We start from the raw sequence: 144,179 nt of genomic DNA, 5'->3' as shown, positions 1-144,179 counted from the left end.
ACTTACATGTGCACCCAGGTAATCATCAGCCAAATCAAAACAATCGGTTTCTGGCACCCTGGAAGTTTCCTTAACCCCCCAGCTCCTGCTTCCACAACCACTATTCAGCTAGAAGTACTTGACACATTTGCAGACAAGATAGCTAAGGCTTGGAGAAGGTAAGTTACTAGACCTAAGCAACATGAATTCATACCATTCTTCTAGAGAGCAGACCCTTACAGACCCTGCCCTCTCTTGTGTAACTGAGCATGGTGCAGGACTGCTTTCCCATCCCAGGAAAAAAAAAACCAGAAGCTTTTGGGTCCTGAGGTGCTGGGATGGTGCCGGTAAGAGGGTGTTGGCAGCCTCCTACATTTTCTGCCTCAGGCTGACCACCTGTGCAGACAGAGTCCCTGTCATCCCGGGCTGCCCACCCATCTACATGGCCTTGTGCCAGGCTGCACACCAGGGGAAGGAGAGTATACAGATGTGTGGGGAGAGCTGGGTCCTGCTTTCTCAGGACAAGAGTTGCCCCCTCACATCTCCCTGCCCCTTCTCTTTCCTCAGTCCTTTCCCTGCCTGTCCATCTACCTGAGTGCTCAGATCCCTCCCCAATGTGGCAGCCTGAGAGCCAGCCATGCCTTTCCTCTGGAGCTGGGTTGTTACACCCCTCCCTTGTATAGTGCTGGTTGGGTCCATAGGCTTTGAGGGAGCCCTGGAGTTTTTCCAACTGTGCTTGTATGTCCCCAGGGTCTGGGGAAGACAAGAGCATGAGCCACCCACTCCCTGAGCTTTTGATCCTGCTTCAAATTACAGGTCGAACCTTTGAGTACTTCCTGGCTCACTCTCTCACCAACTGCCCTGTATCTTGGTGTTCCTTTCCCTTCTTAAGGTGTCCCAGGGCATCTTGACACTATAGATTCCACACTTGTAATGCTAACCTTTGTTGCAGCCTCCCCCTCAGCCATCAAAGAGCCTACCTTCAGCTTAGGAAATGAACGCACATAAGGGAAATGTAGCAGGCCCCACCACACAGCTATTCTGCCAGAAACACCTCCTGCCTGCTGCCTTCATATGCCCAATAATGAGGCATAGAATTGGCTTGTGAACAAATAGCTTGAATTTTCCTGCAGGCACTTGAGCATGTATGCATGCACACACATGCACATGTGCACACACAGACATATACACCCTCACATGTACACTACAAACATCTGACTTTCTTTCTTAAATGGAGATGCAACTTATAACTAATCATATCTAGTTATTGGCTTGAATCTGGCTAAAAGGGATAACTACAAGTAACTGAGAAACAGGGTTTGTGTCTTGTTAACAAATAGAATTTAGTTTTCACATAATACTGAGCAGTGGCTTTGGTTAAGGGGTTTAGTGTTAACTTAACTCTTTGGCCTTATCTTCATGCTTGTTGCCACATGGCTGCAAAATGGTGACCCCAGGTCCAGCCACCGTACCTATAGAGGTGTTTGGGGTGGTGTCTGGTTGTGCCACCCTCAGCTTTTCATGAGAGAAGAGATTAATAAGTTCTAAATGCCAAACAACACGCTTATAAGCATTATCTCATTTAATCTTCTGGTAACTCTATGAGGAAAGTATAGATTTTATTCCCATTTTAGACTGCAAGAATCGAAGAACTGGTACGTGGCAGAGTATGAACCTGCACCCAATTCCCTCAATGTAGTCTTCACCTCTAAATGTAAACCAATCCTTCAATACAAGGCTGAGAGTTAAATGTCCTCTAACATAAACACAGAACAAGTATTATGAAAGTTCTTTAAATAGTGAAAGATAACTTTTGGCTATAGAAAGGAGTGAGGAGGTGGTGAGTGAGTGAGGTCTCAAGGGGCAGGCATGACCCAGGCCTGTGAGTGTCTCACCCTCACTTGGCTTCCTCTTTTTTCTGTCCAGGAGGATGATGTGAAGCCATTTATTTCTTCAACCAGAGGAATTTGTCACTACTCTGTGATTTCTGCACCACAGGGGGAAGTGCTTCTGCACTCAACCACAGCTCCTTTAATACTCCAAGGTACAATTCTGCTTCAGCCTGGAGACAGGACATAACTTTAAGCAAGTAGGCTGCTCTCTTAGGAAAGAGGGCCTGGAGGACTGGAAAGAAACAAACATTTACTCGGGTTTTTAAAAGGAGAAAGGGAGATATTTAGGAAACTAAAAAACTTTCAAGTGAGGTCAATTTTCTGCAAAGTTCTGGAGTAGATTTTTAAACAAATAAGCTGAGCCAAAATAAACCGATTTTCTTTTCTGAGTACAACCTTCTGGGGTTAAAACTCTATGTGGGTTGTAGTTGATGGGTAAATGTACCCACAGAACCAAACTTATTTGATTGGAGGTCTCTAGTGATGTGTCTGGGGCTCTGTAATGATACAGTTCTGATGACACTATAATTAATAATTTTGGGGAAGACAGAATGCCTTACAAATTACAATAAATACAAATCTGGCAGGGATTATCTATTAGCTGAAATACACAATAAAGTAAAAAAATTAAGAGTTTAAAAGACAGGAGCCTTGGGGCTTAACTAAATAAAATAAAATAGGATTTATATAATGTCTAGCACTTAGATTCAAAAAATTAACCAAGATGCGTGGGTTCAGGACCCCCAGGTTTATCATTAAGCCATATAGAAAGGGCAGAGTTGATCACAGATCAATACTAGCAAATGCTATTGGCCTGTCTTCCAACAAAGCCAGCATCAGCAGGCATCTCCTTAAAGGCTCTAGTCTTTTTTGTGTGTGCTTTTGGAAGTCTCTGGTCCTTTAGCATGTGGTTTAACAGAGATTGAAAAAAAGACTCTCTAAATCACTTTTTCATAATTGGAGAAGGTTTCCATTTCTGCCCACGTGGCACTGCTTCCCTAAGTACCTTGAGAAAAGAAAAGGAGTGGACAGCCATTTAAAATACATTGCACATATCACATATATTTCACTGAATAGCTTTTGCACTTGTTTGCTGTAAACCTTCAACTATTTTCCAGAGTCCTGACAAAGTTGATCCTCACAGTTTTTGCTCATTTTCCAGGTCTTTGTGGAGGGGTGGGTCTGTTGAGCTGCCAATTCCCATACTTGCAGTTTTCTGTTTAGAATGTAGATGTCAACCCTGCCTCCCTCCCCAGCCAGGCCATATCTGGTGTATAAAGTGCAGCTCCCAAGTGTCGAAGACCAACTGGAGGTAAGCAAGCTGGTGAAGTCTCAGTAGTTTGTGATACCTGTTCTGGAAAAGAAGAGATCTGGTGGACACATGGTGGCTGTCAAACACCTGTGTAGTTCTGAAGAGAAAAATAAGGACCAGCTGGGAAGCTGCAGAGATACAGGAATTGTGCAGAGGAAGGGAAGTGCCCATCTAGGAGGCCACCTCTGCACCTTGGGAGGTATCCCAGCAGGCAGCCTGACATGGATCTGAAATGCTACCCTGGATTCCTGTGCACAGAGGCAGCAAAGCAAAGGGAACTCGGAGTCCTTTCCATACTAAGACACTATAATTCTTGTCCATTTTAGTCTTCAGCATTTGTCACCATCTTTTTCGCTTACCCTTTCTTATTAAGGCCTGCCCAGTGGGACCCAACCGCCCAACCAAACTTGATCAGGCAGATCCTCACCAGCTTCCATAAAGATTGCTAAAATAGTGCACTAACTGTCCCCATTGCCTCCCCTCCCTCTATCTGCCTCCCATGCCCCCACCTCCAGTATTGTGGGTACTGGCTCTTTAAAACTCAAATCTGATCTGGCTCTTTCCTACTAAAATATGGCACTTGCTTCTTCTTGCCCATAGTGTGAGGGATAAAGAAGCAAGCCAGTGACTCTCAAACCAGTAGGAGATAATTAACAGATGAATCATGGAAAAGGGGCAAGGAAATGATATTCCGCAGTTCCTCACGCATATCTCTGGGATCAAAAGGAAGAAGCCTGTTGTCACCAAAAACAGAGAAATGGGAAGATGTAGCTAGATAACTTTGCAAATAAGTTGGAGATAGACCTATTATATAACTAGATTACCCTTACTTAATCACACTGTGAGTTAAGTAGTTAATCGCATTAGATTGTGAACCCGGATTTACTAGTAATGGAGAAACTGGGGAGAAGGAGAGAGGAGGAGGAACTAATTGCGTAAGGGAGGGGGAGCTAATCGCATTAGTATAAAACCAGTTTTCTTTGTCTACTTCATGAGCACATGCTCCTGGTTGGCGGTGCACCCGACTCTGCAGACTTGTGAACAAACGCCTTGCTTTGCTGCTCAAGTCCTGTGTCCTGGTGATTTATTGTGAGCATTTTTCACAATAGGATCAATTCAAATTCCCCAGGGGAAGGTAGTTTATGACTGGCCCAGCTGTCTTACACACCTGGATTCTGCATGTTCCATCACCACCCCATTGTCACTCAGCTCCAGGGAGATGACCAGCCTTGTGTTGGAAGCCTGGCCTGGGACAGAGGAGCACCAGGTATGGGAGGCTGTAGCCAGGACAGCTTGAGATACACACGGAGATGACATTAGAGCTGAGCCTTAAAGAAAGGTGGGTCACCAAGTGAAAAAGGGAGAGAGAGCAGCCCGAAAGTTGTTTGTTTGTGGGGTTGTTTTCTGTTAGAAATAGTAAAAACCAAAACCAAGGAAGCCGAGATGCAAGATTTATTAAGAGGAACCTGCTGGGCTGTCTCAAAGGAGAGAACAGCAGCTGGCGTACAGACTGACAAGGTTTTAAAGGGAGGGATAGAGGATGACTGGAACAGGATATCGGGGCGCCTAGTGATTGGTTTGGCCTGGGGGTAACGGCAGGAACAATGGGTTGAGTCTGGGGGTAACGGCGCAAACAGTGGTAGGAACAATGAAGTACTTGGTGTTCTGTTGGGTATGTTGTTCGGGAGAAGGTACTTGGTGATTTATTGGGCATGTTGCTGGGGAGAAGAATAGAATAAGGGAGTAAAAAATTTTCTACCTCCTACTGGTGCTTTGCAAGATTTGAGGAACTTTTCACTGGACTGCTCAATAGTCACTGTTTGTGGTTTTTACTTCCTGCTAATCAACTTATTGGGTGGGGGTTTTTGAGGCTCTTACTGAACCTAAGATTTTTGTTTTTTGTTTTTCATTTGCATTTAAAATTCAGACAGTATGCTCAAAATACTAATAAATTTTTTATCTTGAGTAATTTTCTCATACTCCAAAAGAAAATAATTTTAAAAATCTCAATAAGATAGAGATTCTAAAACAAAAAGAGAGGATTGTACACCAAGGGTCAAGACTTTAGCTGCTAGCAGGGCTGCCTTTGGGTGCAAGGATGTTTGATTTGGACATGTGTGTTCTTACAAAATGATCACACTCTTCTTATGAATGAAACATCAAAAGACACATGGCCATAGATGCCAGAATGAAATAATGTTGGCAAATGTGTGACTCAGAGATCAGAAATTTCCAGTTTATGGCTTCCTTTATCATTCAGGAAGCTGTTAGGAACAAAGCCCTAGGAAGTCCATTCTTCCCATAAGCAATGAAGAGCTGTTCCAGACAGATAAACAAAGGCCTTTTGCTAAAGATCTGCATGCAGCTTCAAAAGGTGAGCAGTGTGTCCTGACCAGCCACCTGGGATTTTGTCCCAGTGCATGAATCATTTACATTTCTGGCTCAGTGGGGATTGTACCTGAAAGAGCTTTGAGAAAATATGATAACAAATGTAAGAAACAAGGAAATAGTGACTCCCAAACCAGCAGAAAGATAGTCATCACCAGACAAAGGGAAAATGGGAGAAGGGAGTTGACAGCATTAGCATATTTACAAATCACAATAGGGGCATTTAGATAATTGAGTTAGATTGTAACTCTGGAGTAACCAGTAATGGAGAAACTGGGGAGAAAAAGAGGGGTGGGGGAGCTAATCGCGTTAGGGAGGGGGAACTAATCGCATTACTATAAAACCAGTTTTCTTTGTCTACTCGGGGCACACATTCTCCTGGCTGAGGGTGCGCCCGACTCTGCAGACTCATGAATAAATGCCTCACTTTGCTGCTCAAGTCCTGTGTCCCAGTTTTTATTGTGAGCATTTCTCACAACAGATGGATGTAAATATTATTTACCTAGCAAAAATTCGCATTTAAATTTCTTCTATTGCCTCCTCTGCTGCTGCTGATCGTCCTTTGTCCTCCTCCATTTTCTCCCCTCCTCCTTTTTCTCCCCTCCTCCTTCTCTCCTTCTCCTTCTTCTTTTCTCCTCCTCCTTCTCCTCCCCCTCCTCCCTCTCCTTCTTTGTGTCTTCTTCAAGGAGTCATTATTCTTTCCTTGAGTCATCAGTTTATTTATTTGTCCAATAATTATTTACTGAACATTTATTTGTGCTAAGCAGTGTTCTAAGTACCAAGGATATTGTGGAAAACAAGACAGGTAAGTATTATTGTTACTGAAGGTACTATAATTAACTAGTTATTCATAACAAAGAGAGCAAACTGTGGAGTATAAGCTTGCAGGCTTAGCCAGGAAGATATAGCATTTACAGACTCATTCACACACTCCAGTGGACTGCTGCTGAGGGGACTTAATCCCAGGAACATAGGGAATCTCCCCAGGAGCATTGTTCAGCCTTTAGTACCAGCTTGTTGAAGGGTGCAGGAGGAGGTGTTTGACCATAGGGACCTCTCAGTCTAACTAGGGTGTGGACCCACTATAATCTCATGAAAACTTGGAAATTTTATGGGTTAGTTTGAAAAAGCTCCTGGTTATAACCCCAGGGGAAAAAAGAAGCTCTTTCTCTCTTACTCAGGGACCTGTACTTGCCCCATGTGCTCACATGTTCCCTCTCCATGGCCATATGGCTTTAGTAGTTGTGTGGCCCATGGCCATGCAGACTCCAAACACAGACTCCAGGTAGGAGCCAGGGTGTAGCAGCAAAGCAACAAATTGCATGCTAAGCTAGCTGGATGAGAAAAGCTGGATTGAGCTAGCCTTGGCATGGCATATGATCTCTGGACATTGGTTCAATTTCTGGCCCTGATTTTCCATGGTAGGGTGGGTAGAGAAAGGACATGGAAACCTAGGAGGGGCACTCTTTTGATTGTGCATTGAACACTGAAATAAAAACCATATTTAATCCTCCCTTCTGGGTCCCTGAAACTGCAAGGACTCCACTCTCACTGGCAACAGAAAAATGGTAGCTGAGGGGAAACATGAGTGTCTTCAATTTTCCCTAGCTCTACTGTTTTGTCACCAGAGCCTAGGTTGGCACACGACCTCCACTGCTGGCTACAGCAGAGCTTCCTGGCTAAGCAAACAGGCTTATGTCCCCCAGTTTATTAAGCTCGATGTCTAATTCCCTTTGCTTTCTTCCTTATTAATAAGTAGTTAACTACCTATGATAACATTCTGCCCTCATGAAACTTTATAATCTAGAGATAACAAACTGATGAACAAATAAATATGAAGAATGTAATATATATTCAGAAGAGAAGAAATCAGTCACAAAAGGTGATGTTTGCTGGAGTCGAGACTTGAGTGAGAAAGGGAGCCAGCCTATAACATGCTGTACAAGGAGTGCTCAGGAAGAGGTACCTGAAATAGGGACAAGTTATCAGGAAGTGGGCCCAGGGTATGGAGCAGAGTGAATGAGGGGAGAGTGGGAGAGAGGCTTAATATGTAAACAGGGAACCGATCTTTTGGAGCACTGAAGGCCATGCTGTGGAGTGAATTTGGATGTTATTTAAGAGAAATAGGAAGTTATTGAAGTATTTTAAGTAGAGAAATGAGATTCTCTGGTTTACCTTATGGAAAGAGAATTATGGTGTGGAGGGGGAAATGGAGAGACTAGCATAGCTGTCATACTCGGGCAGCAAGAGTGGTGGAGGATTGAATCAGTGTGCTGGCTGGGAAGATGGGAACATGAGTTTTGAGATATAGTTTGAGGTAGAAAAACAGGCCTTGTTGATAGAATAGTCAACCACAATAGAAAGACAAATCAAGGACATTTCCCAGGTTTTTGGCTTAAGCAACCATGTATAAAGAAATATGAAAGGCTGGGAGGGAAATGGGTTTGAGGCATATGTGTGTGCAATCAACAATTCTGTCTTAGATGTTTGAAGTTCAGATGCCCATTAGATATATGAATGGAGATGTCAGGTCAGTAGGTTGGATAAAAGTCTTGAATTTAGGGGAGAGGTCAGGGCTAGGAATAAAGATCTTTGATACACACACACACACACACACACACACACACAGAGTATTCAAGTCACAAGAGTAGACCAGTTAATCAAAGGAGAGAGTTAGATAAAGAGGACCCAGGAGCAAGCACAAGAACACTCTGATACCTAATAGATAATGAAAAAGGAGGCAATGGCAGAGGTGGCAGGGGAAGGAAAAACAAAAGAGGGTTATAATGGAAGGTGACAACCTAAAATGTCTCAAAGAGGAATGTGTTCAAGTGTGTCAAATGCAGAAGTAAATTCAAAGTGCTATGGAAATACTTAGGGCAAGGTTCCCTCTAGGGTGTGTGGGACCTTGAGCATATATTTGTTGTGGGAACTTGTCTATATAAGCAATTGATTTAAAAATATATAACAAATTCTTGGGGCTTTGTACAGTAATTTATCAATAAAGATTTAGAATAATGGGTAAAAAAAAGATAATTATGTATTCATTTACTGGTCAATAAGTATATCTGAAGCTTCTTCATCTTGTGCCCAAGTACATTACTCCAAATCATGCATTATAACCATCGTGGCGGTGGTAGTCAGTAGCATTCTCACATAATCGCATGAGGGAAATGTTGTACTGGCCTAAGGCACACATACTAGCCAGGTTCCCCTGAATGACATTGGGGTCTTGAATATTCAGGCCATATAGTCAACCACACTCATAGGGTAGAAGAGAACACCTAAAAGGTCGTTGTGATATAACCCAAATGGCACAGTTGACCCTGTCAGATCCAAGTCACAAGAGGGGACTCAGAAAATTTCAAGGAAAGTACTCCAGTGTGTGGTCTATGGTAGAGGGTCTGCTTGTGCTGATATAAGGGCAGTGCCAACAGAGAAGGGAGATGTTGAAGAAAGCATAACAGAAATGACAATGGTATTGGACAATTGTTATTTGCCAACATCTTTGAACATCCTCACTTCTTTTTGATAGTCCCCAACATTCTAGTGCCACCTTCCCAAGGTGGATGCCAGAAGTCTAGCAACTACAGACCCTCCAGCAGCCATGGGACAGTGATGTGACTAGGTTCTGACCATCACACTTAGACTTAGACTTAGACTTGGACTTGGAATTCATAAATGAGCCACATAAAGAGGGGACTACAGGCAGGGAAATCAGTTTTCTGGTGGGAGGTGGCCTCTGAGTGACCTTGGGAAGGTTTCTTCATCTCTCTGTGTCTCAGTTTCTTCAGTTGTGACATGGGGATAATAATCACAGTACCTCACAGGGGTGATAAGCTGCAGCATGGAAAGTACATTTGAAACATGGCAAGAGCTGCATGAGTATTTCCCACCCATATTGTTACTCTGGCAAGCCTGGTGTCAGAGCCACCATTTTCTAGACTTGATAGGGCAGAGCCTTTGTGATGAAGTCACATGTCAGAGGTGTCTAGAAATACTGGAAAAGAAGGCAGATGTGGTTGTGTATCATTCTTGGTTGTATAGTCAGGGTCCGTCTGATCCTCCTGGAGATTAATGAGCTAACAAAGTACTTTTCTGCTAAGACTCTCCTGAGTGAATATTTCTGTGAACTAAAAATACTGACTGATATGATGACATGGGAACTGGGCATATTGGCTTTCCCGAGTAAGAGTTAGTGGTGAATAAGGTGGGAGATCCTCACAAGAGGTGAAGCCTCAAGGGAGCTACATGGCATATTGGTAAACTGACCATATATTTTTTCATCTAAACTAGGGTCTTTTTAACAGCTAGCACAGAGAAACAGCTAAAACTGGATGGTCTTGGGTAAACAAAATGCATGGCCATCTCATATGTCTAGAGGAAAGGAGATATCCAATGAAACCAGATAACCTAAAAGTCAGCTGATCCAATTACACAAATGGCCTTAGTGACCAACACAGAATTTAGTGACAAGCTCACAGGGAAGATGAACTTGTCCCCTCACATTTCACACACCACCCATATCCCACACTCCACATTCCACATCTCAAACCCCACATCTCACATCCCACAGATCACATCTCAAGTCACATATTCCATTCTGAATTACAGGACCTTATATCCCATATTTCACATCCCACATCTCATATCACTCTTCTCACATTTCACATCTCACACTTCACACATCTGATATTCTACATCTCATATCTCACTACCCAAATTTTACATCTAAAAATTCACATCTCATATCTCAAACCTCACACATCACACATCACATCCCACAGCTCTCATCCAACATCTCACAACCTACCCCATAACATCTCATGTACCACATCTCAAATACCACATTTCACATCCTGCAACACACGCCTCACAATTTTTATAACCCATGTCTCATATCTCACATCTCACAACTCATATCTAACATCTCACACATCACACACCTGAAACCTTACATCTCATATTTTGCACCTCACATCCTATATCTCACAACTCATATGCCATATCTCACACCTCAACCTCACATCTCACACCCCCATCTCGCATATCAAAACTCATATCACACATTTTACACTTCACATTCCACACCTCGCATCTCTCATCTCCCATTTCAAATCTCACATCTCACACCTTGCATCACACCCCAAATCTCATCTCTCACATCCTATACCTCACAAGACATCGCATAACCCATATCTCACATTTACATTTCATACTTCACTTTACATCTCTCACATTCCACATCTCACATCTAAAATCCTACATCTCACACTTCACACCTCCCATTCAAAATCCCACATCTCTCCATCCTCATGTGACATCTCACACCTCACATACCACATATTACATTTACTTTTTTAATTTTGAAGTCTAGTCTATTTTTATTTTTCAATTACGGTTAACTTCAACATCATTTTGTATTAGTTTAAAGTATACAGCATAGTGGGTAGACAATTATATTCTTTACAAAGTGCTCCCCCCAATATTTTCAGTATCCACCTGGCACCATATATAGTTACTATAATATTATTGACTATATTCCCTATGTTGTGCGTCACATCCGCATGACTCTTTTGTAACTGCCAATTTGTACGCCTTAATCCCTTCACCTCTTTAAACCAGTCCCCCAAGCTCCCTCCTCTCTGGCAACCAGCAGCCTGTTCTCTGTGTCTGAGAGTCTATTTCTTTTCTGTTTATTTTGTTCTTTAGATTCTACATGTAAGTGAAATTATATGGTATGTGTCTTTCTCTGACTGATATAGTTCACTGAGAAAAATACCCTTTAGGTCCAGCCATGCTGTCACAAATAGTAAGACTTCATTCTTTTTTAGGGCTGACTAATATTCCACTTAATATATGTACTACAGCTTTTTTTATCCACTAGCCTATTAATGGTCACTTGAGTTTCTTCCAGTCCTTAACTATTGTAAATAGTGCTGCAATGAACATAGGGGTATATATACTAAAAAATTCTTTTAAATTAGTGTTTTTGGTTTCTTTGGATAAATCCTCAAAAGTGGAACTTCTGGGTAATAAGACAGTTTCATTTAAAAATTTTTGTGAACTCTTCATACTGTTTTCCATAATGACAACGCCAGTCTGAATTCTCACCACAAAGATTCTCTTTTCTCCACATCCTCACCAACACTTGTTTGTTGATTTATTAATGATAGCCATTCTGAAAGGTGTGAAGAAACATCTCATTGTGGTTTTAATTTGCATCTCTCTGATGATTAGTGATGTTGGGCATCTTTTCTTATGTCTTTTGGCATCTTATGTCTTCTTTAGAGGATGTTTATTATGTCCTTTGTCCATTTTTTATTTGACCTGTTCTTTTTAAATTTTTTATTTATTTATTTAGGTTTTATTTATTTATTTTTAGATAGAGGGGAAGGGAGGGAGAAAGAGAGGGAGAGAAACATCAAGGTGTGGTTGCCTCTCACATGCCCCCAACTGGGGACCTGCCCTGCAACCCAGGCATGTGCGCTGACTGGGAATTGAACTGACGACCCTTTGGATCCTCAGTGCTCAATCCACTGAGCCACACCAGCCAGGGATGGCTTGTTCTTTTTTTGATGTTGAGTTGCATGAGATCATTATACATTTTAGATATTAACCCCTAATCAGATGTAGCATCGGTAAGTACATTCTCTTATTCAGTAAGTTGTCTTTTTGTTTTGTCGATGGTTTCCCATGCTCTATCAAACTTTTTAGTGTGATGTAGTCCTATTTGTTTATTTTTTTTTTCTATTTTCTTGTCCGATGAGATAGGTCAGAAAAAATACTGCTAAAAGAAATGTCTGAGATTTTACTGCCTATATTTTCTTTTAGGAGTTTTATGGTTTTGAGTTTCACATTTTAGTCTCTATTTACATTACATTTTAAATTTATTCTATATATGTTGTAAGAAGGTGGTCTAATTTCACTTTTTGCATGTAGCAAAAATTCCAATTTTCCCAGCACCATTTATAGACTGTCTATCCCAGTATATATTTTTGCCTTTTTTTCAAATATTAATATTATAGGCCTGGGTTTATTTCTGAGCTGCATGTTCTATTCCAGTAATCTATTTGTTTTTATGCCAGTACTCTGCTGTTTTAATTACTATGGTCTTGTAGTATAGTTTGATATCATGTAGCATGATACCTTGATCTTTTTTATTTTTCCTCAATATTGCTGAGGCTCTTTGGGGGTTTTTGAGGTTTTAGTATAGACATTTTAACAGTGTTAATTCTTTCTATTTATAAGCATGATATATGCTTCCATTAATTTGTATCTTTTTCAAGTATATTTCATTGATTATGCTGTTACAGTTGTCCCAATTTTTTTCCCTTTGTCCCCCTCTGCCTGGTACCCTGCTTCCCTCCAGCAATCCCTCCCTTAGTTCATGTCCATGAGTCGTGTATGTAAGTTCTTTGGCTTCACTCTTTCCTATACTATTTTCAACATCCCCCTATTTTGCTCATATCAATTATGCTTCTTGATCCCTGCACCATTTCCCCTTTTCTCCCCATTACCTATCCCAGCTGATAAATCTCCAGATGATGCCCATACTTATGATTCAGTTCCTGATCTGCTTGTTTGCTTAGTTTGTTTCTATTTTTTAGATTCAGTTGTTGATAGTTGTGAATTTGTTGTCATTTTAGTGTCCATAGTTTAGATGTTCTTTTTCTTAAATAAGTCCTTTTAACATTTCATATAATAATGGCTTGGTGATGATAAATTCCTTAATCTTTATCTTGTTGGGAAGCACTTTCTCTTCCCTTCTATTCTAAATGATAGCTTTGCTGGATTGAGGAATCTTGGTTGTAGGTCCTTGCTTTTCATCACTTTGAATACTTCTTGCCAGTCCCTTCTTGCCTGAAAAGTTTCTTTTGAGAAATCAGCTGATAGTCTTATGGGAACACCTTTGTAGATAACTCTTCTTTTCTCTTGTTGCTTTTAAGATTCTCTCTTTATCTTTAACCTTTGGAATTTTAATTATGATGTGTCTTGATGTGGTCCTCTTTGAGTCCAACTGGTCTGGGACTCCCCATGATTCCTGGACTTGTATATCTATTCCCTTTGCCAAATTAGAGAAGTTTTCTTTTATTACTTTTTCAAATGAGTTTTTTAAAAGATGTCCATCATGTATGTTAAGTAAAAATAAAAAGCAGAGAGGAAGATGGCGGAGCAGTGAGGGGAGGCCGCACTCTCAGCCTCCTGAGACTCGTCTGTAGTTTGGACTAATTGCAGACAGATCATCTCAGTGAGCAGCTGGACACTGGCAGGAGCCGAGCCTTGGCACTGCTGGATTAGAGAAAACCATCTGGGAACAACCTGTTTAGTGAGGATAGCGGAGGAAAAGGGGACGAAACGGGATTCCTGACTGGGGCGGCTGCCCGAGCTGCGGCTGGAAGGACACAAAGGCTTTTTGGTGACCACAGGCTTCCCCGGGGGGGGGGGTCTGGAGGAGAGCGGATCTCTGCCCACTGGCAGAGATGGGACTCGACCAAGTGGCATTGGCGGTGAAGGACAGGAGACAGCATGCTGCTGAACAAGTGAAAACGTAATTTTTCCTTTGCATTTTTCTCTTGTGAACTGCGGAGAGTGGTGGAAAGTTTGGGGATGGTAAGCCATTCTTGAGGAGAGCAGGAGCAGAGGTGCGCTCCTCCACTCCCCAACCCTCCCCTTGGGTTGCATGGGCATGCACAGGGAAGTGCTCTCACTCACTGGCACAGGTGTGTGAGCCGTGTGTCCAGGTGCCCCTCGGACACACCCCAATGGACATAAGATCAGTGCCCCAACAGACACAGGGAGGGCCCACTGGACACACAGAAGATCGTGCGCAGTCCCCCCTGGCCAGCTCCAGTGAGCGCCAGGCCGGAGCGCGGAGCATTTGCTCAGGCTCTGCTCATGCCCCGCCTAGGCAGATGTGGGAACAGTGGGCGGCTGCGGCGTGGGAACAGCAGGCAGCAGCAACTCAGACACTCACATCTACTGAGCACAAGTGTCTGGGGCCCCGCCCTAAGAGGTGAGAGACCAACTCCCGGATTGTGGCTTGGCAGAACTGAGAGGCTAGCTCTCAGGCCACCTTGGGTGCACACAGGCGCGGGAACGCAAGAGCACCTAGGCCCTGCTTCAATAGGCGCCAATCGCTCACTTCCACTGTGCACAAGTGTCCGGTGACCAGCACTGAGAGGCGAGAGACCAACTACTGGAGCGCGGCACAGCAGGCCTGAGGCTAGCTCCCTGGCTGCCTTGGGTGCGCACGGGGGCACAAGCGCAAAAGCACCTCGCCAGCTTCAATAGGCACCAATCGCTCACTTCCACTGTACCCAAGTGTCTGGGGCCCCGCCCTAAGAGGTGAGAGACCAACTCCCAGAACACCGTGCGACAGGCCTGAGGCAAGCTCTCAGGCCACCTTGTGCACTCACAGGCGCGTGTGCAAGGGCACCTTGGATAGCTGCAACAGGCACCAAAGAAATGTGCCGTGCGGGTGCACACCAGTGCTGCAAGTAACAGGAACCTCTGACTCTCTAGACTAGCTGTGGACACAGAAAAACAAGATGACACACAAAGGCTGAACTGAGTAAAAAAAGAGTGGGAAGAGGAGAAAGAAGAGATGGGAGGGGAAAAAATATATATATATATATTTAATTTGTCTCATACAATCTCTCTTTCTCATCCTTCCTCTTTAATTGTTGTTTATTTGTTTGTGTGTCTAGTTTAGCCTCCCTTTCACTCTAAATAAATAGAATCGTCGGCAGCCGTCCGTCTCGAGAGACGATGGTGTAGCTTCTTAAGAGTCTATCTGCACCGCCGAGAATGGCTGTGCAGTCCGACTCGGGAGTGACACGGTATCTGTCTCCTCCCGTGTTGAATCGACATCTTACGATGACGCTGGAGTGTCCTCTCCAGTGAAGCTAAAGCTACAGAGCCTGGGCAGGGTGATATGGAGGGTCTGCTGTTGCCCATGCAGCAGACCCCCCCTCTCTTCGCAGCTGAAGGGTCCAAGGGAAAGACGGAGTCAATACAGCTTGGCTTCAGGTGCGCCGCAGGAGTTGCCGGTGTTGACTACAACGTCAAACCGCCTTAGGGACTCCGGCTCCGGATTTTCTGTCGGGGTTTACTCCCTTAGCCTTTCCCCTGAAGAGGTATGCTGCAAGGCAGTGGAGGTTTTTTGGAGTCAGAGTTTTCCTTCTCTGATGTGCCCTGACTGGAAGATCGAACCAGCGACACTTAGCTCGCAGGCCGACGCTCAAACCACTGAGCCAAACCAGCCAGGGTAAATAAATAGAATACAACTACTATATAAATCCAATACTATACAATCCCACTTTCCTACTATATTCTGCATTCTTCCCTCCTTTTCTTCTATAGTTATTAACATACAACGTAAATATTACCTACTGTCTTGCACAGTCTCAACTATTATTAGTCTATTATTCCCTCTCTCAAAAATCATATTTTTCCTCCCTAAAAACAACACTGATGTATTCTGCCTATAGTACAAAAGCTCTAATCTCTCTACATTTATATTAATACTGGCTTGTTGGCTGATAGCAGAATAGAGGCTGGGGGATATTTTTGAGGATGTGGGTCTCCTGCCTGGACTGTGTGTTTATGCTTTTAACAGCAACTCCACAAAAGAACTCAAGACAAAGTGGATAGAGTGACGCTCAATCAACTAGCCAGAAGGAAGATCCTACCAAAGAGCATCTGAAATATAACCAGACAGCATAAACAAACAACATAAAGGGTAACCCGAGAACATCAGGCTCAGGAGATCAAAGAGACTGCACCACTGAAACCCCCAGATCTCCTATAAAGAATCTCATGCCACAAAGGTGGGAAGGCAAAGCAGACAAACCAAAAAAACAAACATAAACAAGAAGAATCCAACATGGTAAGACATAGAAACAACCTCTCAATGAGAAGAAAAGAGGAATCCCCAGAAAGAGAGGTAGATAGAATAGACATAGCCCAAATGTCAGACACAAAATTCAAAACAATGGTGACGAAGAAGCTCAATATACTCGACAACCTTAAAAACAGCTATGACAACCTCCAAGGAAGTTACCAACAGCTCCAAGAAAATTACAGGGAACTTGCAGAGAACTACACCAGCATAAAAAAAGACATAGAAACTATCAACAAGAACCAGGAAGAAATGAAGAATGCAATCTCTGAACTGAAAAACAAAGTAGAATCAGTCAAAAGCAGACTAAACGAAGCAGAGGATCGGATTAGTGAGTTAGAAGATAATGTAGAAAAAAATTCCCAGACGATACAGCAAAATGAAAAAAAATTTAAAAAGTATGAAGAACATGTAAGAGAATTACAGGATAGCATAAGGAAAAACAATATCAGAGTCATTGGAATTAAAGAGGAATCAGAAGAACAAGGAATAGAAAAACTGATAGGAGAAATAGTGACAGAAAATTTTCCCAACCTGATGAGAGAAAAAGTTGTGCAAGTTCAGGAAGCACAGAGAGTTTCAATAAAGAGGAAGCCCCAAAAAACCACTCCAAGGCACATCATAGTTAAAATGGCAACACTCCAAGACAAAGAGAGAATCCTAAAAGCAGCAAGAGAAAAACAGAAAATAACAAACAAGGGAGCTCCGATAAGACTATCGGCCGATTTCTCAACAGAAACAGTACAAGCCAGAAGGGAATGGTCAAAAATATTTCAAGCAATGAAAAACAAAGGCCTACAACCAAGAATACGCTACCCAGCAAGGCTCTCATTCAAAATGGAAGATGAAACAAGGAGTTTCTCAGACAAAGGAAGACTAAAAGAATACATCTCCACCAAACCAGCATTGCAAGAGATGCTAAAGGGAATGCTTTAAGAAAAAAAAGAAAAAAAGAGGGAGAGGAATACAGGTACAAAGGGAAATGAATAAATACATGTAAATAATAACCTTAAATGTAAATGGATTAAATGCTCCCCTTAAAAGACATAGGGTAATGGAATGGATAAGAAAACAAGACCCACATATTTGCTGGCTACAAGAAACACGCCTCAAAACAAAAGATTTACATAGACTGAAAGTAAAGGGATATAAAAAAATATTCCAAGCAAACGGACCTGAAAAACAAGCTGGGGTAGCAGTCCTCATATCAGACAAAACGGATTTCAAAGCAAGGGCAATAAAAAGAGACAAAGAAGGACATTTTATAGTACTTAAAGGAACAATCCATCAAGAAGAAATAACACTGATAAACATATATGCATCTAACATAGGAGCACCCAAATACATAAAGAAAATGCTAGAAGACCACAAGAAGGATATTAACAACAACACACTCATTGTAGGGGACTTCAACACACCATTATCCACAATAGACAGATCATCGAAGCAAAGAAACACCAAGGATAAACAGGCATTGAACAACACACTAAACCACATGGACTTAACTGATATATATAGAACTTTTCACCCCAAAGAAGCAAAATATACATTCTTTTCAAAGGCACATGGGACATTTTCAAAGATAGACCACACAATAGGACACAAAACAAGCCTCAATAAATTCAAGAAAATTGAAATCACATCAAGCATCTTTTCAGACCACGATGCCTTGAAACTAGAAATCAACGTCAGAGAAAAAAAATTAAAGACACCCAAAGTCATGGAGAATGAATAACATGCTATTAAATAATGAATGGGTTAACAATGACATCAAAGAGGAAATCAAGAAATTTCTAGAAACTAATGACAATGAACACACAACAGCCCAAAACCTATGGCACACAGCAAAAGCAGTCCTAAGAGGGAAGCTCATAGCAATACAGGCATATCTGAAAAGGATAGAAGAAGCTCAAATAAAAAATCTAATCTTAAAGCTACAAGAACTAGAACAACAACAACAAACAAAGCCTAGGGCAAGAAGAAGAAAGGAAATCATCAAGATCAAAGCAGAATTAAACGACATAGAGACTAAACAAACAATCCAAAAAAATAAACAAAACTAGGAGCTGGTTCTTTGAAAAAATAAACAAAATCGACAAGCCTCTAGCCAGGCTCATCAAGATAAAAAGAGAGAAGACCCAAATAAACAAAATCAGAAATGAAAGAGGAGAAATCACAACTGATACCTCAGAAATACAAACAATTGTAAGAAATTACTACACACAACTGTATGGCAAGAAATTTGACAATCTAGAAGAAATGGACAAATTTCGAGAAACATACAACCTTCCAAAACTGAATCAAGAAGAAGTGGAAAGTCTCAACAGACCAATAACAAAGAAGGAAATTGAAACAGTAATCCAAAATCTCCCGGCACACAAAAGCCCTGGACCGGATGGCTTCACAGGCGAATTCTACAAAACATTCAGGGAAGAACTAACTCCTATCCTCCTCAAACTGTTCCAAAAAATCCAAGAAGAAGGGAAAATCCCAAACTCTTTCTATGAAGCCAGTATTATCCTAATCCCCAAACCAGGTCAAGACACAACAAAGAAAGAAAACTACAGGCCAATATCACTGATGAACATCGATGCTAAAATCCTCAATAAAATATTGGCAAACAGGATCCAGCAACACATCAAAAAGATCATACATCATGATCAAGTGGACTTCATTCCAGGGATGCAAGGATGGTTTAATATTCGCAAATCAATAAATATAATACATCACCTAAACAGAATGAAAGACAAAAATCACATGATCATATCAATAGATGCAGAAAAAGCATTTGATAAAGTTCAACACCCATTTATGATGAAAACACTCAGCAAAATGGGAATAAAGGGAGCATATCTTAACATAATTAAGGCTATATATGAGAAGCCTGAGGCCAATATCATACTCAATGGACAAAAACTGAAAGCATTCCCCCTGAACTCAGGAACGAGACAAAGTTGTCCACTCTCTCCACTCCTTTTCAACATAGTGTTGGAAGTCCTAGCCACAGCAATCAGACAAGAAAAAGAAATAAAAGGAATCCAAATTGGGAAAGAGGAAGTGAAACTTTCATTATATGCAGATGATATGATAGTATACCTAGAAAATCCTATAAACTCCACTAAAAGACTACTCAATATAATAAGTGAATTTGGCAAAATCGCAGGGTACAAAATAAATATACAGAAATCTAAGGCATTTCTGTACACCAACAATAAAATAGCAGAGACAGAGACAAAAAAGAAAATACCATTTACTATAGCAACAAGAAAAATAAAGTACCTAGGAGTAAACTTAACCAAAGAGATAAAAGACCTGTACTCTGAAAATTACATAACATTGAAGAAAGAAATTAAGGAAGAAACAAATAAATGGAAGCAAATACCATGTTCTTGGATGGGAAGAATCAACATCATCAAAATGGCCATACTACCCAAAGCAATTTACAGATTCAATGCAATCCCTATTAAAATACCAATGACATATTTCACAGACCTAGAACAAATACTCCATAAATTCATATGGAACCAAAAAAGACCCCGAATAGCAAAAGCAATCTTGAGACAGAAGAACACAGCAGGAGGAATCACAACACCAGATATCAAACAATACTACAAAGCCACTGTAATCAAAACAGTATGGTACTGGCATAAGAACAGACATATAGATCAGTGGAACAGAATAGAGAGTCCAGAAATAAACCCAGGCCTCTATGGTCAACTAATCTTTGATAAAGGAGGAAGGAACATAAAATGGAGTGAGAAGAGCCTCTTTAACAAATGGTGCTGGGAGAACTGGATAGGGACCTGCAAAAAAATGAAACTAGACCACCAACTTACACCACACACGAGAATAAACTCAAGATGGATCAAAGACATAAATGTAAGCCGTGACACCATAAAAGTCCTAGAGGAAAACATAGGCAAGAAAATATCAGATATTTCACGTAACAATCTCTTCACGGATACATCTCCTAAAGCAAGAGAAATAAAGGAAAAAATAAATAAATGGGATTACATCAAACTGAAGAGTTTCTGCTCAGCAAAAGAAAACATCAGCAAAATGAAAAGGAAACCAATCATATGGGAAAACATATTTGCCAATGACATCACAGACAGGGGACTGATTTCCAAAATATATAAAGAGCTGATACGACTCAACATCAAGAAAACAAACAACCCAATTAAAAAATGGGCAAGGGACCTGAACAAACACTTCTCCAAAGAGGACATACAGAAGGTCCATAGACACATGAAAAAATGCTCAACATCATTAGCCATCAGGGAGATGCAAATAAAAACCACAATGAGATACCACCTTACACCAGTCAGAATGGCCATCATCAACAAATCAACAAGCAACAAGTGCTGGCGAGGATGTGAAGAAACGGGAGCCCTACTGCACTGTTGGTGGGAATGCAGACTGGTGCAGCCACTATGGAGAACAGTATGGAATTACCTCAAAAGATTAAAAATGGAACTGCCTTTTGAACCAGCGACTCCACTACTAGGATTATACCCGAAGAATCTTGAAACACCAATTCAAAAGAACTTAAGCACTCCTATGTTCATAGCAGCACTGTTTACAATAGCTAAGTGCTGGAAACAACCTAAGTGCCCATCTGTAGATGAGTGGATCAAAAAACTGTGGTACATTTACACAATGGAATACTATGTAGCAGAAAGAAAGAAGGAACTCCTACCATTTGCAACAACATGGATGGAACTAGAGAGAATTATGCTTAGTGAAATAAGCCAGGCAAAGAAAGAAAAATACCATATGATATCACCTAATACAGGAAACTAAAGAACAACACAAACAAAGGAACTAAATAGAACGAAGAGCAGAATAGCAGTCAATAGGGGGGAGGGGAGAGGGAGAGAAGGGGGATAAGTAAGGGAAGGGTTTAATTAAAGAGCCTGTATAAAAGACTCATGGACATAGACAACGGGGAGGGATATGATTGCGGGAGAGGGGGTGGGCTGGGTGGGGGAGAGAAATTGGGGGAAAAGGGGACAACTGTAATTGAAAAACCAAAATAAAAAAAAAAAAAGAAATTTGACAACTTAGAAGAAATGGACAAATTTCTAGAAACATATAACCTTCCAAAACTGAATCAAGAAGAAGTAGAAAGTCTCAACGGACCAATAACAAAGAAGGAAATTGAAACAGTAATCCAAAATCTCCCTGCACACAAAAGCCCTGGACCGGATGGCTTCACAGGTGAATTTTACAAAATATTTAGGGAAGAACTAACTCCTACCCTCCTCAAACTATTCCAAAAAATCCAAAAAGAGGGAAAAATCCCAAACTCTTTCTATGAAGCCAGTATTACCCTAATTCCAAAACCAGGTCAAGACACAACAAAGAAAGAAAACTAGAGGCCAACATTGCCACTGAACATAGATGCTAAAATCCTCAATAAAATTTTGGCAAACAGGATCCAGCAATACATCAAAAAGATCATACACCATGATAAAGTGGGATTCATCCCAGGGATGCAAGGATGGTTTAACATTCGCAAATCAATAAATATAATACATCACCTAAACAAAATGAAAGACAAAAATCACATGATCATATCAATAGATGCAGAAAAAGCATTTGATAAAGTACAACACCCATTTATGATGAAAGCATTCAGCAAAATGGGAATAGAAGGAGCATACCTTAACATAATTAAGGTTATATATGAGAAGCTTGAAGCCAACATCATACTCAATGGACAAAAACTGAAAGCATTCCCGCTGAAATCAGGAACTAGACAAGGCTGTCCACTCTCCCCACTTTTATTCAACATAGTGTTGGAAGTCCTAGCCACAGCAATCAGACAAGACAAAGAAATAAAAGGCATCCATACTGGAAAAGAAGAAGTAAAACTATCACTATTTGCAGATGACATGATAGTATACCTAGAGAACCCTATAAACTCCACTAAGAGACTACTCGATATAATAAGTGAATTTGGCAAAATAGCAGGATACAAAATAAATATACAGAAATCTAAGGCATTTCTGTACACCAGCAATAAAATATCGGAGACAGAGACAAAAAAGAAAATACCATTTACTATAGCAACAAGAAAAATAAAGTACCTAGGAATAAACTTAACGAAAGACATAAAACAACCTGTACACTGAAAATTATGCAACATTGAAGAAAGAAATTAAGGAAGATACAAATAAATGGAAGCAAATACCATGTTCTTGGATGGGAAGAATCAACATCATCAAAATGTCCATACTACCCAAAGCAATTTACAGATTCAATGCAATCCCAATTAAAATACCAACGACATATTTCACAGACCTAGAACAAATATTCCAAAAATTCATATGGAACCAAAAAAGACCCCGAATAGCAAAAGCAATCTTGAAACAGAAGAACACAGCAGGAGGAATCATGATACCAGACATCAAACAATACTACAAAGCCACTGTGGTCAAAACAGTCTGGTACTGGCACAAGAACAGACATATAGATAAATGGAACAGAATAGAGAGCCCATAAATAAACCCAGGCCTCTATGGTCAACTAATCTTTGATAAAGGAGGAAGGAACATAAAATGGAGTGAGAAGAGTCTCTTTAACAAATGGTGCTGGGAGAACTGGACAGAGACGTGCAATTAAATGAAACTAGACCACCAACTTACACCACACACAAGAATAAACTCAAGATGGATCAAAAACTTAAATGTAAGCCGTGACACCATAAAAGTCATAGAGGAAAACAGGCAGGAAAATTTCAGATATCACACGTAACAATATCTTCAGGGATACATCTCCTAAGGCAAGAGAAATAAAGGAAAAAATGAACAAATGGGACTACATCAAACTAAAAAGTTTCTGCTAATCAAAAGAAAACATCAGCAAGATGAAAAGGAAATTAACCATATGGGAAAACATATTTGCCAATGATATCACAGACAGGGGACTGATATCCAAAATATATAAAGAGCTTATACAAGTCAACATCAAGAAAACAAACAACCGAATTAAAAAATGGGCAAAGGATCTGAACAAACATTTCTCTGAAGAGGACATACAGAAGGTCCATAGACACATGAAAAAATGCTCAACATCATTAGCCATCAGAGAGATGCAAATAAAAACCACAATGAGATACCACTTTACACCTGTAAGAATGGCCATCATAAACAAATCAACAAACAATAAATGTTGGCGAGGATGTGGAGAAACGGGAACCCTACTGCACTGTTGGTGGGAATGCAGACTGGTGCAGCCACTATGAAAAACAGTATGGAATTACCTCAAAAAACTAAAAATGGAACTTCCTTTTGAACCAGCGATTCCACTGTTAGGATTATACCCGAAAAATCCTAAAACCCTAATTCAAAAAACTTATGCACCCCTATATTCATAGCAGCAATGTTTACAATAGCCAGGTGCTGGAAACAGCCTAAGTGCCCATCTGTAGATGAGTGGATCAAAAAACTGTGGAACATTTACACAATGGAATACTATGTAGCAGAGAGAAAGAAGGAACTCCTTCCATTTGAAACAACATGGATGGAACTAGAGAGAATTATGCTTAGTGAAATAAGCCAGGCAAAGAAAGCAAAATACCATATGATATCACCTAATACAGGAAACTGAAGAACAACACAAACAAACGAACTAAATAGGATAAAAAATAGAATAGCAGTCAATAGGGAGTAGGGGGGAGGGAAAGAAGGGGGATAAGTAAGGGACAGGTCTAGTCAAGGAATGTGTATAAATGACTCATGGACATGGACAACGGGGAGGGATATGATTGTGGGAGAAGGGGTGGGCTGGGTGGGGGGGAGCAATGGGGGAAAAATGGGACAACTGTAATTGAAAAACCAAAAAATGAAAAAAAAAAAAAAAAAGCAAAGTTGTATTATGGTGTGTAGAGTGTGGTTTCATTTTGGTAAGGTATATAAATTCACACATATATGCATAGGTAAAAGTCTGGAGGAATATAATTATAATTATCTGTTAATGGTGTAGTCTACAGGAGAATAAGATTTGAAAGAACTCACTATTTTTTTGCTTTCTACAATTCTGTAAGAACTGGATTTTGAACAATCAGTATATATATATTTAAATTTTTTTGATTTATTTATTGTTTTTCTATTACAGTTGTCCCACTTTTGACCCTATTGCTCCCCCCTCCATCAACCCACCCCTTCTCCCACAGTCAATTCCCACCTCGTTGTACATGTCTGTGGGTTATTTATACTAGTTCCTTTACTGAACCCTTCCCCTACTTACCCTCTTTCTCTCCCTCCCCCCCGCCCCCCTGGTAACTGTTACGCTGTTCCTTGTTTACACACCTCTGGTTCAATTTTGCTCATTTGTTTGTGTTGTTCATTAGTTTCCTGTATTAGGTGATATCATATGGTATTTTCGTTGCCTGGCTTATTTTGCTAAACATAATTCTCTCTAGTTCCATCTATGTTATTGCAAATGGCAGGGATTCCTTTCTTCTTTCAGCTGCATAGTATTATTCCAGTGTGTAAGTGTACCACACTATTTTGATCCACTCATCTACAGTGGGCACTTAGGTGGTTTCCAGCACTTGGGTATTGTAAATAGCACTGCTTGAATATAGGAGTACATAAGTTCTTTTGAATTGGGGTTTCAGGATTCTTCAGGTATAATTCTAGCAGTGGAATATCTGGTTCAAAAGACAATTCCATTTTTCATTTTTTGAGGACATTTTATACTGTTTTTCATAGTGGCTGCACCAGTCTGCATTCCCACCAAGAGTTCACTAGGGTTCCCTTTTCTCCAAATCCTCACCGGCACTTCTTGTTTGTTGATTTGTTGATGATGGCCATTCTGACTGGTGTAAAGTGGTGTCTCATTATGGTTTTTATTTGCATTTCTCTGATGTCTAGTGATGTTGAGCATTCTTTCATATGCCTATGGACCCTCTGTAGGTCCTCTTTGGAGAAGTGTTTGTTCAGGTCCTTTGCCCATTGTTTAATTGGGTTGTCTGTCTTCTTGGTGTTGAGACATGTAAGTTCTTTATATATTTTGTATATCCACTCCTTGTCTGAGGTATCATTGGCAAATATGTTTTCCCATATGATTGGTTCCCTTTTCATTTTGCTGATGTTTTCTTTTACTGAGCAGAAACTCTTTAGTTTGATGTAGTCCCATTTGTTTATTCTTTTCTTTATTTCCCTTGTCTTAGGAGATGTATTGGAGAAAATATTGCTATGTGGGATATCTGAAATTTTCCTGCCTATGTTTTCCTCTAGGACTTTTATGGTGTCATGGCTTACATTTAAGTCTTTGATCCATTTTGAATTTATTCTGGTGTGTGGTGTAAGTTGGTGGTCTAGTTTCATTTTTTTGCATGTCCCTGTCCAGTTCTCCAGCACCATTTGTTGAAGAGGCTCTTCTCACTCCATTTTATGTTTCTTCTCCCTCTGTCAAATATTAGTTGACCATGTAGACCTGGGTTTATTTCTGGGCTCTCTGTTCTGTTCTATGGATCTATATGTCTGTTCTTATCCAGTACCAGACTGTTTTGATCACAGTAGCTTTGTAGTATAGTTTGATGTCAGGTATTGTAATTTCTCCTATTGTGTTCTTCTGTCTGAAGATTGCTTTGGCTATTTTTGGGGTCTTCTGGGTTCCATATAAAATTTTGAAGTATTTGTTCTAGGTCGGTGAAATATGTCACAGGTATTATAATAGGGATTACGTTAAATCTATAAAATTTTTTGGGTAGCATGAATATTTTAATGATGTTGATTCTTCCCAACCATTAACATGGTATATACTTTTGTTTATTTCTATCTTCCTTTATTTCTTTCTTCAGTGTTATGTAGTTTTCCGAGTACAGGTTTTTTATGTCTTTGGTTAAGTTTATTCCTTGGTACTTTATTTTTTGTTTCTTTTTTATATGCTTTATTGATTATGCTGTTACAGTTGTCCCAATTTCTTTTCCCTTTGTTCCCCTCCTACCAGTCACCCCCCTCTCCCCAGTTGTCCCCCTCCCCCACTTAGTCCATGCCCATTGGTTGTGCTTACAGTTTTTTTCAACATCTGCCTATCTTCTCCACTTCTTCCTACTATACTTCTTAATTCCTGTACCATCTCCCTCCTTTCCCTCTTCCCTCTCCCCACTGACTTGTCCCCAAAATGTTCCCATACCTATAATTCCTTTCCTACTCTCATTGCCTACTTAGTTTGCATTTGTTTCAATTCCCTACCTTATGTTGTTGGTTGTTGTGATACAATTTTCATTTTAATGTTCATAGTTTTGATCTGCTTTCTCCTAAACAAGTCCCTTTAATGTTTCATATAACAGTGATTTGGATCTGAGGAACTTCTTCAGTTTTACTTTGTCCTGGAAGCACTTTCTCTGCCCTTCTCTTCTGAATGACAGCTTTACTGGATAGAGTAGTCATGGTTGTAGGTTTTTGCTTTTCATTCCTTTGAATATTTCTTGCCAGTCCCTTGCCTGCAGAGTTTCTTTTGAGAAATCAGCTGAGAGTCTTATTGGGACCCCTTTGTGTGTAATTCTCTTCTTCTCTCTTGGTGCTTTTAAGATTCTCTCTTTACCCTTAATTTTTGACATTTTGGTTATAATGTATTTTGGTGTGGTTCTCCCTAGGTCCAGTTTTTTTGGAACTCTCTGTGCTTCCTGGACCTGTAAGTCTATTTCCTTCCCCAAGTTAGGGAAGTTCTGCTTCATTGTTTTTTCACATAATTTTTCAATTTCTAGTTGTCCTTCTTCACCTTCTGGAAGTCCTATGATTCAGATGTTGGCCCCCTTATAACTGTCCCATAGGTTTCTGAGCCTCTCCTCATTTTCCTCACTTTTCCTTCCCTCTTTCTGCACTGGTTGACATTTGTTCCTTTCCTATGTTCCAATTTGTTGATTTGATCCCTGGTTTTCTTTTTCTCACCACTAGTTTCATATGCGTTTTTATTCATTTCAGCAGGACTAGCCTTCATTCCTTCCCTGTCTTGTTTAAGATCTGCTGTTAGGTCTGTAAGCATTTGTATAACCAAGGCTCTGAACTGTGCCTCAGAAAGATTTCCTATCTGCTGATTCATTAGATTAGATATTTGCTGTCTGGTCAGCTGTGTCACTGGGATCTCTATCAAGATCTGTGCCATCCTGACCATTTTGTGTTTACCTTTGCTTCCTCAAGGGGCTTTCACACCTCCTACGCTATAGGGGGCGGAGCCCCGTGCACTCATCACAACCGGGCGACCCTTCTCACCACGCTGTGGCATTTTCTGTGAGGGTGGAGGTCCAAGATGGATTCTTGCCATTCACTCTCTGCTGAGAGACCGGGAGCCTCCTCCTCCGTCCACATCCTCTCTGAGCCTCACAGTCCAAGGCAATGGGGGTCTGCCTTCACCGGCACTGGAATCACAAGCTGATGGGTCTGGTCTGCAGCTGGGGATGCTCCCCAGGCACTTCTCTCCTCCCCTTAAATATGGGTGTCTGTACTTTCCTCTCCTGCCACTGCCATCACTGTTGCCGCTGCCAGCACAGCTTGACCTCTCTGCCCTGCCTTTGCTCCTCGTACCCGTCTGGATGAGCACCACTTGTTTATAACTTCTTATGTTGGAGGTCTATGTAGCTTTATTTTCTGGAACTTCTGGTTATTTCTGGTTTTGCGGTAGATGTATCCCTTCTTAGTTATGGAGGGGTACGGAACGTGTCAGTCTAGGTCTCCATCTTGGCCGAAAGTCTCCGAAACCTTTTCTTACTCCAAGGTTAAGAAGATATTTTTTCAGATAATTTATTTCTTGAATTTCATATTTAGAATTACAATTCATCTAAAATAATTTATTTTGTGTTTAGTGTCATTCAGTTAAAAGGTGTCACTGCATTAAATATGGCTTACATAGTTTATTGAAAAGAAGTCATTTGTAATCTTTGTTCTGTGCATAACATATTTTACTTGAATACCTTCAAGATTTTCCTATTGTCTTTGATTTTAGTGGTTTGAATATGAAATGTCTAGGGTGTGTGTGTGTGTATATATGTGTGTGTGTTCGTGTATGTTTGGGTAATTATCCTCCTTGGTGTTTTTGAGCTTGCTAGATATGTCGTTTGGCATTTGTGATTCATTCTGGGAGATTTTAGCCTTTTGTTTTTTCAAATAATTCCATTTGCTTCATTGTCTCTCTTCTCTCCTTCTGGAATTCTAATAATATATATGTTATACCATTTGGTATTTTTCCATAATTCTTAGATGCTCTCTTTTGTATTGATTTTTTTCTTGGCTGTGTCTAGTCTGCTGATGAAACTGTTGAAGGTATTCTTCATCTCTGCTACTGTATTTTTCATTTCTCTCATTTCCTTTTGATTCTTCCTTACAGTTCTGATGGTCTCTGCTTACATTTTCTATCTGCTATCCCATATTCTAACTTCTCCATTAGATCCTTTAATGTATTAATCATAGTTATTATAAATATTTATCTTATAGTTCTAAACTCTGTGTCATACACATTGATTTTTAAAAATCTTTTGGCAATGTAGATCTTTTATCTTGCTTTTTTATATGCCTTGTAGTATTTTGTTTAGAGCCTGATACTTGTGTGAGCCAATAAAGACAGAAGCAAACAAATTTTGTGCCTGGAAATGGACATACCTTTTGGTATGAGACTTTTGTGCAGGGTATATTAGTTGAGTCAGGAGTTGTGCTGGGTTTGACATTTGTTGTCTCTGAGGTTACTCTCAGTGCTCCCCAGCTTTGAATTCCTGTACTGTTTTCTGTGTTTAGGATGGGCCTGGTTCACTAGAAGATTTTATCAGTTTCTACTTCTCCATCAGCTTTAGGTATTCACTTTTGGGCTGAGCCTCAGAGAGAGTCTTTCTCCCCACACTCTCACCTTATTCTTGCATGACCTATTTTTATCATCCAGTGCCTCTTGGCCTTGTGATAGATGGGGAATGGAGTATTCCCTGTTGTTCTGATTATGTCTCAGTATTGTGCATGTACTCTTTTGCTTGCTATCAATGATATAGTAATCTCAATGATTGTGCCTGCCCCAGCTGTAGTTCTGGGCCCAGCATGTATTCTTAGGCTCTGTCAGGAGTAGAGGGGATTTTGCCATTCACTTTTTCCAGATACAATGGGGTTCCATCAGAGCCAGAAGGGAAATATACTCTGTTCCCCCAGATGTCAAAGCTTTTGTATTCTAGGGCATGGGGGTAGGGATCAGAAGAGGTTTATATGCCTTTCCATCAGTGGCTGCTATCCTGCCTTCCAGGCCTTCCTCATAGGGATCCCTTCCTTGGGACTCTTGTGCTACTATTTTGTGAAGTAGGTACAGAACAGCCTTCAAATAGGTCTGAGTCACCTCTAAATTTGTGGGCTCTGGGAAGCCCACACTCATCCTTTAGCAGTGCATTAAGAATTTTAGACAAATTCTTCTTACCTTTGGCAGGTGGAATCTGCCGTTGTAAACAAGTGCTCATGCCCTTGGAAATGTCTGCCTTCCCTGAGATTTCAGGTTAGTTGGCTGTCTTGCCACTTCAAATCTCTCATGGGTTCAGGAAAAGCTGTGAATTTGTATATTGCCTAGTATTTTTGTTGTTGTTGTTGTTGTAGTAAAAGCAGAAACTATGATCTTTCCGGTTTCTAAAACCAAGATGGAGGAGAGAACCTATATCATTTTTGCACAGTCTTTTTCTCTTGGGGTTTTAATTCCCAAGTTTATGTCTTTAATTGTACTTAACTTTATATCCTCTTTCAGTTTGTTACTCTATCATTTATTACATGACCACTACAATTTTTGGTGCTTGGGTTTTTAAGAATTACCCCATACTGGATAACTCATCAATATTGTTATGTGTGACACAATGTTAAAAAGATAAAAATGAAATACAGAAGCAGAAATGGTGAAAAGAAGAAAAAGAAGAGGTTTGTTGTAAACATAGGGTCAAGATGGTAGGAGAAAGAACAGATCAAGCAATAGAGACACATGCTACAGACACCTGGGAGAGGGAGAGAGCAGGGCAGTGCCTGACGGTAAAGCTGTGGCCAATCCAGGGTGCGTTTGTTTTGTGCTAGTGTTTTAGACTGGCGGAGCCCAGTTTGCATCCAAAAGGTGATTAACAAGGTGCTTTCAGAGAGTGCATCCCTGAACTATCCAGATGCTTGTCCTCAGCCTCTAGCCGAATGTTTGACGACCCACAGGTTGACCAGGGTAGAGCCTCCACATCAGTTTCTAAAGACTGTAACAAGAATGTAAAATATGTACAGAGTCGCAAAAAAGTCTGGAATGGCACAATGTATAATAATGTGTATTTCTAAGGAATCTTCCTTAAAAAAAAAAAGAAGAAGAAATTTAAAAAGGAACAAAAACATTTCAACATATATCTTAAAAAGAATAACTCTGCTAAATTCTTCTGAACCTTTAAATAAATAAGTAAGGTAATGAGAAAAGAACAACACTTAAAAATTGTTCTCGTTTGACATAGTTTTGGTAGTTAGAAATAATAGTCTTAAAGATCTAAAGCAATTTTCTCAAAAGCCTATCTCCTGTCAAAATGCACCTGTCAAAACCTAGTGGGAGCGGGAGGATGGGGAACAGATAGCCCTTGGCCTGTTAACTGAATCAGTACAAGGCATTCCTTCTCTTTTAGCTATGTAAGAACTTTAAACTTCAGAAGTTGTATAAGTAACAGAGAATGATGCAAGCTACTAAGTATTTGCGAGGGAACAAAAGTGTTTCAGTAAATTATTTGATGAATTGCTTTGTCTAAGAAAAGAAATTTAGGAAGGGGGCTGATGGGTAAGGAGGAGCCAACTGAAAACAGTAAAGAATCTCAGAAAATCCTCAGGAGTGATCCATGGTGCAGAAAGAGTTTTGACAAAACATTGCAGTACAATGCATGACTAAAGAGAGAAATAGACTAACATTTATTGAGCACCAACTATTTGCCTGCACTGTGCCAGGCTGTTGGCACAAACCTCAGCTGTCTGCTCCTGGTTGAAGTGTAGTCAGGAGTAGAGGTTACCTTCTGAAGTCATATCTTTTTTTTAAAATCTGTTTTATTGATTATACTGTTACAGTTGTCCCAATTTCCCTTCCCTCTGCTCCTCTCCACCCGGTGGCCCCCCTCCCTCCAGTTGTCCCCCCCTTTTAGTCCATGTCCATTGGTTTTGCATATAGTTCTTCTCAATCTCTTCCTGTCTATTCCGTTCCCTCCTAATATGATTCTTAATTCCTGTACTATCTCCCTCCCTCTCCCCCCCCTGCTGACCCCCCCCAGTATGTTCCCCATACCTATAGTTCTTTTTCCACTCTCGTTGCCTATTTAGTTTGCCTTTGTTTCAATTCCCTAGCTTCTGTTGTTGGTTCTTGTGATGTAGTTTTCATTTTAATGTTCATAGTTTTGATCCTCCTTCTTCTAAACCAGTCCATTTAACATCTCATATAATAGTGGTTTGGATCTAATGAACTCTTTCAGTTTTATTTTGTCCTGGAAGCACTTTCTCTGTCCTTCTATTCTGAATGACAATTTTGCTGGATAGAGTATTCATGGCTGTAGGTTTTGGATTTTCATTACTTTGAATATTTCTTGCCAGTCCCTTCTTGCCTGCAGGGTCTTCCTTGAGAAGTCCGCTGATAGTCTAATTGGGACCCTTTGTACATGATTCTTTTCTTCTCTCTTGCTGCTTTTAAGATTCTCTCTTTATCTTTGATTTTTGACAATTTGATTATAATGTGTCTTGGAGTGATTCTCCCTGGGTCCAGTTTTTCTGGAACTCTCTGTGCTTCCTGGACCTGTAAGTCTATTTCCTTCTCCAAGTTTGGGAAGTTCTGGTTTATTATATTTTCACTTAATTTTTCAATTTCTAGTTCTTTTTAGCCCTCTGGCATTCCTATAACCCTTATGTTCGGTCTCTTATAGCTGTCCCAGAGGTTTCTGATCGTCTCCTCACTTTCCTTGCTTTCTGTTTCGTCTTTCTGCACTGGTTGACTGTTTGTTCCTTCCCTATATTCCGGTTTGTTGATTTGATCTCTGGATTTTATTTCCTCACAACTTGTCTCGTATGTGTTTTCATTTGTTTCGGTATGAGTGGCTTTCAATCCTTTCTCATCTTGTTCCAAATCTTTTAATTCTGTAAGCCACCTAATGACTATAGCTTTGAATTGAGCCTCTGAAAGGCTTCTTATTTGTTTGTCTGTCAGATTCTTCATCTGCTGCCTGGTGAGCTGCATCACCGGGATTTCTAGTTGTCTGCCTCATTTTGACAGATTTGTGTTTTGCTTTGCTTCTTGGGCAGGCTATAGGGAGTGGAACCCATGTACTCATCACAACCTGGTGACCAGCGGCAATCTGCTATGGTGCTTTGTCGTCACTACTTGGCGACCGGCGGCGATTCGCAACCTTTTTCGCCGCTCTGTGGTGCTTTGTGGTCACTAACTGACGACTGATGGCTCTCCGCAACCTTTTTCACAGCGCTGTGGCACTTTGTGTGGGGGAGGGGGTCCAAGATGGATTCCTGCTGTTATTCTCTGCTGGGAGACCAGGATTCGTCCTCCCGCCCTATGGTCCTCACCATCCAAGGCAATGCAGGGGCTGCCTTTCCCAGCGATGGGGTCGTGGGCTGCCGGGGCTTGACTGCAAGTGGGATTGCTCTCCCTGCTGCTGTCCCTGGCGCTACCATAAACAGCACCGCCTGCTTTCTCTCTTTCTACCTGTCCGACAAGCACCGCTGGTTTATAACTTTGTACGTTGGGCTTCTGTGTAGTTTTATTTTCTGGAATTTCTAGTTATCTTTTGTTTTGAGGTAGTTGTATTCCTTTCTAGTTGTAGAGGGAGACCAAGCATGTCAGTCTAAGCCTCCATCTTGGCCAGAAGTCTGAAGTCATGTCTTGTGGCAAAGTCAGGTGGCTTGTGTTCTAGTCAGTGTGACCCTAAAAATGATAATGATTATGATAGTAATAGTAAGCATAATGGTTACATGTTGGAGAGCTTACTACTGGCCATTCTAAGTGCTTTACACATACTAACTGGCCCTGGCTGGTTTAGCTCAGTGGATTGAGCGTCGGCCTGCGAGCTAAGTGTCGCTGGTTTGATCTTCCAGTCAGGGTACATCAGAGAAGGAAAACTCTGACTCCAAAAAACCTCCTCTGCCTTGCGGCATACCACTTCAGGGAAAAGGCTAAGGGAGTAAACCCCGACAGAAAATCCGGAGCCGGAGTCCCTAAGGCGGTTTGACGTTGTAGTCAACACCGGCAACTCCTGCGGCGCACCTGAAGCCAAGCTGTATTGACTCCGTCTTTCCCTTGGACCCTTCAGCTGCGAAGAGAGGGGGGGTCTGCTGCATGGGCAACAGCAGACCCTCCATATCACCCTGCCCAGGCTCTGTAGCTTCAGCGTCATCGCAAGATGTCGATTCAACACGGGAGGAGACAGATACCGTGTCACTCCCGAGTCGGACTGCACAACCATTCTCGGCGGTGCAGATAGACTCTTGAGAAGCTACACCATCGTCTCTCGAGACGGACGGCTGCCGACGACACATACTAACTTATCCAGCATTTGCAACAAGGGCATGAGGGAGGCTCCATAATTACCCCATTTCACAGATGAAGGACCTATAAACTACTAGCTATGAATTTAGGCAAGCCACTTAATATGATTCTATAAATGTATTGTGCCTTTGTATAAAATCACATCTTGAATAAAATACCACCTGTGGGTCACAGTGCTCCTAAGCATATCTCCCAGATTGTTCTCATCAAATAGAGTGGCCCATCTGGGAATTCGTAACTACCTATTTGGGGAGCATCTTATCCTATTTGTCAACTCAACCTTCAAAACTAGCCACTTTTTCAGGAAATATAATCTTAATCCCTTAGTTTCTTTCCCTACTCCTCCTGTTTCTAGTTGATGTCGTGTAGGTCTTCTCCATTTTCTGTAGCTGTCAAAGACTTTTAGAGTTCAAAAAGTCGTTGGTGACCATTGATAGGAGAGGAAAAAGATGGTAGGCTAGACTTTCATTCTTGACAACAAAAACAAATCCTGGAGTCTGACAGATGGAGGGCAGGAGGGTGTAGACAACGTGAACAGAGAGAAAGAGAGTAGAGTAAGCCAGGTGTTCTGGCCTGTGTGCTGTCCGAGGTGTAATTGAGCGGGTCTGGGAGTGGTGGGCACCCAGTCTTCAGTCTGGCTACTCTCAGGGTTACTGGAAGTGATGCAGAATCTCTACTTGAGGTTACTTTCTGCTGGCACCCATCAGTGCTACCTCTTTTTTAAAAAACCTGTATTCAGATATTACTTCCATTGTTCTTATCTCTGCATAGGTTACGCTTATAAAGCAAGACCCTAATAGTCTAGAAGAAAGACTTAATTAAAGAAACAGCCCTAGCAACAACAACAAAAAACTCAGCATGATTTTGTGTGCCTTTAGTTCTATGAATGGGATAGTTAATCTGCAACAACCACAGCAATCATTTAAAAATTCCCTCATTTCCCATCAATTTATATTTATATGAACATATAATTCATCATTTAAACCAGAAGAGAGCACTAGCAATAACTGTGCTGAGATGATTGTGTTGGTCGGATTTCAATTAGAGGGGCATAGCCACTAGGAGTGATGCAGAATAAGGGGTGTGAGCTAATGAAGAAGTCTAATTCCAGGCTGCTGCTGCTGCTTCTGGTGTTGATCTGAGGTTGATGCAACTGGCAATTAGGAGGAAAGCTGAAGGTCACATAAGAAAGAGCAAGGTCAAATTGGAATCATCTCTGTCTCTCACTAGCTTCAATCTCAGACACAGGGCCGACCTGCAAAAAAAGCCTTTCTGCACCATGCTGCATATACACTGGCCAGGACCCCAAGGGGCTAGGCTCTGCCCCAACCACAAAACCAGATCCCAGATCTGGGTGGGAATGCAGTGGCACCTGGCCCTCCATTGATCTTCACAGCATAGAGGGCTAGCCTGCTAATTTGCCTCTGTCTTCTAAATCTTACACATATTTGTTTTGTGCCAACCTTAACCTAGAGCCATACAGGAAAATAATTATGAAAGCAGAGCTCTTGTTTAGCTAAGTTGACACAGTGCAAAGCACAAGAGGAAACACATAGGTTGGGCAAATCGGATGTGTGGTCACCCTTCTGATATACCACAGCTCCTGTCCCCTTCTCTTCTCCACTCAGAACTCCTGTCTGAGTCTTTATCCACACCTCTGGTGCTTCCCTTCTGTGATCTCCAATTCCTCTCTTCTCTCTATTACAAAGCCAAAGAAATGGGTTAGAAAATCTTGTCTCTGAGGGCACTGAGGGGCAGAACCTGAATCCTGTAGCCTCCAGTGACAAGGAAAAGGCTAGGAAGGGTCATGCATTAGCAATCCCAGTCCCCTTATACTGGGGTACCATTGAAAAATTTAGGGTATTTTGGGGCATATGTGCTGCCTAATTCATATTATATGATGGCACTTTTAAAACTTCTACCATTACTTGGCTCTTTTATTTAATACATATTTATTTAGTACCTCCTATGCCTCCTCCGTGCTTGATTCTTTTATTTAATAAATATTTACTTAGTACCTGCTCTCTGCTTTCTGTACCAGAGTGGAGGAGTCCTGTCTTACTGGCAGTGCTTCCTTAGCAACTGCCTGGCTGTGCTCAGTATGTCTCTCAAATGAGTGAATGAACAAATGAATGAATGAACATAATGGAGGACTCTTGAAAAGTGTGGACCTCCTTTTGAGGAAGTTTATCATTTTATCAATGAAAAGTGTGAACTCAGGGAGGCTGCCAAAATGAGGAGACAAAGAAATATGGCCCAAATGAAAGAGATCAAAACTCCAGAAAAAGAGCTAAGCAAAATGGAGACAAGCAATCTATTAGATGCAGAGTTCAAAACACTGGTTATAAGGATGCTCAAGGAACTTAGTGAGGACTTAAACAGCATAAAAAAGATCCTAAGAAATGAAAGATATACTAATTGAAATAAAAAAAACAATTTACAGGGAAATGACAGTAGAGTGGATGAAGCTGAGAATCAAATCAATGATATGGAACATAAGGAAACAGAAAACAACTAATCAGAACAACAAGATAAAAAAGAATTTAAAAAAATGAGGTAGCATAAGCAGCCTCTGGGACAACTTCAAGAGGTCCAACATTTGCATCATAGGGGTATCAGAAGGAGAAGAGGAAGAGCAAGAAATTGGAAATCTATTTGAAAAAATAATGAAAGAGAACTTCCCTAATTTGGTGAAGGAAATAGTCATGCAAGTCCAGAAAGTACAGAGTCCCAAACAAGATGGATGCAAAGAGACCCACTCTAAGACACATTATAATTAAAATACCAAAGGTTAAAGATAAAGAGAGAATCTTAAAAGCAGCAAAAGAAAAAAGTTAGTTACCTACAGAGGAGTTCCCATAAGACCGTCAGCTGATTTCTCAAAAGAAACTTTGCAGGCTAGTTGGGACTGGCAAGAAGTATTCAAAGTCATGAAAAGCAGGCACCTACAGCCAAGATTGCTCTACCCAGCACAGCTATCATTTAGAATAGACGGGCAAAAAGAGCTTCATAGACAAGAAAAAAATAAAAGAGTTCTTCATCACCAAACCATTATTATATATGTTAAAGGGACTTATTTAAGAAAAAGAAGAAGATCAAAACTATGAACAATAAAATGGCAAAAAATACAAATCTACCAACAATTGAATCTAAAAAACAAACAAGAAGAACAGAGACAGAATCATGAATACAGAGAGGATTTTAATGGTTGCCAGATGGAAAGGGTGTGAGGAAATGGGTGAAGAGGTGAGGGGATTAAGAAGTACAAATAGGTAGTTACAGAATAGCCATGGGGATATAAAGTACAGTACAGGAAATGGAGTAGCCAAAAAACTTTTATACATATGACCCATGGACATGAAAAATGCTGGGGGTATTGCATGAGGGAGTGGTGGGTGCTGAATAGAGGGGGGCAAAGGGGGAAAATCAGGACAGCTGTAATAGCATAATCAATAGAATATAAAATATAAACAATTAAAATTAAAAAAAGACAAGTGTTAACTGTTCTGAACCTTCAGCACATTCCCCTTATGCTTTGCCCTACTGTGCAATGTAGGGCACCAAGAGACCTAAAGAGATGCAGAAGAAGCAGGAGCTCTAACTCTGAATTTTATATATGAATTTAGCTCGGGTCCTTAATGGCATTTTAAAATGACTTTTGTATTTAATTATAAATAACATAAGTAAATAGGCAAGCAATTACTCAAAGACAGGCAGACTCAGAAAATCCAAGAGCACTAATAGGTTTATAATGACCAATTATTTATTTGTTACAAGTTTAATTGGACTGTTTTTTCAAATTCAACTTATTGCTGATTAATGAAAATATATTTTCTGTTTATGTGATATGAATATTTACTATCTCATACTTTATGGGCAAAATAAGACTTCATAAATGTAGGTGCAAATTATATTTAATTTATATCAATAGATCAGAGATTCAACTCCACAAATCCTGCTGTAATTAGGTAAATTAAAATTGAATCAATTTTCTTTTCCTGAAGATAATGGTCTTGGAATGATTATTACATCTTTCTATGGTCCTTCTGTTATTATCGTCATAAAAAGAACTTCTGATTTTAAATTCTGCCACCCCAAATATGGAAAATTGAGCATATGAATCTCACAGCTCTTCTTTCCCCCAGCACTGTGTCAAATGCTCAGAATATGCCCTGAAAATCAAAGCCTACCACTTCTTCTGAGGCAAACAGTATCTCTCTGCTAAGTGACTGTGGAACTCAGGAAGGTTCTTCTGTCTCTGAGTCTTATTTGTAACAAAGTGCTGGAAGGTAGAATAAGGATGCTGGAATCCAATACGCACAGGGATTTTTGTACAACAGGCATAAAGAGGATTATAAACACAATTCTACTTGTCCAATAATGCCTGAGTAGCTGTCCTCCTGGAGTACTTGGTGAGGAGGATTCATGGCTTGCTTTTCTGGAAAACAGCAAAAGTTCTGTGAGTGGATGGGGCTATTCTAGGGAAAATGGAACTGAGATGTTGGAAATTATAGTAAGGCTTGATGGACTCTGAACCCCTAACACAGGCAGATGGCATTTACCATTATTGGAACTAGAATGAAGTTGCAAATCCATTGTATTTGGGAGATGGTACTTTTACAGTAATATTTGCAATCCCATATTATCTTCTAAAACCTGGCCACTCCCCATCAGAGGTAGAATGTATTTCCCCAGCTCTGTAACCTGGGTGAGCTCTTGTGACTACATCTTGTGACAGTTTGAATGAATGGGATACAGAGAAAATGTTCTTTTATGATCCCTGAGGTGATGAGGCTTCCACCCAGCCCACTCTCTGGGTACACCCGCCTTGGGACCCAGGCCACGTGGAGAGGTTGCATGTAGGCACTCTGGCAGACAGCCCCAGCTGACATATATGAGCACTGAAGGCCAGGCTTGGCAGCCTTGCACCACCTTTGAGCAGAGTGGAGGAGAGAATCTATTCCCACTGAGACTGCCAAACACATGTGTGAACAAAATAAATACTACCATTGTTTTAAGCCACTAAATTTGTGGTGGTTTTATTATATGGCAATATGTAACTGGAACATTTTACTATGACTTCCTATGACACAGCCTACAAAGATTGCTCCTGTTCTGGGTAAGAGCAAGCATGCCAACAGATTTCACACCAGGTGCACTAGATGACTTCCTAGCAAAAAGCACACCAAAAAGTCATGATTTCAAATATTTGTAGAGTCATGTGGTCAGGGATGACATTCATTCCCAGTTGCTTAGAGAAGAAAAAGTAGGTAAAAGTTGCTGGAAGGTGGCTGCAGGCTCTGCATGTGGGACTCTCCATTCAGTGGCACCTGCGGATACAGCACACTGGCTGTATCCATGCAGAGGTCTGGACCACCGCGCTGCAGCAGTGTTGGTGTCAGCAAGAAAGGCTGAGTGAGGGCACATTCTAACTTGAGTCTATGATTCTGTAACTGAGTCACCCATGCAGCCTTCATGAAGTTTTCTTGGGAAGCATCGTCCTAAGCACACAGAAGGCTGTGACCTGGCTTTTCAAGAAATGCCTGAGGTCCATCTTTTGATGGTGTCTCTGGAGAAATGCCAGCAACTATGTAAGAGTCCTGACATCTCTGGAAATGATGCTCCTGGAAGCACACACAAACTTTCAGTATACATTGTATTCTAGAAAGGTCTATGTGTTTCACCACAGCTTGGAGTAAAAACAACACTTGGTTGATTCACAATTCTAAATTTTCCTCAAAAGGGAGTAAATATTGTCTTATCAGTGAAAAGATTCCATTGCTCTTTCTCATGAGATTGATTATTCTACTTTAGCTTTATACTAGTCATAAAGTGTTTACACTTTTCTAGAAAACACACTGTTTTTAGTTATAATTGACATTGTCCCCTTGGATGATTTAGGATGTACTTTTGCCAAGACATGAATTCAGATATTAAATATTATTCAATGTCAACTATACAGTAATTATTCTGAAAATGTTTTTATATTCAATTTTCATTCATATAGCTTATGACTATAATTTAAATAAAGGATTATCTTTATTGTGTTAAGCCTATTACCAATGAAATGCTTTAGCTTAATAACTGTACCATGCATACAAGTTTAAGTATTTTCCAAAATCTTGAGCCAAACTAAATAAATGTGTTATGTATCCTAGTTGGAGGAGAGAATTTATTATAATTCTTTTGAAGACTGTGAAAGAAAACATAGACAACTATCTATAGGATTATTTTTAGTACCCCCAAGGAATTTGAAATATTTATGTCTCAATGCTATGGAAACTGCAGTCAGTAATGAGGAAATGTCTCATCAGAGTAAAATGTTTGTTGCTTTAGAATTGAATAAGTTATGATTTGTTTATTGAATGACCTGTTCCATCATTTTGAACAAATTCATGTTTAAAATGTTGTTAATGTTTCAAATAATCAGTCAAGCCCCCACCTAGTCAAATTAAGTCCAGAAGTTTGTCTTGGGATCTCTGTTTGCATCATCTTAGTCTGAGGGGCTGGCTCTGTTTCGAAGACATGCAGAGGGAGAACTGGAGGGTGTGAGAGCCTACGCCAGACTCTTAGCACCTGCTACCATTGCTTCTTATGCTGGCCCTGCTGGCCCCAGGAGTCCTGAAGAGTGGCAGTTGTCCTGACTGCTGGTTTGTAAGAGAAGGGGGAGGACCACAGTAGATGCTCGCCCAGTATGACCAAATCTGCTAAGGGCCTGGACTCATTCTCTTTTGCAACTGGGGCAGTTGTGGGTCACCATAAGACATTCCGGGGGGGCCAGTCCCTCCCCTCAGGCCACCTTCAGCCAATGGTACTCTCCAGGTGGCATTTCTTAATACTACCTGCACACATGCAGCCATTGTGTACTGGGAGGTTGGGGAGGAAAGGTCTTCCAGCCTCAGCTACATATTCAGCTAGGTCAGTGCTCTCATGACCACCAAGACCTGGGCTATCAGACCAACAGCACTTCCTTTTGGATAGGTGACCACTTGTGCTCTGGGTGCACACTGCAGTTAAAAAAGTATCTTAGTGAAAGCTGAGACTCTGAAAACAGGCTCGAGCCTCTCAGCTTCACAAGCCAGGAGGTCTGGGGAAGATAAGTTACAAAAATGGTTTTAAAGGATGTCCTCCCACTCCCAGGCAGTGGGTACCTGCCAGTCTCATCTGTCCATAAGCAAAGGAAGCAATCAAACATTTCTTCCTGGCACGGAGAAGCCCTGACCCAAATCATCTTGAGCCTCACCTACACAATAAACAGGCTACCAGCTCACATGGAGAAACTTACTCAGGTTGAAAAGTAGTTAATTTCTCTTAACCAGGTATCTTAACATTAAGAAAGAAAGGTGAGACCTTGAAGAGCAATACCATATCCCGTACTTGGACCAATAACATTACATTGCAATTACATAGAGTAGCCACTTCAAAAAGCAAAATGGCACATATTTTGTAAGCTAGAGAATGTTCCTCTATCATGCTCTCTGTAATGGGCATGGCAACATTTGTGTAAAACTGAATCACGTCTGTAAAGCATTTTGCAACCTGCAGATGGAAAGTGTTCTGAGTAACTGAGAGTGACTAATGAGACCCCCTGCTGCAGGCTCCTCCACACTTCTCTGTGCAGAAAGTTGTAAAGATTCCTCCCTGCAGGTTTTGAAGGAAGAAGCAGTGCTTATTCTTCTCACCTGAAGCTTTATCCATCACTTCCAGGAAAATGACTCTTAAGTTCATATCTCTAGCCCTGATCTTCCTCTGGAGCTCTGTTTGAATCCCATCACTAACTTCCAGACATCTGCACCTCCCTGGCCTCCTACCATCTCCAACTCATTTGCCTAAACTAAAACTTGTTATCTGGCCCCTTAAATGAGCCCTCTGGACTCCCCTTTTTAGTTCAGGGTATCCATGGTTCCTCCTGCTCTCTTCCCTCTGTGTCTGATCAATGAGAAGAGGCATTTCTATTTCACAAGGTGTATCCAGAAAGTGTTACCTGAGGTTCTTCTGTGTGTAACCATGTGCTTGCTAGTCTGCTTGCTAGTGGGGAAGATACCAACCTCAATCAGGATACTCAGAGCTTAGATTCAGAAAAGGGAAAGAGAGCACCTATGTTTCATGGAACAAAGGGGTAAAGTCCAAATGAAAAGAACACATATAGTTTTGAGGGGAAACAGGACGAAAACACTTTTCATGAAGGGGTTTACATTTATTGAATACCTACTCTTTGCTTGAATTGCACACACTGCTTTGGTTTGTGTTTTCCCAGAAGCAGGATTTGAGGAAAAGCAGCTGATTTGGGAGGGGATCCCAGGGAACATCTGCAGGGGTGTGGGAAAGTGATGCAGAGAGGCAAAGTCAGTCAATGAAGAGCTAGATAGGCAAAGCTTAAACTTGTGGTGGCCTTGGAGAACCACTAGAGAGTTATCTTTCCCAAGGGGCAAAGAGAGATGTCTTCTGCCACTGATGAAGGTCATCCCTGGCCTTTAGAGCCTGCCACATGGATGCAAGCAGAGTAGGCTTCAGGTGGACAGAGAAAGCTCCCAAGTGCAGAGAGACCTCTGGCGCAAGGTGCTAGGTGCTGGGTGCTGGGCATGGGTTGGGACAGTGAAGGCTGAGAGCAGATGAGCAGGGTTTTGACAGCCCCAACCCATACATATTGTTCACTGAGCCCCTATATAAATGGCAAGGCAGGTTGAACTCATCTCATATTAAATCAATAGCCATAGACATCCTAGGTAACTTGCAGACTGTGAACTGATCATGTTGGAAAGAGGCTTAACCTCAAGACTGGTTGACTCTGTAGTCCCTGATCCTGGCTGGACAGCACACTGCTGGGAGTGCAGCAGGCTGCATAGAGAGAGATGCTGAGGCAGTTGTGAATGTGTATGGCTATCCTGAGGCTTGCAGGTATACACTGCTGGTATCAGGCAGGGCTTTGAGTCGGTGACACCTTCTCACTGGCCTTTCCTCGGTGTGGAGACTAGTGAGGTGACTGAATGTTCTTACCACCCTTTTAGTTTTTTATGACCCTGTGGCCAGACCATCTTAGTGCTCACTGTTTCTTCCCCCACTCCCTAGAAGCACTGTGCTCCCCAGGGCTCTGACCTGTAAAAGTTTTCCTCCTGTCTTCCCCATGGATGGAAGCATCCACTCCCCTGGGGCTTCCCAGGGCCTGTAAGCTGATGTTTTCAAGTGTGCATTTTTAGCTTCCCCTTTATTCCTGAGCTCCAGGGGTTGAGTAGCTATAAAATAGACTCTGGAGTGCTACTTTTTGGATGCAAATCTTGATCTTCCACTGAGTAGCTGTGTGACCTTGAACAAGTCACTTTTACTCTCCTTGCCTCAATTTCCTCACCTGTAACATGGAGGCAGCACATTCCTGCTCACCTCACAAGTCTATGTGGAGGATGAAGCGAGCCTACCCACACAGTTGTCGTCGGCAGCCGTCTGTCTCGAGAGACGATGGTGTAGCTTCTTAAGAGTCTATCTGCACCGCCGAGAATGGTTGTGCAGTCCGACTCGGGAGTGACACGGTATCTGTCTCCTCCCGTGTTGAATCGACATCTTGCGATGACGCTGGAGTGTCCTCTCCAGTGAAGCTGAAGCTACAGAGCCTGGGCAGGGTGATATGGAGGGTCTGCTGTTGCCCATGCAGCAGACCCCCCCTCTCTTCGCAGCTGAAGGGTCCAAGGGAAAGACGGAGTCAATACAGCTTGGCTTCAGGTGCGCCGCAGGAGTTGCCGGTGTTGACTACAACGTCAAACCGCCTTAGGGACTCCGGCTCCGGATTTTCTGTCGGGGTTTACTCCCTTAGCCTTTCCTCTGAAGAGGTATGCCGCAAGGCAGCGGAGGTTTTTTGGAGTCAGAGTTTTCCTTCTCTGATGTGCCCTGACTGGAAGATCGAACCAGCGACACTTAGCTCGCAGGCCGACGCTCAATCCACTGAGCTAAACCAGCCAGGGCTACCCACACAGAGAGCATGGGCTATTCCTGGCAGTCAGTGCTCCCTCCAGGATCGCTCTAACTTTGTTTCCTATTTCCAGTCACTTGTTGCACACCATTCTGCAGGCCAAGGCTCTTTCTTAGATCCCGAGTCACTACTCCTTTGTTATTTTACTTTTTGTACTTATTTTTAATTGTGGTAAAATATATGTAACACAAAATTTGCCATATTAACCATGTAAGTGTTCAGTGGTATTAAATATACCCATGTTGTTGTGCACCCTCTGTTATTTTTTAACCCAATGAGTTCTAATCTTGTGTCTTTCAAGGGCATCTCCTTGCCAAAATGGCTGCCTTCTGGGTTGCCTAGGTAAGCCTTCCTAAAACATTGCAATTCCTGGGAGAGCCTCTCAGTGGTTTTTCAAGGTCTCCAGGGTTTCGCGAATCTACTTAGCTTGACTTTCTGGCATGTCCACTCTATGCCTTTGAGTGACTCTTCAAACCCATTGGTTCCCATTCTCCTGCCAGTGGGGTCGCTTTTCTGCTCCTCATGCTGCACCTTTGACCTTGTGGAAGTTCTTCTCCCTGACGAAGGGAGGGGGTGGTCCTCTACCCTTCTTCAGCCCAGGCCAGTCTAGTCCACCCACCAGGTTGTAGCACCTGTGCTCTGGAGCAGTCCTGGGTGACTCTCATTTCTGCCCTTCATTGTAACATGTTTCTGTCCATAAACAGACTGCAGATCCTGAAAGCTGGTTTTAAACTTTCTCCTCACTGATTTTCTGGGGCGGAGGACAGTGCCCTACAAGACAAATGGGTGCTCACATATATGGATAATGGACTTGAAAAGCTCATTATACCCTGGGGTGAGGGTTTGCTCAGGAGAAGGAACCAATAGATAAGGATTTGGTGGGGTGGATATTAAGTGGAGAGAAGTCCATGTGTTTGCAGAGAAAAGATACCTAATGTCGAAAGTCAGGTGTTTGCTGAGCAGGTCCTAGGAGTCTGGATGAAGTGGTGGGGTATACTCCCCACCCACCTTCTCTCTATACATTACAGATGCAGACTTTCTAAATACTAGATGGTGAGTTCCTTAGCTATTAAGAGTCTTGCTATTATTACCTTATGACTGCACTCACAATATATACTACATGAAATTCATTTTGAAAGCTTTATTTCTTCTTATAAAAAGAAAGTACAACAGAAAGTCACAATCTCATACAGTTTTGGAGTAAAATGAAATTTAGAGGTCAATTGTTTTAGTCTCTCCAAATTCAGTTTAGCCCAACTCTGCAGATCTTTGTTTATTAAATGCCTAGTATGCTCAGGACTTTTCTTGATGGGTCTTAAAGACCAATAGAATAGTCTTTGCTCTTGAGGAGTTTGTGGGCTGGTAAGGGCTGTACCACCACTACAAAATAAATATAAGGTAAGGCAGAATGTGAACGATGCAAGGAAAAAGAGCCAAGGATATTCAAAAGAGAGGCAATCAGGAAAGGTTTCCTGGAGGAGGTAGTCTGTGAGCTAGATGGAATTTCAACAAGAAGCAGAAACTTGCAGCTGAGTTTACCCACACAGGTGGGTAAGCGGTGGTCAATTTGGGAAGGACCTTGGAAGATGGGGAAAGTCACACCTACCAGAGAAACAGCCAAGGAGGAGGCACAGCCCTGCAAGCCAGGGAGTAAGGCCGGCTCTGCAGTGCAGACAGATGGGTGGGGGAGCAGCTGAGGAGAGAGGAACCGTTGTTCAATTAGAGACTGAGAGACAGAATTGGCAGTGATGGGAATGGAGATGCGAATTAAATGGGAGACAGTTGGGGAATGCCAAGTCTATTATGATGTTAGAAAGCTGCAAACATTGGTAACTAGGTGTATATGAGAGAATGAAGTGAGGAACATTTTCAAGGTGGGCTTCTGTTCTAAACTTGGATACCTAGGTAACTCATGGGGTCAGGACAGCCACAAGAAGGCATGCTTTGGTTGTAATTCATTTGTCTGCAAGCGACAGAAGTTCAGCTCAAACCAGCTTAAGCAAAAGCAGGTTTATAATGGCTCACATAGGATTTAGGCACAGATTCACCCATGGATTCAAATGGTCAAATGAATCATTAGGATTCTCTCTTGCCTCCTCCTCCTCTTCTTCCTCCTCTTCCCACTCTTCCTCCTCTTCTTTCTCTTCCCTCTCCCTTTCTATTCCACTGCCCCCTCCTCCTCTCCCCCACTCTCACCTATACTCCAGTTTTTTCATGTGGCAGGACAGGTGGCTACTGAAGTCTCAAGGTCTACCTCTTCAAGGCTCAGAATCAAAAGAAAAGAGAACTTTCCTCCTCCTTCAATACCTACATCTACATGTCAAATCTTGGTTTAGAAGCTCATTGGTGCTGCTTAGTTATGTGCCTGCCCTGAACTACTCATCCCAGTGGTGAACGATTCTGATTGGCCAGAAGAGGCCACATGGCTTTTTGGGGACACAGGTGTAGTGTCACATAGACTGGGGATGGAGAGGTTCTTCTAAAGAGTGGGTGCTGGGCTGGCCAGTACCATCCATCCACTACAGAGGTGCTTCATGAGAGGGTAGAGGAGATGAAAATTGATCTTTTTTACAAGGTTCCTTAAGACACAATTGTGCTTTAATTCTTTCAGTGATGGGAACTCCTACTTCATGGTATGGCCAGTGCTTTGTTGGACAACTCAGCCTAATAAAAAGCCCTTCTCTACATTTAGCTGAAATCTATCTCCTGTAACTTTAATTCATTTAATTCATTTTAATTCTTCTGCTTATAACAAGGGAAAACTAATACACTTTTTCAATGTGTTATTTAATATCAAGATTTCAAGGATCTCATGCCTAAAAGGAAGTGGAATATTTTCATCTTCCAGTTTACAGAAGATGGAATTGAGGTTGACAGAAGTGATGTCACTTGCCTGAGTTAGACCAGCCAGAGGTTCCTTCATACCCAGAGACAGGCCCTACTCATAGCGCCACACTGCCTGTCTGGTCCACCTGGCACCAGACATGGAGAATGCATTCAGGAACAGTTCGTTGAATGAACAAATGGTGCTTTGAGTGGCTCACTTTGATACCCTCCCAGCATGAAGGCCAAGAGGAGTTGTTGTTCAGCATGGTGAAAATTATCTCATATTGAGGAATTTTATTGGTCTCTGATTGATAATAAATAATTTATCAATTAGAGTTCCCTGTTGCATACAACAGAAACTGACTCTGGCTGATTTAACAACAACAACAACAAAACAAATGAAATAAAACTGGAAAATTCATAGGGTCACCAGAAAAGCAGGCAAAGCAGCAGGGGCCACAGCCCAGGCTCACCACCCCAGTCATGTCTGGTACCAACTGTCAGACCCTCCCCCTGAGATATCACTTGGATCACCAGACTCAGGGCACTGCTGCTCAGGCACTGCCATACTTACCTGTCAGCCCCTGAGTCTGGAACTCCGTGCTGCTTTACCTGCCACCTCCATTCCCTCTCCCAGGGAATGGAGGCTGTGGACAGCTGTTGATTGGCTGAACCTGAGCCACATCCCCATATCCTAGCTGAAAAAAAGAAATCTCACTTTCACCAAATGGAGAATCACCCACATTTAAGAAGGAATTCAGACCTCGGGCAATCCAAACCTTGACATATAGCTACCCATTTTGTCTCCTCTAGCTCTTCCTTTGGAAAGAAACACTTTCTTCATCCTAAATTCAAGGAGGAGGTCTCTAGATCCCTTACCACCCTCTCATCAATATTTGTTCCCAGAATTGAAAGTAATCCCACAAATGCGACCTGACAAGTCTGAGGTTTAATGAGATTACTTCTTTTCATATCTCCAATCTTAACTTCCGTCAATGCATCCTAAGATTTCATTACTTTCCTAGGCAGCCATACTACTGATGACTCATTTTGGCTCACATTATGCTTGTGGTCACCTGATTCCCAAGATCTTTTCATGAGAATGACTGTTAAGTCAGGTCTCCTCAATCATTTACTTACATGATTGACTACTGAACATGTGCAAATTTAACTGAGTAATATAAAACTGTACCTGTAATACTTCAACTATTTAGTTCACACCCTTAAATTCCTTTACGCTATAGTGCATTTTACTTGGCTACTTCAACCATAACTTGCAAATTGGAGGCCTGTGGGCCATTTTGGTTACACATTCATTTTATTTGGCTAATATGGTGTTTCTCTGAGAGCCGAATTGCTTGCCAATTTTTGAGCATTAGGTGATCTCACATAAAAAGTGCCTTCCAACTTCTCTTGAAAAGTAGCAATGCTGGGCCCTTATTTTCTCAAGACAGTCTGTGATAGGCTGGGGCTGGACAGCATTTACCCGCTCTGCAAGGTGCAGGCACAGCTCACTGCAGTCCTGCCATACTTCATGGCCTAGCCTCGCCCTGCGCAGCCTGTCTGTGCTGTGGGAGCAGCTTAAGGCAGGGGCTGACAGGGAGAGTGGAAGCAGAAGTTTGAGAAAGGTGGGGTTCAGCCACCCTGTGTTTGCTCTTGTGTGGCCCCAGTTGCATATAGTAGAGAGGGAAGTTGAGGACAGAGGGATGGTTCTGGTTTCCCCACATGCCACTTGCCCTTCTGTGTGACTCCTGATAGCTCTGCCAGGTTTCAGATGATCCTACTCCTATAGTCAGCATACATTGGTCCAGAGAGTGACTGTCTGGGTCAAGCCTGATTGCTAGGGTTTTAAAATTGCAGCCTGGGACAGTCAGAAGAGTGCCTTTTGTCAGTGGCTGAAGCCACGGATAAAGTGCTTCTGGAGCTTGCACCATGTTTCCCATTATGCAAGCTGGGAAGTAGAGGCTCTGACCACATTTCCTAACATGCAGGCTGAGGAGTAGAGGTGCTGGTGCAAGAGAGGGAAAGAGCCCATCATCACATAGAGAAGTGGGCAGAGCAAGAAGCATAGGGGGCTGTCTGTAGTTACCTGGCCCTCAGTCGGGGGTGCTGATTCTCATAATCTATTATCCTCCTTGGAAAACCTAGCTTAAGATGGTTTCTGTTGCTGGCAACCAAAAGCACCCAGGATGTTTTATCACAGGTAGCCCTGTTCTTTGCCAGCCTTCCCAGTGTCTGAGGGCTCCCTGTTCCTGCTCCCCCTTGTGTCTTGTCTCCCTGACACTTGCTTTTGGATTAAGCATTGTGTGTCTGTAGTAGGCAGTTAGGTAGGTATGAGCAGAACAGGAACCTATGGGCCAGGTGCAGAGGGTTACCAGGGCAGAGAGCCCCAGTGCCTAACAACAGGCAAAACTACAAGCCCTTGTACAACCACTCCCTTAAGCAGTAACCCCTGGAGATGACATCTAGGCCTCAGCTGTTTTTTTTTTTTTTTTAAGTATATTTTATTGATTATGTTGTTACAGTAGTTCCAATTTATCCTGCTTTGCTCCCCTCTGCCCAGTACCCCCCTTCCCTCCAGCAATTCCACCCCCTTTAGTTTATGTCCATGGTTGTGCATATGTTCTTTGGCTTCACCCTTTCCTATATTATTTTTAACCCCCCCCCCCCGTCTATTTTGTACCAACCAATTATGCTTCTTAGTCCCTGCACCATTTCCCCATTTATCCCGCTCCCATCTCCCAGCTGATAACCCTCTAAATGATCCCCATACCTATGATTCTGTTCCTATTCTGGTTTGCTTAGTTGGATTTTGTTTTTTGTTTTTTTAGATTCAGTTGTTGATAGTTGTTAGTTTGTTGTCATTTCAGTGTTCATAGTTTTGGTCTTTTTCTTAAGTAAGTTCCTTTGACATTTCATATAATAATGGCTTGGTAATGAACTTCTTTAGCTTTACCTTGTCTGGAAAGCCCTTCATCTGCCCTTCCATTCTAGTCTTGCTGGACAGAGTAGTCCTGGTTGCAGGTTGCCTTTCATAACATTGAATACTGCTTGCCAGTCCCTTCCTGCCTGCAAAGTGCCCTCTGTGAAATCAGCTGACAGTCCTATAGGAAAACCCCTGTAGGCAACTCTCTGCCTCTCTCTTGCTGCCCCCAGGACTCTCTCTTTGTCTTTCACCTTTGGCATCTCAATCATGATGCATCCTGGTGTGGTCCCCTCTGCGTCCAGCTCGCTTGGGACCCTCCGTGCTTCCCATACCTGTATGTCTATCTTCTTCACAAAATTTGGAACGTTTCCCTCACTTTTTTCAATTCTTGCTTCCTCATTCTGTACTGGTTGACTGTTTTTTTCTTCCTTATGTTCCAAATTATTGATTTGAACCTTGGTTTCCTTCCTTTCACCATTGATTTTGTGTGGATTTTCCTTCGTTTCACTTAGCATAGCCTTCACTTCTTCTCTTATGCATTTTCCATACTCGAGCATATCTGTCAAGCCGGTGAGCATCTTTATCACTAATGTTTTGAATTCTGCGTCTGTTAGGTTGTCTATCTCATCATCTGTTAGGCTGGCTATCTCCTTGTCGCTTAGTTCTCCCACTGGAACCTTGATCCATTCCCCCTTTTGAGCCATCCTTCTCTTCTCCTTATTCTGACAGGCTCCTGTGTTTGTTTGCCTCTGTGTCCCAGATAGAGCTGTCACTCCTGTTACGTTGTAAGGGGCGGGGCCTTAGAAATTCATCAGTACAGGGAGACCTGTTTCACCATGTTGTGGCACTGTATGTGGGGGAGCGGTGTGAGAGGGAACAATGCCGCCTGCCCAGCACTCGCCCCTTTTCCAGGTACCTCTCCCACTTCCGCACCGGACTGGTGCCTCTCTAGCTGCTACCCTGGCTGTTGTTCCCAGAGTGGGTTGGTCTGTGGACTCTGCTGAGAGACCGGCAGTCTCTGCCTCCACCCCAACCCCCACTGGTCTGCACAGGCAGAAGCAATGAGGCTTGATTTTCCCCGGTGCTGGGACTGTGAGTTTCAAGGTCCGGTGAGGAGCTGGGAATGTTCCCCAGGTGTTCCTCCTGACTTTAAAACACGTGACTGCACTTTCTGCCAGCCTGCTGCTGCTGTTGCCGCTGCTGCTGCCACACCACATCCTCTCCGCCCCAGCTCCACCCCTCCTACCTGTCCGGATGATTATTTCCTCTATATCTTTGTTTGCTGGACTTCCATGCAGTTTGGTTTTCTGGAACTTCTGGTTGTTTCTAGTTTTGAGGTAGTTGTATTCCTTCTTAATTGTGGAGGGAGACGCAGTGTGTCTGTCTGTGCCTCCATCTTGGCCGGAAGTCCTCAGCTGTGTTTTAGCTCCAGGCCAAGAACAGCAGCAAAACCAGATGGAGCCAAACCATGGCTAACATCACGACCAGTTGCAATGACCAATAAACCCCTCCCTTGGCACCGACCAATCAGACGACACACCTGGAAAGCTAATGAATATTCTGTTGGACCCCACCCACCCACCCACACACACACACACCAAACCTCTAGATGAATACCCTCAAGACAGAGGACCAAGTGTCACTCTCTCTCTGGAGCACCCTCTATAGAGCACATGGTGCCTTTCCCCACCTCTTTCTTTCTCCAAGTTGCTCTCCCCCTCTCTCTTCCTCTTCCTGCTCTCTCCTCCCCTCTCCTCCTTTTCTTCTCAGGCCTGAACCTCCTTTAGTCTCTTAAGGTGCCTGGCTCTCTCTCTCTCTCCCTCTCTTCTCCTCTCCCCATGCCTGGAACCTCTCCTCCCTTTTTGGTCTTTCAAGGCCTGTATCTTTCCCTCCCCCACCTCCCCCAAACTCCAAGGGGTCCTTCTTTTGCTATAAATTGTTTCCTGAGCCCATTTCAACTATGGCTCACTTCTACCTCTGTGATTTTCTAAATAAAATTTCTCTTATAATTTGAGTCTTGGCTCTGAATTCTTAGCCAGAATTCAAGAACTGAGGTTGCTGAACCTAGGTTAACACCTGGTGCTGGTTTTTCCGCAGCTGCTAACAGGTTCTTTGGAAAATTCCCCTTTGCTGCTCCTGAGCCATAGAAGGAGGATAATGTGAAGGCATTTCTGTGCACCGGGACATACATTTCCTTCCTGGCCCTCCTGGGAAGTCTATTCCCAGGTTCCAGTTAGCCAGGCAGCTCCAGGATACTTTTTGTCTCACACAGTTGCCAGTGCTGGTGTGAACAACACATCCAGAAATCTACGCTACTAACAGATGTCCACAAAGCAGGCTGGAAGTTCTCCTGCTGCTGTCAGGAGCCAAGTCTTCAGGAATAGTGGATTGATATGAGCTCAGGAGACCTGCAATTGAAATGCTAACATCTGAGTGTTCAAGTCACCACAAGGTGATGAATGATTCCCAGGACGTTTTTCATTAATTATTCAAATATTTATTGAGAGCCTACTATGTGCCCAGGCACTGTTTTAGGCACTGGGGATATTACAGTGTAAAAATACGTAGCTTTTAGGGCTTATATTCTAATGGAATGTGATCTTTCCATACATTAGGCTCTGGAGATACAAAACCTAATGGAATTCAGCCTCAGTGATTTTGTAACTACAAGCCTCACCTTCTTCACAAGTACGATGAGGTTAAAACAATGATCTCACGGTGACGTTTAGAGGATTATATAAAATAATGCATAGGCAAGTTCTTGGCATTTAACCCTCAGAGATTACTTTCTCTTTAAAAAGTTTAAAATAAAAATTACACTTAAATTCACAAACCACTGGTTAGCCTGACTGCTAGGCGGGCCCTGGCAACAGCCTGACTTTGTAGCGTGCAGCCTTGGACCCACCCAGGTCTGTGCTGGGCTGAGAGGGAACCCGGCCTGCTGGGAACACAAAGTGGCCACGAGGGGGCAGCGCACTGCAGGGAATCTCGCAGTAGACTCCAGCCCACCACCAAACTTCTCGGCTGTTCTTGGTCCTCCGTATGTACTTCCGTTCCTCTGACGCTTGCAGAAGCCAGGAGTCGGGAAGGAGAACGCGACTGTCCTCGCCTCTGGGCCTCCCGAGGAGAAATTGCAGCGGGGTTCACCAGACGGCGCTGGAGTCGCCCTCACTGCGCCAGCCACGCGGAGAGTGGGGGACGGTGGGGGTGGGGGTGGGGGGCGGACAGAGCAGCGTGCCCTCTGTGAAGGTGTTGGTCTGGAGGGCAGCGGCGCCGGCCTCCAATCCGCGACTCAGAGAAAGGCGAGCAACCGCCGGGAAGAACCGGAGCCGACCACAGGCACCCTCACCAACTTCAACGCCTTCCTCTCGTGTTTTGCGCACCGTCTCCGCACGCACAGCTCCGGGATTGTCACTTCTGCGCGCTATCAAAAGGGGCCCAGACTGGGAGCACTCCGGGGATTTATCGGAGAGGATGCCCGGGCGTTGGCTACGTCCCTAAGCTGCTCGCCAAGGAGGCAGTCGAGATGACCACTACCAACCTTTCCTTCGCGGCAGTGTTGGGAGGAAACATCCCTTCCTGAGGCTCACGGAAAACCGAAGGGATACTCGGGGCCCCAGAGGGGACAGGGCCCAGGCTGCACAGAAGGGCACACTCAGAGCTCCAAGGAACCCTTTAGGTGCCCTAAGGGGCAGGACTAGTCACCCCGCGCGCCCAGCGGGCGTGACAGCTCCTTTCTTGCGCCTCTCAGTGATGGTGACCTCCGCGCACTCCCCGCTCACGTGCCTGCGGCACAGTAAGAGGAAGGGTCTGGTTGAACGCGCTTTAGGCAGCTAATCGCAGGCGGGTCCAAGGTGCACGAAGGCGTCGCAGGGGCGGTGTGGCTCAGCAGCAGCGCTGGAAAGCGCTCACGCTGCTCTTCGGGTACCCGGCCGGCCGCTCCCGGCATTTCCAGCTGCAGGGCTCCAGGCCACGAGAGGCCACTTAAGAGCGCGGAGCCCGCCGAGTGCCGAGCCAGGCTACTCCCCTTGAGCGTTGCGCGGGGCGGACACACCGCAGCACAGGTGTAGCCGTTAGCCGCAGGCGCAGCTCCCTGAAGGACTGGGAAGCTCCTCTGGCAGGGAATTGGCTCGCGGGCGCGGAACTACAAATACCCACCGCGCAGGGCTGACAGTGTGCCACTCTACGCCACGGCGGACGGAGCCTCGGGCTGCCAGTCAGGGTGAAGAAAGTCCTGGAGAAGCCTGGCTCCCCAGCGGCCTCCCAGGCGCCACCCTGATGCTTGCTGCCAGAGGTGGGCCCCGCTCCGGCTCCGTGACTTAGGCGCCGCGGGCACCTCCCCCACGCTGCTCGGAGCATCCTGGCTGTGCGCGTCCACGGCAGCTGCCCCAGCTGCGCAGACCAAAGGCAACAACGACAGGCCCGGCGGGCGGCGGCGGCGGCGGCCACAGCCCCGACCGCGGGCGAGGACATGAATGAGCTGTCCCTGCCGGATCTGCTGCAGTGTTCCGTGTGCCTGAAACGCTTGGACACCGCGGCCGAGGTGCTGCCGTGTCAGCGTACCTTCTGTCGCCGCTGTCTGGAGAGCACAGTCCGCTCGCGCCACGAGCTGCGCTGCCCGGAGTGCTGCGTCCTGGTGGGTTGCGGAGTGGAGGAGCTCCCCGCCAATATCTTGCTGGTGCATCTGCTGGATGGCATCCGCCAGAGGCCCCGCACTGCCCCAGGCTCGGGGGCGGCCACCAGGCTTCCCTGTGGAGGCGGGCAGTCTGCATGAGCTGGCGACCAGCAGGAGCGTGCCCCTGGCAAAGGTGGGTAGCCTTATCAGCGTTGGTGACTGTGCGTACGTGTGAGTGTGGGGAGCAGAGGTGAGTAGCAGGGGAGTCCAGGCTCCATAATGACCTTCCCCTATGCTTTTTCTTTCTCCTACTTCCCTTTAGGGACTCCGTGAGTGAAGCTCTTCAAGTTTCATTAGCCAACTTTTGGACACATTGTCCACTCCCATCTGCCCCCCTTCCTTTGAACTTCTTGTCTGAACCTGCCTTCCATCCATCCTCTCGAAATCTCTTTTCCCATCACGTGCAATTGCTCTCTAGTGGCATGTGGTCCCAGGGAACCTTGTTACCTGTTTATATGTGTACCAACACCCCATCCTCTCAACAGGTGGGCACGTCTTGTCCCTGGCTCACCTCCAGTTCCTCTGCCGGCTGGGGCTGTGCCCTCCTATCTTTCCAGAAACAGCCTTCTTTTCCTGGACCTCTAGACTATCCTTATGCACGTCTCATCCTGCCTGGGTAAAGTTAGTGCTTCATGTTCGCTGGGTTCTGGTCGTTGGGAAGACCACGCCTCCTTGCCTGCTTGTCTGGCAAGGGAGGATTGGACAGAGGTGTGACCAGGGTTGGAAGAATGCAAATTACAAACTCTGTTTCACAGGAGGGAAGAAGTTAACCTGGACACAGGAGAAATGTTTGGCCCATCCCTTCTTGGACTTCCTCTGTCAGAAGCGCTAGTCCTTTTCTGGGCTCTTAGTTAGGGTTACATGCTCTTGTGGGTCTTTGAGGTTGTGTGTGTGTCTGCGTGCACGCGGGCCCACCCACACTGCGACAACCACATTGCACAGTACCCCCTACTGCTATTTTAGTCAAAGATCTTATCTTGAGGCTTTTAGTGATTTGGTTTCAAAACCTACTTAGAATGTGTAATTTCACACCCTTTGTCACCTTGGAAACTGTTATGGGGGGTGAGGCTAGCCTATGGGATGCCGGTGTGAGAAATAAGGTACACACGTTTTATATTTTCTTTAAACATAGAAAAGCCTAGTTAAAGGAAAAAATACATTGTTGATCTACTGTTGTCATTCATTTTAGAGAATACAACTGTATCTTTGTACTTTTGACCATTTAAATGGAAGCTGGTGGTACATAAACCACTTAAATAGTCCTTCCAATGTGTATAATACTGAGATGCTGGGAAAATTCTGCAACCTGAATTACTTAGTACTGCAGCATCTGTGCGGTTAGGAACTTAAACCCTTGGATGTTGAGCTTTAGAGTTAAATGTCATACTTGGCCAAACTGGGTTTTCTCTGTGGGTCCAGGAGTCAAGCCATATTTATACTTGGAATCACTGCTGAAGGGGAATTAAGTTTTCTTTGGTTTTGATTGTGATTAAATCCAGATACAAGTGTTGTTACAGATTTTCAAACCTTTCCTTCCTTTCCTTGCTCTTTTTATCTAAAGTCAGAGAAGTAACTGGTTTTTGGAATGATGCTTCTTGTAAGACATTTTGATGACCATGTGTTTGCACATGTCCTCCCAGTTCATCTTATGGGAATTGCATTGGTTAGGAGGTAACCTCAACTCTTGGAACTCTGTGGTGGCATTTGTAGCATTAAAAAAATGTGTCAAAGAGGTTTAACTTATAACTTTTAGTAGTCCCACTTAGAAACAGGAAATTATTTTTTTTGTTGAGTGGATTTGGGTTAATAGGTTGACTTTCTCTATAGGCACACGTAGCTCTCAGACTATGTTTATGCTTTCTGAGCTTTAGGGAACTTTTGACCACGTATTAAAAAAAAGTCCTCACCCAAGGATATATTTATTACTTTTAGAGAGAGGAAGGGAGAAAAGGGAGGGAGGGTGGAAGGGGCGAGGAGAGAGAGGCAGACAGACATTGATCAGTGGCCTCCCATACTTCTCCTGACTGGGAATTGAACCCGCAACTTTTTGGTGTACAGGGCAATGTTCCAACCAACTGAGCCACCTGGTCAGAGTTTGACCGCATTTTCTTTCTGTTGTGTTAACTAAGTGTGACATCCAGTCCTTTTCTTCTTTGCAGGCCAACAGTACAAGGACTAAGTTTGGGTTCTAGAAAGTCTGAATTAAATCCAATCTTATATTTGATTGTCTTCAAAGAGGAAAAAAGCAAAGCTTTTTATTCACTGATTTTTAGCAGTCAGTGGGAGTCTTCTTGGGCAACTGGAAGTCCTGCATGGAATATTTTACATTAAGCAAGCCTATAAATTTGGCAGGCAGACTTCAGCTGAAAATTATACTTCCAAATAGGCTTTCATGCATTGGAATTGCTCATAGCAAAGCTGAATGCTGGATGTTGCTGCATGTTGCTTAGTAGATGGGCATTCATATACAGCAAATACCATGTATACCGTAGTAGCACGTGACTGTAAATATAAGACGGTCCCCTGTTTTCCCAATGAGAAGCTCCTTAATTAAACCTTCTTTTGGACCAGTTGCAATATGTAAACTTTTTAGGTATGCAGATAAACAAATATCTGCTTAGATTGATTATTAATTGAGTTACAGTTAGACATTGGGAATGAATCATGTATAAAATGTATCAATTCCTGTTTGGTTCATGACACAGTTTTTTCCCACACTGTTTACTGGCATCTTTGTCAACAGGGTTTTGGTTATCACAGAGTTATGTGTAATCCTCTGACCTGATTAGCAGAGCCTCTCGCTTTCACCTGGATATTTTATACGGAGTTACAAGTACCCACTGCCTGAGGTTAGGACTGTTGGTCCCTTTATTTGCCTGTTTTTCAAATACTTTTCATTATATATTGCTACTTAAAGTGACCTTTAAAAAGTCCTGTTTTAGCAGTGTTTAACCATTGTGATTGCTAAAAATGTGTGATAAGTTTTTCAGCCTACTTTTTTTTTTTTTATTTTATTTTTAGTTTTGCAATGTGACCCCATTAACACTTCTAACTAGTATTGATCGAGATGTTTCAGGGCAACATGTCTTTCTAAAGGGGTTTTTGCGGTTCCAAATTGAGTAATTCAAAGAGTACAGGCACTTCATTAAAAATTTATTTATTTATTTATTTATTGGTTTTCTATTACAGTTGTCCTAATTTTTCCCCCTTTGCTCCCAAACACCCAGCCCACCCCTTCTCCCAAAGTCAATCCCCACATCGTTGTACATGTCCATGGGTTATTTACACTAGTTCCTTTACTAAACCCTTTCCCTACTTACCCCCCTTCTTTTCCTCTCCCCCTCCCCCCTGGTAACTGTTAGTCTGTTTCTTGTTTACATGCCTCTGGTTCAGTTTTGCTTGTTTGTTTGTGTTGTTCATTAGTTTCCTGTATTAGGTGATATCATATGGTATTTGTCTTTCATTGCCTGGCTTATTTCACTAAGCGTAGTTCTCTCTACTTTGTTCCCTGCTATTTTGCCAAATTTGCTTATTATATTGAGTAGTTTATTAGTGGAGTCTGTAGGTTTTCTATGTATAGTATCATATCATCTGCAAATAATGAGAGTTTTACTTCCTCTTTCCCAATTTGGATGCCGTTTATTTATTTTTCTTGTCCGATTGCTGTGGCTAGGACTTCCAACACTATGTTGAGTAGGAGTGTAGAGAGTGGGCAGCCTTGTCTTGTTCCTGATTTCAGGAGGAATGCTTTCAGTTTTTGTCCATTGAGTATGATGTTGGCTTCAGGTTTCTTATATACAGCCTTAATTATGTTGAGGTATACTCCCTCTGTTCCCATTTTGCTGAGTGTTTTCACCATAAATGGGTGTTGTACTTTATCAAATGCTTTTTCTGCATCTATAGATATGATCATGTGATTTTTGTCTTTCATTTTGTTTAGGTGATGTATTATATTTATTGATTTGTGAATATTAAACCATCCTTGCATCCTTGGGATGAATGCCACTTGATTGTGGTGTATGATCTTTTTAATGTGTTGCTGGATCCTGTTTCCCAATATTTTGTTGAAGATTTTAGCATCTATGTTCAGTGGCAATGTTGGCCTGTAGTTTTCTTTCTTTGTTGTGTCTTGACCTGGTTTTGGAATTAGGGTAATACTGGCTTCATAGAAAGAGTTTGGGATTTTTCCCTTGTCTTGGATATTTTGGAATAGTTTGAGAAGGGTAGGCGTTAGTTCTTCCCTAAATGTTTTGTATAATTCACAGATGAAGCCGTCTTGTCCAGGGCTTTTGTGTGCCAGGAGATTTTTGATTATTCTTTCCATTTCACTCTTTGTTATTGGTCTGTTATTGGTTTGTTATTGGTCTGTTCTACTTCTTCTTGATTCAGTTTTGGAAGATTATATGTTCCTAGAAATTTGTCCATTTCATCTAGGTTGTCAAGTTTCTTGCCATACAGTTGTTTGTAGTAATTTCTTACAATCCTTTGTATTTCTGTGATATCAGTCATGGTTTCTCCTCTTTCATTTCTGATTTTGTATATTTGGGTCCTTTCTTTTTTTTTTCTTGATGAGCATGGCTAAAGGCTTGTCAATTTTGTTTTTTCTTTTCAAAGAACCAGCTCTTACTTTTATTGATCTTTTGAATTGTTTGTTTAGTCTGTATGTCATTTAATTCTGCTCTGATCTTGATGATTTCCTTCCTTCTACTTGCTCTGGGCTTTGTTTGTTGTTGTTGTTCTAGTTCTTGTAGCTGTAGGGTTAGATTTTTAACTTGAGAGTCTTCTACCCTTTTCAGGGAGGCCTTTATTGCTATGAACTTTCCTCTCAGGACTGCTTTCGCTGTGTCCTGTAGATTTTGGGCTGTTGTGTGTTTATTATCATTAGTTTCCAGAAACTTCCTGATTTCTTCCTTGGATATCATTTTTAACCCATTCATTATTTAATAGCATATTATTCATTCTTCATGAGTTTGGATGTCTTTGATTTTTTTCCTTGAGGTTGATTTTTAGTTTCAAGGCATTGCGGTCTGAAAAGATGCTTGATATGATTTCAATTTTCTTGAATTTGTTGAGGCTTGTTTTGTGTCCTATCGTTTGGTCTGTCTTTGAAAATGTCCCATGTGCATTTGAAAAGAATGTATATTTTGGTTCTTTGAGGTGAAAAGTTATATATATATATCAATTAAGTTCATTTGGTTTAGTGTGTTGTTCAATGCCTCAATATCCTTAGTTTTTCTTTGCTTTGAAGATCTGCCTGTTGTTGATAATGGAGTGTTAAAGTCCCCTATTAAGAGTGTGTTGCTGTTGATATCCTTCTTGTAGTCTTCTAGTATTTTCCTTTTATATTTGGGTGCTCCTATGTTGGGTGCATATATGTTTACCAGGGTTAGATCTTCTTGATGGATTGTTCCCTTAAGTATTATGAAATGTCCTTCTTTGTCTCTTTTTATGGCGCTTGCTTTGAAATCTGTTTTGTCTGATACAAGTATTGCTGCTCCTGGTGTTTTTTTCATATCCATTTGCTTGGAATACCTTTTTCCATCCATTCACTTTCAGTCTGTGTAAATCTTTTGTTTTGAGGTGTGTCTCTTGTAGATAGCATATATGTGGGTCATGTTTTCATATCCATTCCGCTACCCTATGTCTTTTTTAAAATTTATTTATTTGTTTGTTTATTTTATTTTTAGAGAGAGGGAAAAGGAGAAAGAGAGGGAGAGAAACATCACTGTGTGGTTTCCTCTCACTCGCACCCCCAACTGGGGACCTGACATGCAACCTAGTAATGTGCCCTGACTGGGAATTGAACCAGCAGATACTTGGCTCTCAGTCTGATGCTCAATCCTCTGAGCCACAGCAGCCAGAGGACCCTATGTCTTTTAATTGGAGCATTTAATCCATTTACATTTAAGGTTATTATTGACATGTATTTATTCCTTTCCCTTTGTACCTGTGTTCCTCTCCCTCTCTTTTTTTCTTCTTTTTCTTACAGCATTCCCTTTAGCATCTCTTGCAATGCTGGTTTGATGGAGATGTATTCTTTTAGTTTTCCTTTGTCTGAGGAACTCCTTATTGCACCTTCCCTTTTGAAAGAGAGCCTTGCTAGGTAGAGTAGTCTTGGTTGTAGGCCTTTGTTTTTCATTGCTTGACATATTTTTTGCCATTCCCTTCTGGCTTGTAGTGTTTCTGTTGAGAAATCAGTTGATAGCCTTATCAGAGCTCCCTTGTATATTATTTGCTGTTTTTCTCACGCTGCTTTTAGGATTCTTGCTTTGTCTTTGAATGTTGCCATTTTAATTACGATGTGCCTTGGAGAGGGCCTTTTTGGGTTCATCTTCATTGGGACTCACTGTGCTTCCTGGACTTGGATGACTTTTTCTCTCATCAAGTTAGGAAAATTTTCTGTCATTACTTTTTCAGTCAGGTTTTCTATGCATTTTTCCTCTTCTTCTTCTTGTAGCCCTATGATTCTAATGTTGTTTAGTTTCATGTTGTCCTGCAGTTCTCCTAAACCCTCTTCATTCTTTTTCAATATTTTTCTTTTTTCTTTTTTTAAGTATATTTTATTGATTATATTGTTACAATAGTTCCAGTTTTTTCCCCTTTGCTCCCCTCCGCCCAGCACCCCACTTCCCCAACAATCCCCTCCCCAAGTCCATGCCCATGGGTCGTACATACAAGCTCTCTTGCCTCACCCTTTCATATATTCTTCTTCTTTTTAAAAAAATTAATTAATTAATTAGTTAAATATTTTAACAATAAAAAATAACAATCCCCCCCTCTCAGACTTAAGACCCTTTACAATCTTATAAAGGACAATAGACGAAGGTCTCGAGCTCCTCTAGCTGCTTCAAGCTGGACATGGTCGTCGTCCTACCTACCCTTGGGTCAAGAAATCCCTAATAAGAGTGGGGGTGTGGAGGGGACGGTGGCCTTCCCACAAGGGGAAGGATCGTGCAGACTCCAGGTTGGTTGGCTGTCTCTGGACAACAGCATGCTTGGTTTAACAGGCTGGCATCCTTGTTGTATTCTGGGGGCAACAGGGTTAAAGGACATCATTCAATCCGTAACCACTAGATGACAAAAGACAGGTATTAATTTTTCAATGTCCCACATTAGGGAAAAGAAGGGCTTCTTTGTATGCCAGGTACATCTCACCTGTCCAAAACCCTTTTGCCCATTATACTTAGTTTGGACTGAGGGAAATATTTTAGGTTTCCCCCCTCTCAGGCCTCTGGGCTCTTTCTGTCCAAGCCATTAGGATAGAAAAGAGAAACCAGTTTTAAAGTGAAGCCCACAGACCACCCCGTTCTTCACCAACCCAGCCACTTAGTTCAGCCAAACCGTTGAGTCTCAGGAGGCAGCAATGCAGACAGGATTAAGTGAGCCCTATATGTACAGACAATCACTCAGGTAATGAGATCGTAGGCTTATGCCCTTTGAAAGCAGAAAACACATGTTAATTTATGTAACATAACCCACATACAAGTCTCTCAATCTGTAGGACTGTCTTATCGGAAAGACATCCAGTTGCAAGGCATTTGACATTCTTCTCGCCTGTAAATTAAACATCTTTGATAATGCCACAGACATAGTTTAACTTTCAAATGAAAACAAATTTTAAATGAAAAGAAACTTTAAAGACAGTTAGCTGCACTACTTTATAGTCTACCACTGGGCATTGTGATCTTCCTTGAATCATGATTTTTCTCCCTAAGATTACCCTCCTTGTCATTAAAGGGACTGCATTAAGTTCATTTTTAATTTATCCTGTTCATTTGCATAAACACAACAAGGGCAGCAAATGATCACTTATGATCTTTAGTTCTGCTTTGCTGGAACTTACGCAAGGAACATTTAGGGTGACCTTCAGTCTGCCCTTCAGGGCACAGAAGCTGAGCCACATACCTGGCATTCAGCCTTGCCTGTAAACACCTGTCTTTTCCAGGTCCTCCTGGTTTTCCATTGTGCCTTAAGGTCCCTTCTAGCCATCTTTCAGGAAAACAACCTTCATTCCTTCCCTGGAAAGATTGTTATGGACCGCTCATCCATCCAAGGTACCAGGCCTTTTATCTCATGGACTTTTATTACCTTTGAAAGTCAGTCCCAGTTGCTCAGGGCTTTTTGGTAACAACCAAAGCCCAAGCATGTCTCCTTTAGGCATGACATTCCATTCAAAGTCTTAGTTAAAAAAAAAAAACAAAAAAACCTCTATTAACAACTGGTCTTATTAGTTTTATGCAAAGAAACTTAGGTCATTACTTACTTCTTTAGAATGCCAAATTCTGGAGGGATCAGATAGGGAGAAAATATATACAGTGTGAAGGAAAATCCTTGTCCTTCTAATATTCACTGAACTTGCATTTCTATTCTTTATATTTTTATTTTTTCCCCCCACTAAAAATTTTTCTGTTTGTTTGTTTTTCCATTACAGTTGTCTCACTTTTTCCCCCCTCTTGCTTCCCTGCACCCTGCCCCCCCTTCTTCCACATTCAGTCTCCACCCAGTTGTCCATGTCCATGGGTCATTTATACATGTTCTTTGACTAGACCCTTCCCCTTCTTACCACTTCTCTCCCTCCCATCTCCCCCTTTGTTCCTGTTAGTTTATTCCTCGTTTACATACCTCTGGTTCAATTTTGCTCATTTGTTTGTGTTGTTCATTAGTTTCCTGTAACAGGTGATAGCATAAGGTAATTTTCTTTTGTTGCCTGGCTTATTTCGCTAAGCATAATTCTCTCTAGTTCCAATCATGTTGTTGCAAATGGTAGAAGTTCCTTCTTTCTTTCAGTACTTATTCATTGTCATTTTCCCCCTTTGTACTCGTGTTCCTCTCTGTCTCTCTCTGTTTCTTCATCTTCTTAAAGCAGACCCTTTAGCATCTCTTGCAGTGCTGGTTTGGTGGAGATGTATTCTTTTAGCCTTCTTTTGTCTTGGAAGCTCCTTATTTCACCTTCCATTTTGAATGAGAGCCTTGCTGGGTAGAGTATTCTTGGTTGTAGGCCTTTGTTTTTCATTACTTGGAATATATTTTGCCATTCCCTTCTGGCTTGTAGTGTTTCTGCTGATAAATCTGATGATAGCCTTATTGGAGCTCCCTTGTATGTTATTAGTTGTTTCTCTCTTGCTGCTTTTAGGATTCTCTCTTTGTCTTTGAATGTTGACATTTTAATTATGATGTGTCTTGAAGTGGGCCTGTTGGGGTTCATCTTCATTGGGACCCTCAGTGCTTCCTGGACTTGCATGATTCTTTCTCTCTTCATGTTAGGGAAGTTTTCTGTCATTAGTTTTTCAAAGAGGTTTTCTATTCCTTGCTCTTCTTCTTCTCCTTCTGGAATTCCTATGATACGGATATTATTACGTTTCATCTTGTCCTGCAGCTGTCTTAGAGCCTCTTCAGTCTTTTCGTTTCATTGCACTGTCTGTGAGTTTTTGTCTACATTGTCCTCCAGCTCGCTGATCCGATCTTCTGCTTCCTCTAGCCTGTTTTTAATTCCTTCTACTGTGTTCTTCAATTCAGGGATCGTATTCTTCATTTCCTCCTGGCTCTTATTGATAGCTTCCATGTCCTTTTTGATGCTGGTATAATTCTCAGTAAGTTCCTTATAGTTCTTCTGGAGTTCACTGTAGTTTTTCTGGAGTTCTTTGTAGTTTCCACTGAGCTCATTGAGCTTCTCCATAATCCGTGCTTTCAATTCCATATCTGATAGTTGGCTCCCCTCTATTTCATTTAGCACTCTTTCTGGGGACTCTACCTTTCCTTTCGATGGGGGGTTGTTTCTCTGTCTCCCCATTTTTGTGACTCCTATTGTTTGTTGGTACTTCTTAGAATGATCTGCACTTCCTGGATCTGTCCCTGGTGGCGTCAGATCCTGTACCAGTCTGGGCCTAGGCAGCCTGTTGGAGACTTTCAGGGATCTACTGCCTTTGTCTGGCTTCTTAGTTGTTAATCTATTCAATCTGTGATTAGCTGTCAGGCTTAAGGACCGTGGGCGTGGCAGCTTAATTCCTGTAGGCAGGGCCTTTGCTTCCCCTCAGGCTGAGGCCACTTGGCCGGGAATGGTCTGCCTGCAGTGTGGGGATGAGTCAGCACTGGGACCCGGCCGGCCGCTTCCCCAGCTCTCCCCTCAAAGCCACCACACCAAACTCTCCCCAAGCATTTCCTGTCCTCTCTCTCTTCCCTCTGCTTGTGTCCAGGGTAAGTGGGGGCAGAATATTTTCATATGTGATCCGCTTAAGAGCTCTTTTTCTCCAGCTGTTTCTCTCTGGCTAGCAAGAAACCCTGTGGCTTTTCGCTTTTCTCAGCTGGATACTATTTTACTTTCCACTCTGTTGCTGTAGGCTGGGAAGCTCAGCTGGGGGTTTAGACCCTGCCCTTCTCAGGGGGAACCCCCGGCTGCTGAGCTGTTTCTCAGTCCCTTCAGCTGCTACCCGTGTGATGCCAGCCAGCCCCTTCCGCGTCTCCGCACTCCCTACTGGTCACGTTGTGATGTAGCGGCCTTTTCTGTCTCTCCATGGTTATAAGACTTCTCTCCAGCTGGTGTTCGGTTGGTTATTCCAGATGATTTCTCCAAAATTACGTTGTAAATCCAGACTAGTTCTGGGAGGAAGTTAGTGTAGCTTCCACTTACTCCTCCGCCATCTTGTTTCTCCTTTTTCAATATTTTTCATTTTGTTGTATTGCCTGGGAATTTTTTTTTCTACATTGTCCTGTAACTCACTGATCTGATCCTCTGCTTCGTTTAGCCTGCTTTTGATTGATTCCACTGTGTTCTTCAGTTCAGAAATTGTATTCTTCATTTCTTCCTGGTTCTTATTAATAGTTTCTATGTCCTTTTTTATGCTGGTGTAGTTCTCTGTAAGTTCCTTGTAGCTTCCCTGAAATTCTTTGTAGTTTCCTTGAAGTTGCTGATAATTTTCCTGGAGTTTGTCATAGTTTCCTTTGAGATTTTCAAGTAAATTGTGCTTCTTTATAACCATTCTTTTGAATTTCATGTCTGATGATTGACTTATGTCTATTCCATCTGTCTTCCTTTCTTGGGATTTCTCTTTTCCTTTTATTGGGAGGTTTTGTCTGTGTCTCCCCATATTGGATTCTTCTTGTTTTTTTTGTTTATTAGATTTGTTTGCTTTGATTTACTGCCTTCATGGTATGAGATTCTTTATAGGAGACCTGGGGGATTCAGTGGTGCAGTCTCTTTGATCTCCTGAGCCTGATGCTCTTGGGTTGCCCTTTATGCCATTTGTTTAAGCTTTCTGGTTGTATTTCAGTTACTCTTTGGTGGATCCTTCTCTCTGGTTAGTTGAATGAGAGTCCCTCTTCCCACCTGGTCTTGAGTTCTTTTGTGGAGATGCTGTTAAAATATAAACACACAACCCAGGCAAGAAACCCACACCCTCCAAAATATCCCCCACCCACAATCCCACTATCAGCAGAAAATGAGCCAGTATTAATATAAATGTAGAGAGGTTAAGATTATTATACTATAGGAGAAACAGATAAGAGTTGTTTTAAATGAAAGAAAGATGATTTTTGAGAGGGAAGATGATAGAAGAATAATAGTGGCAAGTAGGGTCAAGGCTATATGAGACAGTAACTAATATTTACATTGTATGTTGAAAAAGAGAGTGAAGAATGCAGACAAAGTGAGAAAGTGGAAGTGTATAGTCATAGGCTTATATAGCAGTTCTATGCTATATGTTTAGTGTGAAAGGGAGGATAAACAAGACAGACAAACAAAAATTAAAGAAGAAGTATAGGAGGGAAAGAGGGTAGGAAGCAGATTAAGAAAGCTTTAAAAAAACGGAAGAAAAAATTGGGAAGAGAAAAAAGGGAAGAGAAAAAGAAGGAAAGGGAAGAAAAGAAAAAGGGAAGAAAAGGAAAAATAAGAAAAAGGAAAAACAGTGACAACAACAGAACCCATAAGTTTTTACTCAGTTCAACCTTTGGGCTCAGTCTTCTTTTTCTAGATCCACCCTTGGTCAAAATTCCGTGGGTTTCAAATCTTTTCTGGCTGGCTGGCTGTGAGGAGCTCTGGCTGGTTTTTGTGGCTAATTTCCTCTCACTCGTGGGCCTGCTGCAGCTTTCTACTGTGAGCCACACTAAGTTGGCTCTCTCCCCACTTGTCCTGCGGCACCCTCCAGCAATCCTCAGGCTAGTCTAGCAACGTTGTTCTGCTGGCAAGCCAGTGTGCATGTCCCTAGTCCCCGCCCACCCTTGGGTCCTGTCTTTGCTCTTCTTCCAAAAAGGTCTCTGTGCTCCAAGCTGCAGCACCCGGCAGCATCCATCCCTGGCTGGCAGCGTTCCACTGTTCACCTGTGCGCACTGCTCTCCTGCCTTGGGTCCCTACCAAGTCTGCACCTCCGCAGCAGCCTTCCTGCATGGGCCCCTCTTCCCGGCTCAATTCCGCTTCCTTGTTTGGTGGCACCGCAATGCGCGCGCCCCAGGGGCAGGGCCACCAGCCCAGATTTGCCAGCCCAGGGGGTACCTACCTAGACTCAGTTCACACAGTTTCCCACAGTCTGGGCTGCTTGCCGCCTTTCCACACCTCTGGCAGTTTCAAGGAAACCCTCTCATTGATTCCCTTCTGGACTTCTCTGGTCCCAGCGCCTATGGCAGGCAGCAGTTTCCAAGAAGATCCCGACTAATGAGCCAGTCTGCAGCTGCCCTTTTGGGGTGCGGTGCAGCAGTGGCACCGGGATGGGGGCCCAGCAACTGAGCTGAGAGCTGGGGGGCCCAGCGTCTCCTTTTCAGAGCGCAGGCGAGCTTTCTGCCCTCTTTCACGCTGCTCCCACACCCCCTTCCCCGTTCACGCTGTCTGAAATCCGCACTCACTCACTCCTCTCCGTGTTTGCACTCCAAGTTTTTCCGTGATGGGAGCAAGCAGACAACACTGCTGCCTACTCCGCCGCCATCTTCTCTTCTTGGTAAATGGTTCTTTCTGAATCAATGTGAGTAAAACCCCATGTAAAAGAAGTTCAATATGTACATTTTTAGAAAAACAATAAAAGATTGGATTATTAACGCTTCAGAGATGAGTGAAGACAGTTGTGTTGTTTCCTTTGGGAATTTAAATACAAAGTCTTGTTTTAATCCTTGATCTGAGGAAGCAAGTTAATTTAACAAAACAGGGGGAGAACATCACATGTTTTTGTGTGACAAAGCAGGTTGAGAAATGCAGCTGTCATGAGGTGGAGATGGTTGGCCATGGAGTTTGTCCACCCCATTCCGCCTCCCCTCCTCCACCTGTGGATGGCAGAGAAGACCATGCTGAGGCCCCAGACAGGACAGCCAATGACACTCCTAGTTGATGTTAGTTCGCTAGGCAAGGCTCTAGGTAGAAAAGACATGCCCTAGACAGGAAGTAGGGAACTTAATAAATTTTATACATCTAGAAGCTGATGTTGTGATTTTAGATGATTAAGTTAACACATAAATAATTTTGTGATTAACTGTACCATAGTAGGAGAAATGGGTGACAGTGTCTCATAATTTAAAAGAATTCTTGTGCCCCTGGAAGTGGGCCAAGTCACTCATTAGTGTAGCAATGAGTCGGTGTTCTGCCTTTAGTCACTGTACCCATTGGCTTCACTCAGCCTGGCTCCGTGGCCCTGTGCTTGGCCAGCAGTGGCCTGTTCCTGGCTGTCGTTATTTGCCTTTCTGTCCCTGGTGCTGTAGGCTGCAGAGCCCAGTCCAGGGTTCAGACCTCACACTTCTCATAGGGAATCCCCAGTTCCCAAAATATCCCTCTGGCACTTTAGCTATTTCCTATGGGAGCCCAGCCAGCCCTCTCTCATGTCCTTCATACTCTGCACCACTCACTCTGTGATGAAGTGGCTTCTTCCACCTGTCCATGGTTATAAGGCTTCTCTCTGCCACCTCTCAGCTGGTCATTCTGGATGACCCCTCTACAATTCGGCTGAAATTCCAGACTGGACCTGGGAGAGGTCAGCACAGCTCTCATTCCTCTTCCATCTTGTATCTCTCGACAGTTTTTCTAACAAATGTCATTTGGAGCACTGTTCTTTGGGACCAATTTTGGAAAATACTGGCTAGAATACATGAATTCTGCTCAATGCTCTCTTCTGTCTTATTACTGTAATGATCAGGGTTTGCTCTTTCATGTTTAAAACAGTAACGTTAACTTCTCTTTCCTGCTATATTTGTTTATGTCAGAGGATGAGGGGCTTGATTCTTGTTGATCTCACTCAGGGGTACAGGTTGGTAAGAGGGAAATATGGCAGAGAGCACTGAGGCGTTTGAAGTGCCATGTGCCATGTCCACTTGTTCTTTATTTGCTCAATTTAGTTACATAACCACACCTGACTTCCTGGGAAACTCAATCTGACATGTTCCTGGTAAGAGGAGAAATGGAATATTGTTGAACAGTCCTATTACCAATTCGAACTCTAGAGGGATCAAAGCAAAATCATATTGTTCTGTTTTTTGTATTTATGTGTTTGAGGAGTTGGGTGTGTGCACTTACCTCAGTGCCTGTTGCCATTTGACCCCAAAGTTTATGAGGCTATTAGGTGTATGAGTCTGGCACCTCTGAAACTGTGCTAATTCCTCCAGGCTGGTAGGCCATCATTTTCTTCTTTCTTAGGAGGCAGAGCTTTAACACCGGACTACAAAATGATAGTTGTGGGCAGGAGAAGTCCCTCGGAGTTTGTGTCGCCTGTGGCTTCCAAGCATGTTGTAGCAGGAACCTTTCTTCAAGTGAAAGCTTATGAAGAAAGACAGAAAAACTGAGTGGGTCTGGGAGAGGTGAGGTTGAGAGTGCCAAGAACCCTCCCTCTTTCTCTATTCCTTCTCTTTTCTCCCCCAGTGACCTCTGAGGGCTTCACAGAGTCCGTTTTGAGAGACCATAATCTCTAACCCTTTATCTGTTGTCTAAGTAGGGTGAGTATGTGCTATATGAATCAAGACTCATTAGTATGACGTGTGTGCATGGTCCTCTGGAAGTGAGGAAACAGGTCAGCAGTGATGGTGTGAGGGCTCATGGGAGGATGCGAGAGATGCTGTAGGCACTGGGCCTCCAAGGTTGTTGTTTATTTTGCTTTTGCTGTTTTGTGAAGTCAGTGGTGAGACAGAGGGTGGGCATACATGTCTACCACTATAAAGATGAAAGCTCTGCAAGCTGGGTGTACCTCTGGGATGGGGAGGTTTGATGAACATTTATAAGGCTCTTTACTATGCATCTCTCTCTCCATTATTGTTTAATTTTCACATTCACCCTGCAACAGAGTGTCACTCCTTCCCTACTCACTTGATCTCATGAAATCACTTAACCTTGCAGAATTGTTGGGCTGGCCAAAAAGACCGTTATGTTTTTTTCCATAAAATAAAAGACACATTTTTTCAATTTTCACCAGTAATTTTATTGATTTGGATATTTTGTCTGCCCTCTCCTACTATTGGCTTCTAGTGGGTAGAGGTCAGGGGTGCTGCTAAACATCTTCCAATGCCTAAGACAGCCCACAGCAAAGAATTATTTGGCCAAAATGTCAATAGTGCAAGAAACTTTGTAAATCACTTTTGACATGCTTGATCACTCACAGCACCTCCATACACTGCACGAATCTTTTAAAAAAATTTTAGTTACGTTTTTACCTTTCTTGAAAACATAAAGCATAATACTCCAAAACTGCTGCATATCTTCTTCTAATATTCAAATGGCTGCACAAAAATTCACCAATTTTGCTGAGTTTTTTTGGGGGGGGTAATATATGCTGATATGACAGCTGTCACAATAAATCTAATAAACTGTTTCAATGAAGTTAAAGACAATTAAGCCAATCCAACACATTGCGCAGAGGAGGGCCTCTGAAGTTCACTGCCCTTACTTTGGAAGGCTGTGGGGTTTTACTTTGAACTACGATAGCATGCACAAAACCTATTTAAGCTTTAAATCTCTCCAAGGTTAATGGTTTGTTTCTGGGAGACATTTTTCAAGCTGTTACTCTGCCAAAAAGAAAGATATCTCCTTCTGAAAGTGAAAACTGGCTTCCATTAACAAGTAACCTCCTCAAAAATTACTTTGGACCTTTTATTAATAACCAAACTCCCCTGTGCCAGGGGAACCAGGCCGTTTCTGCAGTCACAGGGTGAAGGTGGAAGGTTTGAGGGGCGGGGGGTGGGCATGGGATACTTCAGAAGGTGCCCGCTTTTCTCAGCGATACCCTTCTGGGGCATTCTCTGGTGTTCTTTCCTCTTGGTAGCAGCAGCACTGCCAGTAAGGAAACTACTTTCCACATCACTGATGGAAATTGTCCATTACCCCTACTTTCCTCCTCCATGAAATATACCATAAGCACATGATCATGAGCCATGTTTATTAGGAAGCAGAACAGAAAATCTTCTTGGGTAAGTGCGTTTTCAGAAACAAATGATTTATTTTGTATGGTTATTCCTTTGCATACATTTGGTTGAAGGTGACAATGCATGAGGTCTCTATTTTGTTTAGAAAGAGGGGCAGTACTGTTGAAACTACCAATAGAGATGCTGCTCAAATGGGAAAGGAATCTAATGCTGACTACCTGCACTGCCCCCTTATTTTATTTTCCTCCTGCCACCCATGGAACTTTTTTCTGTTTGCACTGGTGCTGCAGCTGAAGTATGGCATGGGCCAGACTCATGTACCCCATACTGGTAGGGGGACTTGAACCCAAGGTCAAAACCACAGTTACTGTGACAGTTTGTAAAAACCTGAAGGTGACCTGTGCTTACAGTCTCAGGTGACGAGGCCAGATGCTAGGGCACAAGGAGAAGCAGCCCCCACATAAAGTTCAACTGGCCTGAGGGTTAAATATTAAAAAACTCAGGTCACAGAAAGACCAGAAGAATCTACACCTGGTGCAAGATACCCATCCAAACTTAAAAGTGAGAGAAGGCAACCAAGCAAAATAGTGGTGTCATGTTGACTGCATACAATGTTAAAAACAAATTTAACAAAGAAACAAAACAAAACAAAACAAAAAGCCTCATTCTTTGACCAAGTGGCTCAGTTAGTTAGTCTCCTCTCTCTTTCTCTCTCTAGAATCAATAAACATATCCTCAGGTAAGGATTTAAAAAGAAAAAACCTCATTAAATTGAAAGGCAAAATACACACGGGGGAATGATATTTATAAAGTCAATTTCAAAGAGTCAATATTTTTAGTATATGAAGAATTTGTTAAAAACAATTGTTTAAAACTACTGAAACCTGATCATGTTAAACTGCAAAGAATATAAACAATTCATAATAGAAGAAATGACAATAATGTTGGAAAACATTTGATTTTGATCATCGAAAAGCTGGAAAAATGTTTGATCTAACTAATCAAAGAGGTACAAGTATACAAAACCACAAAATGCCATTTCCCAATTGTCAAATGAACAAAGAATGTTGAAAAGTGCACAGTGTTTATAAGGCTTTGGTGACGAGTTAGTAAGCTAACCCTTCTGGATCCCAATATGATGGATTGGAAACCTTTACAACCTCTGTGTCTCTGACCCAGAGATTACACTTGGGAATCCGTTATAAGAAAGTAATCCTCAAAACAAACACAAAAACTAAACACCCTTTACACAAAGTTTTCACTTGAGTATTATAAAATGGACCAAAAATGGAGAACAACATCAATATTATTATTTAATAGTATGGGGATTAGTAAATAAACTGTTGTATGTGCAGTTAGTTCAGTGTTATGCAGCTAGTTTAAAATGATTATTAAGACTGATTTAAAAAAACAGTAGTGGCTCTCAGAAAGAAACACTTACCGAATGGTATATACTACTGATGTTCTAGTTTTAAAACCTTATAAACCTACGCATGAGAAAAGGTTGGAAGACAACTAACAAATGTATAAAAAAAGATTGTATAGTGCCTTAAAATAAATTTCTAGTTTTCTATATTTAAGTTTTAAAAATTACTGTGTATTCTTTTGAGATGAAAATAAAGCTTAATCTGTAAGTTCTTGTCTACAATTTAGTGTCAAGATCTTGTTGTCATGCAAAATATTTGTTTGAGAATTCATGACTTAGTGACTGGAAGTTAGGAGTTCTATGTGATGGTCACAGAAAAGAACTTTGTGCAACTGTCCCTTCCCTTTCAGGGCAGGGCTCACCCGTGTAACAGTGCTCAGGAGAGAAAGGGGAGGTGAAGAGGCTATCCCATGGGGGTTCACCACTGAGCCCCACATCTACCAGCAGGGCTTGTGTCCATCAGTGTGGTGGCTGCTAGGAGAGAAGAGAGAGGACGGGAAGGAGTGGGAGCTCTTTGGCAGCTCAGTTCTGCTGCATCCCCCACTCACAACCGTGGATGGAGCACTGGGATAATGCAGACTAGTTTTTCTGACTTTGCAAGGTGATCCTGCCAGCCTGGAAGAAAGGAGAATGCACCACTTTTTGTGAAGCATGTCAGCAAGTTATTTTGTGACACCCTTATTTTGCCTAATTAGAAAATATGGAGAGGGGGATTTTCTTCAAGACCTATTTTTAGCTTTATTGATGCCTTTGTTTTCAGAACTTCTTAAATCCATAGTGTGGTTATAGAAGAAGGAGATTGCTTATGAGATGGTCTCACTCAACAGTAAATAGGGAGATGTGCCCTGTTGCTCAAGCATCTTTTAAGTAGCCATTTGTGTGTGTTGTTTACACCTCTGGCTCTTACCATGCATGAAGGGAAAGTCCCTTCTGTTCCAAAGAGTTTGTTGAGGAGGGATGTGTCCCAAAGGTAGAAACTTCAGCACTTTCTGGCCCAGTCAGGAATGGTGGGGGCCAGAAAGTGTTAGAATAGCTGTTGTAGAGGGAATCTCTTCAGTTGTCCGTTCTTTCTATGTGTGGAGAATAAAAGCTGCTGGTAGATAGAATAATGAGTTCTCTGGGTATCTGTTCGGGCTGGATGTTAAGGTTTTGCACATGTGAAGACTTGGGAAACCTGTTTCTCCCAAACATCCCTAGACCTCTTTCTTTCTCTAGTCTGTGGCACTTAGCATGGTGTTCTGCATGGAATCCAGCTGCTCCTTGAATCAAAGAGCAAGTGGGTGACAAAGTACTAGCTTTGGTTTATGCATTTTGTTTCATCAGAGGCCTCTGTAGGGGAAGCATTATACACTCCTGCTGCTTAAGGAGATAATTGTGTTTTGTTAAGTTTCAATGGATCCTTTCTAAAAGTTATTCTCTCTCCTCAAATAAGAATAAAATGAATAAGGATACATTTTGCTAGTGAAAATCTGAGCCTTCTTTCCTTTATCAAGTTAGAATTTTTTTCAAATTAAATGAATTATGCTTTTCTGAAGAGATTTTGAGTTTAGACCTTAATTTGGCTTTAAAATCTTATGAGGGAAATGGGATTAATGTACAGACACCGTTGTTTGCAAACATGAGAAAAACAGGGAAAAAATATGAGCGAATGAAGGGTGATGATTTTGTTAGGAGTATTCTTGGTTGAATAATAGATTTTAGGGGAGGGGAATGCTCTGCCACACACTCTACCTTAAACAGAAGGGCTTGTGGAAAACAGCTGGCACCCTGCTCCTGTCATCATGTGTCTTTGGGAGAGAACATCCATGACCACCTGCCTTTCATCACTGAAGGTGACAACTGAAGAGACTGCCTGTCACAGCACCATCCAGAATGGCTGCCAGTTTTCCTCTGAGGCTTAGGAGCACATGTACTGAGTGGTGAGGACTCATGTGATCACTGAGAGTCTGGCCAGGATTACCAATTTCAGAAATGTTTTCTGGTTAGGGAAGGGTTCTCCAAGCAGGATGCTCAGAGGGCTTGCTTCCTAATCTGATGTAAAAAATCACTTAGTTCCTCAGGGGCTGTAAGTCTCTGGCCCAGATTCTGTTCTTAATTTCCTTACTTGAGTGAAGGATGTTGTATCATATGGTGAAATGAGCCATACCGGAGGATTCTAGACTTGATGCAGACATTTCTTCCTGGGGAATCATGGTCAGCCCTTAATACCTCCAGGCTTCAGTTCCTCATATGCAAAATCAGATTTGGACTACATGACCTGTTTCAGTTCCATTGGTAGGAGAGTCCCCTCCTTGAGACCCACAGTACATTAACCTCATTTTTAAAAATTGTTTTTCTGTTATAGTTGTCCTGTTTTTTCCCCCATTGTTCCCTCCTACCTCTACCATCCCCCCTCCCACATTCAGTCCCCGCCCTGTTGTCCACATCCATGGGTTATTCATACTACTTCCTTGACTAGACCTTTCTCCTTCTTGATAAAAAGGTTGTCCATTCCAGTGGTTTCAAGTCTTTTGCTGGCATGACTATTTCCCATGAACCCCAGAGGCCATAGGTGGGAACACTTTTACCTTCCCTCTCTCCATCCTCTGAACTTGTTCAGATTTTCTCCTCTTGTCCTGCTTTCTAAAAACAAGAGGTTTTTCTCTCATCCTGTAAGGCCAAATCCTCCTTATGGACTCTTGAGTGTACCCTGTCTCATGGGAACTTGACACCTTCTCTCAGCCTCTCTCTTGTATGCCACCATCTTCTCTCCTCCCAATTTCTTATCAATATAATCCACATCCAGTTAAGACCACGTCTCCCCAAACCAACCCTGCACCTTCATTTTGATCAAAAAGAACTCTACTGGGCATCAAAAGAAGAATTATGAGGCATAAAGTGACCTTAGTAATAAACTCTTAAGAACGAGGGGCCTCATTGTCCAATACATTAATAAAAATTAGTTAACGTTCAATGATGACAAGAAGAGAATGAGAGAAGTTTGCACTTCCACAAGTCAAAAAGCAAACCTTCTGAAAAGCAATTTGTCTAAATTTAGAAAGGATGTATATCACCTTTGATCTGGTGATTACAGCCTGAGAATTGAACTGGATAAACAAACAAAAAGAACAGATTTATTTGTAAAGAAGTTTGTCACAGTGATGAAGCATTATGAAGGATGGAGGGATATTGGAAGGACACAAAATTTTTATATGTTGTGATCCTTTCCTATTTTTAATGTGATATGCATATATCGGGGGAAAGCAATGGAAAGAATTTTTTAGGAATGTCTTTTTAGCTTAAATTAATTTTTTTATTAAAAAATTTTTTGTAAAAGAATTTTCCCCATCATTTAATAAAACATTCACCACATTATTTATTTATTAGAGAACATTTAAGTCCTACTCTCTAAGGAAATTTTAATTATATAATACAGCAGTGATTTTCAGCCTTTTTCATCTCATGGCACACATGAAGTAATTACTAAAATTCTGAGGCACTCCAAAAATTATATTACATTTTTTGTGGATCTGAAAAAAAAATAGGTATAATTTTGATTCATTCACTCCAGACAGCTATTGTTGTGTTGCCTGTAGTCATTTTTCAATTTGACAATTTAAGGGAAAAGAAGTCAGTGCCCCTGGCTAAATTTTCATGTCCATGGGTCATGCGTACAGGTTCTTTGGCTATTTAATTTCCTATACTGTATTTTACATCCCCATGGCTATTCTATAACTACTATTTGTACATCTTGATTCCTTTACCTCCTCACCCATTCCACCAAACCCCTCTCCCATTTGGCAACCATCAAAACATCTCTGTATCCATGATTCTGTCTTGGTACTTCATGTTTGCTTATTATTATTATTTTTTTTTAGATTCAATTGTTGGTAGATTTGTATTTTTTGCCATTTCATTGTTCATAGTTTTGATCTTCTTTTTCTTATTTCACATTTCATATAATAATGGTTTGGTGATGATGAACTCCTTTAGTTTGTTCTTGTCTGGGAAGCTCTTTATCTGCCCTTCAATTCTAAATATCTTTGCTGAGTAGAGCAATCTTGGCTGTAGGTCCCTGCTTTTCATGACTGGATGTTTCTTGCCAATCCCTTCTAGCCTGCAAAGTCTCTTCCGAGAAATTAGCTGGAAGTCTTACAGGAACTTCCCTGTAGGTAACTAACTTCTTTTCTCTTGCTGCCTTTAAGATTCTCTCTTTTTCCTTAACCTTTGGCATTTTAATTATGATGTGTCTTAGAGTGGGTCTCTTTGCATCTATCTTGTTTGGGACTCTGTGCTTCCTGGACTTGCATGTCTATTTCTGTCACCAAATTAGAGAAGTTGTCTTCCACTATTTTTTCAAATAAATTCCCAATATCTTGCTCTTTCTCTTTTCCTTCTGGCACCCCTATGATGAGAATATTGGAACTCTTGAAGTTGTCCCAGAGACTGCATATACTATCCTCACTTTTTTGGATTCTTTTTTCTTCTTGTTCTGGTTGGTTGTTCCAAATCATAGATTTGATTCTTGACTTCATCCGCTCTACTGTTGTTCCTTATTTCAATTAATGTGTTCATTGTTTCTGACTGGATCTTTTTTATGGTGCTGAGGTCCTCACTAAGTTCCTTGAGCATCCTTATAACTAGTATTTTGAACTCAACATTGAATAGATTGCTTATTGCCATTATGTTTAGCTCTTTTTATGGAGTTTTGATCTGTTCTTTCATTTGGCCCATGTTTCTTTGTCTCCTCATTTTGGCAGCCTCCCTCTGTTTGTTTATATGTATTAGGTAGAACTGCTTTGACTCCATGTCTTGGTAGGGTGGCCTAATGTAGCAGGTAGGTATCCTGTAGGGTCCAGTGGCACAGCCTCCCCTATCACCCAAGCTGGGTACTCGAGGTATGCCCTTCTTGTAGTTGAGGGCTGAGTACACCCTCTTGTAGTTGAGGCTTGGTTGCTGTTGGCAGATCAATGAGAGGGATTTACCCAGGCCAGTCAGCTGCACGGACTGGCTGTGACCATTAACCACTAACCGTTTGCCCTCTGTGTAGGATCAGCTGTGCAGGGCCCGGGTAGTGGTGCTTCCACGTGTTTGTAGCTGTCCACTTGGTGTGCTGGCCCTGGGGTTTCCTGGGTGGTGCAGGTCAAGGTCAGCCCCCACCTGTGTTTTTCCTGGGACACTCTGCCTGAGCTATAAAGCAATCTGAGATAGCTGCTACTTGTCCTGGGCTTGGAGATTCCCAGGTGAAACCAACCTGTGAATCTGGGCTGGTTGCTGCTGGGGATTGGCCTGGGGCTTACTGAAGCCAGCTGTTGCTTATTTGATAGGATTTAGGAAGTTGTGCAGCACAAGTCAAGACCAAGCCATTCATATGGAAAAGCAGCTTGGGTGGGCCCATAAGTTGGGTGGGGTGGAGTCTCTGGGGATCTCCAAGGCAGGTCAAACAGTGTTAGCCAGGTTGATGGAGTCTCAGAAATGGCACCAACTTGCCAGCTCAGTGCTCTATTGGAGGAGGGTTTAGAAAACTGACAATGGCCTCTGCTTGCCTTAATGTCGGACATCTCAGTCCCTGCCTTTATGCCACTGGTGCCTTTCAAGCTGCTACCACAGTGCTGGAGCTCAGAGGGAGTGAGTCTGAGTAGGTGAGTCCATGTGTGGGTTCTTTAAGAGAACTGCTTGGGGCTCCAGAAGTTTCTTCCACCGACTCAATCTCCCCTGGTTTTTGCAGCCAGAAGTTGTGAGGGCTTATCTTCCTGTCACTGAAATGCTGGGCTGGGGGACTGGTGTGGGGTTGGGACTCCTTGCTCCTGAGATATCCCTCCCGAATTTTTATTCACTACATGTGGGTGTGGGACAAGCTTTTTCTGTGTCTGTGCCCCTCCTACCAGTCTGAATAGATGTGGTTTCTTTAATTCTGTAGTTATCAGACTTCCATCCAACTTGATTTCTGACAGTTCTGAGTGATGATTGTTCTATATTTTAGTTGTAATTATGATGTGTTTGTGCAAAGAGGCGAGCCATGTCTGTCTATGGTGCCATCTTGACCAGAGTCAGTCCATGTCCTTTTTTATTTCCTTTGGATATATACTTAGAAGTAGAATTAATAGGTCATAAGGTAGTTCTAATTTTAATTTTTCAGATAACTTTCATACTGTTTCCCACAGTTTCTGTACCAACTTAGAGTCCCACCAATAATGCACACAGGTTCACTTTTCACCACATCCTCACCAACACCTGTTACTTTTTGTCTTTTTGGTGATAGTCATTCTGATAGGTGTAAGGTGATATTTCACTGGGGTTTTGGTTTGCATTTGCCTGATGATTAATGACGTTAAGCACCATTTCATGTAGCTGTTATCCATTTGGATGTCTTCTTTGGAGAAATGTCTGTATTCAGTTTCTCTGCCCATTTTTAAATTGGGTTGTTTCTTTTTGTCATTGAGTTAATGAGTAATTTATATATTTTAGATATATTAATTCACTATCAGATATGTGGTTTGCAAATACTTTCTCTCATTCCATAGGCTGTATTTTCAATTTGATGGCTTCCTTTTCTTTCTTTTCTTTTTCTTTTCTTTTTTACAAGACAAAAATTTAATGGAAATTGGTCAGTGGGTATGTTGTAATCCAAGAGGCAAAATAGTTACATGGGGATTGTATTAGCAATTTAAAATAAATGCTGAAGTAAATGTTACATATTGTCATCATCTGATTCATCTTCCTTCAAAGACTCCTTAGTGTATTTCTCCTCCTCTTCCCTTATATCTTTTGGAATGATTTCATGTCTTCCTTTAGTTATTTCACCAACCCAGCTGAGCTCCAGTTCAAAATCTTTATCCTTAACTTCATCATGTACTATGTAAATTATTTTTGCAACTTCTTTAACATCACGGCAGGTCATTTCTTTCATCTGAAGCTTTTCTATTTCTGTCTTTGCAGCTTGCCTGGCTTTGCCAATAGCACAGCCCCAATAACCATATGAAACACCGATGGGTCAGCCAGGTAGAGTTGTGCACCGTCATTCACACTGTAAGACCCTAACGTGAAACTGCAGCCAAAAGGTCTAATAGCTCTGTAGAGAGTATATGCATGTACATACATGGCCACTCTGTCTGCAAGATGTTTTAGTGTAATGTCATAGCCAAAGTTAGATCTAAAGTTGGAAGCTTCTTCTCTTGCAATGCCTGAATGAGCATCTGCCAACAAACCTGCTACTGCCATTCCAACATGCCAATCAACATTAAAAAGTTGTTTGTTGGAACCTTCATAGCATATTCAACTTGAAAAACTCTTCCATCAGGAGAGAATGTAGAGGCCAACAGGTCATACCCAGTGCCAATTGAGCTCATCCTGCTAAAACCAGCTGAACATGTAGTGATGGCTTCCTTTTCTATGCAGAAGGTATGTCTTTCTTTTCTTTTTAGCTTTTGAAATTTCTTGTAGTGAGCTTGTATAACATTTTATTAGCAGAAAAATCAGATCTTAAAAATGTCATTCTTGCTTCACATATACACCTCAGCCCTCAGATTATACCCTTCTCATTCCATCAGATCTGTGGCTCCCTCTCTCACTGTGGCTTTTTTCATGTGTGTCTGTGTGTTCCTCTAGTCTCTTCAGGAATCCTACTATTCTGCTTGGGTCTGAGCATCAGTGTCTCCAGTGGGCTGTAGTTGTTTTGCTGTCTACAGTACACTTGAGCAATTGGACTGAGACTAGAGGATTTCATTTCCCAATATTTTCTCCAGCAAGTGGCTGAGTTTGTATAAAAAAAGGTGTGTCATGTATAGCCTATCATGTAGGTGGTTTATTACTCTCTTTCCTTTTAATGTTATTTCTGTTTCCTTCCAATTCCCAAGTCATAAACTGTTCCCAGGCAAATTTAATTCTCTCTCATCGGTGTTGCTGTCCTATCTTATATGTTCCTTGTGTTGCTGTCCTATCTTATATGTCCCTTTGTACCAGTTTTCTCAACTTTGGCTGCAAATTGGAATTACCTGGGTGAGCTTCAGAAACTTAGGCCTAGGTCCCACCCTAGCAATTTTGCTGTAATTGGTCTGGTAGAAGCTGGGCTCAGGGAATCTTAAAGCTCCCCAGTGAGTGAGCTGGCAGCAAAGCTGAAAACCTCCTTCTCATGTCTCCCTGTAGTGTGGATCGTCACATGCATGGTGCATGTCAGTTTCTGGGTCCTAACCCTCCAACATCAAGAATGCCACCTAATAAAACAGTAGGTTCTAATCTGAGCTGGAGATAAAATGTAAGGGGCATATAATATACTTAATTAAGGACACATGAATCACAACAAAGCAGTATGCAAAGCTTTCTCAGAAAAGTGTGCACTTTCTCAGGTAACTTTTGCATTTAGGAGCCGTGCTACAAAGGGGCATATAGCCAATTAATTGATACATACACCTCTGGTAGTGTTAAGAAGATACATACTATATTGTATTAAGTCTTAAGGTAAAGCAATCAGTGCTGGTTTTCACCCATGAATGCAATTTTGTCTTCCTGCTGCTTTGGAAATACCACAAAACAATGCTACATGTGGGATTGAAATTAAATGTGTGGGGCTCTATGCTGTGTGAGACTGTTTAAGATGAGAGCAATTTGACCTAATAGTTGCTCTAGGCATATGCTGGCAGAATGAGGAAAACCCAGGAATGCCAGTTAGTAAGAGAATGTGTTATCAGAATTTCTGCCAAATACAGGGGTGAAATCTGGGAATGGAGTTATCTATAGTGCTCAAAACTACAGCCTCAAGGAACTGGAGTCACACAAAACCTCAATACTCAGGCCCTCGAAACAGCCTGTTACTTGCACAGGTCCCTCTCTGCCACTGGCTTCGGCAGGGGTCTGAGAACAGCCCTCCCAGCAGAGATGAGGTTTCTCACACTTTTCACTCTGCAGCCTGCACCACTGTAGAACTGCGGTTTTGTTCCATGTGGTGTGAACACAAAATTAGAAGCATGACTAAGGCAGTTGGCCTTGGATCTACACTGGGGTTTCAGTCCTCAGATAGATGTCCATTCTTGTCTCTAAGGAAGTAAGCATAACTCTTACCATCCTTGCTCTTGCTGGTACCCCCCACTCCCTTCCCTGTGGTTTCGGCAGCCTTCTGCTGAAGGACCCAGCTGTCTGTCTGCACAGGGGATGGAGGAGATCTGGCCTGTGTCACCACACACTCCTATTGCCAGGGCACAGTTGTGTATGGAGACATGGTCTCTGTGCTCCCGTAGGACCTAAAGGCCCTAGCTTCCGAAGGTTAGCTTGTTGCTACTCTGAATTTTTCAGACACAAAGACAGTGAGCAGAGCTGCCCACTGCCATGGTCAGAGTGAGGCCCATGATTATGGTCACTTCCTTCTGTCCCCAGCTCATGGCCAGCATCAACCTCTGCTGTAAATGGACTTCCTTCTTGGTGCACAGATGTAATTTTTGTTTCCTGTGGTGATTTCAGCCTGGATACTCAGACCCTCAGAATCCACCAAAATTAGTTCTTCATATGAAATCAATAATTTTCCTCTCCAGGCGTCAACTGGAAATTGAAGGTAAATTAATTTTGATTTTTCTTGGACAAGCTGCACGTCTTAATTGAGCTTCAGAGAGACAAATGTGGGGCTCTATAAAAGTGTCAGAAATTTCCATGTTTGCTTCTTACCTCTTGAACTGAGTTCAGATTCATCAAGATTTTTCTTTGAAAGTCACCACAATAAATACACTACCTAAGTCAGGAAATGAATCAGAAGTCAATGTTTTTGCTATCATTCCTTGACCTTCAGATTTTCCAGGTAAAGTTGTCTCAAGGGACTCTTAGTCTTTAATGGACTTTGTAAACTTCCTGAGTTTGAGGACTTTTAGACTGGGAATCTAGAGTACTTAAGTAATCCTCAACATTACTTTACTGGAATCAGAAAGTCCTTTGAGGGAACATAAAAACAGGCCCCATAATGGGAGGTTAGAGATAAAGAGAGAATCTTAAAAGCCATAAGAGAAAAGCAGTTACCTACACAGGAGTTCCTATAAGACTGTCAGCTGATTTCTCAAAAGAGACTGTGCAGACTAGAAAGGTTTGACTGAAGTATTCAGTCATGAAAAGCAGGAAACTATAACCAAGATTGCTGTACCCAGCAAAGATACAATGTAGAATACAAGGGCAACAAAGAGCTTCCCAAACATGAAAAATCTAAAGGAGTTCATCATCACCAAACCATTATTATATGAAATGTGAAAGGGACTTATTTAAGAAAAAGATAAAAACTATGAACAATAAAATAACAAAAAATACAAATCTACCAACAATTGAATTTAAAAAACAAACTAAGCAAACAAGAAGAACAGAGACAGAATCATGGATATGGAGAGTGTTTTGATGGCTGCCAGATGAAAGGAGGGTGTGGGGGAATGCATGAAGAGGTAAGGAGATTCAGAAGTACAAATAGATAGTTATAGAATAGCCATGAAGATGTAAAGTACAGTATAGTAAATAGAGTAGCCAAATAACTTGTACACATGACCCATGGACATGAAAATGGTGGGATTACCTGAGGGAGTGGGGGGTGCTGGGTGGAATGGGGCAAAGGGGGAAAAATCAGAACAATTGTAATAGCATAATCAATGAAATATAATTTTAAAAAGAACAACAACAACAAAAAAGAACGCTGCTGATGCACAAAGTGGCTCACTTAAAGCACTGTAATGAAGTGATTTTTGAAATCATGATGCCTGGGTTCAAATCTGTTTTATATCTAGGACTGTGACTTAACTTTTTTGAGCTTCTATTTCCTCCTTTGCATAGTAGTTGTGGTGTTGAAATAGGAATGAGAAAAGAAAGATGACGGCGGAGTAGGTAGCAGTGTTGCCTGCTTGCTCCCATTGTGGAAGGACTGGATTGTAAACACGGAGAGGAGTGAGTGTGGATTTCAGACAGCACGAACAGGGAAGGGAGTGTGGGAGCGGCATGAAGGAGGGCGGAAAGTTCGACCATGCTCTCCAGGCTGAGTCGCTGGGCCTCCCAGACCGGTGCCTCTGCTGTACCGCACCCAAAAGGGGCACCTACTGACCAGCTCATTAGCCAAGATCTGCTTGGAGGCTTCCCCCTGCCAAGGGCGCACTGACCAGCAAAGTCCCGGAGTGAGTCAGCAAGAAAGTTTGGTTGAAATAGCCAGAGGCATGGGAAGACAGTGAACAGTCTGGACTGTGAGAAACTGTATGAACTGAGTGTAGGTGGGGACTCCCTTGGCTGACAACCCTGGGCTGACAGCTCTGTGCTTTGGGCTTCACGCCAGGGCTCCACCAAACAAAGGGGCAGAGCAGAGCCAAGGAGAGGAGCCCATATGGGAAAGCTGCAGCAGAACTGCAGGCTTGGTAAGGACCCCAGGTGGTCATGTAGTGTGCGCAGGCATACAGGCAGGGACTTAAGCCGGTGCTGCAGCTTGGAGGCAACACAGAGACTTTTTAGGAGGAAGGGAGACAGGACTTGAGGCTGGGTAGAGACTATTAGCATGCATGCGCTGGCCCACCAGCAGAACAGAATTGCTAGACAAGCCTGAGGAGGGCTGAAGGTGCTGCAGGACAAGTGGGGAGGGGACTCAACTAAGTGCGGCTCACAGAGGAGCGGCGGCAGGCCCACAAGTGAGAGAATAGCAACTGCAGAATCAAGCTGGATTTCCTCACAGCCAGCAAGCCAGAAAAGATTTGAAACCCATGGAATTTTGACTAAGGGCAGATCCAAAAAAAGAAGATAGCACCCAAAGATTGTACTGGGTAAAAACCTCTTTCTTTAATCTGTTTCCTACTTTCTCTCCCTCCTATTCTTCTTCTTTAATTTTTGTTTGTTTGTTTGTTTTGTTTATCCTTCTCACACTAAACATATAGCATATAACTGCTATATAAACCTAATACTATATACTTCCACTTTCTCACTTCATTCTGCATTCTTCCTTCCCTTTTTCAACATACAATGTAAATATTAGTTACTGTCTCATATAGCCTTGACCCTACTTGCCACTATTATTCTTCTATCATCTTCCCTCTCAAAAATCATCTTTCTTTCATTTAAAACAACTCTTATCTGTTTCTCTTATAGTATAATAATCTTAACCTCTCTACATTTATATTAATACTGGCTCATTTTCAGCTGATAATGGGATTGTGGGTGGGATATATGTTGGAGGGTGTGGGTTTCTTGCCTGGGTTGTGCGTTTATGTTTGAACAGCATCTCCACAAAATAACTCAAGACAAGGTGGGTAGAGTGACTCATTCAACTAGCCAGAGGGAAGGATCCACCAAAGAGTAACTGAAATACAACCAGACTGCTTAAACAAATGGCATAAATGGCAACCCAAGAGCATCAGGCTCAGAAGATCAAAGAGACTACACCATTGAACCCCCAGGGCTCCTATAAAGAACCTCATATCACAAAAGCAGGAAATCAAAGCAGACGTATCTAATAAACAAAAACAAACAAAAAGAATCCAACATGGGGAGACACACAAACAACCTCCCAATGAATGGAAAAGAGGAATCCCGAGAAAGAGAGGTAGATGGAATAGACATAAGCCAACTATCAGACATAGAATTAAAAAAAAAAAAAAGGTTATAAAGAAGCTCAATTACCTTGACAATCTCAAAGAAAACTATGACAAACTCCAGAAAAATTATCAGCAACTTCAAGGAAACTACAAAGAATTTCAGGGAAGCTACAGGGAACTTACAGAGAACTACATCATCATTAAAAAGGACATTGAAACTATTAATAAGAACCAGGAAGAAATGAAGAATACAATTTCTGAACTGAAGAACACAGTAGAATCAATCAAAAACGGGCTAAACGAAGCAGAGGATTGGATCAGTGAGTTGAGGACAATGTAGAAAAAAACTCTCAGACAATAGAACAAAATGAAAAAAGTAAAAAAGAACAAAGAGAGTTTAAGAAAACTGCAGGACAACATGAGACTAAACAACATTAGAATCATAGGGATACAAGAAGGAGAAGAGGAGGAAAAATGGATAGAAAACCTGATTAAAAAGTAATGACAGAAAATTTTCCTAACCTAATGAGAGAAAAGTCATGCAAATCTAGGAAGCACAGAGGGTCCCAATGAAGATGAACCCAAAAAGGCCCTCTCCAAGGCACATCATAATTAAAATGGCAACATTCAAAGACAAAGCGAGAATCCTAAAAGCAGCATGAGAAAAACAGCAAATAATATACAAGGGAGCTCCGATAAGGCTATCAACTGATTTCTCAACAGAAACACTATAAGCCAGAAGGGAATGGCAAAAAAAATAAATAAATAAAAAATATGCCAAGCAATGAAAAACAAAGGCCCACAACCAAGACTACTCTACCGAGCAAGACTCTCATTCAAAATAGAAGGTGAAATAAGGAGTTTCTCAGACAAAGGAAGACTAAAAGAATACATCTCCACCAAATCAGCATTGCAAGAGATGCTAAAGGGAATGCTTTAAGAAAAAGAAGGAAAAAAGAGGGAGAGGAACATAGGTACAAAGGGAAATGAATAAATACCGGTCAATAAATGTAAATGGATTAAATGCTCCAATAAAAAGACATAGGGTAGCGGAAAGGATACGAAAACATGACCCACATATATGCTGTCTCCAATAGACACACCTCAAAACAAAAGCTTTACACAGACTAAATGCGAAGTGATGGAAAAAAGTATTCCAAGCAGATGGACATGAAGAAAAAGCTGGGGTAGCAATACTTATATCAGACAAAATGGATTTCACAGCAAAGGCCATAAAAAGAGATAAAGAAGGACATTTCATAATACTTAAGGGAACAATCCATCAAGAAGATCTAACCCTGGTAAACATACATGCACCCAACATAGGAGCACCCAAATATATAAGGAAAATACTAGAAGACTACAAGAAGGATATCAACAGCAATACACTCATAGTAGGGAACTTTAACACTCCATTATTAACAATGGACAGACCTTCAAAGCCCAGAGACACCAAGGATATTGAGGCATTGAACAACACACTAAACCAAATGGACTTAACTGATTTATATAGAACTTTTCACCTCAAAGAACCAAAATATTGATTCTTTTCAAATGCACATGGGACATTTTCAAAGACAGACCAAACGATAGGACACAAAACAAGCCTCAACAAATTCAAGAAAATTGAAATCATATAAAGCATCTTTTCAGACCACAGTGCCTTGAAACTAGAAATCAACCTCAAGGAAAAAAATCAAAGATATCCAAACTCATGGAGAATGAATAACATGATATTAAATAATGAATGGGTTAACAATGACGTCAAGGAAGAAATCAGGAAGTTTCTGAAAACTAATGATAACACACAACAGCCCAAAACCTATGGGACACAGTGAAAGCAGTCCTGAGAGGAAAGTTCATAGCAAAAGGATAGAAGAATCTCAAATAAAAAATCTAACCTACGGCTAAAGAACTATAACAACAACAACAAACAAAGCCCAGAGCAAGTAGAAGGAAGGAAATCATCAAGATCAGAGCAGAATTAAATGACATAGAGACTAAACAAACAATTCGAAAGATCAACAAAAGTAGGAGCTGGTTCTTTGAAAAAATAAACAAAATTTACAAGCCTTTAGCCAAGCTCATCAAGAAAAAAAGAGAGAGAACCCAAATAAACAAAATCAGAAATGAAAGTGGAGAAATCACGAACGATATCACAGAAATACAAAGGATGGTAAGAAATTACTGCAAACAATTGTATGGCAAAAACTTGACAACCTAGATGAAATGGGCAAATTTCTAGAAACATAATCATCCAAAACTGAGTCAAGAAGAAGCAGAAAGCCTGAAGAGACGAATAACAAAGAGTGAAATTGAAACAGTAATAAAAAAACTCCCAGCACACAAAAGCCCTGGCCTGGATGGCTTCACTGGTGAATTTTACAAAACATTTAGGGAAGAACTAATTCCTACCCTTCTCAAACTATTCAAAAAAAATCCAAGAAGCAGGAAAACTCCCAAATTCTTTCTATGAAGCCAGTATTACCCTAATTCCAAAACCAGGTCAAGACACAACAAAGAAAGAAAACTACAGGCCAACATTGCCACCGAACAGAGATGCTAAAATCTTCAACAAAATATTGGCAAACAGGATTCAGCAACATATTAAAAAGATCATACACTATGATCAAGCGGGATTCATTCCAGGGATGCAAGGATGCTTTAATATTTGCAAATCAATAAATATAATACACCACCTAAACAAAATGATAGACAAAAATCACATGATCCTATCAATAGATGCAGAAAAAGGATTTGATAAAGCACAGCACCCATTTATGATGAAAACATTCAGCAAAATGGGAATAGAGGGAGCATACCTCAACATAATTAAGGCTATATATAAGAAACCCGAAGCCAACATCATACTCAATGGACAAAAACTGAAAGCATTCCCACTGAGATCAGGAACAAGACAATGATGTCCACTATCTCCACTCCTGTTCAACATAGTGTTGGAAGTCCTAGCTATAGCAATCAGACAAGAAAAAGAAATAAAGGGCATCCAAATTTGGAAAGAGGAAGTAAAACTGTCATTATATGCAGATGACATGATAGTATACATAGAAAACACTACAGACTCCACTAAAAATCTACTTGATATAATAAGCAAATTTGGCAAAATAGCAGGGTACAAAGTAAATATATAGAAATCTAAGGCATTTCTGTACACCAACAATAAAATATCAGAGATAGAAACTAAAAAATAAAAATCCCATTTACTATAGCAACAAGAAAAATAAAGTACCTAGGAATAAACTTAACCAAAGAGATAAAAGACCTGTACTTGGAAAACTACGTAACACTGAAGAAAGAAATTAAGGAAGATACAAATAAATGGAAGCAAATACCATGTTCATGGATGGGAAGAATCAACATCATTAAAATGTCCATACTACCCAAAGCAATTTACAGATTCAACACAATCCCTATTAAATACCAGTTACGTATTTCACAGACCTAGAACATACTCCAAAAATGTATATGGAACCAAAAAAGACTCCAAATAGCCAAAGCAATCTTGAGACAGAAGAACACAGCAGGAGGAATCACAACACCAGACATCAAACTATACTACAAAGCCACTGTGATCAGAACAGTCTGGTACTGGCATAGAAACAGACACACAGATCAATGTAACAGAATAGAGAACCCAGAAATAAACCCAGGCGTATATGGTCAACTAATATTTGCAAAGGGGGAGGAAACATAAAATGGAATGAGAAGAGCCTCTTTAACGATTGGTACTGGGAGAACTGGACAGGGACATGCAAAAAAATGAAACTAGACCACCAACTTACACTACACACGAGAATAAACTCAAGATGGATCAAAGACTTAAATGTAACCTGTGGCATCATAAAAGTCCTAGAGGAAAACATAGGCAGGAAAATTTCAGATATCCTATGTAGCAATATTTTCACCAATATACCTCCTAAAGCAAGGGAAATAAAGGAAAGAATAAACAAATGGGTCTGTATCAAACTAAAGAGAAGGGGGATAAGCAGGAGAAGTGTCTAGTAAAGGAATATGTATAAATGACACATGGACATGGACATGGACAACGAGGTGGGGTATGACTGTGGGAGAAGTGGTGGGCTGGGGTGGGGGGAGCAATGGGGAAAAAAATGGGACAACTGTAATTGAAAAACAATAAAAAAAAAGAAATAGGGATGATATGCCTAAGGGGGTAGCGGGTGTGAACAAACACTTATTACTGTCTCCTTCCTTTTCATCATGGGCAACTGCAGTTGCCTTTCTGAATTTTTGTGGAATTAATGTGGAATTGCTTGGCTTATCTTAAAGGTGAATGCCCATGCTTAGATTGCTTGGTTGGAGTAGAGGGGATATGGAAACTTGAAATGCGTCTGTTGTTCTTGTGCTCAGTTGTAAACATGAACCTGGGCTCTGATCTACATGTTTAGGTTCTGATCATGAGCAGCCCTGAGAAGTCTGTTCTGTGTGATGAGTGTGTGTGACACATGCTTGGGGATGAGGACAGGAAGCACTGATGTCAGGCAGACTCCTCAGGTCTCTGACTTCCCTTTCTGGGTGAACACTGCATCAGCATGGGGAGAAAGGGTCTTCAGTGGATGAAGAGGACTCACATTATAGGAATTTGTTAGTGTCTTTCCAGTAGACTTACCACTGTCTAAGATGTGGTGATATCTTACTTGGAATTACAGCTGCATTCAACTGTAATACTCTTGTTTTTTTCTGTATTTGGGGGAGAGGGGCCTAAAATTTTATGAGTGTGTGGATATGGTCCAGAGACACCAGCTTGGAGTTTGGGTTACAGGGGATGAGGGAGCAAGCAGTGAGATAACAGAGAACAAAATTAGGTCATCTCTACCCCACCCCACCCCTGCACACACAGATTAAGTGTTTCAATTTTTCCTTTTATTCCTCGTAGCTAGACAGTGGCATGTCAATGATGGCTTTAGAGAGCTTTATTCCTATCTGAAAAACTCCTCTGTCCCTTTTCCTACTCCTTATATTAGCCTTCAAATAAATGTTCCTCTCAAGGAAAGCCAGTAAATTTGCAGGGCCAACTGAGCTCACCCCCCACCATGTCCTGCCTGCGGGGACACTTCTGGAGTGTCAGTGCTAACATTGGTCGTGTGCAAAACGAGCCTTCTTCCTGACTATAACGGTGTGGGCAATCACACTTCAGTGTCTGTTGCCAGTCCTGTGCCTCCAGGAAGGATGTACATTTCAGCTGCACTCAGGAGCTCTCCCTTCATAAGCATGTGCACGAGTGTTCCCAGCTCCTCTGTTCTGACAGGGTGGCTGCTTAGTCAGCTGTTCGTCAAAGCTCTCCTTCATGGTCTAGTTCTATAGTTCATATTAGCAAACTGAACTTTAAATTATTCCTCATATGTATTTAAAATTATAAATTGTGTAATACAGGGTGGGGCAGAAGTAGGTTTACAGTTGTGAGTATGCAAAACAGTTTATTATTGTATTATTATTTATTAATTGTATCATTTTCCATATGAACAACTGTAAACCCACTTTTGCTCCACTCTCTATAGCATATAACAAAACCGCATGTATCAATAAAGCTGTTTAGAATGAAGGCAAAATAAGGATATTTTATGATAAATGAAAAACCATATATATAATTTAAAGGACAGTAATCAGATGAGAGCCCATACACTCACCAACTAGAACCAAGCAGAACATTACACAACCCAGAAGTCTCTAGTCGCCCCCCTCCCACCACAGGTAACCACTGTCCTACGTGTTGTGTTAAAGGCACTGTGTGTATGTATGTGCCCCTAAACTAGATGTAGCTTACTTTCATCTGCTGACAGATTTATACATGGACTCACACAGCACATGTACTTCTTCAGCTCTGCTGTCTAGGCTGTGCTGCATGGACTCTTCACACTTGCCACTGCATTCAGACCTATTGTTTGCGTACAGTACAGTCACACACCAGTTCTACCACTGATGGCAGTTGACCTGTGTGATGTTTGGGGCTATTGTGGTCAGTGCTGATAAAAACATAATTACATTTACCTCCTGGTGCACCTGTGCATGGATTTCTCTAGAAGCATACTTAATAGAAGAATTGCTAGGCTGTAGAATCATGTATTTTCATCATTGATAGATAACATCAAACAATTTTTTTTCATCAGCAGAGTTAAGTTACAGATGGTCCATGTGTTACACACACTTGGTATTCTTCAGCTTATTAATTTTTGCCAGTATAGTAGGTGTGAATTCCCTGGCTGGTTTGGCTCAGTGGATTGAGCGTCGGCCTGCGAGCTAAGTGTCGCTGGTTCGATCTTCCAGTCAGGGCACATCAGAGAAGGAAAACTCTGACTCCAAAAAACCTCCGCTGCCTTGCAGCATACCTCTTCAGGGGAAAGGCTAAGGGAGTAAACCCCGACAGAAAATCCGGAGCCGGAGTCCCTAAGGCGGTTTGACGTTGTAGTCAACACCGGCAACTCCTGCGGCGCACCTGAAGCCAAGCTGTATCGACTCCGTCTTTCCCTTGGACCCTTCAGCTGCGAAGAGAGGGGGGGTCTGCTGCATGGGCAACAGCAGACCCTCCATATCACCCTGCCCAGGCTCTGTAGCTTCAGCTTCACTGGAGAGGACACTCCAGCGTCATCGCAAGATGTCGATTCAACACGGGAGGAGACAGATACCGTGTCACTCCCGAGTCGGACTGCACAACCATTCTCGGCGGTGCAGATAGACTCTTAGGAAGCTACACCATCGTCTCTCGAGATGGACGGCTGCCGACGACGACGAGTAGGTGTGAAATGGTATCTCAGCGTATGCATTTTCCTGACTGCTGATGAAGCTAAATAACATCCATTTTATGTAGCTGATAGTTCTGTGTGTTACTTGGATTCCTGGATAGTGGGGGTAGCTGGACCCCCTTCCCTCATTGCTTTTATCCCCCAGAAGACTAACTTGAGTGTCTTCACATGGTGGACTGTTTTCTAACAAGCAGTGAAAGAAGGCAAATGTCAATGTGAAGGCACTTTTTATTTTAAATTTTGATTTATTTATTGTTTTTCTATTAAAGTTGTCCCACTTTTCCCCCATTGCTCCCCCACCACACCCACCCCTTCTCCCACAGTCAATCCCCACCCTGTTGTCTATGTCCATGGGTCATTTATACTAGTTCCTTGACTAGAGCCTTCCCCTTCTTATCCCCCCTTCTTCTCTTGCCCCCTCCCCCCGGTCTCTGTTAGTCTGCTCCTTGTTTACATACCTCTGGTTCAATTTTGCTCGCTTTTTGTGTTGTTCATTAATTTCCTTTATTAGGTGATATCATATGGTATTTGTCTTTTGTTGCCTGGCTTATTTCGCTAAGCATAATTCTCTCTAGTTCCATCCATGTTGTCACAAATGGTAGGAGTTCCTTCTTTCTTTCTGCTGCATAGTATTCCATTGTGTAAATGTACCACAGTATTTTGATCCACTCATCTACAGATGGGCACTTAGGCTGTTTCCAGCACTTGACTATTATAAATAGCGCTGCTATGAACATAGGGGTGCATAGGTTTTTTCGAATTGGTGTTTCAGGATTTTTCGGGTATAATCTTAGCAATGGAATTGTTGGATCAAAAGGCAGTTCCATTTTTAGTTTTTTGAGGTAATTCCATAATGTTTTCCACAGTGGCTGCACCAGTCTGCATTCCCACCAACAGTGCAGTAGGGTTCCCGTTTCTCCACATCCTCACCAGCACTTGTTTGTTGATTTGTTGATGGTGGCCATTGTGACCGGTGTGAAGTGGTATCTCATTGTGGTTTCAGTTTGCATCTCTGATGGCTAGTGATGTTGAGCATTCTTTTATATGTCTATGGACCCTCTGTATGTCCTCTTTGGAGAAGTGTTTGTTCAGGTCCTTTGCCCATTTTTTAATTGGATCATCTGTCTGCTTGGTGCCGAGTCATTTAAGTTATTTATATATTTGGGATATCAAACCCTTGTCTGAGGTATCATTGGCAAATATGTTTTTCCATATGATTGGTCCCCTTTTCATCATGCTGATTTTTTTTTTTCTGAGCAGAAACTCTTTAGTTTGATGCAGTCCCATTTGTTTATTCCTTCCTTTATTTCCATTGTCCTAGGAGATATATTGGTGAAAATATTGCTACATAGGATATCTGAAATTTTTCTGCTTTTGTTTTTCCTCTAGGACTTTTATGGTATCACAGCTTACATTTAAGTCTTTGATCCATCTTGAGTTTATTCTGGTGTGTGGTGTAAGTTGGTGGTCTAGTTTCATTTTTTTGCATGTCCCTGTCCAGTTCTCCCAGCACCAATTGTTGAAGAGGCTCTTCTCACTTCATTTTATGTTCCTTCCCCTTTTGTCAAATATTAGCTGATCATGTAGACCTGGGTTTATTTCTGGGTTCTCTATTCTGTTCTATTGATCTGTATGTCTGTTCTTATGCAAGTACCAGACTGTTTTGATTACAGCGTCTTTGTTGTATAGTTTGATATCAGGTATTGTGATTCCTCCTGCTGTTTTCTTCTTCCTCAAGATTGCTTTGGCTATTTGGAGTCTTTTTTGGTTCCATATAAATTTTTGAAGTATTTGTTCTAGGTCTGTGAAATATGTCATTGGTATTTTAATAAGGGTTGCATTGAATCTATAAATTGCTTTTGGTAGTATAGACATTTTAATGTTGTTGATTCTTCTTATCCTTGAACGTGGTATATGCTTTCATTTATTTGTATCTTTCTTAATTTTTTTCTTCAGTGTTATGTAGTTTTCTGCATACAAGTCTTTTACCTCATTGATTAAGTTTATTCCTAGGTACTTTATTTTTCTTCTTGCTCCAGCCAATGGGATATTTTTTCTAGTTTCTATCTCTGATATTTTATTGTTGGTACTTTTTAAACCTCCGTTTGCAAGTCACATGGCCATGGAGGCTGAAGTCTGTGTGGGAAAGAGCAGGCATGAACCAGTGGGAGGCATTACTGTGCAGCCCACCACAACAGCCACTGCCTGTTTTTCTTCTGCATTGAGGGTCTTTTATGTTTATTGGTAGGAGTTCTTTAAATATTCTAGATACTGATTCTTTGATAGTTATGCATGCTGATTTTGTATCAATAAAAGTTCTTAATTTTAATAAATGAGGTGAACAAAATAATTACAATAATGATATGTTTACTAGGATGAATTTAGAAAACTATACATTGTAAAGTAAACATAGAAAACTTTATCTCCAAGGAGGAATTGGGAACAAATTACTAAAACTTAACAAATTTAATTTCTGCATCTGTTGTAATTTAGTAATTAGCTATTTTAGAAAAAGGGCCTACATCAATATTTAGGATTTTAGGAGTTTTGAAGCCCATGGGAAAAATCAACTCAGTGTTGGTTAGGTAGGGCACAAAGTTGGATCAGTTACCTAAAGTGAATTCATTAAGTGCAACAATAAGAGTAATTGTTTTAAAATGTCCTTTTTAAAAAATTTAAATCCACCTTGTTTGTTTAGGAATATACCTTGTGTTCTGTTTAACTTGGTTTTCTTTACAAAATTATCTTTGAATATAGAATTTTATATACTCAAAAATATGAAGTTTCTAAATGGTTTTTAAAAACACATTGGGATGTTAAGAGGATGGGTATTAAGGTTTTAGATTTGACTTCGCTTCCCTTTGTTCTTGAATAAGCAAAAATTTCCACCTCTGCCACCCCTCCAAAAAGGAAGATAAATATTTGAACATTATAATAAAAAAGGATGTTTGGGCTTAATTTAGAAATTTTATAGTTTCCAACAGAAGCAGAACTTATTCAAAATTTACTGAATTTAATTATTACATCTAAAAAGATTTGCCTGTGTTCATTTCTGGAACTTTCACTATGGTTACTTTGCCTTCTTGCAAGTCTTCAGTTTTGACTGCTTCATAGGATGACGAGCTGTCGCAGTTTGCCTAGGACTGAGCAGTTCCCTGGGACATGGGTGCTAAAACTGGGAACACACTAGGGAAACTGGAACTAGTTGGTTACCCTTTTTTCCGGAATTTCAAAAAACAAAATTCTTTGTTTCAGGGTTGTACTCATACTTCTAGTCCATCAGTTGACCATGGCTCCTCCTGTGGCCCATTTCTCATACGTTAGAATGTGACACTAAGTGCTGCAGCCATGTAGTAACAAAGGAGAGAGCAGGGCTGGCAGGGTGGTCAAGATGAGCTTCATCCTTAGTCAGCAGTTAGTGGCCATCCATCCTACTGAGATCACTTGCATTTGCCTAGTTCTTGAAGTTCAGAAAGCACTTTCAGAGAAGTGACTTCTACCTTCTTGGCTGCCTTGTGGAGCCTTATGGGTATGAGGCCTTAGGCAAGTCCTTAACTCTTTGCCTGTCAGGGCAGAGCCCTGTATGTTTCCCCAGGAGGCACTAGCCTTGCCATACAGGCACCCTGAAGCCCTAGTTCCAAGCCCACAGCCCCCTGGGAACAACAGAGCAACCCTGGTTTGAATTGTGGAAAAACAGATGAAGTTGGCTGTGGTGGACTGGGGACCAAGTAAGGACTGTGGTAGAGAAAGTCTTGGCCTCTGAACCTGCCACACCTGGGCTTTGGTTCCAGCTCTGTGCTATTGTGGACAAGCTGCTAAACTTGCATCTAGAAAGTGGGCTTGGAGACATCCTTCGTGTAATGCGCTGACCCAAACAAAGGAGGTGATTGTGGATGAGACCTGGTGGGTCATCTAGGACCAAAAGAAGCATAGGGGAGAAACTGCCTGCAGCCACCCAGAGGATACACTTTTGATCCTGTACAGTAGTCCCATCTGACCATCCCTGTGAAAGAACAAACTTAAGCTTCAGGACTTCAGGTGACCTTATACTGTGTTCAAACAAGCCTAAGTACATGGTCCAGAGGGAGGGAGTTTTTCTCCTCCTCTCAGAGAATACTGAAGGTAAAGGGACTCCACTGGATGGCAGGATGCCTTCTCAGCCCCAGCCTGTCTAGTTCTATGATAGGAAGGTTTGCTTATGGGCCTTCTCAAGCCTGAGGTGTGCCTTTGTTCTGCATAGTAAAGTGTGGACCTCCCTTTTGAGGAGGCTGGTCTGCAGGCAGGGGCGCAACAGCGGAGGATTGTCTGAAATGGCTTACACACGTAACTCTTTCTGCCAAGGAGGCCTGCTGATGCCCAGTAGTCCCGTGCAGGGAGATAGTTAGTACTCCACTATGTAGGCCTCTGTTATCCAGGTTTGGTTTAATCAAGCCCAGGTAGGACCTTCCATTTGTAGTGGCTCAGATATAGGGAGAGAATCCCTCAGCTGATGGCTTTTCCTGTTATGCAAAGTATTGATGAGAAGGTGACTGTCCCCTCCTGGGGTCCAGGGCAGCTTCCCTTTTCATATTGTGCTGAATCCACAGCAGTGCACTAATCAATCATGAAGATTGCATTTGCTTGTTTTCAATGTATGATAGCAGAACAGTAAAAGGTGCTGCTTATGGAACTGAACTGGCAGACTACAGGTATCAAGGAAGGGGTACTTCCTGGCTTTGAAAATATCAGATGCTATAAAAGTGCTGCTTGTGAGATACCTTAAGTTGACCAAGATGCACACATACCTCCCTGCCCTATGTGTCCCTAGCTACAATATCCAGATGCCTCTGAGCTAACAACTGGAAGTTGTAAGACACCAACAGATGTGTTCATGCGGCTGTAAGAAGTCTTACCTGCTGTGTGATCCTCTTATACTCTGGCTGTAACAGTGTAGTGACAGTGTGGTTAGCCTCTTTGAGAAGCACGTCAAGGTTAGGACCCTGCTAGGTGGGCAGTAAGCCCTTTGCAGCTTCCCTTACTCATTACACACAGCAGGACCCCTGTGCTTCCTTCCATCCTGCTCCCTGTGAAGGTGTGGGCCACCCAGGCTGGCTATGTGGATGTGTGTGTCCCTCACAGACAGACAGGGGTTTTGTTCATTCAGCCTGGAATCAAGAAAATCATGTCTGTGCCATTTAGCTTCAGTCCCATTGACCAAAATCCATGCCACTTCACGCCAATATTTGCTGTGCAGGAAACCTGGGTGAGGAAGAGGCAGCCCCACTTTGAGCCAGTTATGACATGGCAAGGAAAACACGTACCATTGGACAGAGTTGGCCCTCCACCCGGGGCCCAAAGCAGCTTCTGTGCGGTAGGCACAGAGTGGGCCTAGGGAATGAGTGATACTCTTGGGGACACTGTGGGGTGGAAAGGGCCTGGGAGCCTGCGCCTTGCCCCACAGTGTCCACAGATGTCTTTTGGGGTAGCCCACCTGCCATTCAAGAAACACCTAAAGAGCAGATGGGGAGGTCTCTGATTCCTTGCCTGTGACAGTTATGCAGCATGTTTCCAAATGTCTGAGCAGGGCCAGGGGCTGCAGTGGGTTAAATGCCAGTGAAGTTGTAGTTGGGGCTCATGTTTTATGTCCATCTGTCACTCTCGTGGGAATAGCAGTGAGAGTTTCTTGTGTGCCGCGAGACTAGTGACCACTCCCCTCACACACTTTGCCCAACATCTGAGTTCCCATAGCACTCTCCACTGCATCTTTAGAAACCTCCAAGCAGGCAGGTGAATGACCCTGTCCTGAGAGTGGGTGGGGGTCCAGCCTGGGTTCAATATGCAAGGGGAAGAGAGGTTGGGGCTCTTAAGAGAGCTAAAATGGTGTTTCCCTTGGGGGTATTGCAGGGTAATAAATAAGAAAACAAAACAGGACTCTAATCTTCGATAAGTCCATCTATAAACTCCTCATATCCAGCCACTAGTTTGTAATTATCTCCCCCTGTTGAGTACCCACACTTACTAACTGGGTAATTCAACTTGCCAGTGAAAATATATGACCTTGTAACAATCTGCACTATTGACTGTATGGCAGTTTAAGTTCACAAGTATTTACATCCTATTTCTTCCCTTGATTTTACTTGGAAGTCAGAGACCGTTGCCCTTTGCATTTTGAAATCCCCCAAACACTAATGTGATTCTGTCACTGCCCTGTCTGAAAATTGCCTAGAGAGGATGACAAATCCCACTTTTATGAAAGCAGCGCCATGTGTGCATTTACTAGTTACTAGTCCTGTTGAATGGGCATGTATTTAAAATTTGGCTTAATGAGAATTGGTGCAAATGGTAGGCATTTGCAGGCCTTCATCACAGAGCAAACAGTGTTTGGGAGCTGGGAATGCCATGGAGGCCAGTTACGTTAACCCTGTAGGCCACGCTTTGTTAAATGTTGCTGTACTCTGCTAACACAAGAGACATTCTGATAATTAAATGTCATATGTATTAAAAATACTTCCATGGATATGCAGCATTGTACTTTATGGGTCAGGAGGAAAGGCTACAGGGTGCTACAAAGCCAGGTTACCTAGCAAAACAAAGTGTTGCCAGAATAGGAAGAGTTCAGCTGACGAGCTGCCCTGACAGGCTAAGAATGCACAGCCCACAGGCACTTCTGGGCTTCGGTGCCGGAAATACCTGGGTGACTAGGGAGTTGGGGTCTTTCCCATTAGATCACTATTGTAATTTTCTAAGGAAGTATTATTAAAGAAGACCATTATTAAGATTCTGAAAGCTTGCAGAGAAACCATTTGGCTAGTGGGTTTTGTAAATGTGAGAGATAAATGTGTCCAGTGACCATAATTTAAAAGTACCAGACAGACATGATAATGTGAACCAGGAGCTCCTTGCCACACACTGGGGTCAGTCCAGCCTGACTGCAGAAGCTTGGGGTCACCATCATCAAACCCTGCTTTTGATGCCCTGGTGACCTCTCGTGGCACCCTGGAGGATCCCCAGGTCCAGAGGGCAGCACTTACAGGTCCCACTCTTTGCAGACAGGTAAACCTAGCCAGGCCCTGCCCTTCCAGCTTGGGATTAGAGGCTCATTTATGCTTCATTCCCTCAGAGATTTCTAAAGAGTAAGTAATTAAGTGGCTGGAACATGAAGACTTTAAAAAGCCTCTTGTGGGTTAGGATGTTGAAGCATGGAAATATTCATTCTATATGTTTTTTGTTCTTTTTCCATGTAGAGACCAGCAGAAAATTTGCTCAGAATTTTCATTACCTGAGCAAAACCAATAGATGAACTTATTCTCCCAGGGAGGCTCCTTAGGGAGGACACATCACTAGAGATGGCTGTGAGCTATGACATGTTAGTGTCCTTGATATGGAGCATTTAGTAGCTTCACGTGATCTGTTGAGTACTCCCTGTCCTCTTCAACACAGTCATCTCCTGAGTCTGTGCATGCTCCCCAACTCTCTCAGGTAACCATACTAGCTTGTCCTTATATAGTGCCCCAGGATCAGTGACAGATCCTGGGGTCTTGTGGTGGTGGTTGCCACATACCCTGGTTTTAAACTACCAACCACTTTGAGATGTGAGGGGAGTTTTAGGCACCTCTTGTCAGGAAAACCTTGCTTGAAATAGATCAATTCTAGGTTTCATTTCCCCTGGAACCTTCTTATAGATCTGGAAGTCTCCCTTGGCAGCTTGATGGTTTATGGCACTGCAGACCCTTCATGGTTGCACCATTTCTTGGGTTGGCCAAGAGGGATGATTGGTCAGTAACTGCTCTAGGGGACCCAGAGTGTCCTGGCTTCCCCTGGGTCTTCCTCTTCTGGCTGTCCTCAGGAACAAAGATCAGGCCTTGGAGAGCAGCAGGCCCACCTTTCATGCCCCAGGGAAATGAGAAGTTCTTATCACTATTCAAAACAGAAAAATGCAGTGCCCTAGGGTTTGGTTACAGAGAAATCTGATCCTTTTTGGACTAACTTGAGGACAATTTTATTTTAATTTTAAATATTAGTGTGTATTCTGATCTGTTTATATGAGTAGGTGTATTTTGAGGGTGATAAATTGTAAAGAACTTGGTGGGAGAAGGAAGTTCATGTCCATGACTTGGGGGTGAGCAACAAGGCCTGCATACACATCCCCTGTTCAGCCCGGGGACTTTGGGTGAAGTCTTTAGCACTTAGCACAAGTCACCCTTACCACTTTAGGCTCCCTGAGATCAAGTGCTTGAACTGCCATCAGAACTCCAAGACTTTCATTGATGCCCTTCCTCCAGCATCAATGGTCACTATTGGACGAGGCTCTGTCCTGCGACAATAGGCTCTGCGCATGGGGCAGGGAATGCAGTGGGAGAAGGGACTTCCTGGGCAGAGGTCATGGCCAGTCCACTCACAGGAGCCTCTGCCCATGAGATCAGAGGTCCAAAGAGCATTCCTCAGCCAGCTCCCAGCCCCCATGAGACCATAGCTAGCCCAGCCCAGCCTCAGTTCAAGTCCTCTGGCCCTTTTCCCTCTTCCCAGTGGGGGTGGGTTTGATGACCCCAGATCGCCGCTGCTGCCCACCCCCTCTGCCCCCGGCATCATCTCTGGACACTGAGGAGGAGCTGCCAGGTGCTTGCCTCAGAATTGATGGGCTTTGAGTGAAGCCCTTTGATTTGGTGGGTGCTTGCTTCACTTCAGACTGAGTTTCCTGCTGCTTGCTCACTAGTTGTTCATATTTTCTGAGTGCAGGAAGAATTCTAGCTTAAGTGTCTTGAGCCTGAGACTAGGGATCCTATGTCAGCCCCTCAGTATTTTATAATTACTCAATATATAAATGATTGCAGAGTTGTCGATAAATGAAGTGTCAAGGCCAGTGCTACATCATGTTGTAAGATCTGAAGGCAGGAGTTAAAACCAGGAGAAAGTCAGGAGTCTGGGTGGTGTTTAACTTCATGATGGAAATGATAACAGCGGTCACTGTGGGCCTCGTAGGGGCTGGCAATCTCCAACTCCTTTCTGTGCATTGCTCACCCAGTGCCCTCCTCAGCTCAATAGCTCGCCCTTGTTATTACCCCCCTGTTACAGAAGGGAAAACTTAAGCACAGAGAGCTCGAGGAACTTGCTGAAGTCCAAAGAGCCATGTTGGCCTCCATGTCTGACCAAAGCTGGGCCTTACCCCTCAAGCCTCACCTGCTCTGGGCATTCTGGAATGCAGTTTCTTCACTTTGCATTGGCAGATTATTTCCAAACATCTCAGGCTCTCTTTCTTGCAAAATTCTTGTAAGACTAGGTTTTTCTTTGTGGGGGGCTTTGCATCATGGAGAGTCTCATGGTTTGCATTTGAGACATCACCACTTGCAAGTCCTTTATACCCAAAAAGGGAGCTTAGGAGCCAATGAAGAAACAAGTGTAAAAGACTTTTCTTTCAGGCCTTCCCTTCCCTTGATCACTGAGCAGTGGCATAGCCCCAAGTGCTTCATTAACAACATACTAATGTGTATATTAAAAGTAAAGTGGATAATTCAATTGTGGGTTATTCAAGTAAAAAAAAAAGCAAATGTGTGCACACTTGTGTGCAAGAGCTTCAGGGAAATTTGTCACACATTATTTAATCACCCTCCAAATATTCAGTTCTGTTTGTAGTCTGATGCTCAATCCACTGAGCCACACTAGCTAGCACCCTCCAGATATTCAGAGCTGAAGACCATTGCTAAGGACAGGGTGATTTATCGCCACTGAGCAGTAAAGGTTATGTCTATAAGATAATTTATGAATAAATGTGCATAAACAGAAACTTTTATTTTATTTATTTATTTATTTATATAAGTATATTTTATTGATTATATTGTTACAATAGTTCCAATTTTTCTCCTTTGCTCCCCTCTGCCCAGCACCCCCCCTCCCCCAACAAGCCCCCCTCCCCAAGTCCATGCCCATAGGTCGTACATACAAGCTCTCCTGCCTTACCCTTTCATATATTCTTCTTTAAAAAAAAAAATTAATTAGTTAATTATCTTAATAAAAAATAACAGTCCCTCCCTCTCAGACTTAAAACCCTTTATAATCTTATAAAGGACCATGGGCGAAGGTCTTGAGCTCCTCTAGCTGCTTCAAGCTGGACATGGTCGTCGTCCTACCTACCCTTGGGTCCAGAAATCCCTGATAAGAGTGGGGGTGTGGAGACAGGGGTGGCCTTCCCACATGGGGAAGGATCATGCAGACTCCAGGTCAGTTGGCTTTCCCCAGACAACGGCATGGTTGATTTTAAAGGCTGGTATCCTTGTTGTATTCTGGAGGCAACAGATTTGGCAATAGGGTTAAAAGACATCATCCAATCCATAACCACTAGATGACAAAAGGCAGGTATTAATTTTTCAATGTCCCACATTAGGGAAAAGAAGGGCTTCTTTGGAGGAAGGTGTGCCATGCACATCTCACCTGTCCAAAACCCTTTTGCCCATTATACTTAGTTTGGGCTGAGGGAAATAGTTTAGGTTTCCCCCCTCTCAGACCTCTGGGCCCTTTCTGTCCAAGCCATTAGGATAGAAAAGAGAAACCAGTTTTAAAGCGAAGCCCACAGACCACCCCATTCTTCACCAACCCAGCCACCTAGTTCAGCCAAACCATTGAGTCTCAGGAGGCAGCGCTGCAGACAGGATTAAGTGAGGCATATACGTACAGACAATCACTCAGGTAATGAGATCACAGGCTTATGCCCTTTGAAAACAGAAAACACATGTGAATTTATGCAGCATAACCCACAAACAAGTCTGTAAATCTGTAGGACTGTCTTATCGGAAAGACATCCAGGTGCAAGGCATTTGACATTCTTCTTCCCTGTAAATTAAACATCTTTGATAATACCACAGACATAGTTTAATTTTCAAATCAAAACAAACTTTAAATGAAGATAAATTTTAAAGACGGTTAGCTGTACTACTTTATAGTCTACCACTGAGCATTGTGATTTTCCTTGAATCACGATTTTTCTCCCTAAGATTACCCTCCTTGTCATTAAAGGGACGGCATTAAGTCCATTTTTAATTTATCCTGAATTTATCCTGTTCATTTGCATAAACACAACAAGAGCAGAAAATGATCACTTATGATCTTCTGCTCTGCTGGAACTTACGCAAGGAACATTTAGGGTGACCTTCAGTCTGCTCTTCAGGGCACAGAAGCAGAACCACATACCTGGCATTCAGCCTTGCCTGTAAACACCTTTCTTTTCCAAGTCCTTCTGGTTTTCCATTGTGCCTTAAGGTCCCTTCTAGCCATCTTTTAGGAAAACAACCTTCATTCCTTTCCTGGAAAGATTGCCATGGACGGCACATCCAACCAAGGTACCAGGCCTTTTATCTCATGGGCTTTTATTACCTTTGAAAGTCAATCCCAGTTCCTCAGGGCTTTTTGGTAACAACCAGAGCCCAAGCATGTCTCCTTTAGGCATGACATTCCAGTCAAAGTCTTAGTCAAAAAAACCTCTATCAACAACTGGTCTTATTAGTTTTATGCAAAGAAACTTATGTCATTACTTGTTTAGAATGCCAAACTCTGGAGGGATTGAATAGGGAGAAAAATATACAGTGTGAAGGAAAATCCTTGTCCTTCTAATATTCACTGAACTTGCATTTCCATTCTTTATATTTTTATTTTTCCCCCACTAAAATTTTGTTTGTTTGTTTGTTTTTCCATTACAGTTGTCCCACTTTTTTCCCCCTCTTGCTTCCCTGCACCCTGCACCCCCTTCTCTCACATTCAGTCCCCACCCAGTTGTCCATGTCCATGGGTCATTTATACATGTTCTTTGACTAGACCCTTCCTCTTCTTACCCCCTTCTCTTCCTTCCATCTCCCCCTTTGTTCCTGTTAGTTTATTCCTTGTTTACATACCGCTGGTTCAATTTTGTTCATTTGTTTGTGTTGTTCATTAGTTTCCTGTAATAGGTGATAGCATAAGGTATTTTTCTTTCGTTGCCTCGCTTATTTCACTAAGTATAATTCTCGCCACTTCCATCCATTTTGTTGCAAATGGTAGAAGTTCCTTCTTTCTTTCAGTACTTATTCATTGTCATTTCCCCCCTTTGTACTCGTGTTCCTCTCTGTCTGTCTCTTTCTTCATCTTCTTAAAGCAGACCCTTTAGCATCTCTTGCAATGCTGGTTTGGTGGAGATGTATTCTTTTACCCTTCTTTTGTCTTGGAAACTCCTTATTTCACCTCCTATTTTGAATGAGAGTCTTGCTGGTTAGAGTATTCTTGGTTGTAGGCCTTTGTTTTTCATTACTTGGAATATATTTTGCCATTCCCTTCTGGCTTGTAGTGTTTCTGCTGATAAATCTGATGATAGCCTTATTGGAGCTCCCTTGTATGTTATTAGTTGTTTCTCTCTTGCTGCTTTTGGGATTCTCTCTTTGTCTTTGAATGTTGCCATTTTAATTATGTATGATGTGTCTTGAAGTGGGCCTGTTGGGGTTCATCTTCATTGGGACCCTTTGTGCTTCCTGGACTTGTGTGACTCTTTCTCTCCTCATGTTAGGGAAGTTTTCTGTCATTAGTTTTTCAAAGAGGTTTTCTATCCCTTGCTCTTCTTCTTCTCCTTCTGGAATTCCTATTATACGGATATTATTACATTTCATGTTTTCCTACAGCTGTCTTAGAGCCTCTTCAGTCTTGTTCAGTCTTTTTTCATTCTGTTGCACTGTCTGGGAGTTTTTGTCTACATTGTCCTCCAGCTCGCTGATCCGATCTTCTGCTTCTTCTAGCCTGCTTTTAATTTCTTCTATTGTGTTCTTCAAGTCAGAGATCGTATTCTTCATTTCCTCCTGGCTCTTATTGATAACTTCCGTGTCCTTTTTCATGCTGGTGTAATTCTCAGTAAGTTTCTTGTAGTTTTTCTGGAGTTCCTTGTAGTTTCCCTGGAGTCCTTTGTAGTTTCCGCTGAGCTCATTGAGCTTCTCCATAATCCATGCTTTCAATTCCATATCTGATAGTTTGTTCCCCTTTATTTCATTTAGCACTCTATCTGGGGATTCTACCTTTCCTTTTGATGGGGGGTTGTTTCTCTGTCTCCCCATTTTTGTGACTCCTATTGTTTTTTTGGTGCTTCTTAGAATGATCTACACATCCTGGATCTGCCCCTCATGGCATCAGATCCTGTACCAGTCTGGGCCTAGGCAGCCTGTTGGAGACTTCCAGGGACCTACTACCTTTGTCTGACTTCTTTAGTTGTTAATCTATTCAATCTGTGATTAGCCATCAGGCTTAAGGACCATGGGTGTGGCAGCTTAATTCCTGTAGGCTGGGCTTTTATTTCCCCTCAGGCTGACGCCACTTGGGGCGGGGCGGGGGGGGATGGTCTGCCTGCAGTACTGGGGATGAATCAGCACTGGGACCCGGTCAGCTGCTTCCCCAGTTCTCCCCTCAAAGCCACCACACCAAACTCTCCCCAAGCATCTCTAGTCCTCTCTGCCCTCCTTCCGCTTGAGCCTAGGGTAAGTGGGGGCCAAAATATTTTCGTATGTGATCCTCTTAAGAGCTCTTTTTCTCCCGCTGTTTCTCTCTGGCTAGCAAGAAACACTGTGACTTTCCACTTTTCACAGCTGGATACTATTTTACTTTCCACTCTGTTGCTGTAGGCTGGGAAGCTCAGCTGGGGGTTTAGACCCTGCCCTTCTCAGGGGGAACCCCCGGCTGCTGAGCTGTTTCTCCGTCCCTTCAGCTGCCACCTGTGGGAGCCCAGCCAGCCCTTCTGCGTCTCCGCACTCCCTACCAGTCACGTTGTGATGTAGCGGCCTTTTCTGTCTCTCCGTGGTTATAAGACTTCTCTCCAGCTAGTGTTTGGTTGGTTATTCCAGATTATTTCTCCAAAATTAAGTTGTAAATGCAGACTAGTTCTGGGAGGAGGTTAGTGTAGCTTCCACTTACTCTTCTGCCATCTTGTTTCTCCAGGAGCAACTTTTAATTCACAAAACTACACTGCCATTTGAACCAGTGATTCCACTGCTAGAAATATACCCGAAAAATCCTGAAACCCTAATTCAAGAGAACTTATGCACCCCTATGTTCATAGCAGCCCTGTTTACAATAGCTAAGTGCTGGAAACAGCCTAGGTGCCCGTCTGTGGATGAGTGGATCAAAAAACTGTGGTACATCTACACAATGGAATACTATGTAGCAGAAAGAAAGAAGGAACTCCTGCCATTTGTGGCAACATGGATGGAACTAGAGAGAATTATGCTTAGTGAAATAAGCCAGGCAAAGAAAGCAAAATACCATATGATATTACCCAATACAGGAAACTAAAGAGCAACACAAACAAACGAACTAAATAGGCAAAGACTAGAATAGTTGTCAGTAGGGGGGAGGGGGGAGGGAGAGAAGGGGGATAAGTAAGGGAAGGGTCAGGTCAAGGAACGTATATGAATGACTCATGGACATGGACAACGGGGAGGGATATAATTGTGGGAGAAGGGATGGGCTGGGAGGGGGGAGTAATGGGGAAAATGGGACAACTGTAATTGAATAACAAAAAATAAAATTAAAAAAAAGACTTAAAATACTACATTAAGTCAGACATCGATAAAAGCATTGATATTCTTCCAGTTTTATGAGTTTAAGGTGTACAACATGTTGATTTGATATACAAAGTCTATCTGTCCAGAAGAAAACCAGCCATGTAATATGAAAAAGAGGCATCTATTGAAGAAGATACAGGAAACATTGTACATAGAACAATGACACCTCAGTCCCATTCAACATGGGCACCTTGGGAGCTCACAGAGTTCTCCCAATCGCCATAAGCTGCCCCCTCATATTTTCTTGAATATCATCAGTGGTCTGAAATCTCTTCCCTTTCAAAGCTGATTTTAGTTTTGGGAAGAACCAGAAGTTTAAGGGCGCCAAATGTGGGCTGTAGGGGGCCTGAGTCACCTGGGTGATTTGATGTTTCACCAGAAAACTCTGCCCAAGATGTGATGCATAAGTGGGCACATTGTCGTGATGAAGCTGCCAATCACCAGTTGCCCATGGCTGTGGCCTTTTGAACCATCTGAATAGTTTCCATGGAGGAATGTTCAGATTTAATGAAAAATTTGATGAAGAGTCATTGCTCTACTCAGTCATTTAGAATCAAGCAGCCACATAGTGTCCATGCTCATTCAATGGCATCTACCACCCTCACTGACTAGTACAGTGAAGTTGTCATTGTTCACACATGCACATTCCAGTCCACTCTCCTTGGCTGCCAGGTTACATCAATGGTACACAAACCATTCTCATTATATTAAGAATAGCTCGATTTTTTCTAGATAGACCTTGTATGTATATGTTGTGAAATTATAACCAAGTTTAGTTATCACCTCACAGAGTTACAATTTTTTTCTAACTTATGATGAGAACTTTTAAGATCTACTCGCTTAGCAACAGCACTGATCAATGTAGAAATACGTTTTTAACAAAAGTTTCTACAATTCTTCCTACCTCTGACTAGGGCCTCTCTCTAGTTGACAGGAATCAGCCAGGGAGGTGGTTGCACTAGGAGTACCTTCTATTGGTGATTTTCCCTGTATGTGCTGAGATCTGTCACATTTTTATAGGAATCTCTCTGCCTCCAAGTAGGAAATACATGTCAAGACAAACAAAGGAACCAGACAGAGCTTCCTGTTAAATTTGTGGTGTGGGTGAGGTGTAGTGTCACCTATTAGGGAAGAGGTCAGGCTCCAAATACAAGCACAAGAAGCTTAAAGAAAACCCAGACAAATCCGAAAGATGAAAACCATCGGTTTGTAAAAGTTCTAAAGGCACTAGACAAGGAAGCAGATGAACAAACAAGGAGGACCACTGCCCCCACCCAGCTACAAACCTGTTTCTGGACTTCTTTTCATAAAGACAGAATTAGTGTTTCTAAGAGAAGGATGGAAAATCTGACTTTTGTCTTTATAGTGTTGGAGTGTCTTCCCTCCCTTTCAACAGGATCCTGTGAATGTAATTTTTCTTAATGGGGCTCCTGAAATGGCGTGGGAACTGTTGTGGGTGTTAGAAAGAATGGTTGACAAACCTTAGTCTTGGAGCAGGACCCCCACCTAGATGCCTCTTTTTTTTTCTCTCTGCACCACTTGCTTCCCTATTAACTTTTTCAAGCATCTTCACTGTATTTGGGGAAGAGTCAGACAAAACACCCAGCTGTGGGTCTCCCAAGAGGTTCTGGGGAGAGTTAGCACCTGCACAGTAGGGAAAGGCTGGGGGCAAGTAGTAAGGCAAGGTGACATCCTTTCAGGGATTGCCTGGGAGCATGGACCTGCTACCATGCCCCTGGACTCCATGCACAAGGTGATCAAGTGCCTGCTCTCTCACCTGGCTGCAATGTGGTTTTGAGCTAGGCAGCAAATGCAAAGGAAGTTGGGGAGGCTGGAGGATGAGGTGGGGGGGATGGTTGAAGGTTAGCTTCAGAGGGGCAAAAAAACTCCCTTTGTTACTCACTTTTGCTGACTTTTATGATGTTAAGAAAGTGGGAAAGCAGGAGGAAGGGATAGATTCATCTTCCCCAAATGATTTTTATATGGACTCGAGAACCTGTGTCCTGATTGTTGAAATCATGTGCTTTTTCCCTTTCTTTTCTTTTTTTTTATTGATCATTCTGTTATAGTTCTCCCAATTTGTTTTCCCTGTGCTCTCTTCCACCCTACACCCCTCTCTCCAGCAGTCCCACCCCCATTAGTCCATGTCCATGGGTTGTACATATAAGCTCTTTGACTTTACCCTTTCCTGTGCTATTCTCAACATCCCCCTGTCTATTCTGCTCCCTCCTACTATGCTTCTTAATTCCCACATCATTTCCCTCCTTCTCCCTTCTTCCCCCTCCCAGCTGACACCCCTCCACATGCTTCCCATACCTATGATTCTGTTCCCACTCTGGCTGTCTGCTTAGTTTGCTTTGTTTTTATTTTTTAGATTCTGTTGTTGATAGTTGTGATTTTGTTGTCATTTTAATGTTCATAGTTTTTATCTTTTTATTAAATAAGTCCCTTTAACATTTCATATAATAATGGCTTGGTGACTATTAACTTCTTTAGCTTTACCTTGTCTGGGAAGCACTTTATCTGCCCTTCCATTCTAAATGATATCTTTGCTAGATACAGTAATCTTGGTTATATGTCCTTGTCTCTCATCACTTTGACTATTTCCTTCCAGTCCCTTCTTGTCTACAAAGATTCTTTTGAGAAATTAGCTGATAGTCTTAAAGGTACCGTTTTGTAGGTAATTCTCTTCTTTTCTCTTGCTGCTTTTAAGATTCTCTCTTTATCCTTAACCTTTAGCATTTTAATTATGACATGTCTTGGTGTGGTCCTCCTTGGGTCTATTTGTTTGGGAGACTCTGTGCCTCCTGGACTCATATGTCCATTTACTTTGTTGAATTAAGGCAGTTTACCTTCATTTTTTCACATAAGTTTTCAATTTCTTGCTCTTCCTCTTCTCCTTTTGGCACCACTATGATTTGAATGTTGGCATGTTCAAAGCTATCCCAGATGTTTCTAAGCCTCTCTTCATTTTTAAAAAATTCTTGTTTCCTCCTTCTGTACTCGTTGACTGTTTATTTCTTCCTTATGTTCCAATTCATTGATTTGAACTGATTTCCTTTCCCTCACCTCTAGTTTCACATGGATTTTTCTTCATTTCACTTAGTATAGCCTTCCTTTTTTACCTGCCATGTGTAAACTTTTCTGTCAAGTCTGTGAGCATCTTTATCACCAGTACTTTGGACTGTGCATCTATTAAATTAGCTATCTCTTTGTTAGGTTCCCTATCTCCTTGTTGCTTAGTTCTCCCACTGGAACCTTGATCAGCCCCTCTTTTGGGGCTGTACTTCTCTGTCTCCTCATCTTGACAGCTTTCTGTGTTTGCCTCTGTGTGTTAGGTAGAGCTGTCGCACCTGTTACGTTGTAAGGGGCAGAGCTTTAGGTATTCGTCAGTGCTGGTGACCCATTTCACCACCATGTTGTGGTGCTGTATGTGGGGTAGGGATCCGAGAGGGAACACTGCTGCTTGCTCAGTTCTTGCCCCCTTTCCAGGCACTTCTCCCCCTTCCCATTCTAAACAAGCTGCATCTGTTGAGAGATAGGCAGTTTGTTCCTCTGCCCTAACGCCCACAGGTTTTCATTGTCAGAAGCAATGTGGTTTTATTTTTCCCAGTGCTGGAACCACAAGTTGAATGGTCTGGTTTGGGGCTGGGATCACTTCCCGGGTTTAAAATGCATGACTAAGCTTTTCACTGCAGCTACAGTCTCTGTGCTGCTAGCTGCACTGCCAGCTGTTGCCACCAACTGCCACCAAGCACCGCCCCTGCAACCACTACTGCTGCACCACACCTCATTCTCTCCATCCCAGCTCCACCCCTCCTACCTTTCTGGCTGAATATTTCTTCTTTATTTCTTTGCTGAACTTCCCTATAGTTTGGATTTTCTGGATTTTCTGGGTGTTATAGTTTTGAAGTGGTTTTAAATTCCTTCTTAGTTGTGAGGAAGACACAGCGTGTCTATCTACACCTCCATCTTGGCTGAAAGTCCTGTTTCCCCCCCCCCCCCTTTCTATTCTTGCCTTTGTTAAAAAAAAAAGCTTGTTGTTGCCGTTGCTTTTAATGTCAAATGCAAAAACCAATGTCAAGACTGATGTCAAGTAGCTTAACCCCTATGTTTTCCTTAGGAGTTTTTTTGGTTTTGGGTCTTACATTCAAGTCTTTAATCCATTTTAAGTTAATTTTTGTGTGTGGTGTAAGAGATGGTCCACTTTCATTCTTTTGCATGTGGCTTTCCCGTTTCTTGGCACCATTTATTGAAGAGACTGTCCATTGTATATTCTTGGCTCTCTTGTCATTAAATTAGTTGACTCTATATGTGTGACTCTATATGTGTTTATTTCTAGATTTCTGTTCTTTCCCATTGATTTATGTGTCTGTTTTTGAAGATATTTATTTATTTATTTATAGATTGAGGGGAAGGGAGGGGGGAAGAGAGAAGGAGAGAACCATCAATGCGTGAGAGAAACATTGATGGTTGCTTCTCACATGCCCCCAAATGGGGACCTGCCCAGCAACCCAGGCATGCACACCAAATGGGAATCAAACTGGTGACCTTTTGGTTTTCAGGATGATGCCCAACCCACTGAGCCACACCAGTCAGCGCTGTGTGTCTGTTTTTAGGCCTCTACTAGGCTGTTTTGATTAACAGGGCCTTGTAGCATAGTTTGCTATCAGATAGTGTGATACCTCCAACTTTGTTTTTCTTTCTCAAGATTGCTGTGGCTATTTGGGTTTCTTTTATGGTACCATACAAATTTTAAGATTGTTTGTTCTATTTCTGGGAAAAAAGCTATTGGAATTTTGTTAGAGATTGCATTGAATATGTAGATTACTGTGAGTGGTATGGACAGTTTAACATTAATTGTTCTAATACACGAGCATGGAATATCCTTACATTCATTTGTTTCTTCTTCAATTTTTTTCATTAATATTTTATAGTTTTCAGTGTGCACATCTTTTAGCTCCTTGTTTAAATTTATTCCTAGGTATTTTCTTTTTTATACAGTTATTAATGAGCTTATTGTTTTTCTTTCTTTTTTTTTTTTTTGACGAATATCCAATGAGTACTTCTCAAGCCATAAAACATGCAGTGATATTGATGAAACTTATGAAGAGCTTCATCTCCAGGTAATAGATTTTTTTTTTATCTCCATAATACCATTACCTTACAGAAACATGTGTCACAGGAGCCGTACTTGGGAATTTGAAAGAAGTAGGTTCTGGAAGCATAAGCCTCAAAGACAGACCAGACTGGTCTAAAGCAGTGGGTGTTCTCCACCTCTTGTCTTGAGAGAGGCTACTGGGGATGGAATCACATTCCTGAGTTCTCGTTTATAATTTTTTGACAATGATATAGAATGACTGTCACCAAATCAAGAATAATAGCAATGAGGATTGGATAACCTTGCCACTCCCTTGGGAGAACACAGGGGAGGCCTCCAACAAAATATTGTTACTTCTAGAAGACGCTGATATCTTTCATTGCACTGTTGACCACATCATTCTGGGGTTTTCTTGTCAGGTGACTAAGCTCTATCATTTCCTCCTCTTAACCTTTTAAAAAGCCATCTCCCCGATCTTCAGATTTTAAGCACCTGAGGAGGATAGTTGCCAAAATACACATTTTGTTAATGGAACCAAGATTGAAAAGAGTTTGTTTGTCTATTCAGTCTAGGTCCCTGCCCCATTACAAAACAGCAAAAGGAACCAGTGGTAACAAGCAGGTAGTACAGTGGACTCTTGGCTGCACTGAAAATTAGTGAAGCACTAGAAAAGAGAATGTGATGGTAATAAAATACTTGATGGGTCATGGACTGAAGGTGCTAGAAGACCAAATTTGTGCGGTGCTAAAAGCAGTCAGTGCTGTGAGCCCAGCAGACCTTTGCCCAGTATGTCAGTCCTTGACAGAGGACACGGAGGCCCAGGCCTCCTCTTTCAGCCCTTGCCATCCACATCCTTGCAGTTTTAGCCCCACTTCCCCTCAAGGTTCACTGAGATGTGTCCGTTTTGGATTTAAGATCAGAGAATTGGGGCAGCATGTGGCTAATCAGAAGGAGGGTATGGAGGAGGGAGTATAAGTTAAGCTGGAAAACCTAAAATGTATGTCCTCCTGAAGGTAAGTCCTTGGTGACCTTGCGATGTGGCAGACAGCCCTCTCCCAGGCACGGGAAGGACGGCCCTTCAGAAAGCAGCAAGCTGCCTTTGGAGGAGGAGGGCAGCTGGGTGGGGTGGTGGGTGGTACTGTAGGGCCGCTGAGAAAGCCTTGGCTGCCACTGAGAAGGGGACCTTTTCTCTTGCTTTGCTTCTGCTGATTTTCTGGAACTCAGAGCTATGTGGCTTTACAAGCAGAAGGTTTTCAACACATCTGCTTCTCTGTGATCAACAACCCCTTCTCTGTGATCAACAGTCAAAGCCCAGGGCAGTGTGAGCACAGAATTCAGAACCCAGCGTTATCCTAGGACACTTGTAGAAATGAGAACATGACCACACAGGGATGAAGCGAAGGTGCAGACATCTTAGCCTGCCTACACGTAGCTGGTGTCTGGAACCTCCTCTGGGTATCATTTCTAGTTTCTAACCTTGTTGCTGCTCTTACCCACTTTTACCTTACCTGGGCCAGGCATGGCATCCCCAGCCAAGGAAAACCAAACAATAATACTTTGTTAGGATTGCCTGATGAAAGAATGTGTGCAGTGTCCCCTGAGCTGGCCTCAGGGCCAGCATAGCCAGAGAAGATGCAGCCTGGCTGTCCATGGATTATTTTGTCCTGTTCCTGGCTTACAGTTTGTTTTATTTTTTATTCAATTTTTTGTCACCATTTGCTGACCCCTTGTTGTGAGTGTGTGTTGTGGGGAAGTCACTGGGGAGGACGAGAGAGAGAATTATGAATTCAGTAAAAATAACTTGAAATGATATGAAAAAATAGTCCATTAATTAAGAATCTCGGTTCTGAAGTGGTAGGGCTGGGTTCAGGACTCACTGGCTACATGACTTTCTGTATGGAAATAATAGTAGTGGTATGTGCAACACCAAACATAATACTTGGTTTATAATATCATAACTACTTCTGTGTATTATTATTATTACTGTCATTATTGTCATTTTTGTTATGTTGAGTAAAATTACAGTCCAACTATACCAAAAGCAGTTTTGCAAATCTAGACATATAGAACATAGATTTATTAGAAAGTTGAAAATTCACTATCACTGGGAACAAATATTGCAGATTTAAGGTTTCATTTATCAGTCCTAAGTATATTACAACAGTGGGTATTTTGTATATCAAAAGCTATTTCTAGCAATTACACTTCTAAGTATATGCCCAAAGGAATTGAAAACAGGTGGTCAAAAAAATACTTGTTTAGTCACGTTCATAGTAGCACTAATCATAATAATTAAAAGGTGAAAACAGCCCAGTATCCATCAGTGGATGAATGCACTCATACAAACTGGAACATATATGAAGAAATGGAGTACTGATACATGCTACACCTTGAAAACATTATGTTAAAAAAAACAGTCCATTTATATGGTATCCTATTTATATGATTGCATTTATATGAAATTCCAGAATAGATAAATCCATGAAAATGGAAGGCATATTGGAGACTGCCAGAGGATGGGGAACAGGATGGAATGGAGAATAATTGCTTAATCGATTTGCGTTTTCATTTTGGCATGATGAAAATGTTTTGGAACTAGTTAGCTGTGGTGATTGTACAACATTGTAAATGTAGTAAACGCCTATAATTGTTACCTTTAAAATGGTTAACTTTATGTTATGTGAATTTCGCTTCAATAAAAAAGCTAGTTCTGAGTACCACTTACATTATAGTATTTGTAGGTTAGCTTGATATCTCCTTTATATAACTTCAACCTTTGCAAATAATGAAATATTGCTCTCTGAACATCCCACTCAGAACAACTTCCATCATTAAAAAAAAAGAATGTGTTCTATGCTTGCATGCTTTATTCCATCAACAGGAAGGAGCCCAAATTCATCCTTTCATGAAACTTTGAATAATCACCACGAATACATTTAACATATTTGGCTGCAATGTGGTAAGGCCACAGGGGCTGACAAATGAGATAATAACCCTACCCTTTTTCTGATTTAAAGTAGGAGAGACTTGGGGCATCCTAGGAAAATCTGATGACTAGACTTCACTTTATGTGTTTGTGATAATATTGGTGAATTACTCAGAACCATGCCTGGCCCTCAGGGACAGCTTCCCGAGTGCTTGTGAATGGCATCTGAGGAGGGTCCTGGGAGCTTTCATTCAGTTCAACAAACAGGGGAAGTCTGCAGTAGGCCAAGGGATGTGAGGGGCTAGAACCATAAAGGACTCAATATTCTCTGCCCTCTGGTCTTTCCTGTTTATGGGCCATCAGGCAGCAGTTTTTCTCACTTATTTGGGATGCTGTTTGTTTATTTTCAGGTTGTAGGTGGTTACAAATGATCAAGGTTACTAAAAATCTTAATAATAAAGTGTAAATCAATTGAGAAGCACTCAAAATGTAACTTGCACCTACCTGATGCCCATCCTTTCTTCTCCTGTCTGTAGGATTGTTGCCACTTCCAAGTTTGGGGATTGGCCAAGGTTATCTGTGTATTAGTTAGGTGAGGTATTTTTTAAGAAGCCCATTCTTCATTTCACTTTTTGCCAATATAGCCACCTACCTGCTTCCCCTCTACTAAGTTTATGGAGTGAGGCCCCAGTTAGAGGGGTCTCAAAATGTTCAGGGGGAACTGGTGATGTGAGCGAGGCTTTTCCCTTCAAGGTCAGTTGATTTTTCGAGTTCACTCTTGGTTTATGGAGAGTAAAAATTCATTATAATCTGACATCCTTTGTGGTTATAGAATGGGTTTATAACCCATGCCAGTTGCAGCTGGGTTCAGGAAGATAAAACATTTTCCTATGAGCTTAGTGGCTGGACCCAGTGTTTCCATCCCAGAGAGGAATGCAACACTCATTAGCTTCGATGGCATTTGCTCTCCACAGTGGCTGAGTGATTGTACCTGGAGATGGCTGAGGCTGTACTTTGATTGAACCTGCCAAGGGTTAGAATAAGGAAGCCCTTTATTCTCCAGGGTCAGTGTCTGACTCTACAAGAGCAGGCATTCAGCGGAAAACCAGAGAAAGCAAAAATATTCTCCCATACTACCAGATGTGCAAGTATACGCCGAGATCTGTCCAGAAAGCATCCAGCCATGTACTATGAAAAATAGAGGCATTTATTGAAAAAGATAGAAGATACGAGAAGCATTGTACAGAGGACAATGACACTTCAGTCCCCTTCAAAGAAGGCACCTTGGAACCTCACAGTTCTCCCAGTATCTCTTCCACTGTCAAAACATCCTGCAAAATCCTTTGTTGGAATTGCTATCAGCTGCCCCATCATATTTTCCTAAATCTCATTGGCGGTCTGAAATCTCTTCCCTTTCAAAGCTGATTTTAGTTTTGGGAAAAGCCAGAAGTCCCATGGTGTCAAATCTGGGCTCTAGCAGGGCTGAGCCACTTGGGTGATTTGATGTTTTGCCAAAAACCTCTGCACAAGACGTGATGCATAAGCAGGCACATTGTCATGATGAAGCTGCCAATCTCCAGTTGCCCATAGCTGTGACCTTCTGAATCATCTGAATAGTTTCCACGGAGAAATGTGCAAGTTTAATGCAAAATTTGATGCAGATTCATTGCTCTACTTGCTCAGTCGTTTTGAATGAGGTGGCCACACAATGCACATGCTCACTCGACAGTGCCTACTGCCCCCCTGACTAGTACAGGAAAGTTGTCATTGTTCATGAATACGCATTTCAGTCCACTCTCCTTGGCTGCCAGATTACATTGATGTCACACAAACCATTCTCATTATATTAACAATGACTGGACTTTTTCCAAACAGACCTCATATGTGTTTTTGGAAATGGTAAAGCTTTCATATCTTAGATGAATAAAAAATTACTTTCTCTAGAAAAGGATCATGGTTAGATTGATTTGGATTAGATCTTTGGGATATGGGTGGCATTGATAGTAAATATACATCTCTCAGTAAACACAGCATCTATTTTGGGGGATAAGCCTAGTGACAATAGCCTGAGAATGACTCTATCAGGGTTCAGGCCCATTTGAAGAATGTAAATGTCCCTCAGGACCCAGAGAGTGCTTGAAGCTCTAGTCCAGTCATTGGTATGTGGAGGGCCTTGTTCAAGCTGCTTAGTGATTTATTTTCTTCATCGGTAAAATGGATGCAATAACTGAAGAAAACTTGTATTTCACATGTATATTGTGAAAATAAATGATATAGTTGCTATCATTATGTCATGAAAACTTTGAGCTAAGGTGTTGGACAGATCAGAAGTGTTACCAGGCATAGTCTAAGTCTGAAAGATAATACCTTAACATTTTTTTTTTCCCTCTATTCCAGCATGGTTGACATACCAGCTTTAGTTGTTTTGCATCTAGAGAAGTCAGTTTTGATTTATTTATATATATCCTACCTTACAGAAATAAAAACAATTAAGCAACAAAGAGAGTAGAGATGGAGTGTGAAACATTTGGCTAACCTTTGTGTTTGTGGGAGAGTTGAAGACGTAATCCAACAGTCTTTCATTGAGTACTTGTGAAATGCCAATCATCAAGCAAGATGCTGGAATAAATGCAAAGTTGGCTCCTCCAAGGCTGTCCCTCATCAGCTTAGAACCCACAGGACTTGAGTAGGGAGTGGTAGGACAGGCCTTCAGTGTGTCTGTATTTACTCAGAAATGGATCCCCAAATTTCAGCTGTGTTGGGGCCAGGTATGGTCCTTCATTTTGGATTTTTCACTCTGGCCTCTTCCTCTGTTCAGTAACCTAAATGTGATTTTGGCATCAGGACTGTTGTTTTCAAGTAATGCCTGAATTGGATTTAAGTTGACTTTTTTTCTAGTGTCACTTAAGTCTCTTTATGTGACCTGCAACTCGGTTATGAAAATCCCCTTCATGCTCTCAATTACTAATGACTGTGTAGTTTCATAAGATTTAGTAGGATTTTGAGGAGTCCTACTCCTGTTAGGACATTTAGCAGATGCCTGCACCTCTGAGCAGTCCACAGAATACCAAGTAAAAGGCTTTGATTCAGTTGAAAAGTACCTCCCTTACTGTGTGCACTGGCACTATTTATTACCAGAGCTCCTATGCACAGAGCTCAGAATTAACTAGGGATTAAACAGGCAGTGCTCGGGTTGGAACTCCATCTCTCCAATTTAGGGCCCTCCCATTCATAAGGAGCCCCAGGTGTACCATTGTGACTATAGAAACATTGACAACAAGTGTAGCTGTGGATGGCTGTGTAGATTTGGGGAAATGATTACATGGAAAATTACCTTCTTCTGCCTGGTGATTTTACATCTTGAAAGCGAAGAAACAATGGCTAGATAACTTGCACTCTTCCCTCATGAAAATATGTTACAAAGGTATTTCTTTTGCTAGCAGCCATTTCAGGAATACACCTGATCTATTTGGTCTGCAGTCATCTGTGGAGGATGTTTCCTTCAGTCCATGGTGGACATGGTACTGACAGGGCTACTGCTTCGGCTGCCCCAGCATACATGCAGAGTGGGCACCTGTGGTGGTGGAGGCCTGAGGAGCTTCAAGTTGGGGCTTTTCAATTGGCAGAAGGGATGGCACTTCTGAGAGAACAGGGCATTCTTTCTTCTACCTGGTTTTTCAGTGCTCTCTGCTCAACTGAAATAAATAAAATAAACCCGATGAACAAAGGTTGACAATGAGGCACAGGGATTTGACAGAGGGAAAAGCTGTCCATGTGATGACAGGAATGTAAGATACTGTAAGCCAGTTTCCCAGTGATGCTGCATAACAACCCACTCCAAGAGTCCATGGTGCACACAGTGTGCATTTACTGCTCGCTTGCACTTGTAAGTTTTGGCTGACATATGCCTATCTAGGTTTCCAGCTGTGGTTGGGTCCAGGTCTGCTCCATTTGGCTTCTACTTTCTTTGGACGAGCAGCATCCTGAAAAATGTTCTCATGTCAGAAGACAAGACCACAAGAAAGTAAGCCCACCTACACCCTGCTCAGACACTTTTCAACCCTTTGCCTGTGTCTTGTCCACCAATGCTCCATTGGCCAATGCAGGTCATGTGGCTAAGCCTGAAGTCAAGGAGTGAGGGAGCACACACCACAGGAGTGGAGGGGAAGTAAGTTTTACTGAGGAATCTTTGCAGGCACTGTGGGAATATGTAACTTCAGCAATAAAGAAAATATATTTTTTGGCCTGTAGGCTTCTTTATCCCAAAGTCAATGGGCATGTGCTTAATTTTGACATGATTTTTCTGCCTGATTGTGGCTGCTTTGGCCATTCATTTTATGACAAATATATTTATAGCATAGGAAATCACCCATGTGGCCTTGATAGGCAGAACAAAAACTATAGTCCAGAGTCCACACTTGCATTTTGGCAAGAGGCTTAAGTGTTCTGTGCGAATTAGCTTGCTGATTTGCTCACTTCTGAGGGAGGTGGCTAGTGAGGGGCTAGGGAAGATGTGAGAATACTCACAGTTAGGATAAACCTACAGCTATACAATCCCAAAGGAAGTGGCTTCACCCAAGGGGGGCTTCCATGGCTTTCGTTATCCTACCTTCAGAGTCTTTCTCCGCCTCACTCAGATGCTGTGGAAGTTGCCTCCACTGCCTTCCCTTCACTCACATTCTGCAGGTCCTGGGGTGGAGGGAGAAGCACACACAGTGGTCTGTTTGGGGGATTTCAAGGAAATAGGGTACATTCTTTTCCCAGACCCTCACCTTTTCCCAGAAATGTCCTCATCACCCTTTTCTTATGGAATTCTGTCATTGGGATTTTCCACTTTTGCAGTTCTTGTCAGTTTATGTTTCCTTTGAAACAGCACCCTTGGGAGCAATGATGCCAAACCATTACAGGCGTTGATCTGCTTGCCAACTCTTTGGTTCCTTAGATTGATTTCAAGCTAATAAAGCTTAGAACCAGGCCCAGTGAGGGGAGCAGGGGAGGACTGCTTTTGAGGGAAGGGTTAGGGATTATATATCAGTAGTGTAGGATACTGGCAGGGCCTGTGGGAATAATTAGGGTGTGGGCCCTTAGGGGCCACTGGGCAGCTGGGGAGTGAGAGGGTGCAGGAAATGAGGGGATACCAAAACAACTGTGCCCAAGGCCATGGGCTCTCTTGGGCTGTGCTGCTTTGGGGTAGGAGAGGCAGAGAATTGGGATTTCAGGTTGCTAAACAGAACTCCCCTTTCTTCTTCTTTGTCTTCTTCTTCATCTTCATCATCTTCTTCATCTTCGTCTTTTTCTTCATCTTCATCGTCATCTTCTTTGTCTTCATCGTCGTCGTCTTCATCTTCTTCGTCTTTTTCATCTTCTTAATTGTCTTCTTCTTCTTCCTTCTTCTTCTTCTTCTTTCTTCTTCTTTCTTCTTCTTTGTCGTTGTCATCGTCCTCTGTGGGATTAAGGAATTGTAGCTGCGGCCTGAGCATGACTGCTGCCGGTATTCTGGCTGTGCTTGTCTTTAAGTCTCAACATAAGGCTGTATACGGAACATAACTGAAGACCACTCAGAGGGTTGGTACAAGCCGTCTGCTTTTCTTAACAGAAAACATCCACCGCAGGGAAGCAGTGACCTCGGGTTTTTCAAACAGGCCAAAACACAGGTGTGGAGCAAGTGGGTGAACTGGAGCAGACTTCCTGGCCCACTCTACAGCCCCACAGGACATGCCACATCCAGAAGGCCCTGGGCCTGCAGATCCCCAGCCTGTGGTGGGAGGTGTGCCAAGGTGTAGGAATGCCCCGTAGGCCTTGAGCTGCTGCCATGCTTGGGACTCTCAGTAGAATAAATAGTGTAGGGAGCTGGTTAACTCACTCTAGTGCATATCCTTGTGATGAAGGTGTTTGTGCACCCTTATGTGCTTAGGGTCATTCCCTTAAAGAGGGCTGGGATAATTATTTTCTTTTACTTTTCAACTTCACGTTTTTGTTTCATGATTTAGGAACCAGAAAGGCCAAAGGAGAATGATGCAGGTCTCTTTCAAGACTCGGCAGTCTCTTTCTGTGTCCCCTAAGCTTAGCACCTGGGCACAGTGAGGGTGGGGCTGTAGGCAGTGTACCCCTGCCCTTGGTCAGGACAAGTTAAAGTGGGTCCTGACATAATAGGAGGAACCTTGGCAGCCCCCTCTGGAGTCAGGCAGGTCCACAAGGGGCCTGAGAGAACGTGTGTGGAGACATGGCATATCTAAGGTGATGATGTTGGGGTACGTTTGTTCAGCTCACTGAGGCCTGGATTCCTCATAAGAAGGGGTAAGAGAAGCTGCTCTGCAGTGGTTGAATGAGAATTACACAGAGCTGTGTTTGCAGACAGAAGTTAAGTCAAGGCTTGGCCCAGGGCTAGATTTATGGGCAGCAGCACTGAAGGCAGTTGGATGATAAATTCTGAAGGATAACTGGAAATATCTAGTTTTCAAAAGTGGCAGGAATATCCACAGAAGATGCCTGGGAATGTGGCCCAGCCCTGCTCCCTCTCAGAGGTGGGCCTGCAGCCTTCCCTCCATCTGGAAAACCCTCCGCTCAAAGTCACCTACCTGATGAAGCCTCCCTGGACTCCTACCCTTGAGAGGAGTAGAGCTCCTTCTTCAGCCCTGGGGGCTCCATGGCTACCCTCCTCCATCAAGGCCTCACCTCACTGGTTGAAAGTGAGTGTGTTTGAGTGTCTCTTCTGCTCAGCACCATGTACTCCGAAGGAGCAGAGCTGCACTGCCCAGCAGAAGAGAACTCAGAAATGCTGGATGACCCCAAGGACCACTGGGGGCATGTGGAGCCCAGACTTTCTCAGAGCTCAGTTCCTGATGGCTGGGGCCTGGGTACTAAGCATAGGCTGGCTCACTGTAGTCCTGTGACAGAGGTCCTCAATTAGCTTGTGCAAAGAGCTCTACACACAGGTCCTTCATCCACAATTCTAAAATCCATAAAGCTCTGAAAACTGAAAAGTTCTGTCTCCTAGGTTTGGCACAGACTCATTTGACAGAAAAACTTGAACTATGTTGTCATGAGTCTGATGACAGTGACATCTGTTTCCCCGCAGAGATGCGTTGCATGGCAATACCCACAGGCAGGATGTAGAACACAGGGGAGGTACACACATCTACCTCCCAAAGTCTGAGCCTTTCTCAGCTTCTGAGACCATGTGTCTCGAGGGTTGTCAGCAGTGATGTGATCTGCATCTGAAATCATGAGTGAGCAGTTTTCAGCCCCATCCTGGTTGAGGTGCACTGGGAGATGCAATAATGCTGACAGACTGCCCCAAGCTCAGTCGCCTGGCTGCATCCATGTGTGTTATCTTGGTCTCTATCACCACTGATACAGGCAGGCATGGCAATGGCCCCACTCCCTGGGCTGTCAGAGATTAAAGAGGGGTAGTAATCACATGTCACAGAATTTTACATTTTTAGAATTTCTCCAAGGGACTGGTTTCTGGTGGGTCCTGTGAATAACCATTTGGCCTCCTCGATGTATGTGTATGGTGGTTCCCAAACCTTCCCAGTGATCACAATCATTCCCCAACCCCTCATACCCTATAGAAAAGTCATAGCAGTGTCTGCAGATCTTCAGAACTCCAAACTACACCAGTAAGTAGATGGGCTTATTAAAAAATTCATTCTTCTAAGGTGCTCAGGCATCTCAAGGTTGCCCAGAAATCTCTGAGAGCACCAGGTGACCCGTCCCGCAGGTCGAGCAACGAGGACCCTAGAGGGGGAGTGAGGATGAGAAAGGGGCAAGAGGCACAAAGAATGGAGGCAAGACAGTGCTCTAATCAAGTCTCGTTTATTCTAAGTCAAAACAGCCTTTTTGTAGCTCAGGAGAAGAGGAAGTTTTCATTAGGGAGGAGTGCAGCCGCAGCTGGGGCATGATCTAACAGATAAGAGTTAAAATGAAGGACAGCAACTCCCAGGAAGAGAAAGAGGGAAGTTGCCCTTAATTAGGAGCAGACAACTATTATGGGATGATGAGGCCATGCCAAGCAGAACTTTAGGATGCCGGTCAGCAAGACTTTAGCCGAGGAACTTTTTAGTTCCCCACAACCAGGCAGTTTCTACTTGGTCCTGGAGAGCCACTCTCCCCCTTGATCCTGTATGTGCCCAGGAGGCTTAGGTGTCTGGACCACATTCTGGGTACATGCTGGAAGAGGAAGCACGGAGTAGAATATTTGCCTTCCACTGTCTCCTTCCACAGAGGCCACTGCTTGTAGCAGCCCCTCTGCATGGGTTCTTCTCTCTGGGTTCTGTGAACATCTTTCTCTTGCTCCCTTCTGAGCCCAGGTGCTCAATGCATCCCCCTGTTGCTAGTTGTAGGTCATTGAGCTGCCTGTGATGCAGAGTCCAATTTGGTAAATTCCCTTTTTACAGACTCTCCTCAGTTACCAAGTTGAGTGTGCCATCTCTCTTCTTTCAGGGAAAACTACCAAATGAAAAAAATGGGGCACTGCTTGGTATGGGCACTGAAGGGGCTGACTGCTGTCAGTTGGTTGAGTTGTCCCATCACAACATGCTAGTCTTCATACCTTCGCCTTAGTATCATGACTCTGAACTATCTTGTTTGCCCATAGATGAGTCTACCAAGAAAACACTTCGAACTTCTGCTTTCAGCTATATGCCCAGTGCTACATTCAGCTGAAATCCCAGTGCCAATTTTCATGGAACTACCCTCTTTCAAAAAACAGGAGTATGCCAAAGAACTAAGTGACAGCAACAATGAAGATTTTGCAATTGAAGATGACTCACTTCATAAGGGATTTGATCAGCATGAGTTGAATTATTTGGCATGAGAAAAACTTGCTTGAAAAAGGAGTGAAGGTATCCTACTTTCGATCAAGAGAAAGTGTATTTCTGCAGTACTTTCGAAGTGACAGTGGCTTTGTGTATTGCCATAACATACATGGTTTAATGGAGGAATTGGGAATTCCAATCTATAATGCAACCAAATGGTGACTGTTCATCGATAACTCAAAGCAGAGCTTGAAATGCGTCCTCCTCCACAATGGCAATTTATGTGGTGCAGTCCCAATTGTCCATTCAGTTTGTTTTCATGAAGAATATGAGGACATAAAGAGAGTCATTGATCTGTTGCACTATCACAAGCACAATTGGATCATCTGTGTTGACCTTAAAATGATCTTCCTTCTTGGTCAGCAACACAGATACACCAAGTATCCCTGTTTTCTGTGTAGGTGGGACAGCAGAGCTCGTAAGAAGCATTGGGTGGAGTCAAATTGGCCTCCAAGATCTGATCTCAAACCTGGTGATCCAAACATTCTCCATGAGCCACTTGTTGACAGAAAGAATATTATATTCCCACCTCTGCACCTAAAACTAGGTCTCATCAAGCAACTTGTTAAAGCTTTGCCAACTGAAGGAGACTGTTTCAAGTATCTCGTTTTGGCATTTCCTAGCCTATCGTTTGAAAAGATAAAATACATTAATATGTATGTTTGGTAGCAGAACTTTACTACTTGTACACAATTTGACTTACAGTAACAATATATAGCCTTTATATGAATAAAATAACTCTAAATAAACAGCATATTCAGGTAATTTTTTCTTTATTTTCCTTTGTATGTACATTTTGTATGATTTTTGGGACAAAGGGAGGGTATCCTGTACCTTAAAAAGTTGGCATGATAGAGAAAAACTGGGATCATTTTTGGATTCAGATGCCAAAAGTTAGTTGAAAACAAGTGTCAGATCTAACTCAATGAAAATTGCGTTCCCCAGTGTTACGATACTTTTTATATTATTATACAGTGACTTTGGGATATTTACTTAGTCTTCGAGTCTCTTTTTAAGATGTAAAATGGAGTTGACAATAAGATTCAGTGAGCAAGGGCATTTAGAACTGAGCTCAGTTGGCACTGAATAAATACTTGCTTTCTGCTTCTCTGCTTTCTTTGTTTTCTAGGGAAAGTTGCTCTGTCAGATGCATATGATTTTTGGTGTTAGTCCAGCATTCTCCCAGAGAAATAACCATCCTCCGTAGGACACATGCTACATGGAGAGCTCAGAGTTCCAATGCTAGTCCACTGTGCTCTCATTTTCTTGGTGTCTAATCTCAGAGGATGTGTCCAGGGGTGCAAGTCCCCCCGGTCCTGTGGCAAGCTGCTGTACCCATCAGTGGGTGTGCCCTGGGCCCACTGTGTCATCTCTACTTCTCCCTGTGGGGCAGTTGGGAATGTTTTAGGACTGGGAACACTCAGGAACTTGGTGACCATGGACCAAAGCTGATGAGCTCCCAGAAAGCCGGGGGCTCCGTCTCCTTTTCTTCTTTCTTGACTCTGCATTCTGCTCAGACTGCTTTGCCTTGAAAAAGTTCCCTGAGGAACTCAGTCACCTTCTTGGCTCTTAGATTCTGGATCTCTCTTTTCAGCTGGGCTGAAGCCCTTCAGCCACCTCCAAGTGCCACCTGGCCTGTATGGAAGAGGTGCCTTTACTCAGGGGATCAATTCAGAGGTACCTGTGGCCAGAGAATGGGGTTCAGAGGAAGCCTGGGGCGCTGCTGAACACTATCCTTGACCAACCCCTTATTTTGATACAAAGATGAGGATCAGATAAACTGTACTGAGAATCATGTTGATTTATGGACAAAGCTTGGGATAGATCTGAAACTTTGTCAGGAAGCATTTTCAAACCTATACACAGTGTGATCTCTTCTCTCAGGACGGGCCTCACACCCTGTGTAGACTGCCCAACTGTCTCTCTGGCTTATTGTGGGTGCCCCCAGCCCATTCCTCCTCAACAGGTGGAGTCTGAGAGCCTTTCACCCTGTGTCAGGTGGCTTCTCTCTTCCCCAGAGTCAACATCAAAACCTGTGCTGCCTATATGACTCTACTTCACCCAGTACCTGCCCCCTCCCAGGCCTCTTCCCAGAACTTGTCCCCTGGCTCACTCCACTCCCATCCATGCTGATGTCCAGGCCCCCTGTCTCTATAGACTACACTGCAGGCTCCCCCCTGGGCCTCTACATCTGTCTTCACAGGTCTGGATGCCCTCTACCTGTCTGCATGCCCCTCAGAGTGCCTCTGACACTTTTGATGGAGCCCCCTTTCCCAGCACTACACATTCCCATTCATTCCTTCCAAAAAGGTATTTATATTTACACTATAATTGTCTGTGTGTCTGCCCCCTTGAGGATGCAGTCGTCCACCATCTATCCCCCATCTATCACCAGCATGGTCAGTGAAGAGCACACAGGACTCTGAACCCATGTTTCACAGTGAGGCTAAGCAGGACACTTGGCCTTGGCCTGGGCAGGGATCAGCTGGTCTTACTAAGGAGAGTGTAAGTTTATTCTGTTCCAGCTTTCTTGGTGCATTTATTCATTCTAAAGACACTTATTAACCCTAATTTGTGTTCCAGGTGCAGGGATAGGTGCCAGGCCAGTGGGTGGGCACAGAGCATTCCACTCTCAAGTGCTCACAACCCACAGTGGGCAGACCAGGAGCAGTACCTCATGGCACCTGAGACCCCATCCTGCATGCGTGCATGTGGTGTGTATATGTGTTCAGAGCCTGAGTTAGTGTGTGTCTGTAATGGCAAGAGCTCCAAGCATTGAGAAGGGTGTGACATCTGACCTCTGACCTCTCTACTTCTACCTGGGCCCACCCTGTGGCTGCAGGTGCTCTTCACTGAGAGCCCCTGGCAGGTCTGCCTCACTCATGAAGTGTTTTTTGCCTTTGTCTGGGCAGCTCTGGATCTTGGCAGCCAGATGACTGAAAAGAGCACCCATGGTTCCCATTCACCTGGCCGTTCACCTGTGCCCCTGGTGGTTAGAAAGTGTGTTTGGGTCACATGCCTTAAATTCTCCTGCCAGAGTGACTGGATGGTACAAGGCAGGCGAGGAGCCTTTTGTGGTGAATGTTGGATGGTGGCTGGGCATTCCTTGCTCCTCTCTCTCTGGTCCCTCAGAAACAGAGAACCAGGAGAAGACTTGGGCTACATTAGAGTGGGTGTGGTAGCCAGCCTTTAGAAAACCCCGCTGCTGTAGAAACTGTTTCAATAGAATCTTCAGACGGTATACCAGCCTTTGTTGTGTTTTTACTGCACTATTCATATCGGATGCCTGCTAGAAAGATCTGACCAGTTTGAACACATTGTCAATTTTTAAATGTGAGTGCAGTCTGGGAGAGCTTGGAAAGATGGGTGTGGCCTGTGATCGTTATTTAATGAAGCCTCCCTCTCCCCTTTCTCATTTAGCTCAATGACTCTGCCAAGGAGCTTATTGAGATGGACAAGCTCTGCCCAGCTGCTGTATCTGGCTGCCATGTCTCATTGCCCTCTGACCCTGGCGCAGTTGCCAGTGTGACCCCAGGTTCCACTTTAAGCAGCACAGGAGCAATCAGTGCCTTTCAACAGTGTGCATATGGCAACAAGAATAGCAAGAAACACCACTCCTTCACCACATTCAGCATGACACACAGATCCTCACAGGCCACCAGCCACAGGCATTCCATGGAAATTAGTGCTCCAGTTCTGATCAGCTCCAGTGATCCTCGGGCTGCGGCCAGGTTCAGGGACCTGGCTCATCTGTTCTGCAGTGCTCCCACCCAGGTAACATCCTTGGGGCATGGACAGGGAGGAGCTGGGCATCACTTCCTGGGTCTGGGGCTCCATCCTCAGCTCAGAGCTCAGCATCCTGTTCCCTGAACTGGCATGAAGGAGGCTAAGGCAGCAAACCCTCTGGGATGAACTGTCAATACCTTCTCACTGCCTAGTCTTAGGGACCCCCTGAGCTTGCTAGGGGTGTCTTCTTGTCACTACCAGAGTAAATATGTGACTGATACTCTCAGCATTCAGTGAGGTGCTTTCCAATGGTCCATCACACTATAGCCTTTGAATAACACTATCCCATCTCAGTTTGCATTCGGTTTATCTGATGGTGTTATGGAGAATATCTTGGTTTAGTGCTAGGATGTTCTTAGCATCTCTTTTAACACTTGCCAACTCCCTTTTCTTTCAACCAAGAGTGAAAAAGCCAGAGCTCAGAACCAGAATTGACTACATTATTTAGTTCTTTTATCATTATTCTAACAGATACTCTCTATTTCATGACACCAGTTCTACTTTTACCAGTAAGATAAAGGACAGGGAAGGACTGAGGGGAACAGGGCTTAATTTTCAGTTAACCAGCCAGGGTTGTCAGGAATCTGGTCTCTGCGTCCTCCCATTTATGGGGACTAAGTCCAAAGCTCACACCCTCAGTGTTCCCTGGAGTTCTGAAAACAAGCAGGCAGGGCCCACGGGTGTCACGGTTTATCCTCTACAATCTGGCTCTGCTTTAGACAGCCCTCAGAGCAGGAAAGAAACAGATTTTTTAAAAAATTGTGCCCCACTTTGTTCCATGAAGATTTAAGTGCTGAATTATCTTATTTTAAAGATGACTGGGACCCTGAGGCCTATTTTCATTCAGTTCGACTTGAAGTGAAAGTTGTGACCAGGCTGTGGGCTTGAGTGAAGGCCATTACAGAGGGCAGGGGGTCAAGAAAAGCAGCTTTCATCTCTCTCCTTGTCCTGTTTTAATTCAGTTGTTGGGTGAAGTAAGGGGTGATGCTGAGCGACTGGAAGTTAAGGAGGAGCTGCCACATGCTGTTTCCTATAGGCCCTGGTGTGCTGGCTGTGGTTGGCTACGCCAGAGACCTGCTCTGGGTCTGCCACTGGTCTAGCACTGCCTTCCTGGCTCCGTGTCGCTTTGCTGGCTTCAGGCATCACACTGTGATATCCCTGGGCTGGCTCAGGGGCTTACCCAGGGCAACTAGGGCATGCCAGATATTAGGTCCTGCCGTGGCCACAGCACCTCGTGGATCCTTCTCCCCACTAGGCTGGACTTGCTCTGGGAGGGGGACCCAGTCCCAGAGTTCTGCAGTTGGGGTTCATATGTGGGCTTTGTGATCGTGCATCTGGAAGAATGTAGCCCTGTTGCAGGCATGTCTTCATCGACATTGACACATAGACCTCCATGTGCCAGGCTGGCATCATGGGCACAGGCTCTGGGCTTGCAGAGCAGAGAGCAAGAGCACCCAGGTGCCTCAATGCCTGGGGGCAATGGGTAGTGCCAGCCCCAACAAATGTCTAGCTAACCCCCTGAAATTCCCAGGCCCCTCAAGACTTGGTGTGTCTATCCAAGCTGTGGCAAAGAATGTTTTCACCAATAGGATGGATTTGGGGCCCCTGTGAGATGACCAGGCTGGTTACCCGGAGCCCAGACCAATTCTGTCTATTTGGGTGCTCCCCCTTGCCTGCACACCCAGTTCTTCCCAGACCACATAGGGCAGGGGCTTTGTGAGACCCTGGGTCATGGGTTCCAGCAAGTTTTCTTCTGGAGCACAAGGGTGGCTATTGCCATTGATAATTATTGAACTCTCATTGAACATTGCACAGTAGTCTGTAGAAAGTTCCGAACAACTGGCCTGTGTGCCCTGGAAAAGTTGGCAGCAGGAGTGGAGAGGGGCAGCTGGGCTGGGCCAGCCTGAGTGCCTGCTCCCTATCAGGATGGAGTGTGGGGCCTGGGTAAGTGGCCCCAGATGACTTCATCTATAAAATTCTTATATGACCCCTCTGTTCCTATGACTGCAAATCAGAAAGGGCTGCCCAACATGAGATGATCCTGCTGCCATTTAAATGACTTGATTTTAAAACCTTGTGGAGGAACATGAACCATATCAAAACTAAATACCCCCATAGTCAACGCCACACACACAGCATCAGTGTGGCTGAGCCAGCTGGGGTGAGCCACATGGACAAGGGAGCCCCTCAGTGGCTGAGTGTCAGCTCCTCAACATCACTGATTCTACTAGCTATCTTTTGTGTTTCTTTAAAATGGAAAGGACATGTGGAAGTTGTGGTTTCTATAGAAATGGCCCTAAAATACAGTAGCTGTGACAAAATGCTAGCAGCAGCAGGCAGTGAGGCAAAACCTAAGAACCTGTGGGGTGCACCTTCCATTTCTGTCAGCTGCTCTGCCTCTTATCATTCCCTCCTCTGCTGTTCTCCCTCCCTGCCTGGGTTTCTTCCCCTGGGTAGCACACCTTACCCTAGGGAGAACCAGTAGCTTTAATTATTTTCACTCACAGTTGAGGAAACAAGCCCTGACGTATAGATAGTCTCAGTGCTGTGCTCATCTGGCAGCTATCCCTGGCCTGGTTCCCATTAGGAGTGGTGTGGACATGAATCCTGGAAATAGATGTCATTTAATTCTCCCTCTTCAGTAAAATGATCAGGAATGACCTCAGGCCAAAGGAGAGGAAATGGGAAGATGCCTGCTAGTCCCTGCACAGAGCGGCTGGTGCTCTGTGAAGGCAGGTCTGGGGCCTTGGCACGGGGCAGTATGGGGCAGAGAGGACCCTGCTTACCAGCAGTGCTACCAAGAGGTGCTGAAACTCTCTAAGTCTATAGAATTATCATTAGGAGCCAGCTTCAACACTGTCCTTGCACCTCATGACCCAGAAAAGCTGTTTGGTCTCTTCTGGCACCTTAGTTGCCCTGTCTGTTAAATGGGGCAATAGTGGTGCCTCCTGGCTGGCTTGCTGCAAGGTAAAGGGAGCAGATACAGAGGGCTCTCCTCAGGGGAGTCTGTCAGTGTTGTCTGTAGTGGTTCCTTCTACTATGCAGAGAATTGGGGAACAATTTCAGATACGACATTCAGGGCTCTGGGTGCCTCATCTGTCTAGTTACCGCTCTCTGCTCCGAGTCTTTCTCTGCTGTGGTGCAAGCTGAAGGTTTTGGAAGGCTGGTGATGGGTAAGGGTGGGTGGGTCCAAGACTGCCTGCAGTCACAGGGCCTATCACAGAAGCCTGGGCTCAATTAGCCTCACCTTGGGCCACCCCATCAGTGAAACTGAGTCAGAGAGGGAGGGTGGGTATGATGTATTAGCCAGGCCCATATGCAGGGATGCTTTAAAGCAAACAGTCAGGGGGCCCTGGAGAAGTGCTGGGCTCCTGCTCCAACCAGCTTTAGGTATGCTTCATGGGCATCATTCTGATGCCCAGGCTGGAGGGACGTGGTTCTCTGGGACTTAAGAAACTTGTCTCACTCCTCAAGACCTAGATGTGGGACCAGTGTGTTTTCCCAGCAGTGGACAGGTAACCTACACCCATGTGGCAGGAGGGCAGAAGGAGGGCATAACACTGAAGGACCATTTTCAGAGTTCTACAGCTGATGCTCTTGTCAGGATACCATGCAACCCGTGGCCCATGGAACTGTTTTTATATGGCTCTTACCAAGAATGATTTTTTAAAGTGTTTTTATGGGTTTTAAAAAAGGGGAAGACAAAAACGGATGGGTGGGTGAAGAAAACAAAGAAATAAAGGATTAAAAGAAAAGGGACATGCAATGAAACATAGATCCTAAAATATTGATTCTCTAGCCCTTTACAAAAAAGGCTTGAGGCTGAGGCTGTGCTGGTGTTGACAGTGAAAAGGGAGAATAAGCTATGATGAAAGATAAAGAAGAAAAGTGGCAACTGTGTAAGGTTAGCTAAAGGGCCCAGGGAAATCTAAAACAGAAAAGGAAGAGCGCTTTGATTTGGGGCCTGAATTGAAAGGTATCTGGTGCTTGTCTGCAGTGGTGATGGGAGGGTGGAAAATATGGGAGAATCTGAAATTACATGCAACAGCAGCCAGGATCTCATGAAAGTCTCTGCACCAAATAGCCATATGGGAAAATCCGAGCGGCTCTAGACTCAGGGTCCCAGTGTTTTGTTTTGAGGACCAAGGGTACGGGGAAGAAGATGTGGAAGCAGGAGACAACAAGGAAGGTGGCAAGCCACTGCCTCTGCCTGGACGCCACTGTCCCTCCTGGAGGGTCTCATGGGCACAGAGTTTTCCCTTCTCCCTCCTGCATTGTCTTCTTCCAGCACTGCTGCTGGGAAGCCCCATCTCATTCTTCTCTCCACCACTAATACACTTTCACTCACAAGTTCGACATGCTTCACTCTGTAATCCAACCTCTACCTTCACCCAGGCTGCCAAAAGCCAGCTGTTCAAGGTCACGGCAGTGCACAGCCCAGTATCCCTATACCTTCTTCCTCCTTGACATCTCATCAGCACTGGACACTGTGGACAGGACTCCCTTCCATAGTCGCTTTCCTGCCTTTGCTTCCGAGCACTTCCCGTGCCTCTTCCACTGGATCCTCTTTAATTTTCACACAAACATCAGTGTCCCCCTTCCCATCCCTTGCACCCTCTCCCATAGGGTTCTCTTCCAACCAGCTGCCAAACTCCAATCTTAATCCTGCCCTTCAAGACCTTTTCTAAACTGTAGATTTTTTTACTGCCTGATAGCTTCATCTGGTGAGGTACCTCAATTTTAGTATATGTCAGAAAATAACTACACTACTCATTCTTCAAACCTGCTTTCCCTTCTGTATTCCATCTTCTCACAAATACCTGAACCTAAGACCCTGCAAGTTCCAAACTCCTCTCCCTGTCACTTCTGCCATTCAGTTAGGGTGTGGGCTCTTATTCCAAAACTTTCCTCCTACTATAATTACCAGGATGAAGGGGGTCAAGTGCTGTAACAGTCAACTCCAGACCCCAGGGTGGTGTGACACAGTGGCATTTGTCCAGTGCTGTGTGGTGGCTTTGGTGGCTTCTGGGCGATGCACCCGAGCAGGGGTCGGCATCTTACCTACTTTCTCTTCATCACATGGCCTCCAGCAGGAAGGCAGCACAGAGGAGGCACTTGGGCATTTAGCCGCCTCAGCCCAGTGATGGTACGAGTCTCCTTCTCTCTGATCAGCCGTAATGGTCGCCTGGTCCAGCATGACTGCCAGGGCTCTGGGCCTGTGAAGCAGCAGGTAGACATCACAGCTGGGACATCCCTTCTTGTGTGGCACCCACCCTGCCTGGTGCACGCTGCTCTCGATCCTCACTAAGATGGCACCAACTGAGTCCTAACTCCCTGCTTCTGGGGTCCCGTCATGAATTCATCTCAATAAGTTTGATGCACCCACAAGTGCTTCCAGAGACTTCCCACTGCCTTGAGGTAGACTCCAAACTCCTTTGCTCAGCTCAGAAAGCCCTTCAAAGTTAGCCCCAAATTGTCTTTGCAGCCTGCCCACCAGTTCCTGCCCACTTCCACACTGTCTGTCCTCACACTGGTCTGGCTCTGGCTCTGACTCATGCCTCACCAAACCGGGGGCATGTCACCCCCTTGCCAGGCTGTTCCTGCTCCTGCCCCCTTCTCTTCCCTCGCCATCTTGCCCACTGTGCAGCACCCAGAAGAACTATCCCTCGTGGGAATCCCTGCTCCCTGCCTTTAGCCATCTGAAATGCTCACTTCCTCTAAGCAGCTTTTGTGGCTCCAATTCGCCTTTCCATTAGTCAAATTAATTTCTCCATCGTCTCTGCACCTAAGGACTTTCTCCATACACTTATGGAATGTGTTACCTTTGTCATTTTGTATATGGCTGGCCCCCTGGACTTTGAAGTCCTTAAGGAACTGGGTATCCTGGCTCTTAGTGGGAGTTCATACCCATTCAATTTCTTCTTGGGTGGGCACGGAACTGTGTCTTCCTTACTAAGTGCTGAATGTTCTCGCATATAACACGACATGATGCCAGAAATGCCACGTGGCTCAACTGCCATTACCAGCTCCCCAGAATCTCGGGGTCTGTGTTGATGGCTTCAGAGGGGCACAGCTGGGAGGTGACCAGCTGAAAGGCTTCCAGAGTGTATGGTGGAGCTGAGCCTCAGATGGTCCACCATGCTCACATTTGCACCCTATGAATTACTTCTCCCTGCCATTTGGACAGGTCAGGGGATCAGGTCAGTTATTCATGAATAATGCAACAGCACCCACATGTCACCTTTCTGCTGTGGGAGAGAGGATTATTAGAGGAAAGGAAAGGGAAGGAGGCTATTTAAACAACTGCTTTTTTAAAAATCCAATTATTTGTGTATAATGACCATTAGATCAAAATAAGAAATGATTATTTACATTTTAGAATAGTTCCTTCATAAATCAGATAAGAAACCAAACAGGTGACTAAAGTCATCACCAAACTGTCTGAGTAACTTTGGTGCATGTAGCTCGGGAACACCCTGTATCGGTTAATGTGAGCCAAGATATGCTGTGATAACAAACAGTCCCAACCCTCAGAGGCTTACTCTCATTCATACTGCATGTCTGTCACAGGCAGTAGGGGCCTGCCCCAAAGTCCAACAGTGCCCTATCTCGTGACTTCAGCACACTGTCAGGCCAAGTCTGTCCCACTGCCTGTTTTGGTAATTAAAATTTTTATTGAAACACAGCTGCATCTGCTCATTTGTACATTGTATGTAGCTGTTTTCATGCCACAACAGAGGACCTGCAGAGTTGTGACAGAGAACATATGACCCACAAAGCCTAAAACATTGTATTTATTTTCTGGCCCTGTACAGAAAGTGCTTGCTGACCTCTGGTGTGGACTGACCTCTTGTGTGGACTGTCTCCAGTCACTGTGGCCCACAGGGGTGGGGAATGTGGCAACTAGTGTTATGGTTCCTAAAGGCTTCTGCATGCAGGTGACACATGTCACTCCTGCTTGTGTGACAGTTGTCAAAGCAAGTCCTGCAGCCCTACTCCAGCAGGTACCTACAAGGAAGAGAACCAGATATTGGGGAACAGCCCTCTGTAGCACCATTTCCTCCAGAGTCTCTGTGTCTGTACATTTTTAACTGCTTAACACAGAGGCTGGGAAACTTGAAGAGATAGAATTGCTGTGTGCAGACAGTGTACAGGAAGAGCTTACACTTAAAAACCGAGGCTAGTGCTCTTGGACTGCCCCTGTGGCAAATGCGGGTTCTGTGGGATGGAGTGCCCACATTTGGGAAGAGCTCCCCAACAGGCCCTGAGCACTGCCTGGGAAGCGGCTGGGATCGCCCAACCCAGAACAGGTTCTTTCAGCAGACCTTGTGAATTTCTTAGCTTCAGAGCCTGATGGCTTACCAATCAACTTCAAACAAGCAAACGGAAACCCTTGAAACTAGGAAAGTGCCCTTTAGAATTAAAGGAAGGGGAGGTGTTTGAAATTCAGCAGGGAAAATATCAAAAGACAATGTTTTTCCATGCCTGCCCTGTGTCTGAGATGTGAGGAGAACTCTGCTTGCCAGCTCCTATGAGTCATTATGATGCACCTACCTACCTGCCTCAGGAGAGCCTTTCTCAAATGTGGGCACAGTCTCTCTCAGCGCACTGCTCTGCAAGCTGGCCCTTGTCTCTGCCCAGAACAAGCCTCTCCGCAGGAGGACTTGAGGGCACTGCTAAAGGAATGACAGGCCAGGCCACTGCTGACCTGCCTTGCAGCCCGCACTCCTGCTTGGTGAAAAGCTGGCACTTACTTCTAGTACTTTGAAAAAGTTACAAATTTAATTCCATGTCTTATAAGGAGAAAAAAAGAAACAAATGAACATTGGATGAATAACAAAATCTCATCCTGAAGACCTTGTGTGAGGAAACTTTTCTTTGGTAAATCTGGGAATTGTGGTACACCCATGACTTACCAGCCATGCCTTTAGGGTTGGACAGAGAGCGCAGTGGCTACCTGTGGCCTGGCTGTTTTTATTGGCTGCCAGACTTTTCATTCATGGTGTTGTTAGGTTGTCAACTATGTTTCTTTTGCTGGTATGACAAGACAGGAACCACATCCACAGGTTACTGCCACTCACTGGCAGACAAGAGAGGGCAATCAGGGAAGGTCCCTGGCATCCCCTTAGCACCTGATGAGTGCCGGGAGTTCTGGGTGGCAGGTGCTGGCCCAGGAATACAGGTGAGCTGCTGGTTCCCTCAGTCCCTCCTCTCAGGTTTGCTGAGCCCTGTGTTAAAGGAGTAGCCTGTGACAGATACAAGGAGAAAGAAAGAAAGAGTGAGCTATAAGGGAAAGTGCTCAGAGTGGTGCAGAGCCAGTCTCTGCAAGGCTTCCTGAGCCACTAGGAAGGTTCTAGTCTTCACCTTGAGTGCAAGAGATGCCCTGGAAGGCTGGCAGGAGAAAGGTAGATAGGATCAGACCCATGACTCACAGGGAGACCCATTAGGAAGTACTGAGGAAGGTCTGGGTCAGAGGCATGGGGATGGAGAAGGAGAGGGTTCTTTACATGTATAGGAGGCTGTGGGTAAGAACAGTAACAGCAGTAAAAATAATGACCACTCCCCCTCATCCAGAGCTCACCAGCATTTCATCTGGAATAATGCCCTTAATCCTTAAATAAGCTATAAAGTGGGTTTTTTTTTTTTTTTTAATCAGAATTTTTTAAAATGAGGGAACTGAGGCACAGAGAAGTTAGGCGAATGGCTCTCACTCATACAGCAAGTACATGGCCAAGGCTGGGTTTGCACTCAGGCAGTCCGATGCTGGAGGCCTTATTTCCCATACCATTTGTATTAGTTCCCTCAGGGCTGCCGTAACAGCACCACAGACTGGAATGCTCAAAGCCACAGGGAATCATCTTATCACAGTTCTGGAAGACAGAAGTCCAAAACCAAGGTGTTGGCAGGACTGGTTGCATCTGGAGGCTGAGGAAGAATCTGGCCCAGGCCTGTCCCAGCTTCTGGTGGTTGCTGCAGTCCTTGGAGATCATTGGCTTATAGATACATCACACCAATCTATGCCTTTGTCTTCACATGCCTCTTCTTCCTCTGTGGGTATCTCCATTCTCCTTTTCTCTTCTAAGGATACTTGTTGGATTTAGGGCCCATTTTAGTCAAAGGTAATCTCATTTTAGGGTCATAAGGTTATCTTCACAGGCACCAGGGGCTATAACTTGGACATATCTTTTTGGGGTCACAGTTCAATTCATTGTGCCATCTGAATAAGGAGAGGGTGCTGCCATGGGGACAGCGGGGGCTGGATGGGCAAGCTGGGTAGTGAAGACAGTGGGGGACAATGTGTCCCTCATGGGCGGGTCTACAGGGCACTATGCAGGAATTCCCTCCGCCAGATGATCACACAACCAGATCTCTCTGTTTGTCCCCTAACCACCCCCCTCAGCCAGCTTAGTATGCACCTAATGTTTATTGGAACCTCCCTGAAGCAGACCTTCCTCCAATCATCTCCCTGCACAATAAACCCTTGAAGCTTTGAGCCCCTCAGGGTCTGAAGTGGAGACACTGTGTCTGTCAGCCTGTTACACTACAGCATTCCCCTCTGTCCACAGCCAAAGATCCAGTTTTCTGTAGAGATTAATCTTCTGTTTCTGGGACTGCAGTTTTAAATGAGCCCAGGCTTTGTAGCATGAAAGGCTTTGTCTGAATTTTCTTTTTACAAACACAGAATAATTCAAGTTCCAAGAATAAAAATGGGCTTCCAAAACACTGTCTATGTTAAGCACAGTGTGGTGTTGATTAACCCAGATGCAGGCTACAGAGAGGTGTTCTGAGCAGTTGCTTCAGGGGGGCTCTGGAAAGTTGCCTTGGGCCCATGTCATGGGCCACCAAGTTCTCTCCAGTGTATTGAAAAAACATTATTAAAACCCAGGCAAGTAGCCCTGAGGAGAGAACAGATGTCTCTGGGCTCTAACTTGACTTTGTTTTTCTCTTCCATTGACAGAAGCCTCCTGTCAACTTACTGTTTCCTCTTGTCTATTTGCAGCACTCCTTCCAGGCTGGATCCAACCCAGCAGCTGAGTGGCAGGGCACAGCTCCCAAAGCCCAGCTGCCCCCCAACATGTGAGCTGCTGTTATGTCTTGGGGTCTCATGCCTTCTTCATTTCCCTCCCCTCACTGCTAACTTGTAAATATATGGTTTCTATAGGGCTGTCTCATTTGTAACTAGTTGGTCAGTTGTATCCAGTAGTCATAGGATCTGGCCTGAGGAAGCCTCAGAGATGGGCTTGGCACTTCTCTGGGTGTAGAGCCTCCGAGACTGATCCTGCCATCCCAGAGACTCTGTAAGTGCCTAGTAGTCTTTCATGTGTATCTTTTTTCTTAAATTAGTCAAGAGTGAGTTCTGTGTTTTTGTGTCTCTGACTATTGGAACCTGGGGAAGAGCTAGCTGTGTATTCAAAGACTGCAGCTGTAGCAGCTGGTGCCAGATCTCTTGCACCCAACTGCTACCTTCTTAGAAGTTATGCTTCTAGCCTGGTTTAAGGTTCACCTGGCATCATTTACTGGGAATCTCCGGCTGAGGATACAACCTCTGTAGTAGCCAAGTGATGAAGTGAACCCACAGCAGAGCTTCCTGACTGGTACTCTATGCCAAAATACTCATCTATGCCATGGAATATCTGGGCAGGACATAGGGCACCTAAAGTCTCAAACCAGGCCCCTTCTGGTTTTGTAAATATACTGCCCATTCACCTACATGCTATACACATGTTTATATGTGCACCACAACACCCTTGCTTCCCACCAAGAGCATATCCCAGTACAGCAGCCCTGGGTTATCAGCACAAAATGCCAGTATCATGGCCTTCCCATGCCACAGTCTGCTAGCAATTTTCCCAATTCAAAGAAGAACATGAGATCTGCCAGTCATTTCTCCCTCTGTGGAATAACAAGCACAATCAAAAGAAATTGACATTGCTAGGGGCAGTGCAACATTGTGTCTCACTCATCGTTCACTAGTAAATACCATGGTGGGACAAGCATTCTCTTCCATCAGTTTAATTTTACATATGGGAAGAGTGACGCACAGGGTGGTTAAAATGGCTTCCCCAGTGCATTCTATTGAAGGCTGTAATTATTCATTTCAGTAGACTCCAACCCAGGTGGTTGAGAGGCATTTCATCAATGTTCTCATCTCGAGCCAAAGTCAGGTAGTTTGACAAAAGCATTGGCCATAGCATCCAATATAATTTGTTCTACTTAATTAATGTAACTTTTTTTTAAAAGCAGCTCTCCCTGTAAAGTACAGTGCCCACACAGCCTCATAGCAGTGCTTAACAGGAGCAAGAACCAGACTGGGAGGAAACAAGGAGAGGGATAGGAGGGGTTTATGGAAAGTTTTCAAGAGGAGCTGATACTACCTGTTTTTTTAATTAAATATTTTGTTGTTGTTCTATTATAGTTGTCCCAATTTATATCCCTTTGCTCTCCTCCACCAAGTCCACCTCCCCTCGCTCCACGGTCAATTCCCACCCTGTAGTCCATGTCCATGGGTTATTTATACATGTTCCTCCTTCCCCTTCTTTCCACCCTTATCCCCCTGCTTGTTCTCTGGTTGCTGTCAGTTTGTTCCTTGTTTCAATGCCTCTTGTTCTATTTTTCTCATTTTTGTTTTGTTTTGTTCATTAGGTTCCTCTTATAGGTGAGATCATATTGTATTTTTCTTTCATCAACTTACTTATTTTACTTAGCATAATATCCTGTCCTGAAGGGTATGAATTCCTGCTTTCTTTCTGCCACATAGTATTCTAACATACCACAGTTTTTTGATCCACTCATTTACCAATAGACACTTAAGCTGTTTCCAGCATTTGTCTGTTGTAAATAATGCTGCTATGAACATTGGGGTGCATAGATTATTTTCAGTTGGTGTTTCAGGATTCTTAGGGTATAATCCAAGCAGTGGACTCACTTGGTCAAAAAGCAGTTCTGTTTTTAATTTTCTGAGGAAATTTCATACTATTTTTCACAGCGGCTATACCAATCTGCATTCCCACCAACCATACACTAGGGCTCCCTTTTCTCCACATCCTCACCAGCACTTGTTATTTCTTGATTTATTAATAATGGCCATTCTAACAGGTTTGAGGTGGTATCTCATTGAGGTTTTAATTTGCATCTCTCTGATGGCTAGTGATGTTGAGCATCCTTTCATATGCCTGGGCCATCTATATGTCCTCCTTGGAGAATTATCTATTCAGGTCCTTTGTCCATTTTATAATTGGGTTGTTTGCCTTCCTGATATTTAGTTGTATGAGTTCTTTATGTATTTTGGAGATTAAACCATTGTCTGAGGTATCATTGGAAAATATGTTTTCCCTTACAGTCAGTTCACTTTTCATTTTGATGATAGTTTCTTTAGCCATGCAGAAGCTTTTTAATTTGATGTAGTGCCATTTCTTTATTTTCTCCTTTATTTTTCTTGCCCCAGGAGATATTTCAGCATAAATATTGCTACATGCAATATCTGAAATTTTACTGCCTATGTTTTCCTCTAGGACTTTTATGGTGTCATGACTTACATTTAAGTCTTTTATCCATCTTGAGTTTATTCTGGGGTATGGTATAAGTTGGTGGTGTAGTTTCATTATTTTGCATGTAGCTGTCCAGATCTCCCAACACCATTTATTGAAATGGCTATTTTTACTCCATTCAATGCTTGTGCCCCCTTGGTCAAATAGTAATTGACCATAGACACATGGGTTTATTTCTGGGTACTTCTAGGGGACCATTTGCATGGTTTCGAGAATTGTAGCCCAGAAGCTGCGAGCTGGACTCCTGCTGGGGGCCCCGTCAGACTTGACCGGAACACCAGGAAGGCAGAGGCAGACAGGATCAAAGGCCATTCAGAGGGTTCCCATGGGAACTGGATTTAAAGAATGCATATTATGCTTTAGAGCTTGCTCTGCTTTACTTATCTTTAGTTAACTATAAATAATCTGTAGCTAAAAATGTATGAAGCCTTGCACTTGATGCCAGTGTGGTGTCAAGATGTTTAATAGACACAGACTGGTCACTGTGTTCTTTATATTGATATCTGTAATCAGTAACTGTCAGCTGTAATCCAAGCATCCAAAAGCTAATTGATTTATGAATTTTGACCATGTATCTCCTATACACACTCTTGTCAATAAAAGGCACAGGAGATGGGAGTTCTGCGCATTTCTCCACTAGGTAAATTTTCCACCTCCCTCCAGACAAAACACAGTGTCCTGTATAAATCTATTCTCTTAGCCGTGATCCTGAAACCTCTGCTGAACAGAGAGGTTGCCACCAAGCCGGGGCATTGGAGACAGACAGCCTTAAGCTCTCTGTTCTGTTCCATTGATCTATGTGTCTGTTCTTATGCCAGTACCAGACTGCTTTGATTACAGTGGCCTTGTAGTATAGTTTGATATCAGCACCAATTTATGATAAAAACACTCAGCAAAGTGGGAATAGAGGAAGCATACTTCAACATAATAAAGGCCATGTATGAGAAACCTACAGCCAACATTGTACTAAATAGGCAAACAATAAAAGCTTTCCCCTAAAGATCAGGAATGTCTACTTTCACCCTTATTATTCAGCTTAGTATTGGAAGTTCTAGCCACAGCGATCAGACAGGAAGAAGTAAAAGGCATTGAAATTGGAAAGGAGGAAGTAATAATGATAGTGTTATTGGCAAACAACATGATAGGGTACATAGAAAACCCTATACTCTCCACCAAAAAACTACTCAACCTAATAAATGAATTTGGCAAAATAGCGAGATTCAAAGTCAATATTCATAAACCAATGGCATTTTTGTACACCAACAATGAACTATCAGAAAGAGAAACTAGGAAAAAATCCCATTTACTATAGCAACAAAGAACCAATAGAGTACCTAACGGTAAATTTAACCAAGGAGGTAAAACACCTGTACTTGGGACACTAGAGAACACTGAACAAAAAAATTGAGGAAGATACAAATAAATGGAAGCATATACTGTGTTCATGGATTGGAAGAATTAACATCATTAACATAACCATACTACCCAAAGCAGTCTATACATTCAATGCAATTCCTATTAAAATACCAATGGTATATCTACATATCTAGAACTACAACAAATATTTCAAAAACTTATATGGAACCACAAATGATCCCAAAGAGCCACAGCAATCTTGAGAAAGAACAGTTTAGTAGGAATCACAATACCTGATATCAAGCTATACTACCAGGCCACTGTAAGCAGAGCAGTCTGGTACTGGCATAAGAACAGACACATAGATCAATGGAACAGAACAGAGGGCCCAGAAATAAACCCATGTGTCTATGATCAGTTAATATTTTACAAAGGGGGCAGGAGCATCAAATGGAGTAAAAATAGCCACTTCAATAAATGGTGTTGGGAGATCTGGACAGCTACATGCAAAATAATGAAACTAGACTACCAATGTACACCATACCTCAGAATAAACTCAAGATGGATAAAAGACTTAAACATAAGTCATGACACCATAAAAGTCCTAGAGGAAAACATAGGCAGTAAAATTTCAGATATTGCATGTAGCAATATTTATGCTGAAATATCTCCTAGGGCAAGGGAAATAAAGGAGAAAATAAAGAAATGGGGCTACATCAAATTATAAAGCTTACAGGGATCTAGTCAAGATGGCTGCATAGGCTGACATGGCTCACCTCTTCGCACATCCACATGAGAATTACAACTAAAAAGAAAGCAACCATCAACCAGAACTGTCAGAAATTGAGTTGAATGGAAGTCTTGACAACTATGGAATTGAACAAACCACATCCATTGGAACAGGGAGGAGGGGCACAGACATGGAACAAGCTAGTCTCCCATCCACATGTGGTGAGTAAAAATTCAGGAGCGACTTCTCAGGAGCGAGGAGTCCCAGCCCTATATCAGGCCCACCAGCCCTGGGTTCCAGTGCCAGAGAGATAAGTCCCTACAACTTATGGCTAGAAAAACCAGTGGGAATTGAGATGCTGGAGTCCCAAGCAGTTCCTCTTTAAGAACTGACACACAGACTCACCTACTCAGACTCACTCCCTCTGAGCTCCAGCTGGGGTAGCAGCTTGAGAGGCACCAGTGGTATACAGGGAGCAAATGACGTGTTTGGCATCAAGGCAAGCAGGCCATTGTCTCTTTTCTAAACCCTCCCCACAGAGAGCCAGCAAGCTGGTGCCATACTTGAGAGTCCATCAAACTGGCTGACACTGACTGACCCGCCTTGGAAAACCCCAGAAACTCCACCTCACCCAACTTATAAGCCCACTCAGGCTGCTTTTCCATATGAATGGATTGTCTTGGCTCATGCTAACAAATAAGCAACAGCTTGCCAAAGTGAGCTCCAGGCCTCACTCTAGTAGCAGCCAGCTTAGATTCACAGCTTGGCTTTGCTTGGAAATCTCCAAGCCTGGCACAAGTAGCAGTCATCACAGATTGATTTATAGCTCAGGCAGGGTGACCCGGGAAAAACACAGGTGGCAACTAACCTTGGCCTACACCACCTGGAAAACCCAAGGGCCCAGTGGACAGCTACAGACCATGTTGGAGCACCACTGCACTGCCCCTGCACAACTGGTCATCCGCAGAAGGCAGTGGTTGGTGGTCAGTGGTCACAACCAGTCCTTACAGCTGACTGGCCAGGGTAAATTCCTCCTGTTGATTTGCCAAAAACAACCATGACTCAACTGCAAGAGGAGGGTGTACTCAGCCCACATGAAGGGCACACCTTGAGTATTGAGCTTGGGTGATAGGGGAGGTTGTGCCACTGGACCCTACACAACATCTACTACATTAGGCCATACTACCAAGACACAGAGTCAAAGAAGCTCTATCCAATATACAGAAACAAATACAGGGAGGCTGCCAAATTCAAGAGGCAAAGAAATGTGGCCCAGTTGAAAGAACAGAACAAAACTCCAGAAAAAGAACTAAATGAAATGGATATAGCCAACGTGGTGATCAGGATGCTCAGAGAATGATTGCATATGGCCACAAAACAAAGGAAGAAGTGAAGGCTATACAAAGTGAAATAAAGAAAAATATACAGAGAACCAACAGTGATGAGAAAGAAACCAGGAATCAAATTAACAATCTGGAAGAAAAGGAAGAAATAAACATTCACCTGGAACAGAAAAAAGAAAAAAGAATTGAAAAAAATGAGGGGAGGATTAGGCACCTCGGACAACTTTAAACATACCAATATCTGAATCATAGGGATGCCAGAAGGAGACGAGGAAGATCAAGAAATTGAAAACTCATTTGAAAAAATAATGAAAGAAAACTTCCCTAATTTGGCAAAGGAAACAGACATACAAGTCTAGGAAGCACAGAGTCCCAAACAAGTTGAACTAAAAGAGAACCACACCAAGACACGTCATAATTAAAATGCAAAAAGTTAAAGATAAAGTGAGAATCTTAAAAGGTGCAAGAGAAAAGAAGAGAGTTACCTACAAAGGAGTTCCCATAAGACTATCAGTTGATTTCTCAAAGGAATCTTTGCAGACAAGGAGGTGATGGCAAGAAGTATTCAAAGTAATGGAAAGCAAGATTACTGTATCCCACAAAGCTATCATTTAAAATCAAAGGGCAGATAAAGTGCTTCCCAGACAAGGTAAAACTAAAGGAGTTCATCATCACCAAGACATTACATGAAATGTTAAAGGGACTTATTTCAGAAAAAGAAAATTGAAACTATGAACATTAAAATGACAGCAAACTCACAGCTATCAACAAGTGAAACTAAATTATAAAAACATAAGTATAACAAACTAAGCAAACAACCAGAACAGCAACAGAATCATAGGTATGGGGATCATTTGGAACATTATCAGCTGTCAGGGGAAGGGGAGAAAGAGGGGAAGGGTGCAGGGATCGAGAAGCACAATTGGTAGGAACAAAATATACAGGGGAATGTTAAGAATAGTATTAAAAGAAAGAAGCCAAAGAACTTACATGCATGACTCATGGACATGAACTAAGGGGGTGGATTGCTGGAGTGAAGAGGGGCACTAGTCAGAGGGGGACAAAGGGAAAAAATTCAGACAACTGTAACAGCTTAATCAATAAAATATACTTTAAAAAATTATAAAGGTTCTGTGTGGCTAAGAAACTGTCATCAAAATGAAAAGGGAACTGACCATATGGGAGAATATATTTGCCAATGATAGATTGGACAAGGGTTTAATCTTCAAAATATAAAGAACTTAGACAACTCAACACCAGGAAAACAAACAATCCAATTATAAAATGGGCAAAGGACCTGAATAGATAATTCTCCAAGGAGGACATACAGATGGCCCAGACATATGAAAGGATGCTCAACATCACTAGCCATCAGAGAGATGCAAATTAAAACCTCAATGAGATACCACCTCATACCTGTTAGAATGGCCATTATTAATAAATCAAAAACAACAAGTGCTGGCGAGGATGTGGAGAAAATGGAACCCTAGTGCACTGTTGGTGGGAATGCAGACTGGTTCAGCCACTATGGAAAACAGTATCAAATTTCCTCAAAAAATTAAAAGTGGAACTACCTTTTGACCTTGCAATTCCACTGCTTGAAATATACCCTAAGAATCCTGTAAC

General features: G+C 42.9%; 1 protein-coding gene and 1 pseudogene across 1 annotated transcript; one reads left to right on the top strand and one right to left on the bottom strand.

The window, feature by feature from the left end:
- The first annotated feature begins 53,403 nt into the window (after positions 1 to 53,403).
- SH3RF3 (SH3 domain containing ring finger 3) lies at positions 53,404 to 123,491 on the top strand. Its single transcript, XM_090271783.1, has 2 exons — positions 53,404 to 54,509; positions 122,571 to 123,491. Exon 1 carries the CDS (start codon positions 54,173 to 54,175, stop codon positions 54,473 to 54,475), a length of 303 nt encoding a protein of 100 aa, XP_090127909.1. The 5' UTR covers positions 53,404 to 54,172; the 3' UTR covers positions 54,476 to 54,509; positions 122,571 to 123,491.
- On the bottom strand, positions 78,730 to 79,456 carry LOC150015599 (proteasome subunit alpha type-3 pseudogene; annotated as a pseudogene).
- Positions 123,492 to 144,179: the final 20,688 nt, after the last annotated feature.

This window comes from Furipterus horrens, unplaced genomic scaffold (genome assembly GCF_987537825.1).
Source record: "Furipterus horrens unplaced genomic scaffold, mFurHor1.1.pri manual_scaffold_3, whole genome shotgun sequence".
NCBI classification, from domain to species: domain Eukaryota; kingdom Metazoa; phylum Chordata; class Mammalia; order Chiroptera; family Furipteridae; genus Furipterus; species Furipterus horrens.
The sequence above is the reverse complement of the archived record's forward strand: the minus strand, read 5'-3'. Positions and strand labels throughout refer to the sequence as shown.

What these genes read in the sequence shown, in the direction of transcription:
- SH3RF3 (XM_090271783.1), top strand. Translation starts at nt 54,173, where the DNA reads ATGAATGAGCTGTCCCTGCCGGATCTGCTGCAGTGTTCCGTGTGCCTG.